The following is a 100,988-nucleotide window of genomic DNA, read 5'->3' as shown; positions in this document are numbered from 1 at the left end:
TATTTCAAAGCATTTACTCAAAAAAGTGCTTTCCTCCCTTTTTACTTAAGAAATTTTAACAGGTGTAATAAAAGTTTATGAATCAGAGATGGATGTTCCTGTTTGTCTAGAAGAGTGTTTCGATTTCCTATTCCTTCGTGCAGAACCTGCCTGCTTTGCTCCACTGCAGTTTCATCTGGGAAGCTGGTGTCCAATCCTTTTCCAGAGAGCAGAAAGACAGGGCATGGGCGGCACTGCCTCAGTCACAAGCACAGGCTGGTGTCTTGCGAAAGGTGGCGAGACAGCTCAGCTCTTGTGAAGGCAAGACCCTATTGCCACATAGAGAAGTACAAGAGTGCTGCCACGAGATGTCAAAGAAAGAGGTATCCAGGGCTGTTTGCCTCTTTCCAATCCAAACCATGGGGCCTATGGATGCCGACAAGAAGTGAAGATGGTTGAGGGATGAGTACAGTAAAAGGCATCTGAAAGCCAGGAGCTGTTTGCTATGTTGGACCCTAAGGATATTATCCAAGTATCTCATCCAGCTGCCTTTCCTGATGAGCGCAATTAAAGCCCATGAAATAAACCATAATTGCAGGTTGGGCGTGCTTTAAGTGTTTTACAGTAGCATTATCTGCTCTGTAAGCGCTTCCAGCCAAAAAGGATCCACTCCACACCTGCAGCATTTGCAACACCAGCAGGATGAAAGGCAATCTCCCATTTCAGGAATGCACTCTGAAGAAGTGAGGAAGTTTGTTCAGGTTAGCCTGCCACCATCCTGGTTAAGAATGAGGAAAATATGCATCCAGGCTTCATGGGTAGTACCTTTTCCTATACTTTTTTCATGCAGAAAACTGATTTTTGAAGTGTTCTATACAACAGACAGCTGCTTCCTAGGCAGCAGTGCTGGGCCACATGTTGAGCAAACCAGATGAGAGTCTAAGCAATAAACGGTGGCACCCGATAGCAGAGCATCATGTGCATCCATGCAAGTCTCTACAAGAATATTGCTTTCAAGACATTTCATCCAGCTTGGCAGAGATACCGTAGATCCGTGGGTATTGTGGTCTCACGGACAGAAACAAACATGAAAGGTCATGTGGTTGGTGGTTAGTTTTACTCAGGGTGAGTTAGACAGCTCTGCAGGAACAAAGGCATCCAGAGTAAATGAATGCTGGCATGGGAGGGAGCAGCACTGAATGCCTGGAACTGAGGGAAGCATGGCCATAGTGGGTGGCACAGACAGACAAATACCTCACTGGACACGGCACCAAAAAGCATTTACAGAGCCATTGGCTGTGTGAGGAGCGGCTTGCTGATTTGCATATGTGCAAATTCCCCACCTGTGGGCACAGTCTTAGTGGACTCTTTCAGTGAAGCCAGTATTTAAGCTGTGCTCCAACACCATAAGGCAATGGACCTCTTCTGATGTCATAGGTGTATTTACCTATATTGCTCTAAATGCTTCTTTCAGGTCACTCAAATTTAGTTTACTGTTGTTGGGGGTTTTGGTTGGTGGTGATGGTGGTTTTGATTTTTTTCCAGAATAACAAACCCCTGCAGATTTTCAGAAAAAAATGTGGCAATATCCTTGCTCACTGTGAGCGCAAACACACATCCTGCTTGTTTTGTGCCTGCTCAGGCAGGGCTTTAAACAATCATTTGCTTCTCTCTTAACTTCCCTGCGCATGAGCCAAGGAAATAAAAGGGTGGGCAGGTCACCAGGAACCAGGATTGCTGCTGAAAGCCTGCTGATGTTAACACAAAGGTACAGGGAAAAGGTGTCTGCTTTCACCCTGTTGGGAAGTTTAGAGTTGCCAGACATTACAAACTTTTCTACATGATTTGTTAATAATACATCTGCTGTACAGTGGGCATCTGGGAAGCCACAGAAGAAAGAGCAGGCTTTCCAGGATCCTGTCGGTCAGTTGCCCAAGCATGGATAAGAAAGCCATCTCAGGAAAATAATCTCAAGAAAATCCCTCATGCCACCAGACCTGACTGATGCCTGAATGGTAATGCTTTCACCACTCTTTTAAGTGTCAAAAGAGCTTTTTGCAGGTGAACTGCTGCTTGTATTCCTAATCAAGTTCCAATTTTTCGTACAGCTAATTCTTATAAGTCTGATTAACTTTGGTGGGCTGACTCACATAAAGGTAAATGTGTGTGGAAGGACTTGCAGGATCAGATCTTGAGTAGTCAGCATATTATTCTGCTACCTAAAAGCCCCATGGTTTCTTAGCTGACTTTGTGCACTGACTGCAGGTTCCTTAATAAATCCTGAGCTTCTTTTGCCGTTTGTTCCATCTGCCTCCAAAGTGGTATTGCCTTTGTTTTGGATGTCTTCTTAACTGCTGTGTTATCCTGCTGAGCTCAGACGAACAAGCAAAGTGAAAAGCAGTGCTGTGATGCAAACTCGTGACACTGTAATAGATGTTTATCACCCATTCAGGTAGCATAATTGCTTTTAAGATGCCGCTCCCTTCAATTAGAGCCGTACAGGTCAGATGCAATGCTTTTGACGTTTAATGTTAAGAACAAGGCTTCAAATGTGCATTATTTTGTTTTGCTTTTTTTACAGAGTCCCAATTTGTCGTTCTTCAAGGCACAGCTTTTGTTTCCCATGACTCAACGCTAATACCCTTGCTTAAAGCAAACGCTTCCCAGGATTTTTCCTTGTGTTTTTTATATTTTTGGTACAGTCTCTTTGGTGTTAGCAAGCTTTCTGGTGAACCATGACCACTATTTTCCCATTATTTTTTTTTAAAAAGCTGGGAGCTATCATTCCCATAACAAAGTGCTGAATGTGGAGCTGGTGAGGAAAAAGCATCATCTCTAAATCCCTTTCAAACAGGGCATCTCATAAAATTTTTGCTGTACCTGTTTCCATCAGGAATCAGTTATAAATTATGAAACTCTTATTTTACTGATTGTGTCCTCAGTACACTCTGTTAATTTAGCTGGCCTCACTTGCGTTTCTACATGCAAAATACCTTTAAATACCATAAAATCAGTGATATTTTCAATTCCTCCTTACAAAATCCCATTGATTTCATATGCATCTTTTGTATCTGTCCCACACTGATTTACTCTTTGGGCTTTAAAACTGATCTTGCTAGAACATCATTGTGCACCTAGAAAGGGTTTCTGTGTTACTCAACATCTCTGTCTGATGCATTTTCAGTTGCAGGGCCAATTGCATTAGATTCAATCACCAGCACAGTGACAGACTGAATGAGCATCCAGGTTGGTTGTGGCTGCTCTGATTGCCTGTATCACTTGCTCCATTTAAACCATGGAAATGGTTACACGGAAATGTCAGGTTACTTTCACTTTTGAGAGACCTTTTGTTCTTTGTTCTCTTTCGGTGAAAGAATATAAAGGTGATGATGTTACTTGGTTGACAGATCCCTTGTCTGCATTTCTGCCGTCAGAAGCCATCCCTCAGCTCATCGCAAGCACCTTACTTTTGGGAGTCTTTCATATGGATGGAGATGAGTTGAGCTTGTGGTCCATCATTAAACCATGCTGTGAGTTACCTGGTCAGGTACAGCCCTTAGTCCACGATTTCACAGAGCATCATCAGTCTTATCTGAACTCATTTCACTTGCTGTCCTGCAGTCCCTGTCCCTGTTTACCCCCAAGAACTCAACCATCCACAGCCAACCCCGTTTCACACACCGGCAGGCGGGAGTGCACGCAGGGCAGATGAGAGGGCCCCGCCTCGCTCCCGCCGTTTCCCGGGCGGGTATGGGGCGAGCGAGCTCCTGGCTCCCGCAGGGACGGAGCCCCGAGCCCGGGGCGAGCGGCGGCCGCTGGGTGGCAACAGCCGCCCGCCGGAGAGAGAGGAGGGAGAGGCGACAGGAAGAGAGGGAGAGAGGGGAGGATGCTGGCACTAGGTATGGTGCCGAGTGCCTCCCTAAAAAACAGACGCCAGAAGGGTTAAACACCCTGAGCGCCTCCTCAGGCACCTGGAAAGGCGCTGTTTCGTACATGTCAGAAACCAGTTCCTCGGTGCGGCCTCGAAACAAAACCCTGGATCACCGAGGGCACAGGTGAGCTCCGTTGAATGGAATCCCTGTCGTTTGGACGTGGAGACTTCCCCTTCTTCTGTTGGAGGGACAGCTGCTCACCCTTCCCACACCAGTGCCATTTCCTCAGAGGAGCAGCCACCCTGTGAACTACGCGTGACCGGTCCGTGCCTGAAGGAACCATCTCTAAAAACAGACTTGGAGGGCAGGGTGCATTCATTCCCAGTGCCCCCTGTCCAGGAGAACTCATGGTCACAACTTTGTTTATGCATTTCATTCCTTTTAGTTTCAGGGTAGTTTACAGATGAGATTATCATCCCAATCACCCTTATATCGACAAAAACTACAAGAATTTACCAAACGTCTCTTTTCTCCTGTATTGACGAGAGAAAGGTGCCGGGAATGTCCTTCTCCCGTTCGGCTTGGCATTTCTCGGTATGGTGCCCCGTCTCAGCGGGGGCAGTCCCAGCAGCGCACATCCCTGGCCCACAAAGTCGCTGCTCGGGATGGCAACGGGGCTGAGCCACCGCTATTTCCCAGCTCTTTGGGTTTACCAGCTTTAAAGGTTAACTCTGCTTCTTTGGTCAACTCCAGATCGACCTCATCTTCAAGCAGCTCCTTAATGCCTCTCTTCAGTGTAAAAAATTCTTCAGGCTGGAGCACAGAGACAAACCTGAGTACCGTTTCTACAAAAAGTCACAAAACCCAACTCCCTGCCTGTCCCATCGCCTGAACACCGATCGGGGGACGGCCTGCGAGGAGCAGGTGTGCGGGACCCCGCGCAGCCCGCACGGCCGTGGCCGCCGCCGGGAGCGGGGCACCCGCACAGCCGGCCCGGCGGGGCGGGCAGCGCACGGGCTGCGGCCAGCGCACACCCTCGAGCCGAAATGCACGGAGCCCCGCACGCCTGCAGCGGCCACTTTGCTTTTTAAAAAGGTGCATTCAGACTTCTTTTTTTTTTTTTTTTTTTTTTTTTTCCCTTCCTCCCCGTTTCATTTATTTAAAAAAAAAATTTTATTTAAATGAATCCGCGCGGGGCGGCGGAGGAGGCGCGGAGCGGGACGCTCTCCGCCGCGAAGGGCCGGCGGCCCCCGGCCCCGNGGCGGGCGGGCGGGCAGCGGCGCCGCGGCCGCGGTCCCCATCGGCACCAGTCACACCGCACACACGCCCCGTCCGCGCCCCTCTTCGGCAGCGCCAGGGGCTCTTCCTCCGCCGATACAAAGCTGCTCGGGAAATGGCAGCAGTCAAAAGCAATTTTCCTTCTTTATTTTTATTTTCGTTTTTTAATTAATTTTTTTTTTGCGCTCTTTCTTGTGAAAAAGAATTAATTTCCTAAATACATACGATTTTTAAAATTTTTTAAATTTTTTGGGTGTGTGCGTGCGTGTGTGTGGAAGCACCGGGTTCCTGCGATCGGTGTCTGAATGAAACTACGTAAATGCATATGTCTGTACGTTGCACTGGAGGGAAAAACAGAGCACTTCTGCGAGAGCTTGGATTCAAATGTGGTTCATCTGGTCTCCAGGATTTTCCGTCTCTTTGGGGTTGTTCGCCTTCCCGGTCTGCGAGGCGGGATTTTCTGAGCTTTGACACATCTTTGGAGATGTCTGTTAAACAGGAGTCTGGGAAAAAACATTTGAAATCGTAGAAATTTTTTTTTTGCCCCTTTCCCATCCCCTTGTTGACTTGAAGCATCAAAGCAACCAGAACTTAACGCTTCTGAAGACTTGTGATGTTTGGATTTTATTGTTGCTATTTTTCTTTTAGAGGAAACTTGACAGAGGAACATATTTATAGTCCAAGTAAGTACTTTACAGAGGAAATTTAGTTTGTGTAACAAAAAACCCAAAACCTAATGTTGAGGTTTCTAGCATAAAGTGCATTGGATTAACGTCCATCCAAGGCTGCTTTAGCAAATTGTGTTGAATTGCAGTTTTTGCAGTGTGTGTTCGTCCGCTCCTTCGTGTCCATGGTAGTCCAGCACCTAGGGGAAAATGCACCTGATTTTCAGTCGGTATAATATTTTTTAAGATGCATTTCAACACCGAGGAGGAAATGGTCCTAAAGTAAATTTATAATAAGTAATAAATGTGCACCTGGAAGTAAAGTATATACAGCATTTTAATCCCTATTTATGCCGTGCATCTCAAACCAAGGAGGAGACACTGAGAAGACAAAAGTATCTCCGAGACCCCGAGAACTCCCCCACACCAGCATGAATGAAACCGTGTCCAATACAATAACTGGATTATAAATTTTGGTGTTATTAATTTTATTATTATTGGCTGCTTTACTTTTTTGGGTTCATCCTGCTCCTCTTCTTCCTCTCTCCCTTCCTCTTGCTGCTTCCTCGTGGGAATTATGGCTCATCCGGGGAGAAGAGGCTACGATAACCGGGAGATAGTGCTGAAGTACATCCACTATAAACTCTCCCAGAGGGGATACGACTGGCCTGCCAGCGAGGACAGGGCGTCCCTGCCTCCAGGTCTCTCTTCTCCTGCTGCTGCTGCGGTTGCTGCTGCTGCGGTTGCTGCTGCTGCTGGGACTTCCTCTGATCACACTGGGCTGGTGTCTCCGCACCCCGAGCCCCCCGGCTCGGCTGCTGCTAGCCACGCGCCCCCGGCCGAGGGGCTGCGCCCCGCACCCCAGGCCGTCCACCTCGTCCTGCGCCAGGCGGGGGACGAGTTCTCCCGACGCTACCAGAGGGACTTTGCCCAAATGTCTGGCCAGCTGCACCTGACGCCCTTCACGGCCAGGAGCCGCTTCGTGGCGGTGGTGGAGGAGCTCTTCCGAGATGGGGTTAACTGGGGCAGAATTGTGGCCTTCTTCGAGTTTGGCGGCGTGATGTGCGTGGAGAGCGTCAACCGGGAGATGTCTCACCTCGTGGACAACATCGCCGCCTGGATGACTGAGTACCTGAACCGGCAGCTGCACAACTGGATCCAGGACAACGGAGGCTGGGTAAGTCCCCCGATTGCTCGGTTCCTCTCCCGGCTCCAGCCCGTGGCTGGTGGGACCCCGGGTTGGGCAGTGCCCGGGGGATCGCACTCGTGGGAGCAAAGGTTTGCCCAGGGGGTGTCTGCAGTGGGATGTGCCAAAGCAGTGCAGGCCCTTTGCCAGTTGTCAAGTTGCACCTCGGTGCAGGGTAGGGTGGAGCGGTTTGAGGTGAGGGGGACATTTTTTTTTTTTGAGCAAAAGGGGTGAGCAAAAGGGGTGAATAAAAGGGGTGAGCAAGGCTCTGTCTTCATCAGCAGTCTCCACTTTACTGTGGTCTCCACTTCTCCTGTCCACCCTCCCCTGTTGGCAGAACGGAGGCAGGTTCCTAAGCAAGGCAGGTTCCTTGCCGATGCAGGGTCGTGCAGTGGGGTGGAAGGGGCAGCAGAGATGCCCATCCAGCTGCCAGGCAGAAGAGGCAGGTCCCAGGCAGTGTTGGGACAGCAGGGGCCACCTGTGTGTGTGTGCATGCAGTATCCCTACCTGCGAGGGGTGATGTACCACACTGGTGTGCAACAAACATCAGATTCTGGTGTTACCAGCAAGCAGGTGGCCATCAGTGACAGTGTCTGCAGCTGTGGTTGTCACTGGAGTGGGGTTTTATGGGATAAGATATGTCTAGAGTGAAAAATCTTTGTCTTGAGATGAAACAAAGGTGCTGGGAGCCGTGCCTGTGGGATTGTTCTGGAAAATGAGTATTTGTTGTGATCTGATGGGTGGCTGTGTTTCTGAGGTACAGAGATTACTGTGTCTGGGGCAGGCTTTAGCATCAACTATAAAGGGAAGCTTTCCACTTGTGGAAAATGGACAGCTTTTTCACTTGTAGTCAGTTAAAAGCCTTTCCTTTTTCTCTCTCCCTCTCTTTCCAGAATAAGTAACTGCATTGAATTAAAGGGTATTTCTTTCCTTTTTTCCTTTATTAGTTGATGTCCTGGAACAAAATGTGCTCCCAGCTGCTCTCCCACAAACCAAACCTGTTGTATGTGTAGAGCTTATGATATTGCTCTTTTGGAGGGAGAAATGGCAAAAGTTATACTGAAGAAGAAACCTGGGTTGAGAGCTGGCATAACTCACCTAGAAATGGAGGTCAGCTAGGTAGGACACTGTCAATGTCTGGTTCAGTCTCCTGTGAAATACAGAAAGCTGACTCAATTACACAGCACACCTTTAAGAGGTGTGTGTAGAAAAATGTAAATTACATGTATGTTTCCCAGTTAACATGTTTTTCAAGCCTGGTGTTTGTTAGCACCAGATCTCTTGGTAAATCAGTGTTAGGCTAAATAATGTGCTGACTGCATTGACCAGCTCTGTTAAAAAATGAAGGTGTTGCCTTCCCTGCTGCTGAACCTGCCTGACTAGAGGGAATTCGTGTCCAGGGATGCAGAGGACATCTCCTGCTGCTGTAACAGAGGGAGCAAGGCTTTGGGGCCCTTTTCTCAGCAGGAACCCACATTGCACACCTCCCAGAGAATGCTGCTGATGCCTTGCTACAAGTCACACTGGAGGCAGGATTGTTCTCCTCTGCTTCCATCAAGAAGAAAAAAAAAAAAAAATCAAGATTCATGGGGCCAGAAGGGGGAGCAAAAAATGTGTGTGTGTGTGTGTGTGTGTGTGTGTGTCTGTGCATTATATACAAATATGCACACATACACAGGCACACACTTATGTATATACACACATACACACAGCGTGACTCCAGCACCTGGTTGTTGGGACCAGACTTGGGAGAGGGAGGTCTATCCCCTGACCCCCTAGTTCACAGATCACTACAGAGGGTTTTTTAGTGTTGTGGAGGTCTTTTTTCACAAAACAGATGGCTAGAGGAAAAAGCCCAAACCTCTGAATGGTTCAGGCTTGTTCAGAGACGAGCAGCTAAAGGGTTAGGGATTTTGCGACTGCACTTCTGGGCTGGGATGCCTAACTTGTGCGTAAGTCCCTCCTCAGGCTGGAAGCCCGTCTGTGGAGCTGGGGCCCTCGGTTAGCTCCAGAGCCAGTGAAGTCATTCTCTTGACTCCAGTGAGCTTTGGATCAAATCGTAAGCATGCTGGAGATGTATTGTCCTGTGGGTGTATTGTGTAAAGAGAAACATAAATAATGAATAAAACCGAGAATGTGAAAAGACAGGTGTTACCAGGCGTGATTGGCCAGAGGAGGAGAATGCTGGAGCTGTTGCTTGACAGTTAGAAGAACAAGAAACTTGGACTGTAAACAATGACTGCCTTTAAAAGGAAAAGATGCTTCTTATTGATAGGCATTTAATTGTTTATTGAGATTTCCTGTCAACAAAAGCTCCAGAATTTGGATGCACGTGATACCGTTTACTGTCGCTTGTTATTTGTAATGTACACATGAAATACTACCTGAAGGTGGCTTTTGCTTGTCTCTCTGGTTCGTGGCTGGTATCTTTGAACCCTAGCATTATTAAACCCTGGCATTATTAAAGCATTGAACCCTAGCATTATTAAACACAGGCAGAACCTTATGGCTGCTTACGAAGAACAAAAGACTAACATGAAGTTGCAAACACAGCTTTTGGGATCCTTTCTTCAGACAGAAGAAATCAAGGAGAGCATGGGGTAGTGGATTTTTCTTTTTTTTCTTTTTTTTTTTTCCTTTTTCTAGATTTTAGAATCTGTCAGTGTAAAAGGATGCTTTAATACATGTGCTCGGTCTTCAACTTGCCTCTTGCACCATACCCCATGTAGGAACCTTATTCATAAATGGCTCTTCCAGAGTAGCATGTGGTCATGCTTGGTAGGACTTCAGCACAGCCTCTTGCAAGATCTCCCTGTCATGCAGGGTGATACAACAGGCAGGAGCCCTGGCTGCTGTAGCCTCCTCCTCTATATTTTGGCTCCTTGGTATTTTGTGGAGTGGTAAATTTATGAAAGGCTGCACAGTACCAGAGAAGAGAGTGTCACAGTCGTGAGAGCATGTTTTACACAGCAGGTAATTTGGGCAACATGGGCCTTGTGTCTCATGAGTGGGCCTGTGTCTTACCCTCAGGTCTGAAATTTGGTTGACGTTTGGTTTTCTTATTTGTCTGTCTAGTCTGAGTCCATTCTATAAGTTGGCAGTGTGTTTTCAGGATGTGAATTCTTTATATTGCAAGGGAAACAAAGAAGGAAAGCATATCGAAAGGCAGGGTGGGAGGGGGATATAGCTGGTGGAGTATAAATTTTAGGCACTAGACATCGCTGATAATGGTGTCTGGGGTTGTTAATGCCCTTACAATACACGGCCTCATGGGTTTGTTCAAAACTTAGGAAAAGCAACAGATGGGGACTGCACGTAATCTGCATTATTAGCTTGTGGTTCTGGTGGCAAATAAATGCTGCTTTCAAAGATTTTCACTTTGGCCAGGATACCGCAATATTGTACTTCGGCCTGATAACATCTTAATTGTATTAAAAAAGAAAAAAGAGGAGAACTAGCTCATCTCTGCAATTTTGTGGCACTTGGTATAATATATGCCTTCTGATTAAAAACTTAATGGCTTCATTTTAATTTCCAGAGCTGCAGAAGGACTGGCTTGGCAGTGGCCTGTCGCACTTGGCAACTTTTTTTGACATTGACATGGGGAACACTGAAGGGATGCAGTTGGTGTGGGAGGAAGAACTGTGTTTGTCTTGCCATGATGGGTTCCCTCTTTGGGCACACAACCTAACAGACGTGGGAGCCGTGCTTAGCTCTGGGCACTTCTAGTCCAACATATGGCTTTCTCCCCAAGCTGTTCAAGAAAAAAACAAGAGTATGAGCACTACAGAAGGAGACACAGGCACCATCATATTTACATAGATATGTACATTTTTGATGTAAAGTATGAAAAGAAGCTCAGGTGAGAGAACCAGAGAAAAAATTCAGCCAAGAACACTTAATTTTAAATTACTGTATTTACATTTGAACCAGGAATGCAATGGCCATGTGTTTTCATTTGATTCTGTTCCTTTATTGTGGTTCTTTATATTCTGCTGGAGAGTTAAGGCCACATACGGGGAAGGATTTAGATGTCTGAAGTGGACCTTTGGTGGAACATAAGCACTTGCATCCTCCGAGTGCCTGCCTAGCCAGAGTTTGATGGAAGTCCCTGGCTTCTCACTGTTCCTCACCCGAGCTAGTCAGGAGCTGCTTCTGCCGTGAGAGATGGGAGGCACTTTGGGGCTGTGTGGGACACCATTCCCAAGAACCTCCATGTCCCAAAGCTGGCAGGCACCCTCTGGCCCAGCTGCTGTCACTTAGGTGCCATCCTCGCCTGCAAAAGCATCTGAGGAGAAGTCCCCACTTTTCCTGTCGGCTCCTTAGTTTAGGCCTCTCCTGAGCTTTGGCAATGAGACTTTCTCCAGCCTGGCAGTAGGGCATCACATCTCCAACATCTCTGGAGGTTTCACCTTCCAGATGGCTGCTGATTTTGCTGAGGTGTCTTCCCCTCTGGCAACAGGGCTCCTTCTAATTCTACAGGGGTGATATTTCATTTGGTGGAGGAGGAAGAACGAGGGTGTCTAATTCCTGCAGTCTGATATGTTTTCTCAGGTGGCTGTCCACAGCCAAATGAATAAATGCTTCTTAGATGAGCAACAAGACCCCCAGCTTTCTCTTCTCCTGAGCTGATTGTCCTAATCACTGAGCTACCTCTTTTATTTTGTGCCTATTAAATAATTAACTGTCTTTGCTTGGTGGCACACCTTGGAAAGGAAGCTGGGAGCATCTCTGTGCCCTGCAATTGTCCCTGGCTGTGTCATGGAGGTGGGGGATGGCAGAGGCATCTTCCTCCAGGACAGAGCTAGAGATCATGGATCAGTGTGACACAGGACCCTTCCACAGCTCGTGCGTGGGGTGCTGGCCAAAACCCCATCCCTTTTGGGCTTTGGATTTGGGCTGCTCTGCCAGGCACCCTCCTGCACAAACACGCTGCTTCTTGTGCAAGTCCCAAGCAAAAGCCTCTTGCTCTTTCAGCACGGGACTTCACCTTGCTTGCAGAGGGATGCCACGTGCTTTGCCAGGCAGAGCATGGAGCAGAGGAGCTTCGACTTTCTTTAGCGGCGACGCGTGGCCTTGTAACGACTCAATCCCCAGTGGGGCTAACCCCAAGTCACTGTTTGACTGGTAAAAGGAAACTATCTGAAATCCACTCCGTTAAATAAGTGAATTGGCAGTTTCAAGTGTTGCACCTTCTAGGTCCTTTGCCAGTTTTTGTGGCTTTGTGGGTTTATAATCAAATTCTCAAAATATTATCAAAATATTTTGCTTTTTGCTGTTGCTGAAGAGAAAGAAATTCATTCTGCAGAGGATCTGTGCCGAAGCAAGGAGAAGAGCTAGGGCAGAAAGAGAAAATGATTGTGGTTCTCTAGTCCCTTTCATTTATAATAGCTTTCTCTGTAACTTGCAAAAACAGTGGGCTGCATATTTTCTCAGAAGTCTGTTTTTTTTCTAAAAAAACAAAAAAAAATGTATTGACTGTGACCTTTAAAATTTCAGAACCAGGGGTCTCACTTGTGGAGATGATGTCATTTGCCTTGATCTTGCAAAGAACTGTAAAGTTCAAACAGCAATCCTATTAAAAAGTTTTACTTTACTTTCAATATTGAGAAATAAGTTTGTTCTGTGCCTGCACTAACACAGGCATCTCCCGAGCTGCTGTGTTAGCTCTGCTGGACAGTAAGGAGCTTAGTTTTTTTGAGTATGTAGCTTGAAATTCAGAGTTGGTAATCCATGAAGAAAATCCAGTTGAATTTTTCTGCCGAGGCACAAGCGTTCCTCCGATGGCTCTAGCAGGAGAATCACAAGACCTATGCAATGATGTGTGAAATTGCATGTGGAGCAGAAGCATTTTCCCAGCGGCCAGATCCCAGGGCCTGGGCTTCCTAAGGCAGCATGGGAACTTTGTACTGCATCGCCAGCAAACATTAAGCCTCGTGCTCAATACAGGTGTCCTTGATGAGAGAGAGGCCCATCTCTCAGCAGGTCGGACCTGGCATGGTGGAGGGAGGTGGATGCAGAAACGGGAGTGGCGCTCAGGTGTCGCTCTGAAACCTCTGCTGTGGTTTTGGTCTCGTGTGTTGGTTTGTGCCTGGTGCACAGAAAGCCAGCCCTGTGCTCTGCCATCGCCACCAAGGGCTGCTGGGCTGGGGCTTGGGGCAAGGGTGGCTGAAGTGGTGGCTCTCTGCTTGCTGGCAGCAGATGCCAGCAATCGTGCTGTGTCCTTGTCTCCCATCTTGCCCTGCAGCCCCCTTGCCGACCCAGCCCAAAGCCTTTTATCACCACGGTGCTGCCCCAGGCTCTGGTAAGGCAGGGACCACTGGCTCCTGACCCGAGCTCTGGGTGGCCCCAAACTAGGTCAGCAGCCTGGGCAGTCACGGAGCTAAAAACAGTGCGAAAGATCTGATTGAATAATGACTGTCCTGTTAGCAAAGAGGATTTTTACTTCTTGCCTGATTCATTTCCATCCCTTTTGGTGATCAGGGTTATGGTGAGACGTTCTGGTTCTTTGCCTGTTTTTTCTTTCTGCTTCAAGGTGGACCAGCAGTCCTCAGCTTCCTGACTGCCCCCTTCCATCCCTGCTGCTGGCACCGGGCACTGGGTGCTGCCACCTCAGGAACTATGTGTGCCAGGTCTGGCCTTGCCCTGCCCACCTCCATCCCTGTTTTATTTTCATTCACACCCTTGGGAGGGTGGAACCCAGCCCCGTTTGGTTTGTTGGTTTTTTAAAAATAATTTTTTTATGAGCACCTCGTGGCTGCCCTCCTGCTGATTTAGTAATAATAATAACAACATTTGTTACTCAGTGGCAGCAAAATACTGATTATTTCTAAGGGCAGTACCAGCCTGTTTTATTTTCCATTTCATATATAATAATAGGATGGATGAAGGTGTGTGATACCATAAATCTTCTCTTCCCCAGCAGGATAACATCCAGGCCTTGGCAAACATGAATGCTGATGACAGATTTGAGGGATTTTTATTTTACTCTGGCTTTCAGTCTCATTAACAATCTGATGGCTTTTTTTTGGCCTTTTTTTTTTCCTTTTGGCTCCCAAAAGACTATGAAACCAGATAACTTTTCCAAATGCATCTGACAGTCTGGAATTTATTTTCTGTTATTTTATCTTAATGTTAGGTTGCTGTCATAATTATTGTATATTGATGGACTTTGCAAAATTCCCCCTTGCTGGAAAGTTCCTTGCCAGTTTCTGGATTTTACAGTTAATGAGTAAGAAAACAAATCTGATGTTAGAAAGTGTTGCCATTGACTTCAATAGGAACAGGAAGAGGCACTTAATTGGACAATTGTAGTTGTGTTTACTTTGTATATGCGGCAAGAAAAATAAGATCAAATGAAAAAGCCACAGGTTTTCAGCTAATAGACAAAACCAGCCTTTTCTGCAACACATGATTAACCTTTGGAGGTTGTTTTCATGGGAAGGTTGTGAGTGAAAGTACTGAGTTGCATTCAGGAAAGGTTTAGATATTTATTTATAAGAGTAGGGAAAACATCTATGCTGCTGTTTGAGTCAAATTCCTTGAAAGGGCAGCCATTCACCTTAGGGTAAATTTAACATCAGCTGCTGAAATCAGATCACCAGGTGCTGAGGGTAGAGCTTTCTCCAGGAAATGCTGTTTCAAAATTATCAATTCCATTGCTTCTCCCCCAGAGCACCTGGTGTTGGAGGGGATACTGGGATGGATGCGCTGCTCATCCATCCAGGGAAAACTTACTCCTGCATGTGTTTTGTTGTTAAGATAATTGTAAATGCACTTGAAGTGCTTCTAAGAGCACCCACATCACAGAATTTACTCGTGTGCTGACTGGAGTTCTGTTATGCATTGCCCTTTCTCATTTAAAGTTGCAAGCCAATCCTCCTTGTATTTGTCATCGAAGTTCTGTGAAAACAACCAGTGCTGGGTTAGTGGTTTGTCTTGATGATTTCTGAGGTCTTTTCCAACCTAAATGATTCTGTGATTCTATGATTTTGAGTTAGTTGAAAGAAATACTCTGCATCCTTCAGTGCATACATAATTTTATTGCTATTTTATTTAGGAAGCATAAAAAGAATGATTCCGTTTTGTTGATTGAAAAGGCAGCTCAGTGGGTTTCAGGACACTTCAGTGAGTAATTTAAGAATGTGGGCCAGGTACAATGAAAAAGGAAAGGCCTCATTTTACCCTGCATAGTGACTGAAAGAGGCCATCACACAGTTGTTTGAGAAAGTAACTAAAGTCAAAACTTAACTTCCTCTTCTTGCTCTAGTATTGAGTACATGATAGGAAATGGGGCAAATCACTAATACCTCTCTTTTTTCAGTTAACCCATATATGAAATAGGTATTCTTGATATACAGCACACAAGGTATGGGAAATTTGTTGTTGCCCATCGTGCTGTTGTGAATTGAGCTGGTGGTCTATAATTTAAAAAAAAGGAGTGATACAAGGTACAATTTTGAACAAAATGTCCAGTTTAGTAATTTGGAGCTTAGAATAAAGCTCAAATCTGTAGCATTACATTTTGTCATTGCTGGAGCTTGCTAGCCTGGGAAAGAGCAAAGTGAGTCAGATTGTGAAAGTATCTTGGGTGAGATTTGAGTGGAGAGGAGATATAAGAAGGAAAAAAAAGTTAAATGGAAATTAGGCTTAAACTTTTTCAGTTCCACTGTTTGGATGTGTTTAGCAATTCTTGTGATAGAAGCAGATTAAAAAGATGGGTTTCAGGTGTTGATTTCTAGTTTTTATGTAGGGGAAGGGTGAGCAGTGAGAAATGGCAAGTAATACTATTTGTGTTTTCCTTTAAGTATCAGCCCAGTTCATTGGGTGTTTCAAGAAGGAATTTGTCTTTCCTTTTCTCTTCCCACTGTATGAAAAATCTGTCTGTGGCACTTCAGGGAAGGAGTAGTATCAGTATATCATATGCACCTGTAGGAAGTATCTTTATACGCTTGTATTGTTGTGCTTCCATTCACAAGCTTCATTAAATGCTCAGATACAAGCAGCAAAAGCAATTTTAAACTTTTTTTTTTTTTTAATGAGTAGTAATCAAACCTTTTGGCTTAAGCATGAGCTTGAAGTTACTCTTAAATATCTTGCTGAATTGAGCCTTAGGAAGCCTTAGGAGACAAAATTTTTGTTATGTGCCTTGGAGAGACTTACATGAGTCACTAGAAAGATGGAATAAGACCACAGACAGCAGGCCAGTAAAATCTATGGGATCGTCCTGTAGCCTGTTTTTGTGATGGAATAACTATTGCAGGCTTGTCTCTAACAGAATGAGCTCCTTTCTTAAGAATACTCTTCACATGTTCAGACTTGTTATATGATGTAGTAAAGGATCCTATTTCTAATCTCTTATTTTTAATAGACAAAACAGAGTTAGAAATAAATCAAAGATAAATACTCTAGTAAATGAGTTGACATTTCCATTAGCAGAATAAGGTGGTCAGTGCTGTAGACAGATAAAACCTGTTGAGGTTTCATTCTCAAGAATGAGCCCACAGCTTAAGTTTAAAAAAAGACACTAAAAAACTGTAGTAATGACTCCCTCCTTCATAACTGAAGCAAATTCTACATTGTGCTCCAAGGTGTCTGCAAATTTTTCCTCAAGTCAGACATATCCAAAGCCCCTCTCCTGAAGTGATCTGGCACATCACATTAAATCACACTCTCCAAATGTCTAATCCAGTCTGCTGCTGGATGCGCGAGGTCCCAGATAAGGAGAAGGAATCCTAATGCCTGTGTTATTTCCAGATTCCAGCTTGACCCGTTCCTTTCTCTGTTTTCCAGATCTGCAGTAATTAGCAGCACTGCTGTGGAGCTTGGCTGAGGGAAAAGCTTTGCTCCTCACGGGGCCCGAGTGCCGCAGCAGGGCGCCCTGACAAGGGAGAAAATAAACCAATCTCTTGAAATGTCAGGTGGCAATCAAGGCTGCAAGTAAATGAGCTGGCCTGGAGTCTGTTCAGGCTTCTGCAGTAGCTCATGGCTGTCTGAAAAAAAAATCCCTGCAGTAGAAAATCCATGTATTTGGCTCTGGGCTGAATGTGTGGAATCCTTGCCCATTTGGAGTCAATAGCTGTTTTTTTCCAGTGTGGGTGCTAGAAGCGGTGGTGTGTAGCCTCACACAGCAGTGAGCGTGTGGACAGACCCAGAAAGGGATCAGTGGAGTGTTGTGCAGAGCCCTGCTTGCAGTGGGTGGTTGGGCACGGCTGTGCAGTGGTGGAAACTGGGGCAAGGCTGCCTCTGGCTTTTCCTTGCGAGTGCTTTTCAGCCTCCCAGGCATCCTCACTGTAAGGGGAGCCCGGGATGCCGCACACATCCTCCTGACTGTGCCTGTGTGGGACAGGGGTGGTAGTGTCCCACCAGGGCCACGACAGTTTTCTAGAAATTGCTCCTGCCCAGCTTGGCCAGTAAAGCTGTTCCTCAGCCCCGGGGGCAAGCTGGGCAGCCTCCCTGCCCTAGGAGCATGAGAAGGGGCCTTTCCACTCTGCTCTCAGTCTGGGTGGCACAGCTGGTGGGGAAACCTGTACCTTTTTTCATACCTTTTGAAGTGGATTCTTTCACAAGGGAATAGTATATTTATTTTACAAGCAACTGGGTTTTTTCTGCCTTTTTAAAAAAAAAATTATTTCCCCCAGCGCAGTGAGGAGGATGCTTGTGGCATGGTAGTACATCCTGAAGGCTGGGAGTTCTGTGGGAGTTCAGTGGACTGAAGGAAGAGGCAGCACTGGCACACTGTTAGGCTGTGTAAACTGGCCTAGGGTTCGTTTTAGAAAACTTGCTTGCCTTTTTTTTTTTTTTCCCCATCTCTCTACTCCCTTCTGTTCCCCCCTGCAGACACAATACATCATTCTTGCAAACGCAACTGTTTAACTTTAATAACTGGCCTAGAGCAAAAACTGACAGTGGGAGAGGAGCTGTTTGGTTTGCAGTTGCTGACAGCTGGAATAAACTACCTGTTCTTTTGGAAGGGATGGACAGGCAGCTTGTTTGGTTTTCAGGAGACTTTGATCCCTAAAGAAACTCTTCTCAACAAAAGGAAATAATGACTGGAACTGTGGCAGCTCAGTGTTGCTGACTGCTCTTTATATGTAAGGCTCCAAGTTCGATGGGGAAGCTCTGTGTGCAGATGTCCCTTGCCTCTGTGCTTCAGACCTTTCTGCTGAGAGCAACTCCTCATCTGAAAGATCACTGTCACCAGTGCCTTGGGAGAGACTCAGAGTCCTGCTAAAATCAGTTTCCTATGACCAAGGTCCCCATCAGGCTGGTTTGACAGGAGCTTTTCAGAGTAGTTAAATGGCTTGGGTTCTCAAAACCCTGCCTTGAAGCAATGAAGGCTGAATTATTAAGTTAGAGATTAAATAATTTTGCAATGAATGGTTTTACGTCTGGCTCCTTAAGAAAGTCAGCCTTCTTACTTTGCCAGGTCTCAGAAGAAAATGGCAGCGGTCCCATTTCCTCTTCTCTTCCCTCAGGGCCTGCCACCCTTTTTATTTTTAATTTTTTCCTCCCAGGGCTATTAGACAACACGCAAATTATTGTTAATAGGGCCAGAACAATGCTGCATTCCCAGTGGGATCATTAGGGTCTAAGCCACCGTGTGCCAGCCCTCGGTGTGATACTCATTTTGGCCGTGTCTGCCCCAGGGTTTGGAGGTCAGCGGAAGGGGGCTGTGGAGCACAAACCCAAGCAGGACCTGTCCCTCTGGCCAGCCTGTGCCTGGGGCTTCTTCTGACCCCCTGGCAAGGCTGGTGTGCCACAAGGCACTGGCTCCTTCCTCCACCTCTCCTGCAGCCTCCCTGAAGGTTCCTCAGAGGGGACCTTGCCACCCTGAGCTTTGGTGCACAGTCTCCAGAGGACAGGGACAGGTTGGGGGAGCTCAGGAGAGGATGCTCTATCCCCACATTTCCTTCCCCTGCCAGGCCCTTCCTCCCAGGAACCCTGAGAGTCCTCCCATGGAGGAACAAGTTGGCAATTAATCTTTCAACGTTGGCTTTGGAAACTACATGGACTGTGTACCACAGCTCAGAGGGAAAGGAAGGGCAGCTGCCTTCAGGCCTTAGCCTTGAGCTGGGTTCTGTCTCTTGCCTTTGCTTTAAAGTCATGGATTTTGCCATTGGAACGGTTGGCAGGGGGATTAGAGCATTGCAAGACGCTTTTTGTAACACATTTTACAGGGAAGTGGTTGTAACTGTATTTGAAAGTGAATGTGGGGGACAAAATAAAAGTGTGTCTGACATCACTGGCTGAAGTAAAAGTAGAGGGAATTGGATGTCTCTGTCAAGACTGGGATTGCAAGTTCCTTTTCTCCTGCAAGACTTACTGAGGGATGGTTGTGCCTGCTGCAGGGAAGAGGCTGAAATCCCCACCTCCACTGCACTTTGGCAAATGGCAAGACCTTGACATCATGTCTTCACCCTAGGTTTTGGTGGATGAACAAAATAAAAAAGGAATGCATTAGATTTTATAAAATACTTCCAAGTAGTAGTTTAGCTGGGCTTTTTCCTTCCTCCCTCTCTCTCTTTTTGGCCTTGGCAAGGATTCTGTGCGCTCCCCGATGCTGGAAATTTAGGTGTGCTTACCTTTAAAAGGTAGCAATAGACTCACTGAAGCAATAGACTCACTGAAGTCTCTGACTTCCAGGGAAGCAGAATGAGAGGGCTCAAGCAGAAAGTGAAACTCTTTAAAAACATAAATGCGACAGAGCAGCTTTCTTTCATTTTCCCAGCTAAGCATAATACAAAAAAGTAAACAGTTGGCACAAATTACTAATACAGGTTTGCCAGGGGGCTGATCAAAAACACACTGAATTCAGCAGTATGTTTTGCATGAAGTTCAACAGGTTTTTTGCATCAGACTCGTTGCAAGGTAGAGAAGGATATTTTTTGAAAGAAAAATGCCATTTGAAAAAAATGTGGAAAATTCTCCTGCTCTACCTCCTACATGTTTCTATTGTCAAACAGTCACTGATCTTATTTTAGACTTGACCTTCGTGTTCTTTCCACAGCACACAGGCTGAATGACATGTTATTCAAGTTCTCAGACAATATTATGATATATCTGCTTTTATATTTAGCTGTAACTTTTATTCTCCTTATAAACAAACCCACCTAATGCAACCACCACCTATCCAGGGAAAGTATTTCCATTCCCCTCGGCTTAATTTGGACAAATTTGGCATGAAAACATTCAATAGTTCCATAATAACCTTTGCAACAGGATGCCTGCTGTGCTGACATGCAGGTCTAGAGTGACTTGTACCATGTGCCAGGAAATTGCATTCTTAAGAAAAATCTAGACATAAATTCTGAACAATCAACACTTAAATTTTGAGAAGTCTGGCAGCAAGCTGTTATCTGCCTCATGGGTTTTCACTTTAATGACTTTTTACTTTCTGAGCACTGCCTCTCTGTCCTTTATGCAGGCTGTATGCTCCCAGAGCTTTGGAGAGTGGAGAGAGGGGGCAATTCCCTCTTGCTGCTGTTGTGCATTCCAGCACTGCACCTTGACATGGCAGGATGGCTCTTCTTACCAAAAGAAAGCAGAGCTTACCTGGAAGTTACATAAATGGGCATTTAGGTCTCAGTGGGCATTCCCACAGCTGCTGGGCTGCAGTGCAGTCAGCCTTGCCTTCCCACCTGGCAGGCTGGAAAGAGGATGGAGAATTGGAAGAGATGGAAGTACCATCAGATCCATCTGTCCTAAATCAACTAGGGGCACCCTTACCGTAGGACAGGAGGGTTTGTTGAAGTCTGAGGGGCCTGAAGACAGGGAAGAAAAGGTTCTCCTGCCTTGAGGTCTCTGAACATTCTTTTTTACCCGTCTCACTGAAAGTGGAGCAGCATCATATAGCTGCCTGTCTTCCAGAACTTCTGCGCTGTTGCCAGCTTGGACAAAGGCTCCATGATTCTCAAACACTCCCCAAATCTCCATTGTTCCTACTTAAGGGAGCAGCAGCGTGGCTGGAAGATCTTTATGTGCCTCTCTGCCAAGACTTCCTAGGTGTGCTTAGCATGTTTCATCAGCAAGAAAGGGGTTGTAGACAGAAGCAACTGGATCCCTGAGCTTTGCTGTTAGGAGATTGCAAGAAAAATTGTCAAGACACACAGAGCTCCTTAGGAAATAAAAAACCTGCTGGATTTTGTGATGAATTCAGTAAAGCAAAGGGCCAATTTAATCAGCAAAACATTAAATGGGGTTCTAGGAGGAGGCAGGGTCGGGGAGGGGCATTCCATGGATATGAATTTGAAGCAAAATGAAGGGCTGTGAAACCGTGTGAACTGAACCCCATCAGGGAAGACTTACTAGAACTTGAGCCAGAAAAAATTATAGAGTTCTATAAATAGCTAAATTGAAAATTGAATGCATTTGTGTGTGTGGATGCACACATCTATCTATGAGGTCATGTGTGTAACAGAAATACAGTAGTACTTCATGTGTCGAGGTTTTTTTAAGTAGTGGAAAATGTTTTAATGATTTTTTATTTTTTTAATTTTTTCCTAGAGACAGTACATTATGTTCTGTCCTTAGGGCCAAAAACACAAAGTGCCTATTTTCATGAGGAATCCTACAGAAGGAGGAAGGGAAAGTATTATGCAGTGAAGCAAGAGTATAGTAGCCATTCCACAGTGATTACACATCCAAGCAAAGCCTGCACTAGAAAACTCAAAAATATATTGGAAGCGGAAAATAAGATGTGTGAAGTGTTTCCTATTCCCTCCCCACACTTAATGACAACCAAGCAAGCAGGGAGGTGGTCAGAGTTTAAATTTAACCCCTTGTATTTGATAATACTGTATTTCAATGGCAGGCAGAAAGCATGTTATGTACACACTCGATTGAGGACTTCCTCTGCTTATTAATTTTGCTCCCTCAGAACTTTCAGTTATTTTCAGCATGTTAAAATAGTCCAGACACAAACCAGAAGTGACTGGAAGCACTAAATAATGCAGCAGACTTTGAAGAACTAAGGTAGTTTAAATGAATCCCAGCCCAAGCAGCTCCTTAATTAAAGTACAAAACTGTTTTTAGTTTTATACTAATAATTTGTGATTCCAAGTCTGACCCGACCCCCCCCCCCCCCGCCCCCCCCTTTACCTTTTAATACCTTTCATTCATCCTGTGATGGTCAAATGATGAACGAAATCAGTCTTCTGGGAAAAGGAGCACTTCTCCATACAGAATTCAAATGAATTAAAGAATCTGTGCAGTTGTTCAATTTGATTTAAGAGCAGGACTCAGTCTGGAGTGGTAATGCCCTCATACCATGAGGGAATCAGCTTTGTATTTGAGTCCCCTTTGCCGGCTTGTTTAATCGTTTATGATAACATCAGTAGCTTGGTAAATGATGTAATGGGAGTTAAATCAGGATGACCAACATAAACATCTGTCAGTGCATGTGAACATTTGATGTATGACCCCAGGGCCCAGTGCAGCAGTCAGTATCTTGGCAGGCAGTCCTTGGACATCCGCGTCAGTCGAGGTTTCAGGATCGCACGCCGGAGAGGATCTGTGTCCTGTGCTCCGTGTCCTGTGCTGCGTGCTGCTACCAGGATGTGCGATCTGGCTGCTCGGGGTCGGGTGTAGCACTTGGCAGCAGGTCCCCTCCTCGCTGTGGGCACAGCTCATCCCAGTGCCGAGGGTCAGGGCAAGGCATCGGCGTCGCAGCGCTTCTCCCAGTGAGCCTCAGCTGGCACTTGGTGTTGGGCAGGCTCCTGCTGGTCCTCTGAGAGCAGGAGAGTTTTACAGAGGTAACCAAGGTTACTCTGAGTAGCCATGTAGTTTGAGATTCACAGTCCAATTTGCACCCAAAAAAATCAGCCTTAGTGTTTTGTGAACATAATTTCAGAGGAATGATTTCCCAGGGTTGGATTATGCTGGTGTTATTTTCATTCAAAATCATCCTGTCATCATGTTCTTGCATAGATTTGTAATTTTCTGAAAGCAAGCTGGCTGGTATGTTCATGCTGCTCATAAATCTTTTTTTAAAACTTTTTTCTTTTTAATGGAAGTCATGTGAGAAGCTAGAAGTTTCTAATACAGACAAGCATGTAAGTTACTGGATGTGTATACCCGCTGCAGAAATGGACAGAAAGGATATGAAAATAAAATGTGTTACAGAGGAAGTGCAGAGCTAAGGGAACTCTGCCTGTTGCATTTTAGATTGAATTGTTCTTGGAAGGCAAAGTCTTTGTTGCAAAGGTGATACAGGTGAGAAATGCCAGATGAAGAGTACAGGGGGGTGGATGGTTGTGGCTCCTTGGTTATCAATGAGCCTCAGTGTAAGCAGACATGAAACCGTGGTTGGTCCCATGTGCCCACCCACTCTGAGAGCAGCTTTGCTTTAAGGGGTGGACATAGGGGAAAACTCTTCCCGTTTATGCTACATTCTTGTTGTTATTAAAGTGGTTGCTTTCACACAAAAATTAGTCGTATTTAGATATTTTACTCCATTTTAGTCCCTTCAAGTTACTGCACGCTTATAATTGACTTCAAAAAGAGCCTTTTATCAGTACATGACGTTGCAGGACATAGACTTCCTATTACCACAAGTTTTCAAAACACAGCTGGCAGCACCTCTTGGTTTTTATTATGGATATAATATATAGAATCTGTTTGCAAAGAGAAGGAATAAGTTATATGTTCTGTAGTTAATAGTATTTTTTTTTTAGATAAAATGCAAGCCATTCAGGAATGCAGCTTAAGCTCCATTAGTTAAAAGTAAAGCTATAGAAATAAATATAATTGCAAGCTAAAATATTTTATCTCTTTAAAGAGGCACTGCCCACTTTAAAAATTATCATAATTAGCTGGATCATAATGTTAAAATTAAAAGTGGCAGAACAGCACACAGTTATTCTAAATGAGAAGGAAGACTGGAAAAAGAAACCACCCCTCCTTGCCAGCAGTTGTGCACACATGCACCACACATGCCCATGGTTTTTACAAAGTATGCTGTCAAGTGAATACTGTCATGTTCCCTGTTTAATCAGTTTCCTCTTTTATTTGTGCGCTGTCGTATATAAAAGGAAATCTGCTTGTAAAGTCAGGCTGTTTAATAATTCATTCAAAAATGATTAGAGTTCAAGGGGAAAGTTGTTCCTTTAAATGACTGAACCAAGCAGGAAAAAAAAATGTGTAACAGAGGTTGAAATTCACTTCTCCCAGGATTAAGTATAGTATTTTTAAATTCCATTTTCAGATCTAAAAACTTGGCTTAAAGTAGAATGTCAGTAGTTATCATCTTTATTTGGGTCCTCCTTTATTCCCTTTTGGGTAAATTTTGTTTGTTCTGGTTCTTCAAAGGTGCTTTCTTAGGCAGCAAGATAAGAAGGATGATTTTTTTCTTTTGGTCTTTACATGTACTGTGTCTTCCCAAAACAGGCTAAAAAATCCCAGCTGGAATTATTTTTGCCAGCGGTAGTTTTCGTCTTCTCTTCAGACTGTGCTCTACCAAGTACCCCAGTAACCATGGCTGGGAAATGTCCCCACTTTGGGGCTGGGTGCCGGGCTGGCAGGGTGGTGTGGAGGACTTGGTGGGTGGGGTGGCAGGGCACAGGACTGGCTGGGCTTCAGCCCTTGGGGTGACTGCGCCCGTGCCCTGGGAAAGTGCTTCCAGGGGGTTTTTTAGTCAATGTTTTCCCTCCTTTCTCTTGTGCAACAAAACAACTACCAAGGGCCTGGGTTCAACAATGTGTTTAGACCAGAAACTTCCCTTTGAAATCCCTGTCAGCACTTTCCCAACATTAGCTAAAGCAGTGAAACAACAGAGCATGGGGACACTGAAGCAGAGATGAGAGCCTGTGCATTGTACTGACTCCGGTCTCCAGAACTGTCCACGTGGCCCCAGAAAGCCTCTTTCTATTAATGGGAATATTTCCTTCAACTGCTTTGCTTTGCAGAAGCAACCTAACCAGCTGTGACCCGCACTTGCAGTATTTACTGGGGGCTGTTTTCCTGAGTGCTGCTCAGAGCTTGCATGGTGAGACACAAACCTTTCCAGTCAGGGGAGGCTCAGCTGGGGTGGTCTGCACTTCCCCCATGCAAGTCCAGGCTGTTTGTATGTGATTAACGTGGGCACCATCCTTGGGGATGCTGCTGTGCCTTGCACTTGGACACTTGTCTTCCTGAAGCCACTCTAGAATGAGTCAAGCAGTGGCATCCAAGTCACTCCAGTGTGATGATGCCACTTAGATGTGACTGAAGGCCAAAAGGTGATAAAGGTGTGAAGAGGAAGGGAGATAGCACTTGTCAGATAGCACTCTGATCAGCAGAGCCAGGGATATTTATAGGTTAGTGTCACACGTATGGTCAGGAACTCCTTGATCACGGGAATACATCGTCTCATTTCTTGAGTCTTTGTCCAGGTCCCTGGTATCACATAAGATGCTTCAAGTCTAAGCTTTAGATGTCTCACCATGGGAGGGAGTTTGGTAAGTTCCAGTGTCATTGGGATATATCCACCTTGTTGTTAGTGCCAGAGGGACCCTGGACTAGTGGGGTCCATGGTTGTCTTGGAGGAGTGGGCAAGTGGCTGCCACTTGTGGCCTGCAGGCAGATAACCCGTTTGATGCTGGGTACGGTACCAGCAGATGGTGCTGAAGAATGGATAGCACAGTTCCCAGATTTTGCAGGGACCCATTAAGACTTCGTGTCTCGTGGCATTTTGGGAGCTCCTTGCACACCGGCCTTTTTGTGGAAGTGGTATTGTCAGCTGGGCTCAACCTGGGCCCTGAGCTCTGAGCTAAACAGGTTGTTGAGTATATCACAACCTTGGTTTCTCCTGCTGCATCAAAGATGTTGCATGTTTCAAAATTGTGCATGATGCCACTATGACACTTCCTCTACCAAGCATGCCCTGAAACTGCTTACTCTCTGGTGGCAGGGAGTGTTATTTATCAGCTTATCCCAACACCCAACAGCTGCTTGTTTTCATTGAAAGGCCAGTGGTTATTGTCCTCCTGCTATTGCCTCTGCACTCTTCTGCACTCATGCTCTTGTCTCAGAAGACCTGCAGTCCTTGTGGGCATCATCCCAGTCCTAGCAGGCTCTCACTTGACCTTGGTACAATTTGAGTCAGACTTGAAGCCATCTTTTTTCACCCCGGGTGGTGTCCTACTTGCTACAGATCAGAAGTGCTGGAGTTCATAACTGAGTAGGTCATTGCTATAATGTTTTCCATTTGAAGTAGGAAACTGTCTGAATTGGAGGGGGGGGGGGGGGAGGGTATAATAGAATTTGAGATTGTTTCATGAAAAATAGATTCTATATTTTACAAGTTTAATTATGACTGATTTTCCAGTTTTAGCTTTATATGCTTTTAATGTTGAGTCTAAATTAGGCCACAGGAAAAGGATGGTCTATCTTCAAAGAAACATTTAAGCTGATTGTGTTCTTCAGATTCACGGAAAACAGCTGTGGGTGTAGCAGTAGCTCTCAGGCTCTCTTCCATGCTAGCACACGAGATGCGGATGCAAGCTGGATACTTCTGCTGTGTGGGAGTTTGGAGGAGAGGCTCAATAAAACTGGTTGGCAAAATTACCACCAGAATTGTAGAACTTTTTAAGACCTTTTAGAATACGGGAGCCAGGGGAAGTGGACAAGAGGAAAGGCATCCCACATCCTCCTCATGCAACTATGAAGCCTCTGATTTTCATGGGCACAGACCACATTGCATAGATGGATGAATATATTCTTTTTCTTTGCTGCCTGCCCATTAAGAAAAGCTTCTTAAGTACATAATTATAATTTCTTTGATTGAAATACAACCCTGTGTATATATATATATATACATATATATATATACACCACCACAGGTGGAAGGTGAAGGTGATACCACAGGGAGATCTCCTTTGGAAAACATGTGGTGGCTCTGCCAGCAGAGACTCTGATCATTAAGGTTTTGTAGTGACTGTTCCAATTTCTTAACAGCTTTTTATGCAGCTCATCCAGGAGTGTTAGTTAACCTGCACTGGTCATATTTGTAGCGACCTGTGCATAGGTGACTAACATATCTCACTAGACTGTAGCTTGACATAGATATCCCATGACTTCTCTACTCGTCTTATTCAAAAATAGGTATGGAAGAGCAGTTGCTCCAGAACAGTCCATGAACCAGTAGTCTTTTTCTTTTGGAAAGAGGCCACATTGCTCCTCAACAGTCTTTCGAATATTGCAGCACTGGCTTTGGCTGAAGAGGAACAGAGCACTCTTATTGCAGAGCAAAAAGTGGCAACTCGTGGAAAAATTCATAAGTAGTTGCTCTTACAGTAATCCCACATGAAGCTGAGCTCTGTTCTTTCAGCGGACTCTGTGGATGTGCTGCAGGGCTTGGTTTGGGCCTGCTGAAGACCTGTCGTCACAGTTCATGTTACGTAGTGCTCGTCTGAATGGTGACTTCAGAAGCACCTAGCTTGGCAAGCAAACTGAACAAGCTCTGTTTAAATAACCACACAGGTACAGAAGGCTAGTTGATGTTTGGAATTGTCACCAAATGACGTTGAATTTTCAGCAAAATCGTCGTATGTTTCCTACTGCTTCAAAGTACAAATTCAGAGAGCAGGATGCTTTTGAGAATATTAAAAGTGCAGGGGTACAAGTGCTCATTTGTGAGGTGCCGCAGTTTTGTTTGGGCAGGCAGCTATTTGCTGCTTTGCCAGTGGTAACAGAAGGAATAGCTGGGCCTTGCAAAAACATGTGTTTCTTTTCTTTTGAGAAGCTCCAGCTCTTTCAGCAAATATAAAAAAAAATAATTAGAAAAATCTTAATTGTTTTGGTGTTATGGGTTTCATCAGCACCTGGAAGAGGAATGCAGTTCATAATTTAAAACCTTTCCAGTCTCCCTTCCAGCACAGGATGGTTCATGTTTCTGAGAGGCTCTCTTCATGTGGATGTCTGGAGAGGCCCTGCAGCCCATTTGCTTGTTTTAAAGCTGAAAAATACAAGAAGTCATTTTGAGTGACATTCATTCTACCCAATTTTCATAACATCTTGCCTCTGGGCAGGCTGCAATGCCTTTGCATGGAGGACTGGGGCTATGGGAGAGTAACTGCTGAACCTCCCCAAAGCTGCTTGCCCTGGCCCTGAGCTGCAGCAATGATCAGGCCTTTTGGGCTGCAGTTCCGCCCCAAAAGCCAAGAGTTTTTATGTGACTTTTTCTGCAGCAAATGACGGTATTTCGGGACTTTGAATTACTCTTTGTCTCTTTGGACTTGCAAGTTACTGAGACGTAGGAAGCTTTCTTGTTTATTGTTCCCTCTCTCTCTTTCACATGACTTTGTTGAAAACTCAAGCACTTCTTCAGCAAAGTGTTAGATTGAACATTCTTTTTAAATTAAATGTGCTGAGGTGACCTAATCAGATGGTAGCTGGTTGACCACAGGAATGGGAACTACGATACTGTGTAATCTAGTTTAACGTTAATTCACTCTCTGACCTTAGGCAAACAGCTTAGTTGCTGCAAAGTGGGAATGATAATTCCTTTTAAATGTTGACAGAAAGCTGAGTAAATAAGCAAGTTCTACTCTCTGTGGGTCAGGCAGTTTTGTTCTCAGAGGGACTTCAGAACTTGCATTATTTCAAATTACTTTGGACTAAAGGGATGTAGCACAGGCATCTGGACTCTGAGGACTATGTTTTTCAATACTGATCCCTATACCTCAGCTTTCTGGTGTGTGTGTGGGTCTGTTTCAGGATGGAGTGAGGGATTCATGGTGTTTGGGCTGGGTGATCTTGGGGGGGTCTTTTCCAACCTGTGATTCCATAATTCCTGGCTTGTGTCCAATGGCAGTGTCATTCACCATCTTACACCTTGTGGCACGTAAACATAAGAGGGATGAACCTCTTACTTCCCCTTCTGGCAGGAATGTGGCACTCAGTTCCATGGCATTTTTAGTTTTGAAGTATCTTTATACTAAATGCTGACATAAATGAGCTCAGCTCCATAGGATTAAGAGCAGCAGTGACTTTTTGCTACCAGTGAGTTTGCCTGAAATGTCCTGTGAAGCCTAAAGCAGACTACTTGCTGTTTAACACCCTGGTGACAAAACACCTCAGGACAGCAGGGCTACTTTTACAGTTTTTTGTTTCTCAATTGTGTTTCTTCAACTTTGAAGTGCTATTTATTTTGATACCTGGTGTTTTTCAGGCCACGCTTTTATTTGGTGGGAATAGCATTAACGTGTATTAAAGGCAGAAAAGCCTGCGGAAATGGTTAGGAGTTATTCCCAGAATGTAAATAATTTCCTAAATTTTGAGCTCTACAAGCCTGATGTGTTTTAAATGGCCTTTTAGAGAGCAAAATGAAACTCAGTGTGGCATTTAACCAACAGTTTACAGAGGTGCTAGTTATTCCACTTGGCTATATTTAGGAGTCCAGGAAACAACAATGACAAAAAAAATAGTGAAACACTCTTGCAAAAAAATTAAAGGAACAGTTTCAGCTATAAAACTGATGTCTGCAGCAAAAAAACACAGCTGCTAAATGTTACCAAATCATAATAATTGTGACAGAGTTACATCCCGATCTTTCTTTAAGACATCTTCACCCGTGTGAAGGCCTCTTGATTTAAACAGCGCTCAGCAGCAGCAGGGAGGTTTGTTTTAGAGGATCCTGGTAAAATTGGACTGCTCATGTAAATCAAGGCTTATTTTTGCATTCCAAAGGGTGAAAAAGTCACATGAGGGGAGTGAGATGCAGGACGTGTGAAGAAACCTTTATACAGCGACTCCACGCTGGGGAAGTCTCAGCTGGACGCTGTGCCGTGCTTCGAACAAAAAAGCAGTTGACCACTGTGAGAGGGAGTCTTGGGGACTCCCCCGTGGCTTGGGGACCATCATCTGCAGGGAAAGTCAGAGCAAACCTGCTTGTTTGCTCTGTGAAAAAATGCAGAAGGCTAAAGGATGGAAGGTTGAGTCCTCAAATGAGCGAGAAGCAGACAGAGAGCAAAAGGGACAAGAAGAGAAGTGACAAAAAACTCATAGGTGAGGGATAGCTAGCTTAGCTAGTTAGCTTAATGAAACCCTACTTAGTAAAGATGAAACAGTACAATTTATGTGTTTTAAGTGGGTATAATTAGTCCCTCTCCAGAAAATAAAGTAGGTGAAGTACTTAAGCTGATATTTTGCACTCTGCCTTATGAAATGATGTAACTTTTACCAATCTTTGAAATACTGATTGTGAATGAGTCAGTGTTTCTCAAGGGCTTTGGTCAGCTGTTCCCATTTACTGGTCTGGAATCTCACTTTTATCATCCAGTCTCTCTGAGTTTCCCCTCATGTGTTCAAAACCAGGTTAATGTCAGTATGCTGAGATACTGTCATAGTATTATTGAGGTTGGAAATGCACTGTGATTGATGCTACTTAAATATATGGGGAGACAGAGTTACCTGCAGGTCTGTGGTTGAATTGTTTTCCTGCTACAATACGGTTCATTAGGGCTGTGATTTCTTGTCACAGCACTTCTACAACCCTAGTATAATGCAGATTTATCATCAAAAGGGGTATTTTTTGCTGCAAGAAAGGGAGTATATTGACGCAAGCTTCCTTCCTTAATCTGCACTGTTCCCCAGGATAAGTGTTGTTTGCGCCACCTGAGCTCACCTGTGCAATGAAGTTGCCTGTTAACCTGGTCAGCTCTTCCTCCTGCTGACCCAGCCTCAGCACAGCTTTGTGACCCCAAGAGCCATTGCAGTCTAGAGGGCACCTGCTTGAAAAGGAGCATCAGCAGGCCGGCTGGACACAGACGCTGTATTGTTAGGGAGGGGAGGGAATTCCTCTCACAGGGCTGGTCTCGGCATCCTGCAGCCGTGCCAGAGGGAGAGCCTGGGAACGACTGTGTTAAAGCGTGGATAGGTATTTAGCTCTCCTGTTTCTCCTCTACAGCTTTCACTGCTGTTCAATGGCGATTACTCCATGGGCAGAGCAGCCCCTTTGCTCTGCTCTTGGGCAGGTAGCAAATCATTCCATAAGCAAGCACCCTCTTTTGCCTGCCCTCCCTCCCACCCCGGCCCCTTGCCACAAGCAGGTCGGCAGCAGTGGTCAGAGGCATCCTTAATGAGGTCCCTAGCTGCTGGCTGGGCTGATTTGGTTGTAGTTTTTAATAATGCGAGGTTATTTTGTTAGCGGCTTTACTTTCCAAGTCTTTTCCCCCTTCCAGCACCCCTAGGTACAGCTCTACTGGATCAGTTACCATCTGCTCCAGTGTTTGCATTTAGCCTGCAGGGCCTGTGATCTCAGAAATATTTCCTGTAAATGGGATCTCTCATGCCAGGCCTGTCACACAATAGATATATAATTGGATAAAACCTAAACTGAAAACAACAAACAAAAAGAAGAAAACTACATGTTGTGCCATACACAGCACGTGAGCTGGTCCAAAATGGGATACGCTCCTTGTTTATGTCTGAAGCTGCTCTTGTATGTCTTTTTTATTCCCTTTTGCTGTTGAACAAAATCAAATTAATGTAATAATTAAATTCCATGGTGCATTTTTTCTCTACTTACTCTGGAGCGGCTTGTGGTGTGCATGCAGAACAGCAGTAGTGCCACAGCAAATGCAGTTGCTGGGTTTTAAGTCTTGGCCCTGGTGTTGGATACCAGGTAGAGTCCATGTTGAAGTCACAAATCCTTCTCCTCCATGGTTTGGCTGCGTGCAGCATTTGTTGTTGGTTGGGAGGCAGGATGATGTTCCTGGGAACAAGGCTGGGCTCTGGGGGAAACAGTGGGCAAACCACAGGCAGCCGATCCCCTGGTCGCTGAGAGCAAGGATGAAGATGGCATCACTGATCCTTGCAAAGGAGGAAGAAATGCAAAATGACTTTCAATTCTTTAATCCCTTTTTGAAGGCCTCCTGAGCAGGGGTACAGGTTTGTATAAGATGCATGCTGCCCTCTGGGACAGCTTGCCTTTTGGATTTGCCAACCTATCTGCAAGAAGGCAGAGATGTTGAAAAACATCTGATGCAATGTATCCACACCTAAACTAAAAAAAACCCCTAACTGATTGTATAAATCAGAAGTTGTTCACTATGATTTTCCCCTTGCTCATACTGTGAATTTTCTTCATCATTGCTGCAAGAACAAACTATGTGAGTTGTATTCGTGCTGTTTTTCTGGTAGTAATGAGCTTACAAATACTTTTTCTGTTTTGTTGGAGGGACTGCAAATGCTCTACTCTAGTCATAGCTTGCAAAAGCTGCTCAGAAGTGCACTGCAGAACATCAAAAAAAGAATTGAATTCAGCTTCAGTCAAGACCAGTAATTGGTTTTCATACAAAAAAAAAAAATCCCCAACCAAAAGCTGTTCATCTGTCTCTGGAAGATAAAAAAAAAAAAAAAAGCCCAGAGTTTGGATTTGATTGTCCTCCCCCTAAAGTAATAACAGTAATCCTAATAAACGGGCAGATTTATAAATTTTCACCAACAGACAGTGCTATGATGTTATACTAACTTTGGTTTATTTATGATAAATGCAGTCTAAAGCACCAGAAATATAAACCTTGAATCCTTTTTAATTCTATCATAAAAGGATTACATTTTATCAATATAGCTTATCTCCTACCACTCTGCCTTTTTTATGAACCCACAAAACATGCATTTTGTCTTATTTTCTGCTTTTTTTTTTTAATCATAGCCAGCAATTTCTAAATCAAGAATACAGTCTTAGTGCTAGTGCCATTTTTGGCGATAGGCTGTTTTATTGATTTCCACAATGCTGGCATTTCATCAATAACAGTCGAATACAGGCCCATAAATTCACCCTTCCCAAAAGAAAGTGGCCTGATTTTTCGTAGCAGCTTCCATTTGCCTTTGAGTTGAACTGTAGGTTTAGTGGTTCAGGAAAAAAATCAGGTTTGATGAGCCTTAAAGAAACAAATAAACCAAGCCAGAAGCAATCAAAAGTACATGGGAGTTCATAAAAAGTGAGCCTTGGTTTCTTTGTCTAGAAGATTAACACTTCCTCAGGAGGGCTGTAATAGGATTGAGCCTTCCCCGTGGTACTTCAAAGACATGTGCTCCTGAAGACTTTTACTGAGTAACTTACAGTATTATTGGAAGCTTTGCCTCTGCTTTCCTTCTGGTTTCTTTCAATACTTCGTGGAAGATCTGAACTGAGGATCATGTTACTCCTCCTTATTTTTATCCCCCAAACATTTTCTCTCTTCTGTATGCAAATTTTGTGTTCTTAAAGAAAAAAAAAAAAAGTAAGTTGTGTAACAGTTGGAGATTTTAAAACGTAAATATCTGTCTCTTTCATGTTACTACTTCAGTACTTTCACGTCATATTTTTGCATTTAATGCTGTGTAGTGAAATCCTTTCCTTTCTTTTAATTCAAAGAGATCCAAGGTGTGTATTTTTGTTACATTCATAGCACTGTTGTTTCTCCAGGCGAACACGCTGTAAGCCGTGATTTCCCAGGCACTCTGTACAGAGTACTGAGTTCAGTACCAACATCGGTGGTTGTAATGTGCTATCTCCTTTTTCCCAAACTTGAGCTCTTCTCCCCACCCTGGTTCAGATGGCTAGGCTGCTTTCCATGGTAGTGGACACCTCGAATTCCATCAGACTGGAGGCAGAAAGATCCACTCCCTGGGTAAATGTTAACTGCTGGCCTGGAGACAGCCACTGCTCTGTGTTCAGAGGAAAGAAAGGAGCTGTGTTAGGTGGGAGGAGCTGGTCTGATGCATGGGTAGGGATGCTCTACTGGTTTGGCTCCATAGCTAATAGGTCCTACCTCCTTGGGCTGGGCTGCTTTGAAAAGTGAGGTTGTGGTGACCCAGCAACTTCCCTAGCTCCAGGGCTATGTGGTGCCCAGCTGGGCTCTCTGGTTCTCACTGTGGGTCTTAGAGAGACATGAAGAGCCCATGTCCTGCTTAAATGCTGGAAGTTGATGTTTCTGGATCAGACCATGGGTTGATGTGCCTGAAGTGAGGCAGGGAGCAGAGAATCAGGCCCAGGTATGTGCTGTCTTTGGCCAGCTGGATGAATCAGAGGATGAAACTTCCTCTCAATGCCTCTAGGAGACATCAAGGAAAGGACCAGGAAGTCCCCAGGCATCATGATAGTTTAGTTCTTTTTCTTTCTGTGACAAGTTTTGCTCTTGTACTGATTGAAATGAATGAGATTAGACGGGGAACACCATTTATGATTTAATTTCTCACTTCGAATGTGCTGTCAACCTCAGTAATTCTATTGCCAGGATTTCTTATAAAGCATCTTGGTATGCTAGTTAATACATTTAAATCTACTTTAAAAGCCTCTCTCTCTCAAGAGCAAATGGAGCCCTTCTTAGCATTCCTGATCTGCTTGCTTATGGGGAAGAAAACAGTTGTCCTTGCTGTATTGGCTGGCAAAGGGAGTTGCATTCTTACTCCATGTACTTTACTAATTTGTAATCTTTCATTCTAACTAGCTTGTTTCCATGTTCTAGAGATTCAGTTGTTTTAGTATCAGCCTTGACTAATAATGCGGTGCAGCAGCTCAATTTCGATGACCACAAATAAGCAAGCAAAAGTTGTAGACTAATTCTGGTAGTCAGACGTACCCAAACAGAAGTTTCCTGCCCATATTCGTGTAAGTCCCAGTGAAGCAGTCCCCTCTGCCCAGCCTCTGGGCCTGCTTGTCACCTAAGCCATTACCAGGAAGCATTAAACAAGCCATGGAAAGTCCCCTTTGCTAGCACTTCTCACATTACTAAGCAGCACACAGGGGCTTCAGCTACAGGATGAATAATCCCAGAGTTTCCCAGCATGGCTTCAGAGTGGTGGGACTTGTCTCTGGGAGGGAATTGAGGGCTTTTTTGAGCAGCTGGGTAGGGTGGAACGCACTTCTTGTCCTCACCCAAGGGGGAAGGGATGGTGGGTACCTGGGGTGGCCCAGCGCTGCAGCTGGTGACATTGTCCAGGTGTGACCCAGCGTGCAGCTATGGCCTGCGTGATGGAGAGGGAACGGACGGTGTGTCAGTGACTTCTTTTATGTCAGGAATGGGCTCCTGGTTTATTGCAGTCCTGTAAATTCTGCCTTTGCTTGCTATAAATTAACCGCCGTATTAAGTGCAAAGTCCAGAAATAAAAGGGCATAAATAGTTGCATTTGAAAGCTGTATCATCGTCTGTAGATGTTTAAGTGGGGATTTTATCCGTTAGATTAGAAATACCACTTATCTCATCCTTCTGGATATTTTCACTACCCTTCTAACTTGGAGATAAATATCCCTTAATGGTTTTTTTATGTGTTTTATTTCTTTTTCCATGATGATCAGATCAGTTCTGACTGAAAATGAAGCCAATTATCAAGAACAATAAATAAAAAAGTGCGTGTTGCTCCTTCTGCACTGAAAGAAAGAACAGTAAGTTGAGACAAAACAAATTTGGTTGCCAAGTCCAAGTACCAAAGGCAGCAAGGAGAACTCAGGCCCCATCCTAATTAAAGAGATCTAAACACAATGAAAACATATTGTACTGATGTCATATGTTAAAATATTTATAATTGCACAAAAAGGAATTGCAGTCTATTGAAAACATTTACAGAGCTCGCCATTTCTGCAAGCTAAAGAGAAAGAAGAAGGACTAAAAGGGACTGGTTTTGCTCAGCTGTGAAAGTTTTACTCTTCAGGTTTTTCCTGTGAGGTCCAACATTACCTTGCCACTTCCTCTTATCAGTCACTAAGATAAGCGAAGTGCACTGCTGACATTGTATCTGAAGGCAGGAGATGGTATCTGTCAGGAATTGCCATTTCCCCGGGCATTGCATTGCAGTTGGCTCTTCTGGAATAATTTCAGCTGCTGGGGTGCTGCTTGTAACACAGGGGCCCTTCATATCCATCCAGAATGCCGAGTTGGGTGTGGAAGAGCCAGGGTCTCCCAAAAGGAGAGGGTGTGCTGGAGGAGAGCAAGGCGGGCACCCTCCTCAGATACATTCAGCAGACTCAAGGTTCAGCAAAAAGATGGAGCTTTGCCTGCTTGCCACAGGGAAGCAGTGGGGGAAGGCTGACATGTAGGAAGTCACGCTCCCTTTCAGCAAAACCAGAAGGGCAATAGGAAAAGCCACAGCCATATGTGTAGAGATCTTGAAAATGCTGGGAGGCCAGGCTGAACCAGTTTTCTGTAGCGGTGTGTGGCAGGGGTGGTGGGCACAAGCCACTTGCGGTGCTCTGGAAGTCTGCGGGAAAAATGGGAATCCACCTGAGTGCGTTGTGTGAGCAAGATTCCCTCGTATACGTTCCCACAGAAGCCTATTGCAGATGTGCTCACTTAAATACTTTCTGTAGTATAAAAATAGGCTTTTGGCTGCACACCATGTACTCATTGGGGGAGGAACTTTTCAACTGTGGCTTAATTTAATATCTTCCTTGTTTGTGTTTATGTTCCTTGATATTGATTTCCATGTTTTTCTTCCTCAAATACTGGTGAGATCCTTTTAAGAGTAAATAGTGCAAGCATCTTTCTAAGTTTCTCTAGAGCTTTATGGTAACACATGGACATATTGAGACTTCTTACTAACATATCAAAGATGAGGAGCATTTATTAGTTAATGATTTTATTAGGAATTCATGTTGCACCAGAAATGTGATTGTAACTTGAAATATTTAAAGCGTCATTTTAGGGAAATAAGAGTATCTTTGTTTAGCTAGTTAATGTCTACCTATGGTATTTAATATGAAATGAAAAACCAGCTTGTCAATCATACAAAGGAGGAAAAATGTTGCTACCTCTCTGGAATTATTAATGAGCCAAGAAATGCTATTGCATTTCTGTATGACTTTGCTGTAGTTGGAAAAATTGACACTTTTTGTCAGAGAGAGATTGATAGCTCTGCAGGGGTTCAAGAAAGAACAAAAGCAGGTTAGTGGGGGAGTCCTAAAAAGGAATGTGTGAGGGAAGATGACTGTTGTTTTTCTAAGTGGCTGTGGGTCACGGTGAGGGGATGCAGACAGCCTTGCACTTGGCCGAGGTTACACACTAAGGGCAGGTTGAAGGTTAAGTCAATTCCAGACCAAAATCCGTGTCTGTGGATCATTGTAGGGCTGTCCCCAAGGTACACGCTTGCTGGGGAGTGGAGACAGTGGCTGGAGCATGGTGCCACACAAAGGTGGCTGCATGGCTTTCCAGTGGTGTGGAGGCAGTTCAGCCATGGGTGGCTGGAGCCACTGACTCTTGGTTAGCACAGCTCACGTAATGAGGGCTGACAGTCAGAGCACAGCAGGGGCAGAAATGACATGGAAAAAGCCAAAATTTAGCTTAAGTGCAAAGGAAATCTTGCTACATTAAGGGCTTTGAGGGTTTAGTGTTGCCTCCTCAGGGAAGTGAAAGGTGGCGAGCAGTTTGCAAATTATGAATGTAGATTGCTCTCTTAAAGCCAGACCAAGAAATGATGACCCCAAAAAGGGATGGATGATGGCTTAAGCCTCTGAAGTACACTCTCTCTACCCCTCACGACAGTGGTTCTGTGTCTGTGGCACAGACATGGCCATGTTACCCCAGTTTAAATATCACCTGACCCTTTCTTGATCAGAAGATTTGGGGATTACTTGATGGCTTTTGTCTTTTTCTCTAGAAACGGTGCACAGCCAAAGCCATGTGATGGCTTGTTTCTCACAGCTTCCTGACCCAGGTTTTCTGTCCCTGCTCCTGGCAGCATTGTGCTGGTGCCTGCTCTCCAGGAGGCCAGCCCAGGGCCCCAGCACGGCTCTTGGCTGGAGTAACGTGGCTGCTTGCCCTGCCCATTGAAGCAGACCTTAGCCTGCCCTTCTGCTGCAGAAGTCCTGGGCTCTGTTCTCTATTTATTCCTACAACAACTCAATTAGTTTGATGGAAATGAGATGTCAAAATGCCCCAGGCTTCAGCGACTTACCCAATGTCACTCAGAAAGCTTTGGCAGGGCGGCGGACTCCTGAAATCTACGTGCCCTCCAGCAATGGGCCATTTCTCCTCCTCACCTTCAGAGGCAGCTTAGGCCAGTGGAAGTCTGAGGCATTCAGAGGACAATTACAAAAAAAATCGCTTGTTTATTTAACTTTCTAACAATTTAATCAACATCCTATTATTCTAAGGAAGTTTAGATATGGCTCTATTTTTTTTTCTCTTCCTTAATTCAGCTTGACATATGCACTCCTGGAGTCAGTCCTTTTACACAAAGCTTCAGCCTTGGCAAGATAAATCTAGACTAACAGTGAATAAACATATTGATATGATTTGTTTAATAGAGTATGGACATATTCCTACAATTAAGGCTTACTATAAATGTAATTTGACTATAGGGCGAAAACCCCCCTCACTTACCTTCAAATACTGCATGTGAGACCTGCCTAGCTGACGGATTACAGAGCAGGTTTTAAAGTGGACATGAAAAGAATGCCAAATTCAGCTTTCCTGGCAATAATTGCCATGGAAAGAAGCTGGATTAGAGCAGCTGGAATAAAAAGTCAAGCACTAAAAGAAAAATGCTAATTACCGGTTTCTCTAATCATGTAAAATGAATGTTTTATGACATTTTAATATGATGCTTTTAGCCTTTCCTACTTTGTCAGTGCCAGCATCCTCTGAGCAGCTCATGGATGCTATAATTATGTGCTCTAAGCGATCAGCTGCATTGTGCCTTACCTGGCTGATTCAAGCTGAGCTGGAGACATCATATTCTGACTCAGTACTGTACCAACCACCACTCATTTGGTGGCAGAAATGAGGACACAAAGCAGAACCTCCTAGCATGTACTATAGCTTTTGGAAGGGGATTTTTTCTTGAAATCAAGCCTTGGGATCCACAGACAAGCTTTACATGTGAGGTATTTCAGCTTGATAAGGTATCTGAACGCAGGCTCTTGATATAGCTTATTAAAGATATATAGGCTAGTTATAATGTCTGGACATGAATTTAGACCTCCACAAAGTTTAGGAGCAATAGGATCCCAGCTTTAAGGCCAACCCTGCCCCTTCAGTAAGATGAAAACTCTTCAGATACTTCTAAAATTAAATTTGCCTGCCATCAGCCCCTATCTGGTTTTGAGAGGGTTGATTATAGATTTATGTTTGAAAAGGGTGCACTCATCTACCCTTTCCTTTTCTGTAGGCTTACAGTTTTCCTAAAGTCGTCATTAATTCTCTATTGATGCCTAATTTAGGTGGCGAGATTGGCTTATTTGCAGGCTGACTTGGGTGCACTACTATTGAAATTAAATCTGCACTTTAATTTCCCTCTTAATCTGTTTCTTCGTCAGAGAGAATCATTATTCCTTGATAATACTCTGTAGGAGGAGAAGGCTGCTATTTCTGTTTTAGCATTGCACCTCGAAGGTGCAGGATTTGGACTTATCCCATCTCTGTGAATTGCTAATTCCCTATATTTATTCAGGTATGTGATTTTTAATAGTATGGGAAAGTAAGGAGAAAATACTCTGATTTTAAGTGGATAGTACAGACTGTATACAACTGTTTTCCACCCTACCCCCATCAGGACGTGAAACAGCTGGTATGTCTCTCCAGAGACTAATGTGCTGTCTCTAGCTCCATTTTGCCTTCATAAGCCTCAGGCATTACTCTATAAGTGCACTCCAGGAATTAAATTAATTTACAAGCTGAGGAATACGCTGTTTCTCCTTACTTACAGGTCTCAGATAGGTCTGCTACTGTACGGTTCGGAGGGTAATGTGCACATTGCTGTGAGACTATCTAGCATCTTCCCAGGTCAGTCATCATGCTGGGCAGGGCAAAGGCAGTCCTGCAGCCTGCACCCCATCTGCCCGTGTCATTTCTGTTCCCAGTAACGTTAGCTCACTAGTGAGGCTACCAGGAGATAGTTCGGATAAGCTGTGCCTCCCCTGGTCTTAGCCTTTATCCCTACCATGCACAAGTTTCTTGATATACCAGTTTGGTTCTTTGAAATCATATCCATCCATACTTAAAACCAAGTAATTCTGAACTGTCTCCCTGGAAGATGATTACTTCTGGGACCTGCCTTGTGTTTTCCTGGATAGAAAATGCAGTCAGTGTCTGTCTTTGAACCAGTTCAAGTTCCAGCCCCAAATATGCACTAGCTGGCCATAACCAGCTAATGAAAGCAATCAATGTGTTTTTGTTCTTGTCAGTAATAGCCTTGTCATTTGTAATTGCTGCAGTGGAGCAGTGGTTTCTCCTTTCCTTTTGCCCAAGCCCCCATTGCCAGGGTGTATGTTTAGGTGCGCTGCTGCAGGGCTTCGTTCCTGATGTCCCTGGCATCCTTGTCTGCCTTCCTGCACTAGGTCCATCACCATATGCATTTAATGCCCACCGTCATTAGCACTGAAATAAACCAGGACTTTCCTCCTGCCTTCAGCTGGGATGGGATTTGACTTTGCAGTGAGACCAAGATAAAATCTGGTCTTCAAAGCTCTCCTGAGGGTCTGCACAATAGAGCAATTGGAAAGTAGGGAAGTATCTTGCTTCATACTGTATTATTCTATTAAAATAAGATTTTTGACACAATTGGGCCCTTATGTTTCTAAGTGCTGGGTACCTTTAATCTGGCTGGCATCCCTTCTTGGCGGGCTCAGCTGTCCTCCGATTGCTTTCCATCACGCAGCCAGCCCAGCAACTTGTGAAATCAATTGAGTGTTGTGCATCCAAAGTTTATTTTTCTGTTTCTATGTTTGTTGCTAGGGAGATTTGCTATACCTTGCCTCACGCCCCTCCCAGTGAAACGCCAGTCACAGACGTGCTGTGGGTTATAAAGCAAAGCCGCACACCTCCACGGAGAGTGAGGGCACCGGCCCTGCTGCGCACCGCTCTTGGAAACCCAGCGGTCAAGCAGTACCATTCGAATTAGAAAAGCAATTTTTAAACTGCTGCAGAGCATAATTCATGTCATGGTGCAGGAATGCTGAAGGCTTTTTGATCTTTGTCATCATGGACCTAAAGGTGAAGGGCTTTTTTTTCGGGGGGGTAGTTTCTTAAATCCCCTGAGAAAAGGTAACTATAACAATAAGGGAGCAGATGTGTGGGAGTAAATGCAGCTGTAACTCAATCCAGACGCTCTTCTGTATGTAGGGACATGAAGGGAATGTTCCAATAAAATTCACGTAATAAAAATCTGAGCCCCCTTTTTTTTTTTCTTGCTTAAACTTGGATTCACATGTGTAGAATTCCTGTGGACTTTGATGTGGATTGACATTAGCACCATACAAAACCGGGCTGGGAGAAAGATTTTTAACAGGCATGGGGTACTGGAAGGTAAATGATCTATGGAGACCTGCAAATTTTAATAGAAAAACACTTTCCCAATTAAAAAGAGTTTAGCAAACCAGATATTTAAGTGATGCAATCACCCTAGTAGGATGAACTAGATGGTCTAGTAAAGAGTTTCTCAAACTTTCTGAAAGCAGGACTGCCTTTTGTCTCACCTGTTTTTGTGCCACCCTGAAAGGCATGCAGAAGCAGTTCAGCTCCTGGGGGAAAGGAGAGCAGAGGGAGGGGGAGCTGTAGTCGCTGGCTGGAGGTGCCTCCCCCAGCCCAGGGCGAAGAGCTGCTGCCAGCGACTGCAGGAGGTGAGCGGTGCTCTGCCGAAGGTTAAGGCTCCCTGTTTGTAGCTGCTCCCTGCTCACTCTGCTCTGCTCTCTAACTCCAAGTTTAAACTCAGCTAAATGAAGTTTCTTGTGGTTGTTGCTGCCCTCTGAGAGTTGCCACCCCCTCACCTTTCTTTGAGTTGCCCGGCAGTGTGAGCAGCTCTCTTTCTTCTAACAGAAAGGAATGGGCAGAGCGACAGGGTAAGCCATCCACTCCTCCTTGTTTTCCTGTAGTTCACATAGCTCTGTGCTGAATTAATTTTTTACCAGACAACTTACATTGCACAGTAGTGTATTTTGTTCTTGCCCCGTGCATGCTTCCGAACGCGGGCAGTACCAGACATTTCAGCGCGGCCAAAAGCGCCTTCCATCTGCCTCACAGCAGCTGAAATCCTCTTTGTATACAAAAACAATTTCATTGAATGCACACAAGCCACGTTTGCGCTCGGGATGTCGCAGGAACACTGTGTCGTTGTCCCGGCGGGACATCTGTAGGGCCTCGCTTCTTCCTTCGCGTGATGTCGTTCCCCGTGCCCCTTGCACCCATCTCCCTCCTTGCTGGGGAGGGCTGCAGCCTCACACCCCAAAACTTTGCTGGCTGCTTCTGATTAGCCTGCTCGGCCATTGCTCGTGACATGTGGGCTTGTGAGGGTGCCAGCGGTCACGGATTGTCTGCAGGGCACAACACCAGTTGAGCAGGCAGCACTGAGAGCATTTGCTGAGATGCTGGGTACCCATATAAGGCTCTTCTATGAGTCTGACTCTGACATAAGACTCTTTCGTTAGTCCAAACTCCATCAAGCATCAGTTTGCATAACAATTTATCAGAGAAGTGTTTAATGATTGCTGAAGCACTGGCTTTTTGTAGATTTTCTCAGAGAGGTATACATATTTCTACTTCATATAGCTGTTGCTTGGTTGAAATTATTATTATTATTATTATTATTACTAGGAAGAGGAGGAGGGAGAGGATGTTCAGTTTAAAGGAATAATTTGGGGTTTACTCAGGTCCTGTCTTACAGCTGTCTTTAGTGGGCGATGTCAGGAACTGAGAGAAATAATGTTGTTACTGACTTGTTTGCAATTGTTTGGCCTTCTAACCATTTAAATATTTAGTTGTTACGCTACTTGCAGAGGAAAATTCCAGTTCTTGTCCAAAGCTACTTTGGAAGTATTTGTACATAGATTATCTCCCTGGTGTCTTAACTGTAAATATGTAACTATATGTATTTCACTGTAGCGGGAAAACCTTTGCTGAAAGACTTTTTCATGTAGCAGACTACAAGTTATTCTTTCTTATTACTTTGGAAGATGTGACCTGGAACTGCTGATGTGCAGTAATGCTCCTCTGCTTCTGTTCTGCTGTGTCAAGTGTGCTTGGTGCCCCTCACTACTCTGTGACAGGGAGATGCATCTGTCCAAGGGATACAGGACACAGCAAAGGCTGTTTTGCATAGAAGTGCTTCGTTCAAAAGTGTCCTGCTGGGCACTTCCCCCTTGAGCACCCATAGGTGATGCCCTGCAATGCTGGGCATCCTTTGGCCCCTTTCTTGGGCATGGGTTGCTGCAGCTGAGGGTGGTCTAAAACGCAGCATTCGAGGATGCTCCAAATGTGCTGCTCTCTCTGCTCTATGTACCAGGCTAGGAAACCCAGGTCTTTTTGTGGTGTGTTTTGATCACAGGCCTTCCCGCTTTTAGGAAATTTAGATTTGTTCATTTTACTATGTACAGCCTGATTCTGCCATTGAAAATGTACGCAGTGTGGTTGGTGGAAATGCCGAGGCTGTGCTGGGCAGACAGTGCCAGCTCTCACCCGGCAGGGGCTGGCACATGCCCACGGTCGGGCTCTGTTTCCCCTGTGCCCAGCACACAAAGGCTGCGATTCAGCCGCCTCCCGAGGCGCAGACGCGGCTTTTATGTACCTAAGGAGGCCCAGGAACCCAGAACGATTCAAATCCCACAGTTCAATGTCTAGCTGGCAAGGGGTGAAGTTGTTTTACATGCACTTTGCACAGATGGAAATGAGTATGGAATCGGTAGGAGGGTGCTAAAGGGGAAGCAGTAGACACAGTAGGTTAGTCTCTCTTCTTTTATCTCGCTAGCCTTAGTGTGCTTAGAGCTTTACACTGGATGAAAATGAAGAGGATAAATTAGGGCTTGCTTTTTCAAGCCTTTGATTGAGTTTCAAAATCCTCTCCACTTAGGGCTCCTCCTAAGTTCTGAGTCATTTGCCAGATACCGCAGGGAAACGTGGTGACCCCATCTCTGTCTGCATCCTGGGGTGGGGACATCACTGCCCTCCTTTTGAGCGTGGCAGCACAGTGCTGGCAGCAAAACTGTGCTTCCCACTCTCCCTGTGGATACAGGCAGGCAGAAGGATGCAGTCCGTTATGTCAGGAGCCTTCAGGAAGCAGCTGCTCACTCAGTGGCCAGTGTCCCACCAGAGGGGACAATGCCAGTGGGTCAAAGGGAGGGTGGACTGCCCCACAGATGTATCCCAAGAGCCAAGAGCACCCTGTGCCACCAAGGTGGCCTCATGGGCTGTCACCACTGCAGCCTGAGCTGTTCAGAGATAATCTGTAGATGTTCTTGTGCCCTCCATGGACTGTACTGAAAAAAGGAAGTGTTTTTTCTTAAAGAATGAATCAAAAGGGGAAGATTGAGCTATTGGAATCTAATCTGTAAAGAATTTAATTAATAATCACAATATCATTCATTATGGTTTTATAACCTTAATGACTAATGAAGGGTGACAGGAAAGCATCACGGTTGCATCAGGATTTCCTTGCTAATCAACCTTGCTGTACCTGAGACACAAAGAAACTGGATGCTGAGTGGAGAGAGAAAGGTGGGAGAAAAGGAAAAGGGGGAGAAAGTAGAAAGTAAAGGGAAGATAAAGTATGAGACAAATACACTGAGAAAGAGACAAGATTAGTTCCATGGTCTGTACCAACAAAACTTTAGCAATGTTTCCACAACTCAGTGTTTTAGCAATATAAAGCCAGACAGTTTAGTTTTTTGGTTTAGTGTTTGTAGCCACAAGAATGTGTATTATTTCCTTCTTACCCACAGTGTACTCAGAGTCATCCATCCAATACAGAAGTTAATCCCAAATAATCTTGTCACCCAGAATAGAGAAAGTGCCTTCAGTTTTACCACCCTTTATTCACTTTTTACTTACATACATACTTCAGTAAAACTTGTGTTACAATGTTTTGGGGTTTATCACCCTCTCCTTGATGCATTTTTAGAGAAATATCTTCCTGAGCAGTAAATTATACTTACTGACAGTTTTTCTGTCATGGCATATTTCACAAGCCCAGCATTGGAACGGACATGCTGAGAAGGAGTTAGTTAATTCATTGTAAGGTAAAATATATTATAATCTCTTTTCTAGATTTCAGAACTTAAGCAGAGGAAGATTCAAGGGCCTGTATATTTTTTGCCAGCTGTTTATATAGAGAGGAAGTTGTAAGGTTAGGAGTTGGAAAGATGCATAGCTATATTCAGATTCACCCATAACTATTGGCCCTGCCTGTACACCTGGTGAGGGAGTTGTTCAGTTATTATTATCAGCAATGCAGTAATTTGATGCTGTTATCAATAAAGTTGTCCATATAACTCAACAGGAGCAGTTCCCAGAGCTTTGATCTTTTTCTGAGTGTATGTGTCACATCAGGTCACATCCAGAAGCTTTGCTTTGCAACTGAACAGTGCAAGACCTGACTGCTTAAAGCAAGGAAACTGCACTTTGGGGCAAAGGGGAGAAGTCCATCTGTGACCTCTGCACATCCGCTAAGTCCATTTTTGCTCAGGAGTTTAAAGTATGTTTTTTTAGAGAAACAGATTTAACAACGAAAACCACCTCTGTTCCTCCTGCCTATGAAATCAAAGAACGAATGGTGCAGTTGTGCAAGTGCACTAATTACTTGCAACTTCACAGGCAGGAGGTCATCATTTCCCAGTTGCCAGCCCTAAAGCCCTGAAGTTTTCTATGGCAAAGCAGTAACATATGGTGCAGAATGCCCAGGCTTTTAGTTTTAGTCACTGTGGTTTTCATCATGTAGGCTTTAAAACACTTGAATAAAAATCCCCAAGCTGTGCAGAACCTCCCTAAAACCTGTTGGTAGCAGTTTGGCATAAAACAAGGAGAATTTTTTACCCTGGGGATTGCCCATAAGAGTGAAATCAGTCATGAAATAGAAACTCACCAGTTTGCATTTGAGGCAGTCTATCTGTTGGCTTGCCTGAGGCACTTGTCGCTGTGGGAGCAAAGATGCTTTTTATGTGTCTGTAGGTCTGCTCAGATAGGCCTCTTGGGTTTCAGAGGCCTTGTGGGCTGCCATGTACGTTGGCAGCATTGCCAAGCCTTCCTTACAAGGGCTGAGTCTCATCCTGACCCATGTCCTTAAGACCTTTGCTTCTGGAGCGGGCTGCTGAGAAGTTTCTTGGTTGTGGAGGAGTCTTCTGAAAGCTCAACACCAGTGCAGCCTAAAAAAGTCAAAACCAGAGGCTCCACAAACCCCCTGGAATTACATTTTTTCCAAAACCCAACATGTTATTTTTAAGTTGATGGCTTGGAAGGGGTTTGATCACATGGGAATCACTGGGGAGTCTCCCCAAGAGGCGAAACTCTCTGTCATCTCTGCAAATAATTCCTGCAGCTAGATCTGTACTGAGCTCCACCATCTTCTTTGGAATTGGACATTAAAAGTAAAGTGAGCAACAGGCACAGAAGCAGCAGAGATTTGTATCCAGCTGTAACATCAAAGTGGGCTTGACCCAGGAGCTATATGTTGTTTCAGGCAAGATTGGGTCTTAAAACAGCACACATTTGAGAAGGAACCCATCTGGCACATGGGTGGCAAGAAAACACAAATGTAACTTCAGCCCCTCCTAAGACATATGTATGAAGCTAGAGCTACAGAAAAAGGCACGCTGGCTGCAAAGTTTGATTATGTGTTTACATTGTCTTCCTCACCATCTCAACACAGAGACTTTATTTCAATCGTGTGGTGTGCCTAACAAAGTAGTAGTTTCTTCTTGAAGCATTTTCTGTTAAAACATAGTGGCTCTTCTATTTGTTTTTGGTCAGGGGAAACTGTTGAGATTATGAAAATTAAGCATTTGGTATTTTTGTAATTTCTGTCAAAGAAATTACTAGATAAAACTTTTCTGCTACTAGCTTTAGAGAGATGCTAGAGTTTATCAAGTATATAGTGGAGATGATGATGCTTTTCTGCATAGGATGGATTTGAGGTATCTAAAAGTTAAACATCCAACAGACAGAGACTTTCAAAAGGTGATTCATCTGGTCCTAAGATAGGTGGTGCGAAACAAGATGAATCATCCAGGGAGCACGTCTACATGAACACTTTGTTTAGACTTGCAGTTTTAAGGCAGCTCAAGCTAGGTAAAATACATCCCACCCTCCTTTTCATGACTTCTCTGAGTAGCTTCATGGTCCGAGGAGAGGCCTGACTGCACGGGCTCAGCCAGTGTCACGCTTTGTCACTGACAGAGCTGTGTTTGTCTCTGCCTGCAAAATGGGCCCAATTCTATTTCCATAACCAGCAGATGATGTATGAGTGACAGAATCCACAAGCTCTTAAAAAAATATCTTTGGATCCTCGGGCTAAATAGATAATATAAAAAGCCAAGGAGGATTACCATGACCTGGAAGACTACCATTTATCTAATGGCAACAAAAAATATAATGATGGCAATTTTCTTCTCTTTCTCCGTTGTGGGAGAAAAGGGCTGTAAGATTTTCCTATTTCTCATTCCACTGCTATATTTAAGAATAATTAAAGCCATTCTGGCTAAGGGTGATATAATGCATATATTCAGAAGCAGGCTTTCAGTTTAATTTTTCCAGCTGGTGGGCCTGTTAGCCCATTTATTTGACTATTCTTCACACGTTGACTGAAATAGGTAATTGCTCTGTTCCCCCTGAGATTTCACGTCCCTTTTTTTTCAGGCATGAAAGATATTAGGCTGTGTGTATTTTAAATTCAAATACACTGTAGGATAGATTTATGTCCTTAAACGCTATGCAGATCTAGCTATAATTCATTTCATATAGAACTGGAAAATGGATTAAAACAAGAGTGCTAGACAAGAAAATCCAGAGTCTTATCTGATGAGGCTGGAGTCCTTTAATCCTCACTCCTTGAAGTGACAGCAGTATCTCCCTTCATTTTATGTTCATTTCACATTTTTATCTTAATGGGAATGCAGGGTTGATTTGTTTGTTTGTTCTTAGATTTTTCAGTGTTTCTTTAATGGATTGCTGTGGGATCGTGGATAAGATACTGAAGGGGTGTAAATCAGGGTGTCCCTGCTGAACATGGTGGGGTTGTCTCAGTGAGTCCAGCAGTCAGCCTTGCAGGGTGTGCAGACCCTCACCTCAGCATGAACAGGCACCAAGTACTTTTAATAGTCAAAGGCTGTGGACTGGTTGTATTCAGAGCTGGACCTGTGCCAGTGAAAGGTTGCTAAAGGAAAGAAGCAGCAAGAGTTTTAAGGTCCAATAGTTCATAAATCACCAGGGATAGAAACACATGCTGTATCCCACAGGAACGCTGGGATTATATTGTTGTACCACTATCCAAACAATGTTCTAGCTCCATACTGTCTGAGGATACTAACCTTATATAAATAAAAGTCTTTATTCATGTATATATAGATAATACTTGTCATCTTAATTCAAATTTCAGCATGCTTTTGCCGTAGATTGTGTCAGGAACTATCAGACATAGCAACCCCCTTCTTTTTACAGGTCAGAAACTCAGCATTTGGAATCTACAAAGCAGGGGTTGCTAGTCCAAGGAAATTTTAGCTACTGGGCTGATAAAATAATTTAGGATTTAAACAGCAGGGAGGAGATAGGAGAGGATTCAAGGTGCTATTTAGTATCAAACGTAACTGAAGTACCTGATTTTCTCAGGTAAAACTCCTGCTTGCAGGATGTGTTGGGTTTCCTGAAATGAAACTGAAGGAAGGGAGTGATGTGGCAAGAATATCTGAATTGATATGCAGATGGTTTCTTAGGTTTGTTTGGTTTTCACCAGCTGTTCTTGGATTACTAGCGTTGTATTTTTCATTTCCTAACAAGAGAGAATGGCATTTTCAGGTAAGAGGAAATCTTAATGGCCAAGGATTGCACAGTGTATAATATATACATGTGTGTATTTCCCCTAAGGCAAGTTTAATTTCTTCTCCATTTTTGACAAGCTGCAAACTCCATGACTTCTCTTCAGTTTATTCTGGTGGAGTGTAGTTTTCTGGGTAATAAAATAGTGTCGCACTTACATGAAGTCCTCTGTTCAAGATTATTTATCTTGAACTTTGGAAATGATTGAACTAAACCCAAGTCTTTGCATTACTTTTAAATGTGTGGGTGTTGCTCAGAAGCCTATTTCTTATTATTACTACTTAGGTAGTTTGCTGTGCTATTAGTAAAAATACAATCCAGAAGAATGGTATGTTACTGTGTATTACACTTGTCTTTCACACATACCTTGAATTGTTTGATATTTTGTAGCTTTTTGAGGAACTGGGTTAAAGTTTTCTTACCTATTTGCAGCTGCAAAAACCCCAGTTTGGCTTCTTGCTGTTTGGGAAAACATTCCAATATGTCACCATCTGGGAAAAGCATGAAATGCTGGCTGAGGCCTGGAACCCATTGATTTCATAGATATCTTGTCCTCCAAATATTTTTCCCATAAACATGAAGTTGCATCACACTTTCTGGTTTTTCCTTCTCTATCCCCCTCCCATCCAAACACTTGCAATGGGGCAATGGAAAGAAAAACTTAATTAAACCCCCTTCTCCCACAGACTCTTTGTTTGGGTTACAGAGTTTGATTGGAGCATTTTCTTATCTTTTAAGGTCACTGTTGTCATTGATAATGAGCAGATAAAATAGATATGAGAAATTATGAACTACATATTTTCCAGTGCACTTAATAGTAGAGGCTGTCTTAATCCCATACCCTTCTGGGGCAAGACTTTAGAACTTAATACCAGGAGAAATCATAATCCACAATTTAATATGGCTATTATCTGGTTTTAACTGTCTGTGAAGAAGATTAAATTCCAGATGGTAGAAGTTATAATCCAAGCCTGTTACGATCACCAAAATGAACCAAATAACCAAATGCAGAATGGTCTCACCAGAATTATTTGTTCAGGAGCTTATCTGCTGCAGCCACCATAAGATATGCAAAATATCAGAAGTATATGGGAAAGGATTTAGCCAATGGTGCCCCCCACCAAAGCAAAGAGACAGCTGCTCTTAAGCAACATACTGGATAAGAGAAAGCATGTCCTAGATCATCACTGCAGACCAGCTTTTCAATCTCCTTTCTCCTGTCTATGAGCCACACCTTCCCTCATCGTGTACATCAGCCTTTGGAGAGGAGGAGGGAAGGAATGGTGAGAGCAGTATGGGAGGGGATGTGAAATAAATGCAATGAATAAGTGCCCTGCAGTGATGTTTGCCTGGTCGCACTTAAAGAACTTGTTACTTAACAGTCAGGTTCTGCTGGAGGCTCCCAATAAAACACCAGAAGCAGGGGAGAACTCAGTTTCCAGCCCTGGTGAGGTATGGGGCTTATCTGGCTGCATCACCCTGCAATGAAAGTGGGGATGGTAAAAATGCCATCCATGACCATAGGTACCTTTGGTTTCCGTCCCAGAGGCCTTGCAGTCGGATAGAAGTTTGGCAGATGTGCTTTTAAGTTGTGCTAAGATTTATGGGTTAACAAAAGCTGCCATCTAATCAGTGGTTCTTGCACTGCTTCCCTAGAAAATTGGACTGTGACATCCCTCTGAAATCACATAGGTCAATTGTGAAAAGTAGGTAAGAGGAGCAGTTTACATTTTAATGGGCACTACCAGCAGAATTCATGCTGAATTATTCATTTGGAAACGATGTATGAAGTGAGTAACACAACACACTTCTTTGGGGTCATTGAGGGAAAGATTTCTTAAAACATAGCTCAGAAGCTACATTTCAGAGAGATGTCAAAAACGATGTAGGATGCTCACATATGTGTCAAATACATGATAATACCTCCCATTAACAGCGGCTTCCCCGCACAGAAAAAAGCATAGCATGTCTTCATGTAGATAAGCAGACCTATTTCCATTTTTATTGAGGAAGAAATTGAGTTGCACGGAGGCAAAACGACTTATCTGTGGTTGCCCTTAATGGGAACTGGACAGGGCACAAAAGCAGGTTCCCCACTTCCCAACTTACCTCCTGCGTGCCCCAGTTTCTCCAGCCATTCCAAAACATTGCCTCCCAGTCAGCTGCAGAGATTTCCCAGTAAACAAAGTTACTTCATGTAGTCACATGCAGGATCCCTAAAGGATTTATTTTTTTTAAAGGCTATGATTTATAATAGCCCCTTTTCAAGGACTATCTGTGCTTAGGTGAGGTTAAATCAACGATTATTCCGAAGTCCTGTTTTCAGTGCAGGCTCTCTGGATGGTTGCTGATTTTGTTCCATTTAAAGCATTTTGTGGCATGAACTCACTTTGTTTCTGCCCACATCACTGCATTCCTGGGATGTTTTTCACAGGCCTTAGCAAGATCATCTGACAGCAACTAGTGAGGTCAATGAACTTTATACACAATTAAACACTTGAAGCTAGGAGAATTAATTGTTATTTTTTTCCCCTGCAAAGTTAGGGAAGGATACACGGTACGTTATAGTCTGTAACAGAGTCAATGTTATGTGTGGTAATCAAGCTAGTTTCACATGATTTAATGCTGAACAGAGTCAGAAAATGATTGCATCCTTTACATGGGCCTCACAGAGCAGTCACCACCCACACTGTTTATTCAGACTCGGAGCTCTGCCATTCACTGTTTAAGCCAGAGGAGGAAAAAAATCCCTTCGTGAATGCTCTTGAAGCCATGTACTCTCAGTGCAAAGTGGAGCTGGGGGGAGGAATCCAAATAAGGTCCTTCCAATTGCTGCAGTTGTACAGAGGTGAGATTTTCTTCGATCTTCCAGTGCCACAGTAAAAGAAGGATTATTTGGAGCTGGTGATGTGGGGGCGAATCAAGCTAAGAATTTGTAGATGCCACTAAAATTTCCAGAGACAGTTGGGTAGCTTTTCTTCTCCCAGCTTTCCCATCTGTCACTACCTGAACAAAGAGGTAAAGTTACCTCTTCTGCTCTTTGTAAAATTGGTAGGGTTTGCTGAAAAGTCATGTGGTGGTGTGAATTTTGTTCAGCTTGTTTCTTTCAAGTTTTTCTGCTGTCTTATGCCTTAACTTTTTTGGTAAGAAAAGTGTTTGGAAAACACTTTGCTCCTTCATGCCTATCCATCTGTTGCAACGGAAACTCTAACCAGAAAAGGTTGTGAGTGAGTATGCAAGACATCTATGACAGCCTAGTAAAATTTTATATGCATCCAGTGATAGTGTTTTTACTCCTTCTATAGCTAAACTTATCTCATCAGGAAGGCTTTTGCTACCTCTTCCATTGATATTTTCCCTTTTACAGTTCTTCACATTTCTTCTGCGTAATCCCATTCCTTTAAAAAAGGGATTCTTCACTTCCCCAGGCACTTATATTTTAAAGTTACTACAGATCTAAGCAACTCTTGTAAATTTATATCTGCAAGTTTCTGAGGTTATAGAAAATGCCAAGAGCATATCATCAGTTGGTCTAGAGACATAAACTAGAGCACCACCACCACCAACACCCCCACTAATTTTATGCAGCATTTAAACTTTTCATGTTAAGTGCTGGCTAATCTGAGTGGCAAGCTTGAACTGTGTGATTCCTCATCTGAAACTGGTTCTGTGGTGTGCTCTATCCAACTCATAATTTTGGGTCCATGAGCAGGAGATTTTTTTAGTCTTCTCCCCATCTTTTAGCTGCTCATCTCTTAGATGGCTTCTTATTCCACTCTGATTTGTTTTGAATAAAAGAAACAAGTATTTCCTTGCTTAGTAAGCTCCTTCTCATGATAATAATTTTGTAATATATAGTGATGTAGTGTTAGACTGGTATCTTCATGTTTTCTTGATGCCTTGCAATTTTTCAAGACCCACTCCATTTGTGTATTCCTTTGGCTGGAATAATTTTATTCCAAGCTCAGGTATCTCATCCATTTTTCCATTTAAGAACTGATCATAAGATGTGCAATAGCTGTGTCCATATGCTTTTATTCTTCTTGCCAAACTCTTGCTTCATAAATTAGAGCTTAGCCACGGTAAATCCTGGGATCTGGAGTGTCCTCCAGGTTGCCGTCTGAAAATACTTGGGGTATTTTTCCAGTCCACCAATATATAATAAGATGGATTTGCTCATTGTAGTTAAATATTATGGAGGAGCAGAGATGGAGCACTCACTGACTTTAGGTGGTGCGGATCAGGGAATAAAACTTGTCCAAAGTGTCTCCCATTGGGAGCTTATGGAGCGCTGTGAGCTTACACAGAGAGCACAGTGACTATTTTAGTCATTGTTTTCCTTATTACTCAAAGCACTTACTTAAGGCAGTGCCTGGAGGGAAAGAAAGATAATTATCCCCAAACAGAAACCCCTTTAGATACAGTAAGGGTTATTGAAGCAGTATTTATATTTCCAGCATAAGGCTGCTTTCCCACTTGCCTTTGAGATGTGACAGAAATGTTCCTCTCCTCCCGCCAGTGAATACGTTGCTAATACAGAATTCATTGGTACCAGAATTATAGTTCTGTTTCCACATCGGGTCATTTGAATACTTTTAACCCATGTTTGCCTCATTCCTCAGTAGCCTGAAAATTGCAGTCCATAATATTTTGGCTTGGTCAGCCTAGGTCAAACAGTTAATTGCGCCTTCATTCCAGCCCTACGTACTTTGATAACAGGTGTCCCCCAAATCAGATGTCTTGAGGTGCCCCCCAAATCAGATGTCTTGAGAGGGGAAAATTATTATTTGCTTTGTGAAGTGAATGAACTTGATGTAGGAGTTTCTGTGGGATTAAATATCTTTATAGATACAAAATAATCATGTTTGATATGGAAAAGTGAGTCACCCAATGGTTTTGGTTTTTTCCTAGTCATTGCTGGAGTCTTTCCACTTTCTTCCCAGAGCTGTCAGCATTGTGGGGTCAGAGAGGAGCGCATGAAATCTTTGCCCAACTCAAGCCAATGAGGGTAGTAATTAGTAACTATGCAGTTCAGTTGTGCCCAGAGCCTATTTAGATCATGGCACAAACTACTGAATAGCTCCTCAGGGCTGTTCCCTGAGCCAGCTCTGCCCCTGGGCCATGGGCACGCATTGCCAGGCTGAGCTTGCACATCCTGCTTTTACACAGCCCCTGTCCTGCCTATAACTGTGTTTTGGTTTCTGTCCTCTGTGATCACAGTTCTGTTAACTCTCTTGAGGCTCAGGGAGCTGGGAAACTGATTTTTCTGTTACTCACTGCTTATCACAGGCCCTGCCCCACTGGTATTTGCATGTCCTGCATGACTCTGTACCACTAAGATGTAGGCAGTTGTCATTTTACAGCTAATACTGCTCAAAATCACAAATAAAGTCAAAGAAAATCTCAACAATTGCTCTGAGGCTTTGGTACAGCCAGTGGCCACCTTACTCTGCAAGGAGTATCTTAGTTATTACTTTTGAAGTATTGGGACAGTTTTCAATTCTGCTGGATTTATTGCTGAAGCCTGGCACTCGCCTAACAATGGAGGCCAGAAACTGTCCAAGTGTGGTCACCTGAAGCCTCTTCTGACAGATAGGGTTTATTTGACTTCCCTTTGTCAGCTGGAGAAAAAAGTCCTTGCAAGCTGGGATTGAGAGTGGGGCTTGTTCATGGTAACACAGAGCCCCCTGACTCCTGAGAAGCACTGCCCCTAAGTGCTTCAGTGAAGCTGTTCTTTGCCTTCAGCTGTGTGATAGCAGGATTAAACCTAGACTGAATAGAAGTCTTTCCAGTCATCTAGAAAGCTCTGTGTTGCTCTTAAAATGTTAGAATGTGCTAACAGAGCCTCAGCTGAGTCTCTCTACCTTCTGGTTCCCACCTTCAAGCAGATGCCTTCCAGAAGGCTGTGCTGGGACAAGATTTGGGTGCCCTTTGCCTCCTCCCCCTGGTTTCTTTGGAAAGGGTGAGGCACATGTAAGACTGGAGAAATGCAGGATGTGCCTCACAAGTCTTTCCTGAGGACAGTCTGTGTTTCTGGAACCTGGATTTGGATTGTACTGTGCAGGTGCAGCACTGTTAACTCCCTGTTTCTTCTTGACTATCTAAATTGTGACAAAAATCCCTCAGAAGTAATGTTGCTGGCAGTTTATAACATAGAATAATAGAATCATAGAATGTTAATGGGTTGGAATGGACCTTAAGAGGTGGATCATCCACAACCTAAGGTAACCAAATTTATCAGGCATGATTTCCCTTTGTGAAACCACGTTGGCTGTGACCAACCGCCTCTTTATTTTCCATGCGCCTCAGTCTAGTTTCCAGGAAAATCTGCTCTATGATCAGGCATAGGAAAACATCTCCATGGTCTGTTTTGTTGTCCCATTCCATGAGCCTTGCCTTTCTCTCCCTCAGGACAGAAGCTGCTTCGCCAAATACTTTTTTGCAGTTGCACAGCTATGGATACCACTTTGGATACCAACACTCTGTAAGGGCTATTCATGCTTCTCCACTGGAAAAATGAAGTGAGCCTGAAGTGTCCCTGCCAACCTGGCAGTGCTGGTGGTAGCACTTGTTGTGGCTGGGATATGTAATGAAGCCCAGACAAGCACAGTAGCTTGTGGAGTTCACTAGTCCTACAGGTCCCTGCCAAGGGTTAAGTGTGGGCATTTTTAAAGTGTGTTTCTGAATCGGGATGCTTGCTTGTTTTGGAGACTGATTTATTTCCTCCTGTACGTGTTTGGGATCAGAGCACTTGTTTCCTCTGACTCCTGATGCCTCTGTGGTCTCTTTGGACTGCAGTTCTGTGAGGAAGGGACTCTTAGTTTGTGAGAAGCTGGCACAATAAGGCTTCTTGGCATCATCATAGCCCAGAAGATCAATAATAATAAATAGTGGAGACATTTCAGATGCCTTAAATCAAACAGTCATATGGAAAAAGAGTTTGTGTTCCCCATGGCTATAATGTGTATGCCTTATAGGTGGGTCAGGAGATTGTGTTAGGAGTCCAAATGCCAGATGTGCATCTCAAAATCCTTGCTTTTGGATGGCAGAAGCTGGGGAGTGGAGGTGGAGGTGGGATTTCAGCCCCTTAATTCTTATAAATATAGCTCTGTGGTTTAATGTGCACAGCAGTAGCTCTGTGGTTTATCATTTACTGAGAACTATGCTTTTCTAAGAAAATGCTCTCTTCCTGGTGCATATCTAAGGCAAGGCCTCCGTTGTCATTTCGTAAACTGTAAGGATTACTCTTTAAAATAGCTGTTTGGTAGCAATAAGGCCAAACAATTGCCCGATTCACGCTGCAGGTGAGTTTAACAGAAATCATATTGACTAAGGCTAGTCTGAGCAAGACAGCAGTGTTGCATTTGAGTATTTGCCAAGAAAAACCTGTAAGTTCCTAAAACTGGCTGCAAGGACAAGGGATTAGGCTGTCCTTCCAAGTCTGTAAATAAGGTCCTCAGACACTTTTTCCACTTGGGAACATGAACACAGACAGTTTATATTTTTTAAAGAAAAAATTGAAAAATCCCATGATTTTGTAGATAGCAAAAAGTCAGCTTTGCAGTTGCTCAGCTACCAGCATGTGGGTAGTTTGATGTTCTTTTCTAATCAGGAATGCAGTGTGATATGGCTGTTCCTCGCAGTGAAAGGTCACTGCATTTTTAATTTCTATTCACTGTTTGTATTTTTCTAATAAATCACACCCTCTGATAAACCAAATTACTGGAACCACGGAGCAAATGAAACTTTGAAACAAACCCTTTCCTGTTGCACATGTACGGATCCTGAATTTCCAAAAAAAGGTGCCTTTTCAGTGACATAATCAGCTTTTGGGAGTTGGGCACACTCTCTGTAGCTGTGTGACTTTGAACTGCCAGAATATTTTGTGGTGCATGTTTGTAAGCACAGATATTTAGTTTCAGAATTAGTACAGGACCTGAGTAGTTGATAGCCCAAGCTGTTATGACTACACCGCAGTGCAGAAATACATAGAAGTGCAAGTTCCAAAAAGCATAACCTGATATTTATGATGCTGATAAAAAGCATCGTCTGCTCTATCTGTTCAGGAAAGACCAAAACCATTGCTTTGTTGCTGGACTTTATGCAACACAGCTCCCATGAAATGCTTCCATATAATGGATTATTGGTAGAGGGTCCTTTATTCTCTTTTCTTTCCTCTGTCCTTCCCTTAAAAAGAAAAGCAATCTGACTTTTATAGCTAAGGGCTTGCTTGTATTCAAGTAATGGCTGTTGAACTGGTGGAAAACTGGAACAAGGCAGGATTGAATCAGACTCAGAGCTTCATTTTGTCTCTGCTGGGTCGTGCAGTGGGACAGTGCTTGGGTGCGGGAGGGACGGCATCCAGGCTGGAGCTCCCTGGCGCTGAGCTGCTTGGCTTCACCTCTCCCCGTCACTCCCCTGCCGCTTAAGAAAATATTTCCATTTGTTCTCTCCAGGTACTTTATGGCAGTGCGACGTGGCCAGAGAATGCAGTCTTCCCCCTGTGAGAGAGGCAGGACGAATGTCCTTTATTTCAGTCGCTCGCTGCTTCTGGTGTTGAGCAGGCAGTCTCAGTTCTGGCATCTCTGAACTTTTGAGTACTTGCCTTTGCAAGTTTAGGCTTCGTTTGGCTGGAGAGAGTTTTTTTGGATGTCCTGTTGCTGTAACTTACGGATAATTTTTTCCCTTAATGAAAAGAAGAGGAAAAGAGAAGACATACGCTTTGTTTTGCACATTCAGCTGAGACACAAAGGGTGCGTTGTTCTGACCTTCCCAGCATGCTGGTAAATTTTTTATATTGGCAAAAAGGGCCTGGACCTCAGAAGTCCTGAACACTTCTGGTTTCCCATACAAGAGCTGAGGCCTGCAGTGTGAGCCAGAACAAAGTCTGGAAGCTGTGGTCAGCAGAGTGAGCATGTGCTGGCAGCCTGCGGGACAGAGAATTTTTTGGGGTGGCAGGGGAGCTTCCCAGCATCGCTTGCCCTCTCCCCTGAGCATTGCTGCTCACTAGGCAACTGGATAGACCTCTATAGGAAATACTTGCAAGGCTCTGCAAGTGCCATTTGCAAAGCCATCTGACTTTCCCTGCTCTATGTGTCCCCAGCAAGCCGCCTGCCTCACCTCAAGTGCTGCAGCACTAGGCATGGTGCTGCTGAGCCTGGCTCTAAAGCTGTCAGGAAGACGCCTGGCTCTGATTTAGTGTCCCAGACCCCATGCTTATGTCACAAGTGAGTTTGGTGCAGCAGAAAGCGGCCTCCATGAGTTGGTGGGAAGCCTGCCTTGCAGCCAGAGATCCTGGTAACTTCTGGGGACGTCCCAGGAGATCTGGAAGGATCCGAGCAGCTGAGCACAGCTGTACTTAGGGTAGTGGGGGTTGAGCTCCTTTGCAGCACTGACCCTCAGCTAATAAGGCCTAAGACAAGAGGACTGGACAAAGGTAGCCCAAATATTATGTTCATTTTCTCCTTGCATTTTTTTTTCTAGCAGCTAAAATAATTTCCTGAAGCAAGAGGTGTCATTTAAAACAGAGCAATTGTGAGTGCACGGATGCATCACTGGAGTTCAGAGGCAGCCTCCTACATCTGATGGGCAAAAGATTGTAACTGCAATTCACTTAGAGGAGGGAAGGGCCCCATCCTCACTCATGGGGTTTATTTCCTTGATCAGAGGATCTGGTTTGCACTTTGCCTATTGTTCAAAGTTTCAGAGGGAAGAAAACCTCTCTGCAGAAGATGAACAGCAGAGCCCGCTGGTGTTTAACCCTCTATGTCAGTCAGGTATTGCAAGAGAAGAGCAAAGGATATACTTTAGCTCCTCTGGTGGGCTGTTTTCATATACTTTGTGCTCATTCAGAGGAACAACTTGCTTTTAGTTTTACCATGAAATGTTTCGCCTACATTCTTCCTCTCTTCCTCTGGGGTACACCCCTGCAGACCCAGGATGAGGACTTTGGCTGCTGCAGCAGGAATGCTTCAGGCTTGCCCTGGGACCTGTCCTGTCTCTGCTTTCTGCAGGAGCCCCTGTGAGGAGAGCCCCACCTTTGCCTCCTGTGGGAAATGCTGACAGGACCATTGGAGCTAGCTGGGCATGGGATGCCTCTACCTACCTCTGCCTGTTTCCCCAGGGTCAGTGTGATTCCTGGTCCCTACCCACTGCACCAGGAGGGATGACACAGGTGCTTCTGGTCCCCTCCTGTCCCGTCTCAGCGGTGGGCCGAGCACGAACCCAAACAAAGGTATCTCCATCACGGCACGGGGACCGCCGAGAGCCTGGTAAGGGCTGGGGCAGAGGTAACCATAGATGGCTCTGATTCATTTGACTTCCTGTCTCTCTCTAAGAAAAGGCTGTAAATAGCCAAAAGCAGGGGATTCCAGTGAAAAGAGCAGGCGGGTGCCGTGCGGTGCTGCGCTGTGCCAGCTGTGGCAGCGGGCCTCACGGAAAGCCGGTAGTGGTGAGGGCTGCGCTTCTCAGAAGTGGGGGAGGCGCGGGCTGCTGCTGCGCCGCATCGCCCGTCGCATCAGAGAGGCTTCCTGCAGACGGAGGACATCGTGGAAGGAAGAACCTCCGCAGCGCCCGTGACCTCGCCCCTGACTGCAGGAGAGGTGCGTCCTGGCCGCTGCACCCTGAGCAGTGCTGCTGCTGCTGCTGCGGCCCTCGCAGCCAGGCCGGCATCCCTGTGTTGCGTCCTTGTGTTTCGGCCAGGCCCCAGCTTGGGGGAGGTCCCAAAGGATTGATGGCTGGAACTGCGGTGACATTTTTTCATGGGAACTTCATGTCTTGGGGCCACTGGCAGGGTACTGTGGGCAAGGTTTGTGTCCATACTTGGTGCTTATAGCCATGCCCATGAGTGTTGAACGATTGCCTCCTTACAGAAACACAGACTGTCATCACCAGTGTTTTCTGTGTTGCTAATGCAATAGCAAATTGCAAAGATCCTACAGAGAGCGGCTCACACACCAGCATTCTGCTGCCATAGGAGGGCTGGTATCACTCTGGTTTTGGGGGAATTGTCTGGGTGGTATCCTGGGTCCAGCTGTGCTCGAGACACTCGGCAGTGAGGCAGTGAGCTCCATATCCCCAGCTCATGCCGCACATCACCCTCACCGTCATCAGCTGGCTAAAGACACACCACCAGTAGTGTCCTCACCCATCTGGCTCCATAGCCCTTCTTCCCATTGCTGTTTCCTTGCACTCAGGAGAATGCTGAGGAGGCAACCCCAAAGGGGGTTCAGTTTCGTAGCACCAGCAAGTGTATGCTTTTAATTGATGTAACATTGTCAAGGGACTTGAGGTTTATCAGGCACTCACTGGCAGCCAACAGACATGGGTGTTCACCTGCCTGGCTTACCTGTGGTGTTAATCTCTGGATAAATCCAACACCCCAGTACTGTTTGGATGAGGAAGCAGGGAGAATGGTTCACAACATGGTGTTGGAATTGCTTATTTGGTGTCCAGCTCCGTGCCCTTGTGTGAGGAAAAACATCACCTCTTTAATAAATTGTCTTTAAGGCTGTTACATACATGTTCCTCTTCTATGAAGACAGGCTGAGACAGCTGTGGTTGTTCCATTTAGAATAGATAAGGCTCTGGGGAGATCTTAAAGCAGCCTTCCACTACCTAAAAGGGGTCTGCAAGAAAAGTGGAGAGACACTTTTTACAAGCATATGCAGGGATAGGACCAAAGGTGATGGATAGATATGAAGAAGAAATTCCTTACCGTAAGGGTGATGAGGCACTGATAGAGGTTCCATCTCCAGAAGTGTTCAGTGCCAGGCTGGATGCAGCTTTGAGCTTCTGGTGTAGTGGAAGGTGTTCCTCCTTGTGGCAGGGGGTTGTAACTGGGTGATCTTTAAGGTCTCTTCCAGCCCAAACCATTCCACGCTTCTGTGGTTCCATATGTAAAAGATGCAAAAAATACAAGAGCTGGGGGCAGAACTGAGGCCCAAGGCAGTAATCTGGTGCAGAGTTTGAGATCTTTTTTGGAGTGCAGCTTTCTGAGACAAGGTTGCAGTAACAAAGCTTCTGTCACTTTTGGAACCTGAGTTTGGTTCATATGGGACAGGGTTGTTAACAGAGCTCTTCTTTTTTAGGAGTAGCTTTGTATATAAGTGGAACTCAAAGAACTCATTTCTCTTCTATTTTCTGTACCCTAAGCCTAAAAAGTTTTTTTGTCAGTGGTGAAGTTGCAGGCAGGAGAAGGTGAGAAACACAGTGCTTTTTACAGGGAGCAGTAACCTAATACAAAATACATTCAAGGCACAGAGAAAAAGCAGGGGTGGATAAGGATGAACTAGCTACATCTTCTAAGTGAGTGCTGTGGGGATGCTTCAAGGTTACAGATAAACCTGTTCACCCATAATGAAATAATGCAACAGATACTAGCAAACTCCTCCTCAAAAAAAATTCACATACAGATTGGTTATTTAGGAATACATTTGCTAGTAGCAAAGTTAATCAAGGTGATCTCTTTTCCTCACCATCTTCACTTCCCTGCCAATGCAGTCCTTTCCTTTTCAGACTGCTCAAAATGGATTCTGCTGCCGTCCTGTAAGACATTCAAGCTCCACCTGTGTTTAATTAGATATTGGATAACCTGGGTTGTTGTATTACAAACATCTAGGCCAAAAGTCTAGAAAAACAAATCAGTCCTAGGTCAAAGAGCAATAGTTCCAATTTTAAGCCAAGTGAAGTGATAAAAGATATAGAAAGAGACATCTGAAAAATGAAGGAAAATTGTTCTTAAAAACCCTAAATTAAGTAAACTCTGTTGCTTGTATCTACTGGTTTGTAACATATTTGTGATTACATAAAGTAGCAAACATATAAAACTATCTTTCTCAAAGACACTTGAAAATAAATAATTTTTGCAAAAGATTCTTTTACGTTCCCTTCTTGCTGTTCTACAGGACATTTTAGATATACAAGGTAAATCCTACTTGTAGAAGCAAAGGATAAAGAAATTATTTTCCTTTAAATGCTTTGGCTGGTTTTTGAACAAAGGAAAGAAAGCAGAGTGTGTACATCTGTAAAGGGGCTGCTCCACTGATTATACAGCATTTTTGTGGGCTAAGGTACCACACAGGGAGTGTGGGGATCTGCAATTTGCTGCTGCCCATAATGGATGGAAAAGTGGGACAGTGATGGAAAGTGGGACAGGCAGGGTTTGTAGGCAGCAGTGGTGTCTTTATAACATTCCTACCCCAGCTGATGGTGGTGGGAAACAGATGCACGTTTGGGCAGCCATTCTTTGTTGCCATTCATGCTGGATCTTGCAATGGTTCCTGGGTGAGGGCACCTGCTGCTCCATCATAGGGATTGTTCCTCCCTCTGTCTCAACAAATTAGCTGTGAGATGTGAAAACACTACAGCAGGTGGGGCTTGTTGCATTTTCTCCTCAGCATATTCAAACCCACAGTGCTGAGTTTGAAATGAAGTGAAATAGTGGGCTGCAAGCCCTTTGGGCTGAGAGGAATGATCCCCAGTCTTCTCATATCCCTGTAGAGTGGGGTGAGCCCAGAGCCCCTGGATTAGATCAGAGAGAAGTAGTTTTGGAAGGAAGAGGAAAGCACAGGCCTCTGGGTTATATTTTTTTCTTTGAAGGAAAGTAAGTGCTTCCAAATGTGTCTGAACTCCCTGAGGACACAGGCATTGCTCTGCAATCCTGAGTTAACCCCACACTTTGGCCTTGGGGTGAGGGCATGGTTTGTCTCCCACATTTTCTCTGGTTTAGCTCATCACTTAGCCAGCTGATTTCCACTAAGTCTTTTCCTAAATGTTTAAAATTACCTCTGCTCCAAGCAGAGAAATCCCAGCCCCACACATGGGTTTGGCCAGACTCAAAGGCCAAAGGCACCCTCTGCTTGGATATGTGAAAATGTCCTTAGCTGAAATAAATCTTTCTCAGGATCTTCATGCCACAGCATTTTGTTTTACTAGCTGCAGGCCCAGTGCAACCCATGCCTTGTCTACAGTTGATGAGCCTTGAAGTTCATTGCAAAACCTTCCAGCCTTCAGACTCTAAAATACATTACTCTTTCCCCCTGCCCATCCTAAGATTACAGCAGCCTAGCCCTTCCTCCTGTAACACCCACCAGGCTCTCCCTCCTCGCAGAGCTGTCACTATTGACAGTCTATGGCTGAACTCTCTTGCCTTTGATTTTTTTCCTTCGGGAAGGGGCTCAGGTCTAATGACGACACTCTGGTGGCCATAAACATCCTCATCTGCTGACCCAAGAGCTCTCCTGCCACACGTATACTGCTTCTTAAGAGCTTGTGGTCTCCTTTCACTGCAAAGGCTCAGTGAGTCAGCAAAGTTCCTTGGAGTGCTCATGTGCCTTCAGAAAGAGCTTTGTAAATACTGGACTTTGTTTTTGCAAAACAGCCAAGTAAAAGTTATCTGTTTATGATGTGATACCTGCAGTTGTATCTAAATACTTTGCAGCTTGCGTTTGTTAGGGCTGGCACAGTTCCTCAGCCACCAGACCAACCCCAATGCAGCTTTGCATGCCTTTCTGCCTTGAGATGAAGAGCAGGTCCTACGTTGCCACCTGCAACCTGGCTGGGAAATGAGCTTGCTAGAGGGTAGTTAAACTTGTTTCTGATCTGTGGGAAAGAGCAAGAGTCTCCTTAGATCTGCAGAGGTTAGGGATACGGTGGCTATTAACTCACCTGGCCTACTTGCCTATGTGTCATTCATAAGTTTCACCCACACATTCATTTGCTAAGCCTGAAAGATTTTATATTGCAGTGTTTGGAGCCAAAAAGGGAGGGGAAAATGAAGCATCCCCAGATGGGCCCAGAAATATCCTCCACATGATCGGTGCAGATGATGGATCATAGGGGTAGGCTTGTCTCCTGTGATGTGCACGTTCCAAGCTACCTATGGGCCTGGAAATGCAAGAGCAAGTCAGGACAGACAAACACAACATTGCGCCGTGCTGTGTTGCCCCAGCAGTGTCATGCATGGCTCCCAAATGTGGCGCTTCCCCATGGATAAGCCTTTCATGCACCTTTCACTGGCTTGGGACCATGGAAAAAGGCATTCATCTTTTCACATCAGGCTCCTGTGGTGGTTTTTGAATCCCTTACTAACTGGATATGTCTTTTTGGTTTTCCCCCATGTTTTATACTTGTGTTAACACTGCTTCTGTATGTTCTTTATTATAAATACATTTCTATCTAGACTAGTAGTTTTAGGCTTTTTTGTCATGAATTTACCTGTGGAATTGTGGCTGACTTTTTATAAAACCATCTTGTTGTCAATTATTTCTGCTGTTAATTTTTGTTGACCTTCAGTTATGCTAATACGTTAAGTTTGGGGATACTGACGCATTTCAATTTATTTAATACATTTCTGTGGTTGATGTTTGATTCCTCTTGATCCTAATATGGTCATCATTATGCCCAGCCACCTGCTAATTCTTCAGTCTGTAAACTTTTTATACTTTTTGTCTATCTGAATGAGGTCAGTACTCATCTCAAGTGTGCTGGGTGCATGACCGTCTAAGGTATTTTTTGAATGACCACATGAGATCTCCAGCAAATATCTCTGAGGCTGAAGTCACCAATGATGGTAATTCCTCTCTCTGCACATTACAAACAGATGGTTGAGGAGATGTTCCATTCACTGGTAAAATTTGTTCTGTAACAGATGCCTGCCAGCTGCCATTCCCTGCCCTGCTGCATGATTTTGTAGAGCTAACGAGATTAAGAAACTGTTGAAATTGATTTTTGCTTCTAAATACAGCAGATCTGATTCTGAAAATGCAGGCAGGGCTCTGTCTCAGGTGGTGCAAGCTGGCGCAACTCCAGTGAAAAGTCAGTGGAGCTGAACCACTCCGCATCAGCCACGGTGCTGCCTTGAAGAGCAGCTCTCTTAAATGAAAGCGTCAGCACTGAGAAACTGACAACAAAAAGAAGTTTCCCAAGTAGAACAACAGCACAAAAGTGGGACAAAGAGAGAGTTTGGGGCAGTTTAGAAAACTACCCTTCGATACCAGCATTTCAAGACTGCTGATACGTCTTGAAAAATGCCTTTTACTGGAAACTCCAGTACATCAGATAGCTCATTTCTCAGCCTCGGTGTCATGGCAGGAGGTTGTTTTGCAGCCTTCGAACTTGCTTGCTCATGAATCAACGCTTCCCACCTGTAGCCACTGAGGCTGAAGCCATGAAACCTCCCAGGGTGAAATCCTTCTGCTGATAAAAATCTAGATTGAACTCAGCATGAAGCTATGGAAAAATGCAGATGTGTATTTTGAGAGTCCATGGTCAGGCTTTGAACAATCAGATGAGTATTAGGAGAAAAAAAATGCAGTAGTTTAAAAATAACAGATCTACTGCGTGGCAGCCATAAAAGGAGATTTTAAGGAAAGGAACAGAAAATCATGCCAGACAAACGCATTAAGAATAGCAGTTAATATGGCATGTACTAATGACAACATATATATCTCCCTTCTCTCCAAAATAGATGTGAGAACCTTACAGCCAGAGCACACTGTTTTAACTCCATTAGTACAACATTCACCACATCTTCTTACCACTGCAGGCTTTTGCTGAGCACTACTACTGTTGCTTCTCCCTCCAGACAAAATTCAAACTCGGGTCAAAGCTGTAAACAGTTCTTAATTGAATGATCCAACTTAAAGCATTACAGACTGCTTGAAAGCCTCTGTGACCCGACAGATTTGAATACTGAAAAACATGACATCAGAATGACCTTTCCTTCCGCACTGTTCTCACAGCTCCTTTCTTCTCAGCAGATACTTGAATCTCTGCTGTCTTCCTAGTCTTAGTGCCTGATACACTGAGTTTGCTCCATCCATCCATCCATCCATCCATCCATCCATCCATCCATCCATCCATCCCACTAGGGCCTCTAGTTGCAGGGTCATTTATTCCCTCTCCTCTGTTTTGTAAAGGGATGATAACACAGCGCCGGGTCTCAACAGCATCCCCCAGCTATCCAGACACCGCCGTGGGCTTCCCAAACACCCTCATTCCCAGAGAACAGAAGTCTGAAGTCTGTTGTGGTTTAAGATTATTGACAAAAGAGTTTGGGCCTGCCATTACCACCCCGCAAACCCAGCCCATCTTAAATCACAGCCTGCTGCCTACATCAAAAGTCCTTTGTGAAGAACACAGTTGCTCCTCTGTAACTCTTCTACATGGAGCAGGTCATCAGCTGCTTATGAGCTTTCCTTCTGTTTCTAATTTTTTTCTCAAAAAAACCCCACAGTATGAAGTAATGTTAGGAATAAATAGTCTCATCCTTCTCCTCTAATAATACAAAGAGAAGCCTCGTTGGGCTACATGCGATTTTCTGTGTCAGTTCCTCACCTGGGAGTTCGAGTGGGTTTCCTACAAGTTACAGCAATTTCATTCAGCAAAATCTGAAATTAAACACATTTTATTTTCTGTGAATCCACAGGATGATCTTTGAATTGCTGAGCTTTTCTCAAGGTGACTTTGAAAGCCATCTTCCTTGCCCCAGCAATGAGATCTCTGTGCGCGGCATACAGCTGTGATAATCCCTGGAGAGTTTTGTCCAAGCCAAGAAATTAAGAGCCCCATCTAATGGGGTCACCGGCTGCTAATGAAGTTGCACGTTCATAAACTGCAGCTACAGCTCTCAAGGGAAACTCGGGAGATGCCATTTGTCTGTGTCATAGGAGCTCATAGGACCTGGAGGCAATCTAAAGCTATGTGGGCTTTATTTTTAACCCCACCTCCCCAACCCCTAAGCAGGTTCTTCTTTCATTCCCAAATTGAACGGAACAGAGTTTTAATTTCGGTGCCTGTGTCAATTTGTCGGCAGTAGTCAAATGAGAGAGGAGTTATTCAGGTTTTTTCCTCCTGTGGAGGATCAAACAACAAATCTGTATAAGGAATTCCTGATGGAGAAGCCTAAAAGGAAGATTATGAATTTTCAAAGCTGTGGCCTTGTAAACCAAGCGTCTCTGCAGACATCATGGCACAAGAGCTCATTAAGAGTAATCATCTAAAACCTGACTGAAATGTCTGTAGTTTTTCTGACTTACACCAGATGAAGATCTGATCCATTCACCTAGTTTTAAGTCCAGACACATGTACTTGTGGTGGAGACATAATTTCCTCTGTATGCTGTAACCATTGCTCTGCACTGTGACAAGCAAATGTTTATTGGGCTTTGCAGGCCTCAGCAAGAGCTCATAACACATTTCTTTATGGCATTTGTTTTGCTACATGATGTATATTTTGGTGGGTTTACTGGTGCTTTATTTGATGCTCAAGATCAATCATTTCTGAAACACAAGTGTGACATTTTGGGAAAAACAACTTCCACTCACTCAGTACTAATCTATCATGTTGACTTTATTTCCGGCACAGCAAACCAAGAGCAAACAACTTCCTACTACTCCGTGCTTTTCAGCTAAATGCCTTTTCCAAAAGGTTAGGGAAATGCTTGTGTCATGGAAAAAACAGAATCCAGCTACGCAGGAAATAAAGAGGTGCAGTGGATCAGGCTTAATTGAGCACTTAACAGGCTCAGACTAGCCTGAGCTTACATTAACTGAACCACTGAACCCATCCAAGCTGAACAGATGCAGAGCGTTGGGCTGTGCAGTAAAGATACACTTTAGCATGGGGTTCTTTATCTGCAGGTAGTAGCACATAACCACCTGGACAGACCCCTGAAATGACTCCCAGCGTGGGCAGGGGAGAGAGGCATTTTGCACCTGCACAAGGCAAGGTGTTCTCAGGGTCTCTGTGTACAATATCCCCCTCTGCCTCTCTCAAGATGCGCTAAGATTGTTCCTCATGCTTTTGTTTGTTTGGTTTATTTTTTTCTCCAATCTTTGTCCTGTGAAAGAGGTGTTGGGGGATGTTCTCAGGATTGCAGGTGGCTTGGAGGCAGAAGGGATTGTGAATGACTTTGTCCTTCCTACAAGACCTTCTCTTACAGGCCTCTGATGTCTCACTAGTGTGATGCTATTTCTTCCTTTCTCAGGAGCCGGTGTCTCAGTCAGTGTGGGAATTGCCCCACAAATCCCCACCTGACTGGAAATAGTGCTTCTCAAGCTGAAAATAGTGCTTCTCAAGCTGAGAGTTAGTTTTTGCTAACTAGAGACTGTCACAGCTGTTGGTCATTCTGCAGTACTTTCTGCTAGACTTTATTTTTGAGCTGGGGAAAAAACCCCAGCCCTGTGCACACTGTTAGCTCAGACAGGTGATAATGTACCTGGCTTAGGTGATCGAAATGACAATTGGTATCATTACTATGCCTGCAGATAATTTAGGATTCAGTAAAGTAATATTCAGGGGGGAAAAGTGCGTGATTGCAGTTTAGCATCGTGGTATTACGGCATCCCTGGCCCTATGAGGAACACTGTAGCTCAGCATTTTCTGGATTGTAGGGATCTATCTGTTGGCTTAGGCTTTGCAAAAATGTAAGTGGTGTTTACAATTGCACTTGGCAACGAGCTGCTTTTTTCTGATACAAATCCAAATGCTAGGGTTATAATTACTGTGAATGTTGCATCCTGCAATCTGGAAGCATAAGCAACATGCATTGGTCTGATCTTCACAAAGAAATTGTTGAGGGCTGCAGTGGCCATCCCTGAGGAATCTTCCCATGGCCCTGAATTATGTAGCAAGCCCACATCTATGTAATCTCCTCTCCATACTGTTTCATTTTGCCTGCAATAACTGTATTAGACACCACTGCCGATTAACTCTGCAGGCTCATGCTGGTCCAGATGTAAGATGTGGGATTCATCATCTTCTAGGGACTAATTTTAAATACTTAAAACAAAATGGAAGACTTTCAATAGGAAAGAGATGCACTTGAAAATAGATGCTCTTTTATATAGCAGTCTTGCAGGTCATGCTATACTCATTGTAGTGATCAAGGGAGAGAGCAGACCTTAATTCTTGGGAGTAGCAGCATAAGGATTACACAAGTTTGGTTTTTTTGGAAGGCCTGGTCTTGACAGTGATCTGTGTAGATGCCAGATCAAGCCAGAGCAAAGCCACATAGGCAGCCAACACCTAGAGACCTAAAAAAAGATTACATTAATGCTCATGGAGACTGAGAGGGGTTGCCTATATTTGGGGCCGGCGTGGGTGAGGTGTCAACTAAGGTATGAATCACTTTGTGGGCCTGCTGTGTGCTGTTGGCATTGAAGGGTTCCTTGTTGCCAGCTGCCAAGAGGTAAATCTGCACAAGGGATGGATGATAGACACCTCACAGGCCAAAACAGCACTTGAAATCTACTGGACTCAGTGGATGAAAACTGAAGCTAAAACCACAGCTGAAATTTTGGGCCAGGTTATAAATAAAGCACCTGAGTGAACTGAAGAGAAATTGTTTTTAAAGGAACAGAGCAGAGGGAGAGACTCATGTACACACGCCTTGCACTTCAGTGTTGGGATGCAACTTGGTTGGGTTTTTTTTCTGTTGGGTAATACAGTGTGTGCTTACAAAAAATACATTTGAACAAACATGGATGCTAGAATGTAATGGGATGGGGTTTTTTCCCCACAAGCAATTTACTAAGTTTTTCTGTAAAATTGGATTAACAAAAGTCTAATGAACCAGTGTAACTGGTGCATTTCCTATGCCAGACACTTTGTCTTACAGACATATAGTCACAGAAAAGTAAGGGATTCTTACACAAGACACAGGTAAGCTCACAGTCTTTATTTTATCTATAAGGAAAAAGTCCCCAAAAACTGAATAGGTCTCAAAATACTTATACTCTTCTGTAGATTCTAGTTTTGCATTGTATTATGAATTTGACACAGCAGAAAATTTTTCAGCTAAGGATAGAGGAGTTTTATACAGACAGACATACTCTTTCTGTCCTGTGTGTCCCTACATGTGTCTTTATATATTTATATATGTCATTTAGAGAAGAAAAAGATGAACTATATCCTCTTTGCTGAGCTATACCCTAGTTAGAAAAGAGTAGCACTCAGCTTGAAGAACATTATTTTCAGCTTGAGAACTTAGCTTTGTAATAAACTCAAACTAAAGTGAACCCAGAGGAAGGCTGGCTGTGTGCTCAGCCTCTGCAGGTAGAGTCTCATTTCCAGCTTATTCTATAAACAGACTCTTTTCTTCTATTATTTAAAACTGCTCAGCTGCTTCTCTGCAAGAAAACAGCAAAGGCAATTGAGCACAGTCTTGGTCACGTAAGTGGCTCTTGTCTCAAAAGCTAGTTCGTATTCAGTGCTGTCCTAGTTTTTCTTTTCTCAGTCCCATAAAGGTCCTTTTCAGAGTTGAAGAAATTCCAATTAATGAGCACTGGAATCAGTGTGTGAGCAAAAAAAAAGTACAGTATTTAGCATACTGCTATAAAATTATGGATAAATATTTACATGCCTTTTAATGTCCCTTCACATTCTCTTAAGCTGTTGGATTTTTCTCTAATCTTCATTTGACCATTTCAAGGATGACTAACATATTTTGAATTATTTTTACACTTCCAGCATCTACTCTGTAAAAACAGTGAGCACGAAGGTGCAGGTGGCTGAGCTGAGTTCAAAAGATTAATTTGCTGAGGAGAACTAGGACTTTCCAGCTGTATTTCTGTGCTTGAGTTTCTTAATAAAGCCACCGTGTTATCCTGAACTTAGGCTAACTCCATGGTTACGGTGGTGTCGATTAACCATAGTGTCAAAGAATCACTCAGCCTGAAGCAGCCAATACAGAGATTTTTATTTTCCTCTCCTCTTTATCCAAGCATGGAAAAGGGGGCAGGTTGCTACGTGTTCTTGTTACACGTTATCTAAATATATCGATCACTTCCTCCGGACTCTTATCTGTTTGCTCTGCGGTGGCTGTGGTTCATTCACGCTGGGATTTGCAGGGAAGCTGAATGGATGCAGCCACGTGAGAGGTACCGGTGGGCTGGTTCAAGCCGGGTGACACTGTGCCTGGCTTCTCTTTTGTTTCTTCTGGCTGGTTGTTTGACATGCGCCTGCCTCTCTGTTCATTAAGGCGGCATGATGAATGGAAGGCAGCAAGTGTAATTGGGGCAGTTAGGGCCACCTGGTTCATAAATATAACAAACATCCACTAGTGCATCTCTTTCAGCACCACATGCACCGGTGAAGTGCAAACCGGCTGATAGTGAATGGAAATCATAAACTGATGTGAAGGTTCTAGCAGTTCCCAGAGTCACGCTGGCTCCTCTTGCCCCAGCCTTTTTTACCGCCCTTAAAAGAACATTTTTTAAGGCGGGGCTCCCCCAGTAACAGCGGCTACATTCATGTAGCATTATTGTTCATGGAGTTAACAACTGGGATAACTTCATTAGAGTAGATCCTGCACTGCCCCAAGGGTGGGTGTACCCAGCCATACAGAATTGAACTGGAGGTTGGCGCGGTGGTTTATGTGCCATTTGTGCAACATGTGTGTGGCACAGGTAATTTGCTTGGGAAGGCAGGAGAAGGGTTTTGTGCACCTCTAGTAGTCCGTGTGCAGAAAGGGGAGGAAGTTCAGCCCACAAGAGACTCAATACCAGCTGATTTAAGCACCAACTTGGCACTTAATGCCTTCTTCTGAGCTGAGCTCTCCAGACCTGACTTGAGCAGGGCTACAGTGGGCAGAGATGTGGAGCCATCTCGAGTTGGAAGCATGGACATCCCACTGGTGCCCAGGACTGAATAACAGTGACTCGCAGATGTGACCTTGGACTCAGCAGTGATCAGTGAAAGCAGTGTTGAGAGTGTATGGGAACAGCCCCGTGCTGGCCACTGAGGATAATGTCTTTAGCAGACTTTGCATCGTGAAGCGGTTAATGAATTCTTTTGTAGTGAAAGGCTGGATTCAATAAAAAGTTTCTGGGGCAAGTTACCATAGCCTGCCATACTACAGTGCGTCAGGCAGACCCCTTGGTTTTTTTCCCTTTTCATTTATTTTTTCTTCCCCTTTTAATTTTAAATTGAGTGCAGCTGACTGCCTCCAATGCTGTTAACAATGGCACTTCTTTCCCTGGGACAATGTAACATTTAAAGCAGATAAAAGCTCATGTGGGGCTAATGAAAGTTTGCCCCCATCCTCATTCCTGTAGGGCAAGTTTCCTCATTGTTAACATTTTAAGTAGCAGCTCTATGAATATGAATGTAATTGACTTTTACACGCTATTACTCATCAGCGGGTAACTCCGAACAGGCGTCACTGGAGGGATGTGCAGACTCTCAAAGAAACTTTGTGGCCCAGCAGCAGGGGAGCAATGCTGTGTGAGATGAATCCTCAGCTGGGACTGGGAAGTCAGTGGGTGAATAACTGCAGGGACCAGAGTGCTGGGCATGGCAGTCCAGCAGCCCCAGTCCAGCAAGAGTTGCAGAATGGAAGGACACACACAGGTGACCCTCAGCAGCCTGTGTGCTCCTTCTGGTGGTTGATGGAGAGAAGGAAGCCAGTCAGTGGGGTCCCATTCCAGATTCTCCATCAGAATTGCTTGTACAGGTTGGGTTAGAGGTCCAAATGAAACCCTCTGAACACTGGTCTTTTGTCCATGTCAGGGACGAGGAAAGGCATATGACTTGCATGCCTTCTTGGATGGAATGCTAACAAATTCATCATTGTTAGTATTCAAATTATTGAATACTAATAAAAATCATTATTAGCAACATTATGATTTTGAAGGCGCAGTAAAAGTGTTAGGTTTTATAAATGCAATTTAAGGTGACTTCTTTCCTGATGAGTTTGTGAATGTGTGAATATGTGCTTTTACACGATCAGTCTAAATTCTCCTTCAGTCGGCAAACCAACTAGTTTTAAAGCAGTCTGTGTGTTGCAGGCACATGTGTTTTGACTGTCCTCCCTGCAGAACCCAATCCAGTACATCCATGACTTTTCCTTCCTGGATCTTCCTTTCCCTGTGGTGATCTTTGGATTAGGCTCCTTGGTGCTTTGAGTATCCATGCATCTTTGTGAGAGGGATTTTTTTTTTTTTAATGGTTTTAAAGCCTCGATCAGTGCTATGATGGGAAGGTGCCTCTGTTCTTTTCCACCTCTTCCTAGTCTCCTTGTTGCTGGACAGTTCTTGGTTCCCCCCTCAGCTGCTGTTGGCTGTAGCTACCAAACCTGCCCAGCTGCGAGGCTGCCCTTCCCACAAAAAACACAGGACCAAAGAGTTGGTGCATTACGCACTGTTTATATTTACAAATTTAGAAATATGATTGCTCCCCACCAATGTTTACCAATTATATATTCCAGCCAAAGCAGGAATGAGTCATTTTTACATTGCTCATAGAAAATTAAAAAAGGCTGAAACACCCACAAAATTTGCTTACTCTTCAGGTGTAGGCCCCGGAAGGGTGAGGACAGCTTCCGCCGTCTTCTGGTTGGAAACATCACTGACATGACTATTGGGAAGTTGAACAGTGATGGGTGATGTGCAGAAAAATATGGAAAAGGCCATGAGGTCAGATGCTGAGGACAATTTCGAAAAAAATGCTGGGTTGCAAAGAGTGTGCTTGTTTTCAGTAAGGCCTTTTCATGACATGTTGCTTGATGACTCTGCGTGGTGTTTGTAGAATTAAGCCAGTCTTTATCCACAAAGATAGGAAGTCAGATCTTTTGATGCACTAGTGGCTGTCACCAAACCAATACAGATGGTCGTTTTGTTCAGAACAACGTGCACAAAAGTATCCCAGAGGTGCTGCTCAAAATACCCACATTGCTCTCGTGTGTCACTCCCTCTCTTTCCATTAATGCAAAATGACTCACAGGCTTGAAAAGGCAAACATTGATCAAAAGACCGAAGAGTGATTTACTGGTGCAGGATGGGACAAGATGTTGTTTTAGCCCAACAAACAGTAACTGCATTTAGAGGTATTGCCAAGGGAGTCCGAGGCGGTGCTTGCTTACTAAATTGGGTAAAATGCAGGGATTTCACCAAATGCAAATGACAATGAACAATATGTATGACTCAATATATCCGCTATGCTTTCAATGTGCAGTCAGAGGGTGGTATAGCTGACCTTTTAAAGTGATGCTTTTCAAACCACATTGTTATGATTATCAGTGTTCATTTTAGAGTACAATATTTGGACCCACTCCTGTTAACTTTCTTGTGTATCATTTGAAGGCTGTTTTCCCCTCTGTTTATAAGAAAAGCACTTCCAGGCAGCCCCTAGAGTGTCATACATTTATTTCTATGTCTAATCAGGGAGTGAAACTTGCCATCAGTTCTCTGAGGCTTGACACACACCTCTGGAGTACTTCAAGTCACGTATGGAATTAGCTAAAATAAGTTTGATGGTAATTTTGTGAGACCTTCCTGTGTGCCAGAAATAGTCTTCAAGAACAATGTAGGGCAAGAAATATTCTCTGCTCTTTAGCCTCAGCTTCCTCCTATCTAAAAGCTGTCAGTGGCATCTCTGGCTGTGCAGAGCAGATCCCAGAATGGCTGCGGGGTGATTCCCATTTTGCAGTACTGTAAGGGAAAGAAAAGAATCTGGCATCAGATTTGTAAATTGAAGTGTAGAAAAGGCTAAAAAAAAATAAAACAATCACAGCTCATACTCAGCCCAAGGCCAGCAAGCAGACTGGAACAAGGCCCCTGCAAATCCAAGAGAGGCAGTTTTGCTGGGATGCATTTCCTCTCCATCCTCCATCAGCCAAGCCAAAAACTTAACAGGAAAAAAATAAAAAGGAAGCCGTACAGAGCAATTTGGCTGCACAACCGGCTGCACTTATCACAGACAAATAGCCTGGGCCCAGCTCTCCATGGTGTGGGGACTCAGTGTGGTGCTCAGGGGCTGGGTGAGACCCTGCCACCATGACCAGCGATGGCCACCACCCTGCTTCCCCCTGCTCATCCCTGAGCAGTCACCCCTCCGGCCTGAGGGGTCTGGCACAGGCTGGGCCCACCACAGTTAAAGCACAGCTTTCCTGGGGTGCTCAGATACCCCATCAGGTGAAGAGTTAAGTATGAAAAAAATAAAGTATCAGTAAAAAATATCAGAAATTTCTATCAGGTCGAGGATGCCTTATTTTGATCATGGAGGTCAGACGCAGACATGGGAATTCCCCCAAGCTGGTTTATTTGCAGATTTGTTCAGACAGTTTCTTTTCTTTTTTTTCTTTTTTTTTTTTTTTTTTTTTTTTCTTTTTGGTAACAAATCAGCCTGTTTTTATAATAATCTCATCTTGAAACTTGAGAGGAAGGGAATGTATGGGTGAGCAGCTAATATCAGTGAGTTCTGGAAACTCCCTTTTTATGGTCTCTCTCATTTAGCAGCTGTTATGATACTTTCATTGCATTAAAAACTTACTTTACAAGACTGACAATAAATTAACTTCATCTCTTCCAGTAAAATTAGCTTCAGATCACAATAAGTTTGAGAAAAGAACACTAAATAATATTAATATACTGACAACAGGGCTTTGATCTAATATATCATGAAAAAATAAAGCATCGGAGGTGTTATGACTGGGGAAGGCAAAGCTATTTTCCTTTTTCTTTACTGATGTTTCCCTGGTTCAAGTACTATTTTAAGAGTGTATGTGTAGGATATACTGACTCGTAGATGCAAACACTGGTTTAAAATTAATTTGAAAATATCTCTTTATGTGAAGCAATATATTTACTGATTTAAATCATACCCATCTGGACATGTTTATCAAAATCAATCCTTGTCTACTATAAGCCATTTGCTGCCATTGCCACCCACTGGCCAGGGACAAACAACCATCCTGTTACTGACCCAGATCAACAAATATCCTGATTAAACAGACACATCTTGCTACACATACAACTGCTTCCTATTCAGCATCTTGCCTTTAACACCAAATCTGGCCAGCTTTGTACAAAATGTATTTACTGTTTTTATCTTTAAAACATAAATCATAGTCTGGGAAGGAGGGGGCAGGGGGAGCCTGCTCTGCAGAATGTGAACTCTGATCTGATAGTTTCATCCTTCTGTCATCTCTTCAAATGTAGTATCTAAAAACTGAAGGATCTCGTCCTTTTATGTTTCTGTAAGATGAGATACAGTTTTGGTAATACATAGTAAAATAATGAAACCGAATTACAGACTGTGGGGAGCCATTTTTTCTCACATAAGGGTCAGCATGTATGATAATACTTTGGATTAAGTATGAAATTACTACAGGACTGTAATAACTAACCTTGTTAATCTTTTCTCATTTTCTTAAGAGTACATCAAAAAGAAATACTACAGCAATCACAGCTTAATATTTGAATCCTTCTCTGCTTTAATCAGAGTCCTTATATACTGTGATTTTGTGTGTTATTTTGTCCCAATATTGCTAGCAATTTTATTAATCATGTCTGTTGTTGGTTGGTTTACCACTTTCCTTCACAAATGATTTTAGGGCCCAATATTTAGGTCTCTTCTGAAAAACTGATACAAAAACTATTATTCTTAGAGGAGCTGCTCTTCACTTAGGTACCCATGAACAAAAGCGAAACCAGGCCCTTGGACTTCTCTTGCCTGTGCTTTTCAGTACCATACCAGGTTCATACCACCAATGCTGTGACAGCCTTCTCTACAAATGAAAGGCAAAGAAAGGCAATAATGTTTTGTTCTCTGCATCATTAGTAAGGGGGAAAGAGGAGAAGAACTTAGCAGAACAACTGCATCTTTTGTTTTTAAGTTCTTCGGAACAATTCTACCAGGCAGCGCGTTTTCCCTCTGTTTCATTTGTCTTTGTTATTTTCCTATCTAATTAAAATTCTGCAGTGCCGTCATGAAATTGTTGTCCATTTAAGGTCACAAACAGCTTCTGTCCTAATGAAATATGAATTGCATTAGTTAATTGAATTGTGCACTTATTGTGTGTTGTGAATGGACTGAGCACACTTATATTCTTAACATATACTGAGCGTTTTATCAGTTTAGGCAGTGTGTGGACATAGAAAATGCTACTATCATTCTTTGCATCACAATAGGGAGATTTAATTGGCAATAGACAGGACTAAGAAGTGTTTGTGAAGGACAAGAACTCTAAGATCTCACACAGGCATCTGCTAGCTGGGATGAGATCGGCTCTTCAGTGGTCTGGGGTCAGGGCACAGTCCCAAGCGGAAAACTCGAATAAACCCTTATTATGCACGGTGTCTCTGTGATGTCTGTCAAGATAGGAAGAACCAAGGGGGAGTAACGAAACATCTGTGGCCTTCTGCAGCAGGAGGCTTTCTGGGTTAAATGAACCTTGTAATTGAAACCCTCAGTGCACGGTCCAGACCATACTCTTCCAGGGCCTGCCCAGTCTCTGTGCAGATACTACCCCCACATCCCTGGTAACACAACAAGCTGAGCTCCGGGGTCCTCTTCACAGCTGGGAGGTTCTTTCTTTGAATGGTGGGAAGGTTCACTTTAGGATGTTGAGGACCTGATCAAAGTCAAATGAAAGCACGGGAACTCTTTCTGTTGACCTCAGGGCTGTGGATGAATCAGGTGCTTACAGGAAGTGCAAGCTCCGGCACTGAGCCTTTACAACGTGAAAGATGGATGTTTTGCATTGGTAACCACTCAGTGCTGGACTCTACTAATGAACCAGACTGTTTTAGAGGATGGTCATTAGCTGGGAAAATGGTAACAGAATACTGGATTCAATTTCCTTCCACAGGTCTTGATTTTTCACTTAGTTCTTCCGACTGCTCAGTATTGTACATACACACACATATGTATAATATGCATATGTATATACATATACATATATGTATATCTCCAGTATTTAGGTATTAGAGTTATTTACAGGGAAGAGTATCTTTGGATTCTGTATAGTACTTCTGTAAGGTAGTAAATCTGAATATAGTACCTTCCAGATATCTTTGAGCTTGACAGGAGAGATACGTTTTGTTCTGTCAAATAGTGCCTCCCTTAGCTCGAAATGGTACTTCCATTCAACAGTAGGCTGAAAGGAAAGATAAGCAGTGTTCAGGTTGGAGAGTTGTTGAGAAATTTCTTCTTCTTGTTGTCATTTTCTACTCAAAAACTGAGAAGATATGCACATGGAAGTTTCTTTTACTATGGTAAACTCATGCGGGAATATAAAACCACTTAAGATAAACATAGCTAAAAATTGACTTGTCCAGTACACAATTCCCAAAGGGAAATACCATGACCCTTTTTACAAGAGAAACAGAGAAGAGTGTCTGTGCTTGATCTCAGCAGGCATGGACACCCCATTTGGGGGGACTTCCCCTGCACACATGCAGAGGCACTTGTCATTTCCCACTGTGGGTGATCCTCCACAGCTGCCGTAGCACTCACCTTCCAGGAACACTTCTCCATGACAAGCGCTACAAAGACTAAATGAGGGATTCTCGTTCAGCTAGGTAGGCAAGGACTTTCCCCTGCATGCTTGATAGACTGGAAGAGAGGTTTAATCAGAGGTCAGTGTGGGAATAGCCACATTATGTGGCTGCTTCTCTGAATCACCTGGAAGAGTTTCTTTCTCAATCAGTGTAATTACTGAACCTAAGGGGACCTGCCTCTGGGTGTAGTTGTTGCATTACAGAAGTGCTTCAAGCAGATGAGTTTCTTGCACTCCCCAGCTGTCCTGAGAGACTCATACCTGCTTAAACTTCTGACTGAGGAGTTTCCCACCTAGTGCCCATATCACTTGGTTCTTTCCTCTCTCTCTCCCTCTGAATTTATTGCATTGGCCATAGTACCAAGAGCTGTAGCTGAGCAACTGATGAATATCCCCACCCGCATGAAAGGGTTCAGGAGGTGATTAAGAAGGGGTGGGTGTCTGTAATGGTTTGGTAAAGTACGTCCTGACAGATTCAAAGGCAGTGGGCAAATGACTGAGAGCGAAAGTGGTGGGATGGGGCGTGAAGGGTGATTGGCAGTGGTTGCTTAGTGGTCTGAAAAGGGGTGAGTGAAAGTACTTGGGGGAAGGCTGATGGTGGGAAAGACACTACTGTGTTACCCTGTGGCACACTACAGATGTACAAGCTGTATTTTCTTCTGTGAAGCAGTTTTAAAAGACTCGATGTCATTAAAAATGCTCACGTACTTCTGTCTAAATTATATAATGTACTGCTGCATAATTAAGCAGGGGAGGAAATGAAAGAGATTCAAGGAAGGCTGAAAAATAAAAATAAACTGAGGAGTCCTCTAGGGAGAGTAGAGAAGAAGCAGAGACTGATAAACTCCTGCAGACTGATGTAATTTTGCTGTCTTCTGCAGCACCACCACGTGAAGGGAGACAGTCTGTGTCCCTGCTCCTACGGGTGGCCTTCCATGAGGACACTTGTGCTCAGCCTGCCCCTCTGCCCCTGGCTCCAGCCACAGGATCCGTCTATGGCGTGGTGAATCCTTTTCTGCCCCAGCACCATCAGCCACACTTCTGTGGCCTCTTCCAGCATTCACTCCAGCCTCAAACAGAGCAGGAATGCAGGGGTGGTCCTCAGAGCAGCTGGGAAGAGCGTCCTCCCCTGCTGTGATTAATTCAGTTAAAAACCCATGACTGACCTGTCACAGTGTCTGTGGCTGGACAAAGGAGTGAAGGCGGCCCTACGTAAACAGTAGCATTTTATACCCTGGCACATGGTTAAATTCTGTATTGTTACCAGGTTTTTTAGCTTTATCTTCAGTTAAGTAAGGAACAGAACTATCTTTTTTTTTTTTTTTTTTTAATACAGCCTCTTTCATTTATGATGCTGTCATTGTATGTTGAATTATTATTCCTTCCGTTTGGATAAAGCACATGAACAAAACCTAAATTTTGTTCTGTTTACTTTTTAGTTTTCATTAAATAGTTTATGAAAATGTTCCTTCTAAGATTAAAGAATTTGCCCATTCTAAAAATTTGGTTTGAACTTCTTTTCTCAATCTTTCATTATGCCTTGCATTTAACTTACAGCATTTTTTTAATATTAAATAATCCCATTAGTTTTGCAGATAAAAAGACATACGGGATTTTTTTTCTTGAGTTAAAGGTACTATGTTGCTTGTGTAGAATTTTTTCAAATTTCTATAAAATTCTTACTTTAGGAATCCATGGATTCTGTCTCAATCAAAGTATTTTTGTTTGATGAACATGAAAAAAATTAGAAGGATGTCTTTATAAACACAAAAGGACACAAAAATCCCCTGCTCAACTAATACATAATTATTTAAAATTGTCCATCTTTATTGGAATCATGATCAATCTAGCACAGACTGTGTCTGTGTCTGTGCCTGTGCTGGGCACCACCTGCTTCAAATGAAGGCAAAGAAATGCCCCAAGAGGTGGATTTAGGATAATGTCATCTTCCACCCTTCTCCCGTCTTGTATAGTCCTTTTGAAGATCTCACACTAATCCCAAAAATCAGAGATTTATTTAATCCTTCAAACAAAATCCTTTCATTATAATTATAATAATAATAACAACTATTATTACTATTATTGTTATTGCCACCATTATTATTACTACTACTATCCCTATTATTTTGGACTGTTAATGGCTTTTGTTTACTGTAGAAATATTTACTTATTCTTTGAAGCTCACTGAACTCACGTCTCAGCATTCTGTAGCAATTATCTAATTTAAGTACTTTGTATAATAAGACGGTCTAATTGAGGATGGCATGCAAAAGTATGCTGTCTTACCAGCTTTGAATTTCCTGTCCTTCCTTATGTTATGGAAATCCCTCTATTTCTTGCTTGCCTGAAGAGAACTGGGAGTGCTGAATCTCCATCTGCACATTCTCTCTCCCTGTCACTCATTGACTCCTTGTTCAGTTGGATGGCTACATTTCCAAATGGCTTGTTCCAGTGCTCTCCCTATTGAAAAGTTTCCTGTGTTCTTATAGTCTTATTGCTCTACTCTGATCCCTGTCAAATAAAGAGTGCAGAAAATTCAATCACTGTTTTCAGAAAAGATTTCTTAAATCCCAACAGCTTTAATAAATTATTATCAGTGCATGATTATAATAAATGATTATTAATGCATAATATTAAAATTTTAGAAATAGGATCGGGAATTTAACTGATTTCCTCTGTCCCCATCCAGACTGTAGCTTTGTAGTGTATTTCTTGGCCCAAGACTTCCAGTACTTGTCATGTGCCTAACTTCAGGCCACCAAGGCAGGAGGTCCCCACTGTGAAGTTCAGTCTACTCAGTCGTCTACTCGTGTGTTTAGGAATCTAACTTGAAAGCATATTTTTTCAAGATTTAGGTAAGTGGGATACATTACAGTGACAATGAGAAGGAACTCATATGGGCTATAGAGTACTGACAGTTGTTTGCCCATACAAAAGGCAAACATTTTATTACCACAAGCAAGTAGATAAAAAGACAGTAACTCTTATTTTGACTGTGGAACTGGTTAAAATATCTTACCTTAAGGACCCTTGATCTGACACAGCTTCTGCTTCTTTACTTTCAAATGTTCTGAAGTCCCACAAATGTCTGTGACAAATTGAGGAAGCTCAGAAGCTGAAAGGTCATCTGGGAGGGGAAGGGTGGCTCTCAGGCATGAGCTGGCCAAGGCTTTGCTTTAAGAAGCCAGTCTCCCTATGGCTGCAGAGTGGAGGGTCAGATCATCCTTCTCTGGCAGACAGTGAGACTCTTTGCAACTAAAGCTGGCTTTTGCCAGCTGAGAATGAGACTGGTGAGGCAAACACCCCCAGGTGTCCCCAGGAACACGGTCGTGACGAACATGAGCTCAGCAAGCTTCTTAATTTCTGCCAAAACAATGGATATCATGAGGCACTGGATGAACTTTTCTTACCAGTAAGTAAGAGAAATTGTCTGGGAAGTAACATCATTTGGCTAGACAGAAAACTCTGGTCCAAGACAGGGCAAATGGCTTTGACTCAGCTGTTCCCAGTTTCATATGCAAGTCTGATGAAGCAGTGAGATCTGTGCCAGTTCTCAGTGTGGCCAGAACAGACTGTGCAAGAAGGTGTTTTAGTTTGTTAGATAGAGAATACAGTAACTGAGTGAAGGAGAGTCTAGAAAATGGAGAGGACCAGAACAGAAGTAGATCCTGCAAATAAGCCAGAAGTTATGAACGTCTGGGGAACATATTAGTCAGATATGTCTATTAAAGACATCTGTATATATGGCAGCGTCTTGTGAATTCTGAGAACATGATGCCAATTACGACCATTGGAGAGTCATAATTTTGGTAAACGTATAAAAGGGAATTCAGGAAAACTGGGAAGGTATCAGAAAAAGCAGTTGAATAGCGTAACTATTTAGACAAATGTAACAAGCTTAAAAGCAAAAGAACAATCAGAGTATTTTGCCATGGAAGATTATTTTAATAGCAATGGGTGGTAGGGAAATTCAGTGGAAAAACATAATTATCTACCTACAAGCTGTTCAGGAAAGAAAGACTGGGCCACAGGGGCAGAAGAAATATTCTTGTATAGAAGGATAACATGAACATTATTTAGCTGAACTGTAAGTGGGAAGGGCTGTACGACTGAATCTCTGAAGACAAATAAATAAATGCTAAAGTAGAAATTCCAAAGCATTTTTACAACTTTTGCAAAGTAAAGACATTAGCAGGTCTTTGTTGCTAATATCCAGCTTAAGAAAAGGAAACAGAATGAGCATTGTTGAACTCAAAAGAATTGTTAACAGATTTGTGGTAATGGGGACTTGGGCTACTCCCCTAAGCCTGGCCAAATAAATCAGGAGGCACACAAATTAGAAGAGCAATTTTCTTAACACTTGACACAACACTATCTTGGAAAAGTGAGAGACAGAAGAAAGAAACTACTCTTAACCCAGGTATTAATCACAAACTGATTGTAGCTAACTCACTAACGCTTAGGTGTACCAGAAACCTAATTCGGGACGGCAGTTCAGGGATGGAACTTTCACCTCTTGGAGGTGATGGTCTTTTTGTTTTCTTTAACCTCTGTGACATAAATATGTATTTTAGCATGTAAAAATTCAACAAAGAGCAACTTCATCTTCCTCCTCCTAAATCTACCCTTAAAAATTGACCAGAGGGGAAGTAGTAAACACAGCTTTATGAGCTGCTCCTCCTCCCGGGAGTGTGAAAGCCTTCAGAGAACTTCCCACATGGCTCAGCTGCTACCAGCTCCTTGATAAATCATACAGGTGTGCCGTGCCTTCCACACAGGAGGTTTTTGCATGCAGGTGTCCAGCTGTACAGTGCCCAGGTATCCCTGCTTTCTGAGCATGATTTTGTGTCGGCTTCACACTAAACCTGGCACAACTGGTGTGGGACTAAGCCTTATTTTAAGCATTCCTATCTGACCCCTGCTTGCTTCTAGAGGAACACCACCTCGACTTGGGTTTCTTTGAGACACAAACTGAGTCTTGAGCTATTGTTGAGTTCTAGTCAGGGCTAGTCTCGCTGCAGGCTACCGCTGTGTCACAGCACAACCTTGAAGAGTCCCTTTGGCACCGTGCCTGCGGTGACTTGGCTATTACATCCACCTAGGCTACGCTCAGCATTGTAGCAGCCAACTGCAGTTAAAACCTGCTGGGACCACGGCTCAAGCACGATTAGCTGGCACAACGACAATCATGTATTTGTCTCCACTAACTTGTGCTCCATAGACAGGAATAAGCAATACACCATCAAGGAAAGACATAACTTGTGTATGGACAAATGCTTTGTGGAAACTCTGCGAGGCAGCACCAAATGCCTGAAAGTGAACAGTGAAAAGAGAAGTAATGAAGGAAGTAAGGTTAAACAGCCAGAGGAAGAAGGAATCACACAAGAAATGGCAGAAGAAACACGCACCAGAAGGAAAGCGACTACATGAACAAAGCGTATAAAAGTCCCCCAATGTGTGAAAGGAATGCAAATTCAGAGGTACAGTTTTGGAGTGAATACAGATGGCAAAATTAGACTGAAACCAACATACAAGGTCAGGTCAGTGTGAGAAGAGACTCACTGACCCTTTCGTGGTTCTTACATGTATAGAAGGGCCATTTGGATGGGACAGAAAACATTGGGCAAAAAGAATGCAAAGCAGCAGCGTATTTTTTTCCAGTCAAAAGCCATATATAACCTGTTTTTGAAAATGTCTTTTTTCTTCAAGCATAGTACATGACGGTACATTATGGCATTAGTACATGACAGTATCACTGGTGACACTGAGAACACTGGCCTGTAGTGAATCAGTAGATTTGTTTCATCTTTAACTAATTTGAACCTTTAATCTTCTTGCTTGTACAAATTCTTCTTCCTTCAGGTCAAAGTATTAAATAGGCTCAAGAAGTAAATAAGGAAATAAATACCACAAACCCCATAGGGAACATTGAAATTAAAGTTTTCTAATAGTCAAATCAACTTAATGCTGTGATTACCAGCTCAGTTCAGCTTCTTTCCCTCACCTCCCTCCCCCCCCCACTCTATGGCTAAAGCTGCAGGAGTAAATAGCCTAAAAAAGGAAGGTGCTTTGGATTTCTTTTAGTTTCTTGATGCTTGTGTTGCTCTAGATCGGGGTTGAGGGTCTTTGTATTTTAACTGCTCTCACTATGGACATACAAGAACTTTTATTACACAGATATGAAAAATAGTCCAAAACATTGATCTTCCTTATGTTTCATGCCTGGTTTGCACTCTACTGTGTGCCCCTGTTGCTGATGTGTCTGACTTTTTTATGGATTTAAGTTATACTGGTGTGAACCCTTCTGTAGACAAAATCTTGCTGATACAACTGTCTCCCACCAACACAACATATTTCAGTTAATGAGTCAGAATACACTTTGATATCAGTATAAATGGTTCCTCCTGGGGGGAAGATTGCTTCTTTACTGTTAAAAGTATAGATAAGTTCTGAACTTTTCCCTTACTTGTTCTTAAATCAATCAAACCCATATCTATTATTTCTCATCCAGAAAAAATACACCTTTTTTTCATCACCTTTTTGGCTGCTTGTCCCTGTCCGTGTTTTTGCTTCGATCCTATGGTCATCAGAAAAGGGTATATCTAAAATCTTCTTGAAAGCAGAAGTTTTGTTTCAAGTGATGGTAACCCCAGGATCAAACACCTCCAATCTTAAAATAAAAAGAAAGAAAACTGACTCAAAAGTTTGAAGCTAACAAACAGTTTGTAGCTGGCTGAGACACTTGTATTTAATATTGAAGAAGCAATGACTTTCTGGTCTCCAGTGGAGCATCTCCTAACCAGACAGACAATGAAATGAAGTCTTAATGCTGAGAACTTCTTGAGAACACTACAATAACATTCTGGCAGGCTGGGCTCCCTTGGCTCATGCACTCACTGCAATTTAATTGCCTCTTTCAGTTTAGCATGATGCTTGGCAAATTTCCCAACCTTACATTATCTGGGAAAGGAAGACAGGAGAAGCTGGTACATTCAGCAAATCTTTGAAGAAGCTTCTTTGCAGTTTGCTCGTAGCAAAAGTGTTGGCTGCAAAAGAGTGTAGAAGTGTCAGGACTGCAGCTTAGCTAGCTTGAAAAGGGTTTATCTGACTTGCATCCAGGCATCAAGATGCTCAGATACCACAGCAATGTGTGTGGTATAAGAACCTAGATAGAAGATGATTAGATAGCAAATCACACAGAATTTTGCATGTGATTTCCTGGGTTTGTCTAAACTTATAGCAGCAACAGTTAATTACAGGAGGTTATGAAGGCAGCTTCTGGGTGGGTTTATGACACTTATACATCGGATTCTAGCCATAAAGAGCCAGCTGAGAGTTACCACTGTGGCAGGAAGCCCCTATTGATGCAAAGCTGATGGAAACCATCTTTGGGCCTTCCCACTTAGGGCTAGGAGTAGCAAATATCAGATATAGGGGGAGAAGAAGTCTTCTGGCAGCAATGGCAGAACTCCAAGGAAGAGAGCATTGAGATGTGCAAGGGACATCACCCGAAGAGGGACAGAAGCGGGAGGTAGTTGCACACAGGAGTTACTCACGGTCATCCTATAGATGATTGCTGTACCTACTTCCAGATCTGGTGCCTCTCCTTCCACCACACATGAATTCCTCAGCCCTTGTAATCACTTCCTCTGGCTCTTAAGCAAGGGCAGCTCTTTAATTGCAGATTAATGTGTTAATGAAATTCTTGAGGCTACGTTGAAGTGGCTGGGCAGGAGAGACTAGGATTTCAGCAGCAGCTGCTGGCACAGGAGTCACAGCTCGCACTGCTCTACTGGGAAGGCAATGCCCTAAGCAGGAGGAGGATCCATCATTTTTAGTCCAGTAGTGCCTCAGGGCACATCTACACGGCAGAGCACAGCACTGCACAGGGATTCTGAAGCTGCCTGTGAGTAGTGTTGTGCTAGTTTCACAGCAGAAATATTCAGTCTGCCTGGAGTGCTATTCTAATATGCCCACAGTGTTTGCACCCCTATCCCTGACCCTGAGGTAGCTTGATGAGTGCAAGGTGAGCTCTCTTTTCCCCTCTGTAGAGCTGCGCTCTGCTGTGTGCTCCCACCTGCTCTTAGAAGTATTAAAAAATAAATTATGACATTTATGAAGGACTTTATATCAGTTCTGATCTGTGGTTGCTGATCTGTGGAGTCTTATTTATTTTAGAAACTGGGGAAGCTTTCAAGGCTGATTTCATAGGTGATGCTTTTTTGTTTCCTTGGCTGACAGTCCTGATTTTGTTTTATATTCTTTCCTTTGAGTATCTGAAATTTTGCATGAAATTTCTACTGACTTGGAAACACCAACACATGGAGTAATTACCAATCTTTCCTGCCTAAGTTAAAGCATTCCCCTTCCTTGTGCTCTTAGTTCAAGGTCACAATGATAGAATTTAATCCTTCATCAATTTTCATCTGACTTGCCGTCCACAAAAATTGTTGATTAAAAGATCCAATTTCCATTGGCATTCTCCCTTTCAAAGGATGTCAACAGGAAATATAAATGTGCAGGCCTTGTGAATGATCTGCAAGGACATGCAGGCTTATGAAAAAAAAAAAGCAGCAGTTAGCTAAATCCTTTCGTTTCTGTTTTGAATGACTGGCCATAGGAATGCAGGCTAAGCTGTATTTCAGCTGTTCCCAAGGATGTGTATGTGTAACTTGTTGATAGCGGTTGGTACATCAGGCTCCAGTGACAGCTACGTGACCACTCCGATGATCACTGTCCTGTAGCAGAACCAGTCCCTGCCTCCCCTCAAGAACACCAGGCATGAAAGAAAACAAAGAGAGATCTGTTTATTCGGAGGACTGGCACTCGTACCTCCTGCTTTTTACTGAGAAAAGAGAGATCCTAGGTCATTTCAGCTCTCACTCTCTTCTCCCAGCAACCATTAGGTTGTAAGAAACTGCATGACTTGCTCCAGCAATTGATGGGAATTTCTGATACCTGGGAGAGCTGAGACTTTCACCATACAGGGCCTGTGGGGAATCTGATTGATAGGAGCAAAACTCAACACCCAGAACATCAGCTTACTTCATTGGGAGCTACCCATTACCAACAAAAAGAAAGGAAAGCCCACCACAGTCTTAAAGCTTCAGCATTATGTTTTTAAAATCTTACCAGTGTCCAAGGTATGTCTTTCACAGTAAAAATTACTTGGAGTGTGCTGTGAATGCACAGACACAGATCAGTGCTGAACATCTGGTTAAAATAAATTACAGTCTTATTTTGCAAATAAAAATTCCTAGGGTCTACATGACAAAGTCTGGCCAGCACAACTATCTCATGGGGAAAAAATCACATCCCTAGCTTACAAAGATAGCTATTTTGGCATGATTCCCTTCCCCACTATGTAGACTTACGTAGACTTAGACCAGAGAGGAGTCCTTTTGCCAGTGTAACTCACATTGTTTGGGAGGTACTTCAACCATGCTGGCAGACTGCTGCAGCTGGTATAAGCCATGTTTCTTTCCATCAAGGAATATGGCCTGAAGACACCAGCAAAGCCCCTGAAGTACTTAAAGAATAGCATTTTTTTTCTCCTGCTACCAGTGTCCAATATTTTTCAGCTTTAGAGAGAGCTTTCTGCTAAAAGGAAATATGCAGAATTTGTGCCCTTTCTTATATCATCAAGACATTATTTCTTGTTACAGAAGAATTAAAGTATACATATGGATAGGAGATGTGTTGCCTTCCAACATCCTGGTGGTACTTCCTTTGAATGGGAGAAGATCCCAGTTCTCCTGCAGGATGCCTGCTATATGTTTTAGTGCTTGTTTTGGAGGTCAAGAGGCAGAAATGGTTTGCCTTTTATTAGGTCTTCATATTTTGGTTTTGTTGGGTGGCATTTAAATAAATCTGTTGGTCATAGTTAATGAATTACAACTGTGTATGCAAATGAATTTGAGCTCTTTTGAATAACAAAACAGAGTCCTTTTACTCTGTGACTTGGCTTGTATTCTTACACTCTTACTGGTCTTTTTTTTTTCAAATGGTCCCTGTTAGCTCTTACCTGATAAGATTTACCAAAGGATTTTCTGTATGAACCCAAAAATTGAAGATTTACCAGCCCATTTTAACCTACGAGCCCCAACATCTATAAGGCAAGCAACACATAAAGCTGTCTTGGCTTAAAATTTCAGCTTTTTTGACAATAGTTTTCACCTGTCCCACTTAGTTCATTTTGTTCAAATTTCTACTTGCCTCAGTCTGTGCAGACTCTGCTCATTCCTTTCCCTGCTCCTTCACCCTCAGTTTCTCTACCAGAGAAATGTTTTTGTGCAAGTGGTGAACAGGACAGAAAGGACTAAAAGTGGAGTGGGGGAAGGCACTCAATTAAAATCAATCTCTTCTGAGCAGAGAACTTCCCCTTATTTTAATTTCCCATTATCACTTAGCTGTGAATTGATGAGAACATGGAGCAAGACACCAAGAGGCCCCATTCTCACGTGCACCACATTGGAAGGGGAGAATTTGCAGCATTCCTTCAGACTGCCAGGACCTGTCTGCCTCCCACAGCTCCTGGTGGGAGGGCTGACTTAGGAAATGGCAAAAGACAGAAATGACCAAAAAATGCTGCCTCTTCTCTGCCTCAAATAAGGCTTTTTCAGGTGAGCAGAAATGGTCTGAGCCACTAATGAGGTGTAGGCTGCCAAAGAAAACACATGGGCAAATTCGTATTTTCCAGGTGGCTGGTGGTAGAAATGTAACTGTCCATTGAAGTCTACAGCATGGCCTTTTTTTGCACTTACTCATTAAATTGCGGGTTTATCGTGAGGTTACTTTAGCATGATGTTAGTTGTCTCACTGGCCCAGTAAATCAGTTGCTTGTCACAAGATTTATGAAAAAAATTAAGTGCCTGCATCAAGTCACACGAGGATTGGGTGGCACTTCTGCATGGCCTCTTGCTGCTGGAGCACCATGGAGCACCATGGAACAGCCGGGCCACCGCTCCAGCTCTGTGCTACTCTTGCTCAATGCTGAGCACGAGTTTGTCAAGCCGATGGAGTTTGGATCAGAACTGAGTGTTGAAACAACAAACATGAGATGGAGCATATCCCTGAGGGATGTTAAAACAAGCAGCACAAAAACGCATGACTGGTCCCTCGTGGTGCAGTCGATGGGACAACTTGCTCAGACCAGTCGGATTTCACCCATCTGCTTCACACGTGCACTTATCCTTTTCTGGCCAAGGCCACCCTGAGCCAGGTCCCTCCCCAGGCTGACAGCTTTGCCACCTTGCTGTCCTCTCTTTGCCTCCATTCATACCTGTGCCTTGAGCCCAGCACCACTGATGCTCTTGTTAAATGAAAGCCTCTGTGGCCTGCAGGACAAACACTGTGCCACAGCACCCTGAGCACTTCTACAAGCAGCTACTTTCGTTTCCCATTTCCCAGGCGGTTACGTGATTTAACTCTTCTGCGGCAGCCCAAGAGCAACCCAGGCAGCTGGAGCAGACAGGGAATATAATGGGGGATGTGTTCACATTTCCCTCTACTGTCAGTGCAGCACCCAGTGTAGACAAATCTTCAGGGTTGCACTTTTAAATTAGCTGGGCTATTTGCAGGATAAGGGCACTCATACTGAAAGCCAGTTACAAACAAGACAGTGAATTTAAGTGAGATTTAGAGAAAAACAGGCCTGCATTGACATTCAAGCCCTTTTTGTCATTATTTTTTTCTAAGCCATTCTGAAGATTTGACAAGGGTCTTAATGCATCCAGCCTCTTTTCGGAGGATGCAGGTATAAGAGCAGTGTTACAGCATGAGATGAGTCTCCCCAGCAGCTCTGTGACACTTGCTCTCTCCTTCAAAGGGATTCACAAATCCACAAATGGATGTCACTAAATTTACTGTTGCATGGGAATGTAAACTCTTTAGAATGGGTTTGATAATCTGGGGAAGAATACGGCCCACTAATGACTTGGTTTTAGTGCAACCGAGATTCATGTGTAGGGACAGAGTTGTTTTCTAGGTAGAACAGTTTCTAGCACTCTGTTTAAGTAAGATACCTTCAGAAAATTAAATAAAGCAACAAATTATTTGAGTAGGACTATAACCTACAAAAGATCTCAAAATTGTGAAGGATCAAATAGAGCAGCTTTGACTTTGTTGTTTGGACACAATATGTTGTCCAGAAGGCCTTGTTGCTTTCTTTTTATCATAATTGCTAGTAGTGCTCCCTCAGAAGTGTCACCCATCAAATACCACCAGCTAGCTGCTGCAGTGACATTACAGCTGTTATCCTAATGCCAGAAATACCTCATTTTATAGTGTGGGCCTTTCCAGGAATAAGAGAATAAGGCACCCTCCATTAAGTCTGGGCTTTTGCATATTGCAGAACCATGTCTAAATGAATTAAATAGAAATGCCAAGACTAAATTACTGAAACAGTTCTCATGCTGACTTGGTTTGACAAGAATGTGGCCTAGTCTGAACACCGGATGGATTTCCATTCAGGCTGAGTGATCAACGCCTTACAAATCCTGTGTTTAAAGATGTGGTTTGACTATTCCTCAAAACCTGGATTTACCCTTCATCCCGCAGGGGTCTGGAGAAAACTTACCTGCCAGCAGGGTCACTCTTTAGGAGCACAGACAGGAGGACTAGTCATCACTATTACTCTAACTACTCACAGTTATGTATTTCTAAACCTATGCATCACTTTTCATTAGCAAACCTAACCACAATCAGTCCTTGCTCCTTACATGACTGACATGTTTAGTCAGTCATGCAAATACTATTTCCACTAATGCCAGTTCACAGAGCCTTACAGTGAGAGCCCCAAAATCACGGGCTCACTGATGCAGGAATTTATACAAATAGATAGTAAGGACACGGAACAAAGTAGTTAGGCAAGACTACTGTGATGGAAACCAGTTTTAGTCAAAGTCAGAAACCTCAGACAACACTGGAGAAACAAAATAAAAAAGTGTATGCAGCCAGCATCAATACATCAGCTGCAGACCTACGACTGTGTCAGGCTTTACAGAAACAGAGAATTCAATACAGAATCATAGAATCGTATCAGGTTGGACAAGACCTCTAACATCATCAAGTCCAACCATTAATCTAGTACTTCTGTGTTCACCACTGAACCATGTCTCCGAAATAGACCCAGTTTCTACCATGAGCAAAGGTGAAGGGGGAAAGGAAAAAAAACCCAGATGGAAATCGGTTCAGGGGTTCATGTGCCAAAGCCACTCCCCAGGCAGGTTCTTTTTCCATGATCAGCAGGGCTTGCATGGTGACACCTTTTCCTTCCCATTATAATTTGTTAATGTGCACCTGGCAGGAGTACCAGCATGTCGGCACTCCCAGGTGTAAAAAGATATCGGCCTCTCTAAAGATACGGACCTTGTGAAACACCACACCTCAGCACAGCACAGCACAGCCAGGGGCTGAGCTGCCCTTATTTGTACTCATGACTTAGGCTTGCATAAAAGACTCATAAACTCTTTGGGAAAAGAACAGCTACACATTTGTCTACTTTTTGTTTCCAAGAACTTTTCTTGTTAGCTGCAAGATGACATTTTAATGAGGTTTCATGGCATAGAAAACATGGGACGGTTTAACCAGCTCTGTCCACCCCCTCCCTCCCTCACTCCCCAAACTCCTTCTGAAATGAGTTATCATGCGGGAACAAAAGCTTTTATGAGAATTTATGTCATTCGTGTGGAGGCAGGGGTGAGGTAAAAGTCATTCAGCTGCCAAACCTTGGCATCAGAGTGTGTGCCATTCCCTCTCCTGCCCCATAGTGTGTGGCAGAGTGGCCTTGTTCAGACCTGTGCAAGTTTCTTCAAAAGCCGGGGACTAGCGAGTGTTTGTTTGTTTGTTTGTTTTGGAGTCACAGAGGGGGCAGCGTTAAGTATCTGCGAGGCAATTCCCGTACAGTAAAATGGAAGTCTCTCTGGCTCTTCATTCAATACAATGTGGCTCAAGAGGATATCCTGCCAAACCAATGATAACGAGGGAAATAAAGTCACTTCCTCACCAGCTGTTTGATTCAGGTAGAAAAAGGAAGCGTTTACTTCCTCATGTTTGCTCTCCCCGCCTCCCCCTCAGTCAGAAATGCCAGGCAGAAATTGTCTTCTCCCTCCACATTTTTGGTAAGGAGCTGTCAGATCCATAATGCCTCTCTGGACTCAGCCTGTGGGCAGCACGTCCTCCTCTATGGCCGAGGAGCTGTGCCTTGCCTCTCGGGCTGGCGTACAAGCTGCACTGTGAAAGGTCCAAGGCTGAAAAAAATTGGCTCATTCCACAAGCAAAGAATGCCCGTGTAATTAAAGATGACATTTGTTTCTTGGATCAGAGCTGCCGAATTTGCCAGTGGAAGAGCGGGATAGTGTTCTCTCTTTGTTTTGAGACTGTACTAACTAAGTGCACTATTACACCTCCTAATCTTCCCAGAGTGACGAACTCTTCTGTCCTGGGCTCCCTGCAAATCCCTGGAACTCTGTCCAGGAACATGCTCTGTCCTCCCTCTATATAGTGCAGTGGGCAAGAAGGCAGTAAGGGGTGCCCCTGGGGTAATCCTCATGGCTCCCAGTCAAAGCAGGCAAGCTGAAGCAGGCATCTCAGGAGCTTTGGTGCCTAAGAGGAGCTCAGGCAGAGCATCTTTCCCTTCTCCACCGCCACCTTTCTTGCTTCACAGAAATGGTCAACACAAATTTGCACAGTAAACCAGCAACAGTCTGATTTGACTTAATAAAAGCTTCTTAAGAAATGGCTTTTTAAAAAGTTACAGAACTGAATGAAGAGTTCTTTTCCATATAATTTTTAACAGCCCTGATATAATTTTACATCCAGGATACAACTTCCCATTAAATTTTGAAGGTCTTAAAAGCAGGGTCTGCAATGATTTTCTTTCCAATTGTGTAAGACTTCCAGAAAGGTTGACCAAGCCAGAACTTGCCTCAGTCTATTTGCCAAGGGGACCCTTGCTTTCATTATAAAGAGTGCTTTTCAAAGGACATGAAGTGTTTCAAACAATTTTCCTAATCTTATTTATTTTAGCTGAGATTCTCTTATTTTAAACAGAGCAGTTTAGGTGACAAAAATCCAGTGACAAATACATGGGTATACAGAAGACAAAACCTTATGAAAGGTTAAAATTCTGTTTAGGACTCTCTTTGTGCTAAAATAGTTTTCAGCAATGGGTCATACTTCCCTCCTCCCACCCCCCTTGTTTTAGTACATAAAATGGACATGTGTTTATTTAAAACAGGTTTGAAACTTAAACAAATAGTGACAGGCTGTTCAAACAAGCTTCGGAAATAGGCCTAATCAGAATGTTTGAGAAGGGGAGGGGGAACGATCATAAAGAGCTACTTGTAATATATAGTGCAGACACCATTAGGTTGGGTTCATGTTATTGTTGTAATAATCTCGGACAAAAAAGTACTGCATGCTGCACATTTTTTGTTAACATTCCTCTTTTGAGCCATAGGTTGTGCCATATTTTTGTCTTGTATCCAAGTTTTACTGTTCTCCTCCGTCCATCTCCATACCCAGTACCAGAAGCTCTATGGAATCATTGGAAATGGTCTCACAGAAAAACTTGGAGGAATGTTCCTGAACTGGGATAGAAGGGAAACACAAAATATGCTCATTTTGATATTGATACTGTGTATGCATCAACTGTCATGAATATACAGAAGTGAGACCTTCCCCACAGAAAGAAACCATGAAAACCTTAACATTTAAATGTTTGCACACGACTTGTGTTTCCATGAGGGTTTTTTTTTTTCATTTCCTCTCTTTTCCACCCATAATAATATCACCAAGTGTTGAACTTTACCCTTGTTGTATTTTTATAAGGCCCAATCTTGAACTCCCTATACAGAGAAGGCTCCTGTGGAAGTCAGTGAGTCTGTACTGGCGACAACAGGATTTAGCCCAGTCTGTAACATTTTAGGATATTGTGTTACTTCATAGCCTTAAGGAGAAATAAAAGCAGCTTTCCAAAGAGCTGCACAGCAAACTGAGTGTGCTTTTTCAGCTCTGCAACAGCACAGCAGAATATTAAGGCCAGAGTTTGCAAATGTCTATGTCAAAAAACAGGCAGCTAAGCAAAAGTTGCCAATTTCTCTCTGAAATGAAAAGTTTGCATTAAAACATTCCGTCCTCCCCACAAAAGGTTAAGCTGCTTTCACTTAAGAATATACCTTTGGAAACCCAAGTTGGAAAATGATTGCCTAGAGGAACAAGCATTGAGAAATAGCAAGAGGCAGACGTATTTTCACGTCACTGGCTTGGCCAGAGCCTGTGGCTGTTCTGCTATCAAACCTTACCTACTTACATCCACTCTGACCTACAACATGCACCAATATTACTTAATGTAATTACACATTTTGGAAGCAAATATCTATTATTTATTTGAATCTCACTCAGCGTCTAGTGAATAGAAGTCAAAATATTAAAAATCCTTACACGCCCTCTCGTGGTAAAACCGCCAACGCGCCTCTTCTGACAATAACTAGAGATGCCTGATGAGGGGAGCTAGTTTAACTACAGAATTTGATTGTCATTAACTCGGTTGGAAGGTTTACATCAATAATGGACATCTTCCTCTCCTCAGTTCCTGCTTAAACCATAACAATATATGCATTATTAGAAGACAGATATGCATTATTAGAAGACAAGTCAACTCCTAGCATAATAACATTGCAAAACAGCTAAAGGCACTATAACTTTAATAGGGAATGTGATCTTCTACCAAAAATGGGAAGTCTAGGGTAATAAAAGTAGACACAGAAACTGCCATGTTAGATAGCTGTTTCATGGGCTTATTGCAATAGCTTGGGAGCAGACCTTAATTGGCAGCACAGTAAAAGAGTTGCCATAAATGATGCTATCAGTTTTGTCACATTTTTAAAGTCATTCAGCTTGGCTATTTACTGCTTTTGTGCCATACAGTATGATTTATCTGTCTCTGAGGAATGCCCTGAAGCGTCATGCTCGTTAGGAATTGCAGCCTGAAAGAAAGGCATTACGTGCAGAGTATCACCAATCCAGTCATTTGTCCGGTCAAATCCCACTATATTTATGAGTCACAAAAACTTTATCTTTGCTACTTAAACAGCCTTTCCATTTGGTGCCTACATGAACGACCAGATTTTCCTGGAGCACTGGACCACAGCATCACCCTTTTTGGTGACAGTTGTGAAAGATTATCATAGGTGTAACACAACCCTAACACCTTCAGTTCAGATGGAAGAAACATCTGTGGCTACTACACAAAGTCTTCTGAGCCCGTCCAGGGGAACCTAACAAATACTGCCTTACTTTCCATGAAGCTGACCTGCAATATAGATGCTCCTTATCCAGTGGAAATTAAAGACATGGAGAATGAAGGTTCATCTACTTCCTTTGTATGTGTTCATATAGACAACATTTTGGACCCAAAATAGTGGTAACTTCTATTTTACAATGCTGCTTGTGTCTTTTCTGTTAGACTAGACATGCCTAAAGCAGGACTCACAACCATAAGTAATTTCAGCAATATTTATAAAGAAATAGGCATGAGAACTTTTTTAAAGCACACAAAACAGACCTCCCAAATCACTATTTTAATAGGTTTGTGTGGTCCTCTTGTGCCAGCGAGATTGTTGGGTGATCCCTGAGGGTGAAGAAGTTGCCTCCCTTTCCCCATTCCCCCTGTCCCCCCAAAAAAACAGTAACTGCAATTCTGATATTCATTTTCTCACTATTTCCCTTTCTAGGATGCCTTTGTGGAGTTGTATGGCAACAGTATGAGGCCTTTGTTCGATTTCTCCTGGATCTCTCTGAAGACTATCCTGAGTCTGGTTCTGGTGGGAGCTTGCATCACTCTTGGCGCTTATCTCGGACATAAGTAGAGTCACCCAGTTTATTGTGGATTACAAAAGTCTTTCAAAACAACAAAATAATATTTTTTTTTCTGTAGCACAATGATATTTTATGAGCAAAGCAACTTCCCAGCGAAAGATTAAATCAGCTATTACTGCCAAAGGAAATATCATTTATTTTTACATTGCCGGAAAATTATTTATTAAAAGATATTTACATTTTAACCTGCTATTTTCAGAACCTCAGCAAGTTGTATCTGTCATCACATCATGTTGTTATTCTTAACTTTAATGAGCCCCAGAGTATTTTACGTTCTTTTTTTTTTTTTAATTAATGCCGCTGGCTAGATTATTTTATCTCTGAAGAGCGAATATACTGACAAAGACCTACCTGCTTACACTTACAAGGGCAGTTACTTGAGCTGCTAAAAACTGCCAAATTGTGTTGAATTTCCTAGCATTTTCCGGGAGGGATCTGAAAGACAAGGTCAGCACGAGCAAAGTTCTCACCCTGTCCTGCTGGCAAGAACTGATGTAGTAAACAATTCAACATGGTACATATGTGGAGTCAAGACAGAAACTTCTTGAAGGACACTCTGCTATCCCTACAGGAGAACAGTTGGAAATATGATTGCCTATGCCTTTTAAACACGTGTTTTCAAGTTACCAGCTGTGCCATCACATCATAATAATCACAATACCCACACAATACATGTCAACTTTTTTTTTTTTAATAGAAGTGTGAAGTTAAATCTTTGGGGCTCGCAGGAAATTGCTGTTCCAATGATTTTCTCAGCAGCAAATGTTTTTTGTGGCTACTGACACAGAAACATCAGGAGACCTTAAGTGCCTGCTTCAACAGAGCAGAGCTGGAGTCTGAAGACCTGACCTGTGTCCCACTTTAGTGGGCTCATATCTGCAACTAATCCTGCTTACTTACAGAGTTCCTCTGGGGGTTTGAAACCAATTAGATGTGGTCTCTAAATCCCTGAAAGTTGAAAAAGATCTTAATTTTATTTGGCAAAAAGCAGACCTCAGCTAAGTTACAGATTAGCTCTGACTATCCTTGTTTATCAAACTGGACACCAAAATCAAGTTCATATTCATAACAGGAAAGGAAAGTGAGATTTATCATCCTGCCCTTCGCCCTCAAAATATTTTCATGAGAATAGTCTCTTAAGACTTTCTACAGAAGAAAAGTTGATGAAGAAACTCAAAATCCTCTCTCTGGATAGAGACTCTTTGACACCTCTCTCATGCAGGTGCCTACTGTCATCTCAAGTGAAAATAGGGTGAAGGAAAAGGGGGAGTGGGAGGCGTGAAGTCATCTGCTCCTGTTACAAAATGCACCGCGTGTAAAATTAACAGAGAGTACACAACACAGTTTTATAAACAGACCTGTGTTCAAAGCGGGGCTTTCCATGAGCTCGATGGGGGCCAGGAGTCCCCTGGAAACAGAAGACTCTGAAGCGTTGAGTCCCAGGGGCTGCTCTGAGGCAAGGAAATGTCCAGCTTCAAATGTTTTAAATCCTGCGCTTCTATTTTTTCTATGAAACTTTTGAAATCTGGGATTTGTGGGTAAATGGATGTCCAGATATAAAAGGAAAGTTTGCAAAGCTCTGGATAAAATGTACCGTACAATACATAAGTGCTCAATGGGTGAAAAACACAGTGAATAAACTGTAGCTCCAACCTCAAGATTTCAGCTGAATAACTTTGTGGCATTATATGCAAAATATCTCCAGTAACTCGGGAATGTAATATGTTCAATGTTAAGGCTGTAGTTGATATTGTGTCTTCAAAGCTGCTTTTATGTTTGGTTGGTTTTTTTAAGAGTTGTACATCTCAGCATTTTTACTGCTATTTAGTCGTGGCACCTACACTTTGTATGAGCAAAGATGGGGAAGCTTACATTTCAGATTTGAAATTACTTAATTTTATAGAAATGTAGAAAGGAAATATTTCTAAGAAGACAAAAATGTGAACTATGCTTGATTAAAGGAAAAGGAAAAATCCCACCATCAAACAAATAGTACCTGCAGTGCTTTCAGAGTGCTTCTCAAAGCAGTGGGCATGGTCATGTAGGGGTTTTATGAAAAATATTTCAAATCGGAGGAACTGAGGAGTATTGTGGATTGAGTGTGGGCTTTGTTTTTTATCTCAACTTAGAAACTGAATTTGTTTGCAGCCAATTGCACAACTGGAATTGGCTGCTATTGAGCTTATGTTTCATTTCACAATCTAGTCTTCGTTTCGATTTGTGCCCATATGCCCATTAAAGTTTATTAACTATTAGACCTCAAATTGTTTCAACATTGTTTATTTTATTAAAGGTTTACATTGTCAAAAGTAGTAAAAAATATCAATTCCAGTGCTGCTATAATACCAGGATAATTTGAATGGGGTTTTGGTTTTTAATACCTTCCAATGGCTAAAGTTTTTTAAAGCTGCTTTAGAAATAATATGAAGAGGACACATGATACACAATTAAATGAATACTGAGGATTTTGTGTTCCGTTGTGTCTACTCACTGGACTTCCCAGTGTATTTGTTAGTACCAGGCAAAGAGAAGAGTCATGATGACTGTTGATAATTTTATTTTATTAAAGAGCTGATGGAGTTTTCCCATCCTGACTGCAGAATAGTTCAGTATTGTGGCTACATTAGGTATAATGATAGTTGATAATACATTTATTAAGAAAACATTTAGAAACATTGAATGTATATAAAAGCTTGAACTTCTTAAATAAAATCCTCTCTTCTCACTCCTGTATTTCTTTTGCAATAATTCCTGTCTTTCCTACTCTCCATTACACTTCCATGTAAGATTTTTTTTCTCCACAAAATGCCTTACAGACTTCCATGCTCAAAGACTATGCTTCAGTGAAAAGCCATCCTCTGTCACTGCATGCACAAACATCTAACCACTCCCACCATATCCAAATTGTAAAAGAAAAAAAAAATTAAAAAGAGGGACACTTCTGAAGTGCTTAGGTGTAGAGAATCAGAGGTCAAAAAGGAAGGAAGAGGTCAGAAGTAGAGGGAAATGGAGAGATCACTGAACCACCTCCATGGTTAAAGATGAGTGCTATCTGGAATTTGTTTATCTTTCATCCTTTCCATTGCAAAAGGATGTTATAAGGGCAGAGAAAAAGCTTGCAGAGACCCCACAATTATTTTTCACTATAGAACTTTGTTAATACTGAAGGCAGTCTTTTTGAAAACAGCAAATGCATAGGCATCAAAGAGAAGTACTGAGTTTTGCTATATTCAGCTCAGGTGTCCTTAATTCTTTTTCACTCTATTTTTTAAGAAAATAATGAAGAAAAGTATTTTGCTTCTGAAAAAAAATAATCTGTAGGTTCACCTGAGATCTGTCATAAATCAGTAACTTAGGAACAGATGAAAAAATCATGCAAAAGTATTCTGAAAGTAGAGGTGATACAGAGGACATTTCTTAATGGAACAAGCACTGGATCCACCAAAGGACTAATGGGGCTGTCAAGGTAACAGGGATATATAGAGAGAGATGAGAAAGGGGGCTGGAAGATATGGAGAATGACATTGGTATGTAAGAAAATCTTCAGTTTCACATGTTGCAGGAGTTCACTCAAAATGGTTTGAAAATAACTGTTAACTAAAAGCAGCTACAAATGTGTGCACTGCATGGCTATGATTACTAAAAAAAAATAGCAATTACAAAAATACAGCTAAATTATTATAAAATTGTCTGGTCTGTAAAAGTTCATCAGTTTGCTGTTATGATTGGGGATTATATAGCCTGAGTAGTTTTGCACTAAGAAGGAGCAATTATGAAAAAAGAAGCCTGAAACCAGATGTGCAAAGGTAACATGAAGGTAATGCAGTTCAAAGAAGGTGGTCCCAGTCCCCCCAGTCCACACAGTCCCCCCAGCGAGAGTCTGGACTGCATGCTTTGACCCTGAAGCATGACACTGCTTAGCTGTGCACCTGCACTTCACCAACCTATTGATTAAAAGTATCGTGAAGCAGCATATTTAAAGCCTTTCTTCTTTTTCCTCTCTCTGTCTATGAACAAACTAGCAAAATGATTTATTTCTATTATGAGTTTATGGCTCAGTACTATATGAAAAATGATACGTGTTTTAATTTATGGGTATAAAAATTCTTTCTCATTGCAAAAGCCCAGCTTTATTTTTCATTCCTATCTCTCTTTACAATAAGGCTAAATGCAAGGAAGACAAAAGAGCTAATTTTATCCATATTTGGTTTAAATCATACTTCTATACTAAGTTCATGCAGCTTCATCACACAATAAAATTATCTTCAAAAAGTAATACAGCATTAAGAGTTCCACACAAAAACGATATATTTTTATAATTTAAATAGCAGGTTTTTTTCCTTTTCTTCTGAATATTTGAATTTTAATTATCACCAGCATAAATGTACATAAGCAGATATTGTTTATCCAGTACCCTTGGATGATGTATGTATGGTAATGTAGTTTGTCAGTTTATCATCATTTAATATGATTATGTTGTTCTTTGTCTTTAAAATGTTATAAGAACATGCTGCCATTAAACTTTCCATGTCTGTCTAGTTTATATTGTGAAAAAATAATAAAAGCACACTGTGAGATACTCGTTTTGCATTTGCATTGTTTAGGATTTGTCCATTAGATGCTACTCAAACATTTTGAGTGTAATCCCATAAATGACACATAATGTTTCCTTCCTGCTAGTTCTGTTCACCTGTTCTGCTCAGCAGCGGCCAGTACTCGCCAGCCTTGCTCATGAAGATGCAGTGACCCAGGTCTGAGTAGCTGCAGCCCCCAGGTGTAGTCTGTGCTTTGGGACCCAAGGACAGTGTCACCCTTTCTGCCCTCTGATTCATTTGGTGCCTTGCAGAAAGTGCAGCAAAGGTCTTCTGTTTATTTGCTAAAACTGGTTTTCATTCTTGCAACCATGAGCTGGAAATGGACATTAGCAAGTTTCAACAGGAGCAAAGGAAATATTTTTGTTACTGCTGAGGGTTTCCTGCAGTTATGACCAAAGGTTTCCAAAAAGTGTTTAGGTATTTTGCTTCTTACAGGCTCCTATTAACTGGCCCTAAATTCACAGGCATTGCCTCTTACCTTCTGTGGCTTTAACTCAGGTAGAACATAGCTACATGTGTTCAGGTATGAGTATTTAACTGCTTTAAGAATTTACCCAGTTTC

General features: G+C 43.3%; 1 protein-coding gene across 1 annotated transcript; it reads left to right on the top strand.

Annotated features, from left to right (window-relative positions):
• Positions 1 to 5,139: 5,139 nt before the first annotated feature.
• BCL2 (BCL2 apoptosis regulator) lies at positions 5,140 to 100,412 on the top strand. The gene is made up of 2 exons (XM_041475914.1): positions 5,140 to 6,971; positions 95,687 to 100,412. The coding sequence occupies exons 1-2, from the start codon at positions 6,372 to 6,374 to the stop codon at positions 95,819 to 95,821; spliced, it is 735 nt and encodes a 244-aa protein (XP_041331848.1). The 5' UTR covers positions 5,140 to 6,371; the 3' UTR covers positions 95,822 to 100,412.
• Positions 100,413 to 100,988: the final 576 nt, after the last annotated feature.

Source organism: Pyrgilauda ruficollis, unplaced genomic scaffold (genome assembly GCF_017590135.1).
Source record: "Pyrgilauda ruficollis isolate IOZ18807 unplaced genomic scaffold, ASM1759013v1 scaffold37, whole genome shotgun sequence".
NCBI classification, from domain to species: domain Eukaryota; kingdom Metazoa; phylum Chordata; class Aves; order Passeriformes; family Passeridae; genus Pyrgilauda; species Pyrgilauda ruficollis.
This window is presented reverse-complemented; position numbering and strand designations above follow the sequence as displayed.

What these genes read in the sequence shown, in the direction of transcription:
- BCL2 (XM_041475914.1), top strand. Translation starts at nt 6,372, where the DNA reads ATGGCTCATCCGGGGAGAAGAGGCTACGATAACCGGGAGATAGTGCTG. An exon ending in TCCAGGACAACGGAGGCTGG is followed by an intron (nt 6,972 to 95,686) that starts GTAAGTCCCCCG and finishes TTCCCTTTCTAG; the next exon opens with GATGCCTTTGTGGAGTTGTA.